Source organism: Quercus robur, chromosome 3 (assembly GCF_932294415.1).
Source record: "Quercus robur chromosome 3, dhQueRobu3.1, whole genome shotgun sequence".
In the NCBI taxonomy this organism is placed as follows: Eukaryota; Viridiplantae; Streptophyta; class Magnoliopsida; order Fagales; family Fagaceae; genus Quercus; species Quercus robur.
The window spans coordinates 63,579,674-63,723,106 of NC_065536.1; the positions used below are offsets into that span (position 1 = coordinate 63,579,674).

General features: G+C 33.4%; 13 protein-coding genes and 1 long non-coding RNA gene across 25 annotated transcripts; 6 read left to right on the forward strand and 8 right to left on the reverse strand.

The window, feature by feature from the left end:
• Window positions 1-16,880: 16,880 nt before the first annotated feature.
• On the forward strand, window positions 16,881-22,857 carry LOC126718843 (beta-1,3-galactosyltransferase GALT1). Of its 2 annotated transcripts, none has more exons than XM_050421194.1 (9): window positions 16,881-17,089; window positions 18,486-18,675; window positions 18,799-19,608; window positions 20,335-20,513; window positions 20,670-20,951; window positions 21,295-21,423; window positions 21,495-21,674; window positions 21,946-22,053; window positions 22,220-22,857. In XM_050421194.1, the coding sequence occupies exons 3-9, from the start codon at window positions 18,804-18,806 to the stop codon at window positions 22,430-22,432; spliced, it is 1,896 nt and encodes a 631-aa protein (XP_050277151.1). In that variant the 5' UTR covers window positions 16,881-17,089; window positions 18,486-18,675; window positions 18,799-18,803; the 3' UTR covers window positions 22,433-22,857. The 2 variants fall into 2 exon arrangements, with proteins under 2 accessions (XP_050277151.1, XP_050277152.1); XM_050421195.1 differs by lacking the exon at window positions 16,881-17,089 and adding an exon at window positions 17,992-18,247.
• A 1,422-nt stretch (window positions 22,858-24,279) lies between these two features.
• Window positions 24,280-24,930, reverse strand: LOC126719926 (protein DMP9-like). Its single transcript, XM_050422424.1, has one exon. It carries the CDS (start codon window positions 24,928-24,930, stop codon window positions 24,280-24,282), a length of 651 nt encoding a protein of 216 aa, XP_050278381.1.
• Window positions 24,931-27,495: 2,565 nt separating this feature from the next.
• Window positions 27,496-30,150, reverse strand: LOC126718844 (uncharacterized). 4 transcript variants are annotated; one of them, XM_050421197.1, is made up of 6 exons: window positions 30,133-30,150; window positions 29,385-29,410; window positions 29,204-29,307; window positions 28,842-28,942; window positions 28,001-28,153; window positions 27,496-27,737 (listed from the first exon to the last, which is right to left on the reverse strand). In XM_050421197.1, exons 1-6 carry the CDS (start codon window positions 30,133-30,135, stop codon window positions 27,582-27,584), a joined length of 543 nt encoding a protein of 180 aa, XP_050277154.1. In that variant the 5' UTR covers window positions 30,136-30,150; the 3' UTR covers window positions 27,496-27,581. The 4 variants fall into 4 exon arrangements, with proteins under 4 accessions (XP_050277154.1, XP_050277156.1, XP_050277155.1 ...); XM_050421199.1 differs by lacking the exon at window positions 30,133-30,150 and adding an exon at window positions 29,696-29,875; XM_050421198.1 differs by lacking the exon at window positions 30,133-30,150 and adding an exon at window positions 29,696-29,872 and having other exon boundaries at window positions 29,204-29,410.
• A 2,080-nt stretch (window positions 30,151-32,230) lies between these two features.
• LOC126718848 (E3 ubiquitin-protein ligase MPSR1-like) lies at window positions 32,231-33,328 on the forward strand. The gene has a single exon (XM_050421202.1). The coding sequence runs from the start codon at window positions 32,530-32,532 to the stop codon at window positions 33,208-33,210; it is 681 nt and encodes a 226-aa protein (XP_050277159.1). The 5' UTR covers window positions 32,231-32,529; the 3' UTR covers window positions 33,211-33,328.
• A 134-nt stretch (window positions 33,329-33,462) lies between these two features.
• Window positions 33,463-35,485, reverse strand: LOC126718846 ((R)-mandelonitrile lyase-like). The gene is made up of 3 exons (XM_050421200.1): window positions 35,322-35,485; window positions 34,585-35,226; window positions 33,463-34,428 (listed from the first exon to the last, which is right to left on the reverse strand). Exons 1-3 carry the CDS (start codon window positions 35,416-35,418, stop codon window positions 33,551-33,553), a joined length of 1,617 nt encoding a protein of 538 aa, XP_050277157.1. The 5' UTR covers window positions 35,419-35,485; the 3' UTR covers window positions 33,463-33,550.
• A 683-nt stretch (window positions 35,486-36,168) lies between these two features.
• On the reverse strand, window positions 36,169-38,186 carry LOC126718847 (myb family transcription factor PHL8-like). The gene is made up of 6 exons (XM_050421201.1): window positions 37,696-38,186; window positions 37,530-37,606; window positions 37,375-37,432; window positions 37,204-37,282; window positions 37,040-37,109; window positions 36,169-36,949 (listed from the first exon to the last, which is right to left on the reverse strand). Exons 1-6 carry the CDS (start codon window positions 37,826-37,828, stop codon window positions 36,302-36,304), a joined length of 1,065 nt encoding a protein of 354 aa, XP_050277158.1. The 5' UTR covers window positions 37,829-38,186; the 3' UTR covers window positions 36,169-36,301.
• A 13,432-nt stretch (window positions 38,187-51,618) lies between these two features.
• LOC126718850 (uncharacterized) lies at window positions 51,619-51,904 on the forward strand. Its single transcript, XR_007653115.1, has 2 exons — window positions 51,619-51,701; window positions 51,737-51,904. It is a non-coding gene; the product is annotated as an uncharacterized LOC126718850 (long non-coding RNA).
• LOC126718849 (uncharacterized) lies at window positions 51,734-52,709 on the reverse strand. The gene is made up of 3 exons (XM_050421204.1): window positions 52,486-52,709; window positions 52,329-52,387; window positions 51,734-52,155 (listed from the first exon to the last, which is right to left on the reverse strand). Exons 1-3 carry the CDS (start codon window positions 52,607-52,609, stop codon window positions 52,030-52,032), a joined length of 309 nt encoding a protein of 102 aa, XP_050277161.1. The 5' UTR covers window positions 52,610-52,709; the 3' UTR covers window positions 51,734-52,029.
• An 11,377-nt stretch (window positions 52,710-64,086) lies between these two features.
• LOC126718851 (cyclic dof factor 3-like) lies at window positions 64,087-69,067 on the forward strand. Of its 3 annotated transcripts, XR_007653117.1 has the most exons (4): window positions 64,087-64,549; window positions 65,903-67,448; window positions 67,840-67,883; window positions 68,802-69,067. XR_007653117.1 is itself a non-coding variant. In XM_050421205.1 (2 exons), the coding sequence occupies exons 1-2, from the start codon at window positions 64,364-64,366 to the stop codon at window positions 67,184-67,186; spliced, it is 1,470 nt and encodes a 489-aa protein (XP_050277162.1). In that variant the 5' UTR covers window positions 64,087-64,363; the 3' UTR covers window positions 67,187-67,778. The 3 variants fall into 3 exon arrangements, 1 of the variants encoding a protein (XP_050277162.1); XR_007653116.1 differs by having other exon boundaries at window positions 67,840-69,067; XM_050421205.1 differs by lacking the exons at window positions 67,840-67,883; window positions 68,802-69,067 and having other exon boundaries at window positions 65,903-67,778.
• Window positions 69,068-83,801: 14,734 nt separating this feature from the next.
• On the forward strand, window positions 83,802-85,106 carry LOC126716445 (probable calcium-binding protein CML45). Its single transcript, XM_050417278.1, has one exon. The coding sequence runs from the start codon at window positions 84,177-84,179 to the stop codon at window positions 84,675-84,677; it is 501 nt and encodes a 166-aa protein (XP_050273235.1). The 5' UTR covers window positions 83,802-84,176; the 3' UTR covers window positions 84,678-85,106.
• Window positions 85,107-92,009: 6,903 nt separating this feature from the next.
• On the reverse strand, window positions 92,010-94,252 carry LOC126718852 (transcription factor MYB105-like). Its single transcript, XM_050421206.1, has 3 exons — window positions 93,492-94,252; window positions 92,811-93,350; window positions 92,010-92,586 (listed from the first exon to the last, which is right to left on the reverse strand). The coding sequence occupies exons 1-3, from the start codon at window positions 94,000-94,002 to the stop codon at window positions 92,294-92,296; spliced, it is 1,344 nt and encodes a 447-aa protein (XP_050277163.1). The 5' UTR covers window positions 94,003-94,252; the 3' UTR covers window positions 92,010-92,293.
• Window positions 94,253-115,027: 20,775 nt separating this feature from the next.
• On the reverse strand, window positions 115,028-121,573 carry LOC126718853 (transcription termination factor MTEF1, chloroplastic). Of its 2 annotated transcripts, none has more exons than XM_050421207.1 (2): window positions 120,546-121,573; window positions 115,028-115,384 (listed from the first exon to the last, which is right to left on the reverse strand). In XM_050421207.1, the coding sequence occupies exon 1, from the start codon at window positions 121,484-121,486 to the stop codon at window positions 120,557-120,559; it is 930 nt and encodes a 309-aa protein (XP_050277164.1). In that variant the 5' UTR covers window positions 121,487-121,573; the 3' UTR covers window positions 115,028-115,384; window positions 120,546-120,556. The 2 variants fall into 2 exon arrangements, with proteins under 2 accessions (XP_050277164.1, XP_050277165.1); XM_050421208.1 differs by lacking the exon at window positions 115,028-115,384 and adding an exon at window positions 117,294-119,017.
• A 5,027-nt stretch (window positions 121,574-126,600) lies between these two features.
• LOC126718854 (phosphatidylinositol N-acetylglucosaminyltransferase subunit C) lies at window positions 126,601-129,330 on the forward strand. Its single transcript, XM_050421209.1, has 2 exons — window positions 126,601-126,798; window positions 127,841-129,330. Exon 2 carries the CDS (start codon window positions 128,017-128,019, stop codon window positions 128,926-128,928), a length of 912 nt encoding a protein of 303 aa, XP_050277166.1. The 5' UTR covers window positions 126,601-126,798; window positions 127,841-128,016; the 3' UTR covers window positions 128,929-129,330.
• A 1,039-nt stretch (window positions 129,331-130,369) lies between these two features.
• Window positions 130,370-136,870, reverse strand: LOC126718856 (agamous-like MADS-box protein AGL30). 5 transcript variants are annotated; one of them, XM_050421213.1, is made up of 12 exons: window positions 136,703-136,870; window positions 135,716-135,901; window positions 135,170-135,229; window positions 135,045-135,063; window positions 134,847-134,911; window positions 134,722-134,737; window positions 134,551-134,612; window positions 134,331-134,427; window positions 133,107-133,157; window positions 132,891-133,018; window positions 132,231-132,594; window positions 130,370-131,089 (listed from the first exon to the last, which is right to left on the reverse strand). In XM_050421213.1, the coding sequence occupies exons 2-12, from the start codon at window positions 135,898-135,900 to the stop codon at window positions 131,078-131,080; spliced, it is 1,059 nt and encodes a 352-aa protein (XP_050277170.1). In that variant the 5' UTR covers window position 135,901; window positions 136,703-136,870; the 3' UTR covers window positions 130,370-131,077. The 5 variants fall into 5 exon arrangements, with proteins under 5 accessions (XP_050277170.1, XP_050277168.1, XP_050277167.1 ...); XM_050421211.1 differs by having other exon boundaries at window positions 135,716-135,927; XM_050421210.1 differs by lacking the exon at window positions 136,703-136,870 and adding an exon at window positions 136,524-136,666 and having other exon boundaries at window positions 135,716-135,927.
• Between the last annotated feature and the right edge of the window lie 6,563 nt (window positions 136,871-143,433).

Here is a 143,433-nt window from a genome sequence, read left to right on the forward strand (position 1 = left end):
TCATGCATCCCCATATCCATAACTTTTTGTTAGGTTCTAAAAGTTTAGAACAATTGATAAATCGTGAACACAAACTTGTCTAGATATAGATCTTAGAGTCTATAGGTATTATTAGACAATGCTCAAGGTGATTCAAGTCAAGATTCAAGAACATACAAGCTGTAGGAAGAAGATTTCATAATCTGTCTGGTTCAATCAATCGAAAGACAGACTCAATCGATCGAAAGTCATATCTGCAGAATTTTAATTAAGCCCAAATAGCAGTTCAAGCCTATTAAGGATTAAGGTTTCAGATCTACTTCTCCCAGTATATAAAAGAAACCCTAAGCACGTTTTTATAAGGCTTTTTAGAGAGAGAAGAGAGTACCTCTTTTGTATTTAGGGTTTTGTTCCTAAAAAGCTCTCTCATATCTTCTACCGGTGTTATTACTTGAAGAATCTCAAGATCCGGTATTGTAGAAGTTGCTGCCTTCTCTAGTCATCAAGGTGCTGCTGATCTAAACCTTCAAGGATGGTCTTGGAGTTACAAACAGGAGAATTTGTGTTGCTAAACCTTTGAGTGGGATCTCAAAGTCACAAATGTGGGTGTTTGTGTTTTGCAAAGGCCAAAGAAAAAAGTAATCCGTGGATTTGCTTTTTACCTTGAGGATAGCTAGGTTAAATCCTCCCCAGGTTTTTTACCGATTTGGTTTTCCTGGGTTATCATATTGTTGTGTTCTTTATTTTTCACACTTTACAATAATATGATATATGTGTGTTAACCTAGACTTGATAATTTGACTAAGTAATCACTTGGCTAATTAACTAGGTTAATCTGGTTGTGTTTTAAGGGGTCTAAAAACAAATACTTTTTAAATACAAAATGAATGGATTTGTTTTTGGAAGAGAAAAGACATTTTTACTAAAGTGATTTACTTATATAATACAAGCTTGTAACCCCTAGTTTATCAAAAAAAAAAAAAAATTGTAACCCCTAAATACACAAGGGTGTAATTTTTGTTATAACTACAATTACATACATACATATATGTATGTATGTATGTATATACATATATGTTCACGTGTGTGTGTATATATGTGTGTGTATGAAACTTTTTATCTATTAAGTATTAGATTGTACTCATCCATAGTATAATTAGTATTACGTAGAAGTATAATAAACTTGAATTTAATTTTTTTTCCAATAAGTTTAGATGCATGAGTTGTATATAAATATAATTTATATAAAATTGATTCTCAAAAAAGAAAATAATATAAAATTAAAGTATAATTGGAAGGAAACTTGAATTGAAATTGGAGTGCATTGAAAATCTAAGAAAAAAAAAAAAAACTTGACTATAGTACAATTAAAAGATGATATTGCAGTGCAATTAGAATTTAATTTGAATTCTTGATTGAAATTCCACTTTAATATATTATATATCATTTTTGGAAACATATCCTTTAAATACTTATAAAATTAATGAGTTATATAAAATGAAAATGCTTTGGATATTATATTGAATGTTATAAAAAAAGTAAAAATATTAATTACATGAGTATTTGTATAATTTTTAATATATATGTATAATTTTTAATATATATATATATATATATATAAAAGTGAAGACCTTAATAAATTTATACCGATTTTAAAATTTTAATTAATAAAACAGGAGGGTAGGAGATATTTGAAAAATCAAAACTTTCCTCCAAAGGTTTGGATGTAAACTTTTTTTTTTTTTTTTTTTTGATAAACTTCAATATATTTCATCAACCAGAAATAGACAAAGCTTGGGCATCTCCCAAACAAACAGAAGCCACAAAGGCTAGGAGATTGCCCGCACAAAAGGAAAAGGAAGAAAAGGACATAATTGTGTACTTTGCTGCTTCAGGAGCAGCAGTGTTTCCACTTCTTTTAATCCAAAAAACCAAGCACGAAACAAAAGAAATTTCTAACATCCAAATGTCAGACACAAGAGAGGAGAAAGCCTATTGGAGGCAGGCCGCATAGTCAAGGATAGAGTCAATACAGCTTTTTGAGTCACTTTCCACAATGATCTTCCTCCATTTTTCACCTTTGGCTAGTTGCAGAGCCCACAAGATAACTTCAGCTTCAGCTGCAATTGGTGATCTCTTTGGCATAATCTTGGACCAAGCCTTCAGCACAGCTCCTTATTCATTTCTGGTTACCACTGCAAGAGCTGAGGTGTTTTGAGCAATAGCCGCATCCACATTGAGCTTGATAAATTCCAGAGGGGGTGGAGACCAACGAATTACAGGTTGTACCATTATAGAGGTTTGAGGATAAGAAAAAACTCTTGTACATTCCTTAAACTTTTCCCCAATTCTACCAATGGAAGCAATAAGGTCAATGGGACCTTTTTGGTGAATGACCGCATTACGGATGCACCATATCTCCTCAAGAGTGAGCGCCATCTTAAGTGATACCATCTAGAGGTCATGTGCTTGACAAATGGTTTCCGGTGGTTCTAGGACAAGTTTAATGATGTCACATGGTTGTGCTGACTGAACTTCCTCTGACCTGAAACCCCAACATGCTGCAAACCAAAGCGCCTTTGTAGCAGGACATTTGAAGAATAGGTGAGAGGTAGATTCCACATCCTGATTACAGAGAACACACCACGGCTCAGTAATGTCCATTTGGCTTATCAAATTTTTCCTTGTGGGAAGGGTATTGGCAACAACTCTCCAGAGAAACATTTTGATTCTTTCGGGACCCCTTATTTTCCAGATTTTGGACCAATCTACAATGGAGGATGTCTGGGAAGGGGTGTTTGGTAGCATCTCTTTATAGGCTGATTTGACTGAGAATAAACCTTTGGAGTCCAGAATCCACATGAGCTTGTCCGGGCATGGTGTAGAAGGGATGCGAATGGAGAGAATAGCTTGAGCTGATATGGGGTTGAAGATATTCCTGACCAAGGATGTTCTCCAGGTGTGATGTTCAAGGTCAATAAGTTGAGATACCTTCATTTCCGATTGGACAATTGAACCATCTTTTGGTGTGGGGATGTAGCCTTTAATCAAGGGTACCCAAGGGTCTAGCCATACATCAACTGACTCCCCATCACCAATAATGAAACAAGCTCCCTTCCAAACCACTTCCCTAGCTTTCTCTATAGCTTTCCAAACAGGGGAGGCATGTCTAGCTGCTTCCGACCTTAGCCATTCATCTTTTACCCTATATTTTGCTCTAAGAATCCTTATAAAGAGGCTATCTCTTTTAGTTGCGATCATCCAAGCCAACTTTTCCAGTAAAGCAGAATTCATGGTTTTTGATTTTTTGAAACCTAAACCACCCTCACTTCTTGGACAGCATAAGCTATCCCAATCTTTCCAGGCTAGAAATCCGCCTTCACGTTTGTTCGGGTTCCACCAGAACCTTCTAGTTAGGGCATCCATTCTATTACACACATTGTTTGGAATAGAGAACGAGGACATAGAGTAGATTGGTATTGACAACGCCACTGAGTTTATCAAACTCCTTCTCCTTGCCCATGAAAGGCATTTGCTCCTCCAACCCGATAGATTCGATTCAATCTTATCCTCTAAGAACGCGAAGTCCTTAGAAGGTGCCCTTGACCTGAACATTGGTGCTCCTAGGTAGACTGCTTCCTTTTTTGGATTTTTAACTTAGAGGATGCCTTTTATGGACCTTCGGACATGGCTATGGGTATGCTTTGAGAAAAAAAAAACCCTGACTTGCTTCTATTGATAGCTTGGCTTGACCACCTGCAGTATTTCTCCAAACTTTTTACTAGGCTTTCTGCATCTTTTTTGGAAGCTTTTGAGAACAAAACAATATCGTCGGCATACATAGCATGAGTAATAGTCAGACCACTGATACTAGTCTTTATGCCAGCCACATTTTTAAGCCTGAGATCACGCTCTATAAGTCTGGATAGTACTTCTTGACCCAATATGAAAAGATAAGGGGATAGTGGATCCCCTTGCCTAAGCCCTCTACCTGGCTTGAAGCCCAAGGATTTGCCTCCATTTACAACCACTTCAAATGAAATTAAAGATACACCAGACATGATCCAATTTGTGAAAGTTTCATTGAATCCAAAGTGAAGAAGTACAGTAGACAAGAATTTCCAGTTCACTCTATCATATGCCTTTTGGAGGTCAAACTTGATTGCCATGAGACCTGTCTTTGTCTTGCGAGTCTTTAAGTTGTAGAGTAATTCCTGGACAATAATTTGGTTCTCCACTATCCACCTATTTGGTATAAAAGCCAATTAGGTGGGGGAGATCAACTTATCCAGTAGAGGCCGTAACTTTTCCACCAAGAGTTTTGAAATAATTTTGTAGACCACGTTGCATAGGCTAATTGGTCTATAATGATTGATAGAGGTGGGGTTAGATAATTTAGGGATGAGGACAATTAAAGAGTTGTTTACCTCTTTTTGCATTGATCCCACGATGAAGAATGATGTTACTGCCTTTATGACATCGTTTCTCATTGTCGGCTAGAGTTGTTTGTAGAACAGAGCCGGGAAGCCGTCAAGGCCTAGGGCCTTTAGGTCCTGCATTTGGAACAAGACATCTTTGATCTCCTCCGGGTTTGGGATGCACTGTAATCCCTCATTTTCTTCTTCAGTGATGTAAGGCAGTACCAAGTGATCAAGGAGTTCAGGGAAACAAACTTCTTCTTCTTTGTAAAGGTCTATGAAATTGTCATGGAAATGGGCTTTGATTTGGCCAGACTCATGTAACCATGTTCCTTCCTCATTTTTTATTGCATCTATATTATTCTTCTCCTGCGAATGATGGTGGACAGATGAAAAAACTGAGTTTTTATCACCTAGTTTGAGCCACAACACCCTAGACTTTTGTCTCCAAACTACTTCACTTCTGAGGAGCCATTGAGAGAGCTCGGTTTGAAGATCGTTTTCTAGAAGACCATTTTCATGTGAAGGCTGCCTCTCTTGGACATCCTTGATTTTCTTGAGAAGAGAGTTTATCCTGTCCTGGCAGCGACCAAAAACCTCCTTATTCCATTTGCGAAGAGCCTCTCTAGTTGTAACTTGCTTTTTGTACAGTTTAATAAACTCTGATCCCAAGACCTTTGTCTTCCAAGCTTCCTTAATGACATCACTGCATCTATCATCCCTTAGCCAAACCGCCTCGAACCTGAAAGGCTTGTGCGCAAAACTGTCACTTGGGTTTGTATCCAACAAAATTGGGGCATGGTCTGACTTGATAGCACCTAAATGCGGTTGCCCTTGGGTAAGCTAGCCTCCAAGATATGTTTTCCACTCCCCTGTCAAGCCTACTTTTGATTGAAGCTTTGCCCCATTTACCTCTAGCCCATGTGAACTTGTTCCCTGAGTACCCCAAATCCACAGCATTGAGCTCGAAAAGAAGTTCTTTAAGGTAATTTATCAATGAGGAGCCACCCTTGTTACCACCCAACTGTTCCTCTTCATTGACAATAAAGTTAAAATCTCCCATGACAGCCCACGGCACCTAGTGAGATTCAAGAAGGGCAAACAGATTTCCCCACGCTTTCTTCTTCTTTGAATGGTATGATGGACCATAGAAGCCCACTAACAACCACTCGGCACTTTGTTCAGAGACCTTAACTGCAATCAAATCCTTATTAAACTCCACTTCTTTTAAGTCCACGCCATATTTCCACATAATACATAAACCACCTGCATTGCCTCTAGCCTCAACAACACAAGAAAAATCAAACTTTAAAGAAAGATTTTTTAACAAACTTCATCCTATTTACATCAGCTTTAGTTTCGAAGAGGAAGACCACCTCAGGCCTTACCCCTTTTATTTGAGCCCCAAGGGCTCAAACTGTCGAGGCGTTGCAGATACCTCGACAGTTCCAACCCAAGATTTTCATGGCAATTTTGGGGGCATGATAAAGCCCACCTCCTCGGCCGTGTTAACAGAGTTAGAGAAAACACAATCAAAAACCATGGGGATGAAAGGAAGAATTGGCTTAAGGAGCTCACCAAGATTTTTGGCATCATTTCTCTCTTCCAACATAAAAGATTCCAATTTGGAACTCGGAATGAAAGAAGCCGAGCTTGGGTCGAAGTAAATTGTCTTTGAACCATTGACTGCTATCCTTAGCCTCTTTGAGAAGTGATCTAGCACCAGTTTTGCTGTTTTCCTCTTAATATTTTTGGTCTGAGCAGCAGCCTTGAACCTTTCACTAGATGGGTTCTTAAGTTTGAACTCTTCAGCTGAGCAGTTCTTTTGGTCATGCCCAATGATACCACAGCGATAGCGAAGATCTGCGATCTTCTCATACTTTAAACCAATCCATAAATTTTTTTTGTTTGGCCGTGGTAGGAAATCTCCTAGGGATAATGGCTTAGTTATGTCCACTTTAACTCTGAGTCTGATGAACTTTCTCCATACACCACCCGGTTCACCTGTCAAATCAACTTCCAGGACTGTGCCCACTCTAGACCCAATCCTTTTTAGATTTTCCTCTGTTCTCCAGAGAGGAGGAGGTAGTCCATGAACTTGGACCCAGATTGAAGATATAGAAAAATCTACTTCCTGCCATGTAAGGTCTAAACTCCACCTCTTAAGCACTATATGGCCCCCTTTGATGGACCATGGTCTTCTTGAGTACACTTTGTGAAGGTCTACTTCATGGTGAAAAATGAACATAAAAACATCTTTACTGAGTCTTTTAACTTCCATTGGGAACACAAGCTTCCAAGCCTTAACAGTGACATCTTTTACCATATTGAAGTTGATATTTTTGGAGGTTATGATTTTGGCTAGAAGGATAAGATCTGGAGGTAGGTGGGTATCTTGGTTTAGAGGGAGCTCTATTCTATTTTCTTGTCCTGGCCACTAGTTTTGAGACCTCCATGGTGGAGACTCTGAACATAAGGATGTGTAAGGATATAAAAGTTTGTTTCAGATTTCAAGGGGTGCAGAATGTGAGGAGGGGAAAAAGGAATGCAAAGGGAAGGGACGGTGAGGAGACTAGCTCCAGTGAGAGGGAAAGGGGAAGAGGTACTATACCAGTACGGAGAGAAAACTTTTTAGAGATAAAAGTGGTGATGTGTTTGGATGTAAACTTTGTCCGTCTAAATAATGCATGTAAATTATTTCACCTAAGAAGCATACTATAATTTTTACAAATTTTCTATGGAGAGACAACTTATTTCACGTTTGTTATTTTCAATTTTTTCATAACTACTTTTATTTTCTATTACTCATTACGTGGTACTTTAACAAGATGTAGACAAGTTGTATCACCAAAATTATTCTATTTTTTTATGAATGAACGTGGGTAGGTTTTTTATTTTATTTTTAAATGTGTCTTTATATTGTTGAAGAACATTTTCAAATTCTCATTTAAAAAAACGTTCTTTTTTTCCTTAAAAACAATGCCTTAGTTTTTTTTTTTTTTTTTTTTTTTGCATATATTCTATAAGTCACATGAATTTTCTTTTAAAAACGTGCATTTTTTTATTTTTGAAAAGGGATGTCTCAGTTTTTAGCGTATTTGGAAACGTGGTCTCATTTTTATTGGGAGATGCATATTCTTTTCTTTGAGTGGCATGCCATATTTTTATTATATATGTCTTTCTTTTTATTTCTTATTTTGGAAATGTGACCTATTTTTATTGGAATAAGCATATTAATCTTGTTTGAAACGCAGGACGTATTTAAATATATATATATATATATATATACACACCTTTCTTTAAGAGATGTATCAAAAAATTTCTTAGATATTGTGCCTTTAAAAATTCTAAAAATTATGGTTGATGCATGCCATACTTTTATTATTATTATTATTATAAATATGTATATATCATTCTTTTAGATGCTTAGCATAAATTTTCTTCTAGATAATATTCTTCTCAAAAAAAAAAAATCTGAATATAATATATTTCAAAGTATGTGGAAATTCTTGAAAATTGAGTCAATAAAATTATTTTTAATAAAAGTTGTAAAATAGGTACACTCCATTTTGTGTATCATTTATATATATTTTTTTAAATAATAATAATAATTCGATAGTTGGGAGGGCATATGATGTGAGCACTGAATGTCTCCATTTAAAATGTCATAATGTCTCAATTGAGTTATAAAATTTTTAGCTTTTGTATCTCATTCATGTGTGGATCTACTATTAACAACACTTTTTTTATTTTTTACTGCTTACTACTTTTACAAGTTATGAAAAAAACCGTGTCGCTAAACTTATTCTAATTTCTATGAAAAAAAATATTGCTAGGTTTTTTTGGAAAATGTGTCTTTATCTTTCTGAAAAACGTTCTCAAAAAATGCTACTTACTTTTTTGGAAAAAATGACAATTTTTTTTTATTTAAAACAATACACATATTTTTATGGGCAAATATGATTTAAAAATAAGTCACGTGAATTTTCTTTTGAAAACATGCTGTTTTTTATTTTTATTTTTAAATATTTTCTTAATTTATTTGAAAACGTGGTCTCCTTTATATTGGGAGATGCATTATTTTTTAGAGGCATGCCATATTTTTATTAAATATCATTTCTTAAGATACGTTTAATAATTTTTCTTAGATATTATGCTTTTAAAAATTATAAAAATTATGATTTGATGCATGCCATACTTTTATTTTATATATTTCCATTTTTTTAGATACATATCATAAGCTTACTTTTCTAGATAAAATTCTAAAACATGATGATTTTCAAAATTATATACTTGTAAGGACCAAAATCAGATTGTACCCAATATAGGATTGGGTTTCAGCCTAAGAGGCCCAAACAATAAATTTATAGAGTGTGGATAAAAGAACTAAATCTATTCCAGAAGAAAAATGATAAAACTTGCTAATTTGGGGCTATTAAACATAAGTAAGATGAGAAAGTCCGTCCTCGAAGTGGCCTGAAGAGCTTATCTTATATTGCATTCTTTCTTTTACAAAGTTACAAGAGTTCTCAGTTTTATCGTAAAAACTACTTGATTTCTTCTCTGATCCCCCTTTTTTAGTACATCTTCCTAGGTTATATACTACAATCTTGGTATCATCCCTACCATACACGTTTAGGTTAGGTTCTGAGAACTCCTTCCTGTCCCATCCAACACCTCCGAGAACCATCAAATAGTAGTTGTAAGGCCGTTTGACCACTATTCAGGCATCACCTCCACATTAATGTGGCCAGAGAGTTAGCTGGGAGGCATTTAATGCGGAGGTAGCAGCTTTTTGAAGATATTTGTTACCCTTCTCCTTTCTTACCCCTTGTCCAACGTCCAACTCTTAGTTGTGATGTAACTTCGAAGAAAGTCTGTGATGATACGGCACTTTTGCTGACCTCGGATCCTTATTGCCGAGACGGTTTTTCTCCTCGGACATTCATTGGGCTTATCTCATATTATGTCTACTTTTCTTTTTATTCCATTTCCCCTCATAATCTTATCTGGATATCCTCGGATTAGCTAATGTCCTCGGATTGGGCCATAGGCCCAGTTAGTACAGTCTTAACAGTACCTCCTGATTAACTGGCCCCCACAATACTATATAATAAAAATTGGGTCTAGAAACCGTGATTGTGCCAAATATTTATTTGTTCTTATTAACTACCGTTAGTGTTATTCTCAAAAAAAAATTAAAAAAACTACTGTTAGTGTTTTAATTTTTTGGCTTTTTACATTTCCAACAGCTTAATTGTTTTTATTAATATTTTTTTTAGTTCTAAACCTTTTTTTTTTTTGATAAGATAGTTCTAAACTATTCGATTTTACATTTGGTTAATAATATTGTGATAGGCACAATAGAATTTACTTTTTTGTTTTCTTTTTTTAAATCTATCCTATTTGATTTTACATTTAGTTGATATGTTATTAACAATATTTTTTTAATATAGGGATCTTTTTTTCTTATCCAACCTAAATTTTAGGATTTGAAATGAAACAACCACATTAGCATCAACTCAAAATCTATTTTGTCTCTAAACAAAAAACAAACAAAAAAACCACTTAAGCACTAAAATATCTTTTAAGACTCCCACTTGTAATTATATAGGTAAAACTATTACTTAATGTAGTTTTTTTTAATAAATTCAGATTTAAAATAAGTACTCCCAATCCAAGTTTCAAAAATCAAAAAAATCAGTAGTTCAATTGATTAAAACTGAGAATCAGCCCATTTTCCGGTTCTTGAACTGTTCTAGTTTTTAAAACTATACTCTCAACCCAAACTTGTATTTTCTCATTATTAAGTAAGTGTACCAAATGGATGAAATTGGATCAAATAGACTGAATTGGACCTAATGGACCGAAATGGACCAAGTTGGACCGAAATGGACCAAGTTGGACCGAAATAGACCATATTGCCGAATGACCTGAATTAGACCTAATTGACCAAATTGGACTGAAATAGACCTATTGACTGAATTGGACCAAAATAGACCAAAGTGGACTAAATTAGACCGAATGGACCTAATTAGACTGAATTGGATCGAATGGACCAAATAGACCGAATTGGACCAAAAATGTGCAATGCACAGGACTACTACTAGTATGTTCAAAATTGTGAAAATTGAGTCAATAATATATATTTTATTTGAAAACTTAATTGTTGAGATTTTCTAAATTTTGGTAAAAATATTATTTTGTCTTGAACCAACTCCCAAGGAAAGGGTTATCACATTTACACTATACTTTAAAATGAATAATTAAACTACAGTTGGAGTTCCCTATAAAAGCCTATATAGAACTCTAGCTAGTTCAACTTAATACATGACCAGTGTGGGATTCAATATATGTCCATGTAACATACATTCATAAAATATAATCTAATCCAAATACTTTAGGGCACTGCAAGAATGATAATTCTTTTTAATTGTTTGTATTTATGTTTAGAATATTTTCTTGGAAGCACATCCCATTTCCCACATAAGGCAATTTTTCCATATGACCACACAACCCGTACTACTTGAGAAAGGACCCTCCTGTGTTGCTGAAATGTTTTTGAGAGATTTTGGACTGTTGGATTGAAAGGCCTGGATCACGTGTGAAAGGTGAGGATAAGTGTGTCTCCCCTTAAAAAATAGACTGTTTTTTGCAAGTGGACGGAAAATATTTTATATGATCCACTATAAATAAATCCAATCTGTTTGGATGGAAAATATTCTATCGGAATTTATACCTGATCTTCAAGCTGATTTAAACAGTCTCCCTTAATAATTATGCACCAGAATTTTTCTCAAAAAAAAAAAAAAAAAAAAAAAAACCCAATAAAGTAGAAAACGTTTTCAAAAATTTTACATATTCAACAAGTTATTGTAAATGAACTCCACACAACAAAAATCCCTCCTAAATGAAACTTCTCTCTATTCTTCCCCTTTGTGTTGACTGGCTGTTAGACTCTCTTTCTCTCTTTTTTTTCCAAATTATCCCTTTTACTCAAATCATTCTCTTTCCTTTTCTTTTTTTTCCTTTCTTTCACAGGGTCTAATTTTTTTTTCCCCTTCGTTTGAGACTCTCCTAAATGGTTCCATTTTTTTTGAGATTTTTTTTTTGTAAATAAATTATTTTATATATAATTATTTCAGATTGTATGAAATATTGATGGTTTTCCATGAAAATCAAACAATACAAAATGTTCTTTTCTTCATTTTCGGTATGAAATCAAACACACAAAAACAAGTAAGGTTTTAAAAAATATATATATTATCTATAAAATTATTCATTTTTCATAAAAAATTTCCAACACAACAAAGTCTTATAAGCCAGACTCACTAATCTCATTCACCAAAAGTCTCATGCCCATAGTACCATTATTTGCTTTTCTCAATAGGAGAATTTAGATCCAAATTCCATCACCTCTACTTATTTTAAAAAAACAAAAACAAAACCTAGTCTTTTTCACCTCTTAATTACCCACCCCCCCAAAAAAAATGGGTGACTTAAAAAAGAAAATAAATGTCTTTGTTACCCTATTAAATATTGATAAAGAATCTTGCACCCATCCCCTCTTCAATCTGAACTTTGAAGAATGAAGCTATTTTTAGCCCATGGGGCCAGTTTGCTGGGAGAAAATTTAAACTTCAAAAGATAAGGAGGGCCCCCATAGCCCAGACAATGATTGGAGAAAAAAAGGAAAAAAAAGCTTAATAATAGCCCAAGAAATATCTTCCATCCACAGAGTTAGTTGAGGCCCAATGAGATAATTGATGTTCAATAACGAGAAGCTCATATTATGGGGTTGAGTACTTGTGATGACTCCTGCTCCAGCTACCAAACGGTCTGCGAAATAATTCAGCTAATCTTACATTGATATACCTAGTACTATAGGTCTACAGATTACAGACTCTAGGGCCTGTTTGGTTAGGCAGAAAACAAAAGGTGATGATGGGAACCTATGGAAGAAAAAAGGGAGATGATGAATTGAGTTTTCATCCTTTTTGTTGGGTGGAAAATGTGAGTGGAAAGAAAAGGGTGGATTTGGACCACCAAAGCTTTGTACTCTCAAATTGGAAGAGAAAATGGAGAGAAAAATGTGTAAAGATTTTTTTTTTTTTTAGTTTTTATTTTTGTTGTTGATAATTTGATAATTACAACGGAAAATGGACATTTGAATTATGGATATTTTGAAAACACTAGAATGTGTCAACTAGTTAAGTTAAGAGGCAAGACTGGGGGCCACCTTTAATTACTTTTTATTTATTTATATATATATATATATATAGAGAGAGAGAGAGAGAGAGAGAGAGAGAGAGAGAGAGAGAGAGAGAGAGAGAGAGAGAGTGAGAATGAAGAGTTTTAAAATTTATATGCCTTTATTGAAAATATTAGGAAATACCAAATGAGCTATAGTACTCCTGACTTTTTGTATAATTTTAAAGCATAAAAGAATCGTATGGTTTTAAAATCAATGACTTTCATAGTAAAAAGATTTGCCTTTGTTAATTATACAATATAATTACATAATAGACATCCTAATTTTTTTTTTTTTTATAGAAGAAATAGACATCCTCCTAATTCAACAATAACAACCCTTTTTTTTTTTGTTTAACACAAAAATTATAATAAAAAAAACTAATAAAAAGAAAAATAATGCAAGAAGTTTGTGAGGTGTCATAGAAAATTGTATGTCTACATAGCTTCACCAAATTGACCTTGACATTTTGCCTACCTTCATTTCCGTACATACTTGCACAACAACAGCGTGTACCCAAACCAAAAAGGAGGGGTGGGGGGGACTATACATTATATGCCCCTCCCTATATTCACACGAAAGCCTCCTTTTATGGGTGTCTTATTCATTAAGAAAAACAAACAAATAAATATGTGAAAGACCCAATTACCTCTTTTTCTTTTTCTTTTTCTTTTTTATGATAGAGGTTCATTTGTTCCTATCAAAAAATAAAAATAATAAAAGAGGTTCATTAGTTCCTATCAAAAAATAAAAGAGGTTCATTTGTTTAGGTGGATGGCATGAATGTATGAGTCAAATCCCATCTCTCTTTTTGTCCACCCTTACACGTGCCCCAATTGTTTTTTTTTTTTTTTTTTTTTGAGAAATGCCCCAATTGTTTTTGACTATCTGATTTAACTATTGATTGTTCCATGAAGTTGAAATCCACAAAGAAAAGCAATTTGGTCCCTTGTGTTGTGTTATTTTTCACCAGCAAAATAGGTAGGCTGTCGGTGCCATTGTTTGTTTAACATAGGAACCAATGATTATAAGTGGCCCATATCTCAAGCATCACCAAAATTAAGATGCCACATTATAATTAGTGAAAAAAAAAACTTGATATATGATACAGATCAATATAAAAATAATGTTAGTCAAATCATAGCTTATTAAGTTAACAAGTATTATAAAAAAAAAACCTATAAAATATTATCATAAATCTAGAGTCACAATTTTCCCGTATATGTTGATGACACGGAAAAAAGTTAACACATAATTATTTTAAAATATGTATAGTGTTTGACTGTTTGTGTTGTATTTTTCATACATGTCAATAATATGATATGGACTTGATGCATGATTATTTTAAAACACGTATAATGTTCGATGTCCGTGTTATATCTAGTGCATTTGAGTGCTAATCTAATCTCAACTCACACAATCTTAACAAAATAGGAAGAACATTATATGCTTAACGTTATTAAAAAAAAAAAAATGGTATGCCTAACTAGTTTTAAAAATGAGTTTGTATATAAAGTCTAATGTTGTTTGATTAGGTGGCTTGTTTGGATTGGATTTTACTTTAGCTTTTGTAAAGTGGAGTGTCTGCCTCTTCCCATTATAACGTGACTTCCTGTTTGAAAGTCACCTTTCATCCGCAAACAACGCCATTATCTTTTCTTTTTTCCTTTGTTGTACCTCGTAATTGTACGAAAGCAGTGAGGATTTCATTGTAAAAATGTATAAAATCCAGCTGTTTTGGCTTGGCCTTTATACATAGCTACAGGCCTTGGCCAGCAATTTTTTTTTGTTTGTTTAAACAAAACTAGGACACAAGCATTGTTTGTTCAGATTTGTGTTATAATTAATCCACATGTTGGTCTGGTTCTTCGGTTCTTCCTCGTTAGCAAATCCATTCCCTTTGATTCTTCTCTGTCCTAAATGATATCACTCCAAAAATTTATATTTAACAAAAAATGTTGCAGTCGATTTATTGGAAAATGTGAAATTTGATAAAGATAGAGTGTAAAATTCATATTTTATACCATCAAATGAGAGATTATCACATCAACTTTTTACTTAAAATTCAATGCATCATACTACACTTAATCATAGCATCTCAATAAACTCTAAATTGAATTGGATTTTCATATGTGTATTAGAATCGTTTGAATATAATTTTACCTATGCTTTAATATGTGACATGATAAGGTGACATGTTGAGATTAGAGAATGTAAAACCTGAATTTTACATCACATCCTTATAGAATTTAATCTCTTATTGAAAATGATTGATTGGTTTACTTTATTATGCTAATTTACGTGTATTCCATTTAACTCAACTTATAGAATTTTTTGTTTTCTAGTAATTTCAATTGAGTAATGTTAGAGATACAAACGATTTTACAAAAAAAAAAAAATTACAAATTGCTGATATGGTGAATGATTATTAGCAGATAAATAAGTAATATTAATGGTGAGTCTAGATGAAAACCAGTAAGAAATTAGCCACAACATCAGTTTGTAAAAATGTTAAAAATAGTTTGTGTTTGTAGCATTACTCATTTCACTTTCACTAAAAAAGTAATTTGTGTTAATAATCATCATAAAGCAATTATTATAAAACAAACATTATAGATTCAAATCTAATTGTATTTAGAAAAAATGTTAATTTATCTTTTTTCTATTTTTACACAAATTATGTAAAATAAACCAATGAAAATATACTCACCAAAACACACTAAGCAATAAATCTAGTAATTTTGTTAAAAGACTCATAATTTAACTAGCATTTCTAAGTATTTTCAACAAAGATATACATAGTTTAAATCACCTCTCTCCCAACTATCAAATCATCAACCAAAAAAAAAGTAATAATTTTTTTTTTCAAAATAGTAAACTTTAAGTGTTTTGATTACCATATAAAAGTGATATTATTTTAATCAAAATTTACTAACTTTAACAAATTATGAAAGAATTTATTCTTCTAACATTGCTATATAACAATAATAACGATCATTGTCATGAATCTTATAGTTTAACTACAACCTCAAAGATGTTTTCATTTCAAGTCTCAAAGAATATCCCAAGTGCAAAAATTCCCCTCCCCAACTCTCCAAAAATGAAAAAAAAAACTTTAAAAAATCATAGTAATGATCGTTGATCACTAGGCAGTAACTCTAGAATTGTCCACAAATGAATTCAAAATAGTTAAAAAATAAAAGTAAGAAAAGAAAGGCATAAAAGTATTTTGCTTCTCCACCATACATTTCACATTCTTCCAACCACAGCAGTCCACGTCAAAGAGTTGACAAAAAAAGAGACCAAGAATTACGCTACGTGGCATTCTGCCATTGGCCACTGTAGTCAATACACGCACAAAAGTTAGAATTACAAACACGCCGTCCCAAGTTTCAACTTTACTAGTAATCTTGCTTTTGCGGGTTGGATTTGGTTTTTAAATTTCAATTCCCCGCTAAATTAATTAACTAATCAGTATTTTTTTTAAATAACTAATTAAATAAAGAAAAAGTTAACTGATATATTAAAGATATTAAATTAGAAAAGATTTATAAACTTATTATGAGAAAAAAATAATTTTTTTACAATTTTTTATGTTTTCCAAGAAAATAATATTAAAACTTTCTATTGATAAAAGAAAAAGTTAATGAATGTCATAAAAATAACTATTAAAGTACCCATCAAATAAAGGGAAAATTTAATTGATGTAGGTATTAATTTATGAAATATTTTTTATAAGAAAAAAAAAAGGTAACTCATTTTTTTGTCACAGTTTATTATATTTTTCATAAAAATGATATCAAAATTTTATTACAATAGTCTGTTAACAAATATACTAAAGATACTCGTTAATAGGACCTTAAATAAAATAATATAAAAGTTAACTGATAGTATAAGGACATTGATTTAGAATATATATTTTAAAAATTTTCTTGAGAAAACATAGTTAGGTCATCCTGAACTTGAACCAGGTATATCACTCGTGAAGTAAATCATCGCAATTATAATCCAACCAATTGGGTAATTAATTTTTTTTGTCATTATATTTTTTGATATTAAATTTTTTTAAATAATCTATTATCAAATGTTCTCAGTGCACACGTTAACCAGAATCGATAAATAAAATAAATAAAAGGGAAGAGAGAGCTCGGCACTTAGATTGTTTAAGACAGTCAAAGCGCGAATTCTAACAACTATGAAGACTTTTCTATTCACTATAAAAGAATTATGAACAAAGTCACCATTTTAGACCAAAAAAAACCGTTTCTCTCTCTCTCTCTCATTTTCAACTTTCAAGTCTTTCCCACCGTTAACGCGTAGTCTTCAAGTTCCAAAACGACACAGCATCGAACTTTCTCTCTCTATCTTTGTTTTCCTGAGATTTTCTCGCAAATTTTCTCGCTGCCTCATTTTCCGGCATTTTCACGAGCAGAATTCCAAGGTAACTAAACTAACTTAACTGTTTTTTTTTTCGAATTTCAAACTTTTTGAATTTTATTTTATTTTCGTGTGGTGGAACTGTGAATTTCCTTTTCTGTTTATTGTTTGATTAAATATTTTTCCTTCTTTTTTTTTTGGCTTTTGCTTTTCCTTTTATGTTTTTTTGAAGTACGGTGAGTTCGGATCTGTTTGGTTGCCGAGAAAATTTGGAGTAAACTTGAACTCTGGTTTTTGGTGTTGAAATGAAGTTGATCAGTTGAATCATGCTTAAATTAGTAAAGTTGTTTAGTTTAGAGCAGAACAAAACCTTTTTTTTTTTTTTTTTTTGAATCTGTTATTTTCTCTCATTTTCTCAGTAACCAGTCAGGGCAGTATAAGATATTTTTGAGCTATTGAATAATTAGAGATTTATTTTTATTTTATTTTATTTTATATTTTTTTTGTTTTCTTTGGCTGAGTCAATGGTGGCATTAACCTGCAATGGTAGTCAAGTAATTTTGGGAAAAAGATTAGGTTTTGAATGAGTAAACAAGGGGTTAGTGTAAAATAATCAAAATAGCCTGATTAAAATCGAATATTTTAACACTAATTTTGAATGAAGTTAGGATTTCAATGTGATAAATTATATTTTTTGAATAGTGGTTGAAAGAAATAGTGTGGTCCCATTTGCTTCTTAGTTTAGTATAGGTGATTCTAAGATGGTTTCCTAGTAATAGGTGTATAATTTTGTCTCCAACTACGAGTTCTTCTAGTTCAATTCAACGAGTCTTTACTAATATAATATTGGGCTAACCTTAGTGTATGTATTATATTGTTTTTGAACGAGGGAAGTAATTGCCATCTCCATTTTTAAGCATTTGGTGATGGTGAAGAGCTCAGGAAGGTGTTGACTCATATTTTTATAGGTGTGATTTGTTAATAATAATATATATTTGCATACCCATAGAGACAAGCCCATATATTTACAAACACGCGTACACAGCACAAATAGATTGTTTTTATTTACAAAAACGTCCTTCATGAATTTGAGAGAAAATGTTCCACTGTGTGGGTGGCTCGAGAACATTAATTGAGTCAATGGTCAAATTGGGATTTATAGTGGAATGAAATTGGTGCAAAACCCAATTGAGCTTATTGTGGAAACTTATCTCAACAAAGGGTAATGTTCAAACTTTTTTTATTTAGTTCCACATTATGTTTTTGCTTCATTAAAACTGTTTTCATTATGTGATTGTAATACATGGAGGTTCACCACATTTTCATATTTTGGGCAAAATTAGGAGCAGATGTTCAGTTAGTTAACCTGTTGCTTACATGGTTTTAGATGCAAATATGTATATGTACTTTGTTTAGTTAATTTTGTTTGCAAACTTATAGACTGACTGTTTTGAATATAGGTTCAGTGTTGAGTGTCTCATGACAGAGGCTTTATGAGTAACTTTGGTAGTAGATTTTTCATACTCAAGAGCAATCAATTTCAGGCAAGAAGAACATTCTTGCATAACCTGACAGTTGACGTCCGATGAGAACAGACTGAGAATGAGAAGATCTGAAGCATGCACTTCTGAGAAGTGAAAATCCTTCCATGTATGCCTCTATTGATCTGGTTATTTATTACTGAAGGGCTTTATTTTATATGTTAAAACATAATTTGTTTCTAATGCGTATGATGATCACCAACTGGTGGTCTTTTGGTTTCTCTATGCTCAGTTACCATGGAGATCAGGTTCAAAACTTTTGATGCCCTGTCAATCAGTAGAATGAAGAAATGGTTTGGTGTTGTTTTAGTTGCATCAGTGTTTATGCTGCTGGTCCTGAGATATGGCATCACGAAAAATACTATTGGGCAAAATTTTTTGACAACTCCAATCTTCAATACCACTGGCATCAATCCTCTTGAATGGCTTGATCCCGGAGTTCCACCTGCAGCTCAAAATCCAGAGAATGCTTCTAAAGTGGTATCTGCTGATATCATAGTCTTAAGTCTCTTTGCTAAGAGGAATATATCCAATGAAGAGCAAAATTCCCTTCAAACATGGAACCATTTGAAAGACTTGATTAATCATGCTCAGGGTCTACCTAATGCAGTAGATGCTATTAAAGAAGCTGGAGGAGCGTGGAATATACTTGTGGATTCAGTTGACAAGCAAAGACTTCAGAATGAAAGTTCACATGGGAGAGCAAAAGAGAAACAATGTCCTCATTTTCTTAATAAAATGAATGCCACAGACCTTAATAGTACCGGTTATAAGTTGAGGGTTCCTTGTGGCCTGACTCAGGGTTCTGCCATTACAATTATAGGAATTCCAAATGGTTTTCTTGGTAATTTCCGTATTGACTTAACTGGTGAACCACTTCCAGGGGAGCCTGATCCACCCAACATCTTGCATTACAATGTAAGACTTCATGGTGATAAGATAACCGAGAACCCTGTAATTGTCCAAAACACCTGGACTATAGCTCATGATTGGGGTGAAGAGGAGCGTTGTCCATCTCCTGCTCCTGAAAAAATTAAGAAAGGTACAGATACCTTTCCCATATTTTTCTACTTATTGAGTACTTGATTTAAAATTTATTTATTTTTAATTGATTTCATGTTTTAGTTCGTATAAAGTGCGCGTTCAACCTCCATGTGACACTCTTACATACAAAAAGAAAATGTTATCCCCATGGCCAACTGAGCAGAACTTTTACATGCATAAAATTTTGAGTAGTGCCCATTTTGGACTCTTAGTTCAATAATGAAGCTTTAGCCTAGAAGTTGTAGCTCAAATGTACTTCCTCCTCCATCCCCCCCACCCCCACCCCCCCCATAAAAAAGGGGTGGAGAGTGAGATCGGAGAATCAAAACCCATTGGATGCATGTGTAATATATCCAAAAAAAAAACTGAAGTTTGCAATATGGTAATCTTGAAAGCAATATGTGTTAGAAAAGACTGGTGTCTTTGTTGCCTTCAAACACATGTTCACCACATTGGTCAATTTATTGTTCTGTATCAAGGCGTGAAGCTCTATTGTGCTACACAATCTGTCTTAGCAGCTGGCCATAGGCATCTATACCATTTATACAGCTTTTGTTATAGTAATGCTTGTCTTGTTCTCAACTTCTTAGAATGTTATAATCTGAAATCATATTCAAATTCCTTTTTTTGTTCTTTTATGTTTACTTCTTTGCGATCTATTTAACATCACATGGTTTATTAGTCATTTAAATTGTATAATATCTCTAATAGTTGCTAATGCCAGTGGATGAGTTGGACCAATGCAACAAGATGGTGGGAAAAGATGATAACCAAGGATCTAAGGCTAGAAAATATTTTCCTTTTAAGCAAAGTTATCCATTTGTTGCAACGCTTAGAGTGGGATCAGAGGGGATCCAGATGACAGTTGATGGAAAGCACATTACATCCTTTGCTTTCCGTGAAGTAATCTTCTTATCTTCTTCTTTTCTTTTCTTTTCTCTTTTTTTTTTTTTTTTTTTTTTTTTTTTTAACATTCTCACTCCAGTTGCATCTAGAAATCTGTGGATAAATACATTTTCCTTTCCATATATTCATTGTCTTGGCTGGTTATCTTTTCAGACATTGGAGCCATGGCTTGTAAGCGAAATAAAAATTTCAGGAGATTTAAAGTTAATATCTGTCCTTGCAAGTGGTTTACCCACATCAGAGGATTCTGAGCATATAATCGATTTAGAATCACTCAAATCATCTCCTCTCTCTCCTCGAAAACCATTGGATCTCTTCATTGGTGTTTTCTCAAATGCGAACAATTTTAAGCGTAGGATGGCTGTTCGAAGGACATGGATGCAGTATCCTGCAGTGCGGTCAGGGACAGTTGCAGTTCGATTTTTTGTTGGTTTGGTAAGTTTCACATGTGAAATTTTGTGATCAGTATGACATTTTTTTAGGTGATGGGTCTTCTACATGCTTGGTGATTTCAAACTACATAAAATGATTTGTTCATCTTAAGGATGATCCTTCCTTAAATAGGTCCTGATCTTTGATTTAAGACCACAAGCATATGGCAAATAATTCTAGCACTGAGATGAGTTAGATGCCTCAGGCATGCAACTTAGGAAACATTAGATTGCCATTGTTGCATGTTGCATTGAAAATTTAATCTGATTATTTCTCTCTTCCTCTCTTCTAGCTTTGAATTCTTTTACAACAAAACAAAATTTTAAGCCTATTGCTTGGATTGCAGCATAAAAACCAAATAGTGAATGAGGAACTCTGGAATGAGGCACAGACATATGGAGACATACAGTTGATGCCTTTTGTTGACTACTACAGTCTTATCACCTGGAAGACTTTAGCGATTTGCATATTTGGTGTAAGTTCTTATCTTTTCCTTAAAATGAGGAGAATCCATTGTTTGCCTCACTGACCTAATATCTTCAACAGACGGAGGTTGTTTCTGCAAAGTTTGTTATGAAGACAGATGATGATGCATTTGTTCGTGTGGATGAAGTGCTCGCTTCTCTTAACAGGATTAATGTGAATCATGCATTACTTTATGGGCTCATAAATTCAGACTCCAGACCGCATCGAAATCCTGATAGCAAGTGGTATATCAGCCCTGAGGTAACTCTAAATTCTGGAAAACACGTTTCATTCAGCAATTTTCCTCAGTGTTTACTTTGCATATCGTTCTTGTTGGATATAAATAACTTGGTGTTTTAGCTCCATTACCTTGATCTAAAAATAATTACCAATCTTGTTTGTTTATGGTAATTTACTATTTCAAATACACAATCAGATTTGTTTCGGAATTTAAGATTTAACTTTCAGACTGATATTCATGCCTCTTTCTTCTCACTTTTTTCTTACCTCCATTGTCTGTGCTCTACTGTAGGAATGGCGCGATGAAACTTACCCACCTTGGGCGCATGGTCCTGGTTATGTCGTGTCACATGACATTTCAAAGGCAATCTACAAGAAATATAAGGAAGGAAATCTAAAGGTATCATAAGCAATTCACATTTTGAAGAACCTTTTTTTAAGAGTAATTTTGTGAAAGTAATAGTCGTAAAAAAAAAAAGGAGTCTACAGTTATTTTCCACACATTTCCACACCGCATGGTTTAAACATTAACTTCTCAATCTGACAAAATGAATGCTATATGACAGATGTTTAAGCTAGAAGATGTGGCAATGGGAATATGGATTGCAGATTTGGCGAAGGGGGGTTTGAAAGTTCGGTATGAGAAAGAAGGGAGGGTCTATAACGAGGGGTGCAAGGATGGTTATGTTGTTGCTCATTACCAAGGTCCCAGAGAGTTGCTCTGTTTGTGGCAGAAACTTCAAGAAGGAAATCGTGCTATGTGCTGTGGTGATCGATAAACATATTAGTTTCACTGGAGCTTTTTCAGGCTACAGGATACTTGGCAAGAAGAGTAAAAATCTTGGTAACGAGACTTAAAAAAAATTTGACTGACCAGGATTGTGATATAGACCAAAAAGAAGAAGAAATTTCTCTCTTTTTCTTTCTAATTAAAGGGAGCAAGGGAATTTTTTGTGAGGGAGACGAGAGAGGGGCTTAGCATTGTTGTATAAGTAGGAATTCTTAATTAGTAATTAGTATAGTTCAGAGTTTTAAGATATGCTATGTACGCATTTTTCATGACTTGGAAGGATCTGTATTACATGTAGAGAGATAGACAGCAGTACCTTGTATAGAGTCCACTCTGTAATAGGATATCACAAATACTACCTATAATGTTGCTCCAATTTTTTGTATAATTAATACCAAGTTCCTTAAACCTTAATCATTGTATGATGAATCACTTCAAAGAGACAAGTATGTACATGTTTTTGTTTTTCCCGACCTGCCTGCCAAATCGATTGGCAGTACAACCATTTCCTTCAAAATGATTTGGATCAGAAAGTTAATTGAAGCCCTATCGGATGGAATGATATACACTTACAACTAGGATCATTTCAGCAGAAACAATTTTAAGTAAATCAACAATCTGGGGAATAAGTAGTATGAAGTATCCAGGCTAGTCTATAAGACAAAGGTGCGCTCTAGGGAAAAGCATTTAAGAACAAATTTGTGTTTAGTGTTACACTTAAATACATCTACAATGATGTATTAAACTCCTGTTTGGGAATTTGCAAAAACTGCATTAAGAAAAAAATTCTCTCTCTCACTCTTACACACACACACACACACAGCTTCAACTGGTTAGAGAATTTAATTTACTACCATCAGTTCCCTTCGATTAATATATATATATATATATATATATTTAAATTCAATTTCTGAATTAAGTAATAAGATTATTATAATCTAAGTGTTTGCTAGAGCATTAAGTCGCAGGAAAGCAATGATAACACACGCACACACCCATCATCATCATTATCATCATCATCATCAGCATCATCATACAAGAACAATAGTTCCATTATATAGTTTTGCAATAACCCTCAATACCTCATTGATTATTACAGCCTATCATCCACAACTAACTAATAACAGTAAATTCATTTTCTCCAAATTGAGCAGTGAATTTAATAGAAAGACACAAAATTGACTTAAAGGCCATATAATTCATCCACAAATAATGCAAATTTGATAGTCCAATGCTAATCCGAGGAATATGACTATATAAATCAAATCACAAACACATTCTAGCCACAATGTGTGTAAACAAACGAGACACGTAAGTTTGGTTAAACTTACTTATACTCTGCAAGGGAAGGACATGAAAGAACATAATCCAAGCACAACAGAAGACTCTAATTGAAGTGCAAGAGCATTCACTAGAGCCAAACCATGCAATTCTTGAAAAATTTTAAGCACTCTGAACTGAGTTAAGACACTTTAACATATGACTTACAATACCACCTTACCCTGCAAGATGCCCATTATATAAATCCTGAAACATGTGCTGAACATTTAGAAACACTACGAACAGTCATTTAGGAATTTTAATCAAACATGATATGCACAAATGTCAATAAACAGAATCATCCAATAATTTGATATGAAATATCAAGTCTAATCAAATTAAACACATAATCCCCCTTCACTTCAAACATTATACAATGACGATAATTACAATTTACGACAAATTTCGATTGTTTCAAATTTTGTCTAATGACAAAAACATTACATTCATACTGAATCAAAACATAGTAATCTTTGAACAATTCTAGCAAACCAGTAATACTAATACTAATCATAATCAAGCAGACATGCATCCAATGCCGTATCGAGTATTTGGAAACACCAAGAACAGTCCACTACAAATAATCCCAATCATCAAAGGGAAACTCTCCATGACTTCATCCATGTCCTTGACATGACCAGGGAAAAGACAATCCGTGACACGATGATCCGAGAAAGCAATAGCAACGAAAACCATCACAGACATGATTGCATGGACGAAATCAGTGAACGCAACTTTGTACCTATCATCCTTAGGAACCTCAACACCAAGTCCTGACTTAAACAATGCCAAACCTTTAGTTGTCACAAAGCCATAGTAAGTTTTCCCATCAGGGCCTTTGAAACTGTCAGTGAAGTGAAAGAAAAAGCAAGAGAGTGCGCATATGACTAAAAGGACATGAATCATGATTGTGCTAACATTGGAGCATAAACCATTGCCAGACACAGAAGGAAGAACCATCTCAAATGTGAGAAGAGTCCCAGTTGGAAGAAAGTTCACAAGCATTGATGTTTTTGAGATTGTTTTTTGGACCCCTTTGGCCACTGCTCTTCTTTTTCGGCCATGTTGAAGAGGGTCAGTGGATTCTGAAGATGGGTCTTTGGTTGTGTGTTCAACGGGTTCAGTGGTGTAGATTTTGATTCCAATGTCTTCAGGTTTTGGCTCCATTGTTGAGTTTTTTTTGGTGTGTAACAAAGCCAAAAAAAATTGAGACACAGATGAGTATGGAGTGAGAGAGAGCAGTGAGCGTAAATGTGTGTGTTTATGGGGTTTGGGGGGGTCGGGTTTTGTAGTTTTTTTTTAACGTTGTTTGTAACGGTTAGTTAACTGTCTCTCAAAGGTTGCCATTCACACATTTTCACGAAATACACTGTTTCCACTGTAGAGTTGTTAAAATCTTATCCATTTCATAAAATTAAAAAAAAAAAAAAAAAAAAAAAAAAAAAAAAAAAAAGAAGAAGAAGAAGAAGAAGAAGAGAGAGAGAGATTGAAGTAAAAAAAAAATGAAAGAAGGAAGAAGCAAAATTACGAAGGGTTTTTTTTTTTTTTTTTCAATAATAATTACGAAGAGGATTGAAGCAAAACCCAAGAAATAATGTGCATGCGAGCAGGGATCTTGAAAGGTATAAATGAGTGTTGTAATTTTAGGGATCTTGATTTTTTTTTTTTTTTTTTTTTTTTTTTACTATAAACCTTTTTATTTATGGAAGAAGTTAACGAGAGCTTTAAGGATATTGATTTAAAAAATATTTTTAGAAACTTTTTCTGGGAAAAGAAAAAAAGTAATTAATTTTTTTTATGATTTTTTATATTTCCCACGAAAGTAATGTTAAAAACTTTCCTAAAATAGTTTATTAACAATTGTCATAAGGACACTGATAAACAAAATTCTTTATTTATTTTGAAAATATAATTGTTAGTGTCCTAGTGGAAGAGACACTAACTCCTACGTCACACATTTATATAACATCTTTCTCACTGATATGTGGTTCCCTTATGTGGAAAAGATGGTATATTTATATAACATCTTTCTCATTGACATGTGGTTCCCTTATGTGGAAAAGATGGTATATATCTCCTGTGCTAGGCTTATATAACATTTCTCTCACTGACACATGAATCTTACATGTCAGTAAGAAAAATGTTATATAAGTTCGCTGCTTGAGCATATGAAATTTCTCCTAGTAGAGTACTCAAATATAATTTGATGGACAATATTAAATATGTCAATATCTTTTATATATCCTTATTTTGGGGGTCTTAAATCACTTTCAATTAGATAACATGATTTGCTTCTTAAAAAAAAAAAAAGATAATATGATTTTTATTTTATTTTATAATTTAATATTTTTTTTTTTTGAGAAACTATAATTTAATAGTTGGAAGAGAAAAGATTGGAACTCTAAACCTTTCAATTGAAAACAATAGTAAATACCAGTTCAACTGCAAAACTATTTCCATAATAATGATTTTTTTGGAAGTATAAAAAAGCGAACTAAAAGTTCTATTTCCCAAATATTAGATTTCATGTAACCCCATCAATAAACTAAACATTCATCTTTACTGCCTCTATCACCCCCTCCTTGGTGAAGTCAATACAACTCTTTTAGCCTTGAAACTTTCTATCCAACACAATTTTACTTATGTTCAATTTGAAGTAAATTTCATTGGCAATAATAGAAGCTCTCCAAAATACGGCTTTTGCTACCTCTACACCAGATTTTCTTCCTATTTTGAATATTTAAGATCTCCCCTGCTGGGATTTTAGTTTTGTACCTAGGAACCTGGATTTTTTGGCCCATAATGTTGCTTCTTGGGCATCCTTTTGTAATTGGGATGGGCCTTTAACCATCTCTAACCTCCCTGTTGGTTTGCTGCCCAGATGGTAGAGATGGTTTAGGGCCCCCTCTTTCTTCTTAATGCAAGTATTCTTAATTATTAAACACCCCCCACCCCCAATCCAAAGGAAAAAAAGGAAAGACCTTCACCAAGAATGTTAATAACAGTTATCTTCTTGTTTTCTGAACCAGCCAGAGTATATATGGCAGGGAAATCTTAGGGGTAGCATTTTCGCTATTGGTAAAAGAATTTGAATGTTCTCTTTGCCTATTAACAAGAGGGGATAGTATTAACTTCCACAAATGCCAAGTATAAACGTAAGACTGTCCTTTTCTTTTTTGGCTATTTTGTAGGATAAATCAGAGAGCATAACATTCAATTTATCCCTCAATTAAAACATCCACGTCCAAGAAAAAAAATCAGCTTTGAATAGAAGGCAAAATTCTGTTTTGCCAATTGATGACACAAGTAAAGGCACTATATATATATATATATATATATACACTAGCCTCATCACACGCACTCCGCAAGTGCGATGAGGCTCTTTTTTTTATTTTGAGTTTAATGTAATTTTTCAATTTGAATTTATCATTGTTAGCGAGATTATGCAGAAATGAATTGTTAAGAAACTAAAATTTAGAATTTGAAATGAAGTAAACTGTTAAATTTAGTGTGTGCTAATTTTTAGGAAAAAAAAAAGTTCATTTGGTAGTTTTTTTTTTTTTTTTTTTTTTTTGAATTTTGTTGAATTACAATTTTAACTTCATTTTTTAAGAATAAAGATTATCTACTTAAATTAGGGATATTTTTGACATTTTTCAAAGTCATAATTAACTTTCTGAATCCTTTTAATATATAGAGATAAAAGAACCATGTGTGACAGTTTGAACATCCTAGCTAGCAAGAAGTTAACCGAGTTCTTTATTGCAGAGCTCTAGTTACAAAAATTATCTAGTGCTCAATTTGATGTAGATACAAATCTATCGTGGCAAGAACCCATGACGAGAAATTGCTATCTCAAATGCTTGCATTCTTTCCCCACAAGCAAAACCATTGCGATCATAAGATGATATTTCATTTATGTTTAGATCATTACAAGCTTTGACAAGCTCCTCACCAACAAGCTTAGCAGCTTCCTGATATAATCAACAGTCAAAACAGAACAAAATCAAGACAATAAGGCATTACAATACGAACCAATAAGGGGAGTTTTTTTTCTTGGGGTGGGGGATTGCATTTAATAATTTGAAAGGAATAATGGAATTGCAGTATGAAACTGCACAATCAAATAGATTTCTATGATGACAGTGGTTAAGATCTCTCCACAAACATGTACATTTAGTAATTTATTATTTTAATAATTTTGATAAGAGCCTCTAACTGAAGATGGAATACTTACTATGGTGGTACAAGAGGGATTCTGACGAATAGATTTCTGCAAAGTGCTTCCATAAAACAAACACTTCTTATTTTTATCATCTACCAGCATAGCATACAACTGCTTATCTGAACAGAATACCGAAAGCCTTGGACTCGTAGGTGTGCCATTAAACTGGTCAAGAATTACACAAATTATGGTTTTGATAGATTAGTTGACTCATACTACCAAGACATAAAATAATTGTGTGACATGAACGTATACTTAGTGCCATATAACCAAAGAAATCCAGCACAGCAGCATCATCTAGACTCATATTCTATTGTTATATCTTGTTATGGTTATGTGTTTTTATTTTTTGGGTATATAGGTATGTTCTTCTAAGAGGTAAGCCCAATAAAAACTTTATTGACGCCCAAAGAATGAAAGAAGATTATCTCATAGATTTTGTGACGAGGACTTGTACATGAAAAGGAAGTTTATGGAATTACGTCATGGCTTTTTGTAGTCTAAGAATAAACCCTGAATGTTATTTACGGACATAAGACAAATTTATGAGGGCTATACATCCAAGACATTGAGGTAGAGAGCCTCTGACTTGAAGAACCTGAAAACAATAGTTCAGTCTACTACAATACTATCCCCTCCTGATTAAGTTGGAAGAGAAAAATATGTATATATCTCCAAAGAGTACACGAATCTTCTTCGAGAAAACCTAATCTAGTTTAAACTACAAACAGCTTCCTCAACTTCAAAATAGGGCAGCCCACTATAAAGTACAAATAATAAGCATGACACCAAAAAATAAAATGCCCTATGCATTACAATAGCAAATTATTTTAAAAATAAAGAGAAGTCATACCTTCTTTTGCATCCTTATATTTCTGATTTTTGCACTTTCTTTTCTTGTTCTTGCTCTTGCTCTTGCTCTCACTTCAACAACCAATGGCCTCACAGAGAAACCTATGAAAAGCCCAGCATTTAACTCAACCAAGAGTCATAAAGGGAACAAAGTTGGCAGAGTGATTTTTTTTTGATAAATACAAAGTTGGCATTGTGATATAGTTATATGCTAACTGGTCCTATATATGCAGCACCTCACGTTTACCTATCACTATGTGTACTGCATGCATCTCCAACTCTGTGCACAAAATTGGAAAGAATACATTCTAACCACAAGTTCCCCTATGTGTGTAAAGAAATGAAAATTGATAGTTTTCTTACCCTTACTTCTACTCTGCATGGGAAGGAAGTTAAATGGTTTTGAAGAGATCCCAAACATAGCTGAAGACTTGAATTGCAGTGCAGGAGCATTCACCAGAGCCATTCTGTGCATTTCTTGAAAATTTTAAAGCACCCAGAACTGAGTAAGACGCTTTAGCAATGACTTACGAGACCACCTTACCTTGCAAAATGGCCACTACATAATACCTGAAACATGCGTTAAAACTTCAGAAACACAAAGACTAGTCGTTCAGGAATTTTATCGAACAAGTTATGTGCAGATGTCAGCAAACAGTTTATGCTCAAAATAACAAGTACTATATATCTAAGGTCAAAGAAAGTAAGAGTTAAATCAGCTATTTGGATTTTTTAAAAGCTAGCATTTTGGCCTTTTCTTCTTCTGGGTTTTCCACAAAAAATGAGATTGACTATGATGGCCAAGAAAAAATAAGAGAAGAATACAATGGATTCACTGGTCCTTTGTACACGCACCTTAGCTAGAATAAAGTAGATATCTTGCCTTGTCACTAGTGGAGACTAAGGGGTTCCCATCCCATCAAGGCATCAACAAACCCACCAAACCCAACAAAAGGGGTTCCATTTTTCTACAATATAGCACATGCAAACTTATTGAAACCCCCTCAGTGCATAGCAACATGTCATCAACTTATCCAAGAAGTACTCAAATATACTTATTGATTAATTATTCAGCAAAATATATATATATATATATATATATATACTTATTGATTGATTCACTTGAGTTGGAAACACTCTTTTACTTGATGGAAGGGTCCCCAATTTACTTTACAGTTCCAATGCTTCCACCATCCCAAAAGCCAAAAGTAACAGCATAATTACTTGTGAAAAAAGATAAGTCTATTAAACAAATGATTAGAGCTAAGAATAAAAGCATCCAAGAGTCTTACCATTTGTAACTGTGTGTTTCATAATTCATCATTACTTATTGATAACAAGTTAAAAGAAGATGAAAAATTAACGGTATAAAACTCATGAGAAGGGGTTTAATGGTTGACTTCTGTCCTCCTCGGCATAAGTGCTTGGACTTAAGTTGCCATTAACATTTGGGGTCATGAGACTACACATGAAGAGAATTTACTTTGAAATGACTAACCTTACTAACTTGCCTTTAAAAAAAAAAAAAATCTTTATTATGTTTTTAATAAAAAAAAAAAACCATATATTTAAAAGGCAACCACAAATTCATAATTAATAAATACATTTTCCTTCACAAATACGTTCACAATTATTGACATTGAAGTGTAATAGGTGCACACAAAAAAGTGCTTTTAAGAATGGAACAATGTATTAATGATATTGTTTCAATCGCAAGTTATTACCTTAATAAGTATGAAAATAAGATTATAAAAAATTGTATCCCCAACCTTGCCCATCCAAAATTTCAACGCTATGAGGATTCACAAATGATTTTTTAAATTATTTTATAAAGAAAAATGAGCTATTAAATTTGTTCTAAGCATATCAATAAGTTTAGAAATACGATAAATTTACAGAATAGCTAAAATGATAAGTTATGATTGGTATTCAATATAAATGATATTAAAAATAGTTTCATGTGATATAGCACTGAAAGCTCAATTAGTGTAAAAACACTAATGCTTGTTTAAGCCCCCAATTTTAAATTATGGCTTAATTGTTTTTACTTTAACTTATCTAGGTATGAAATAAGAGTAAAACATACGCAATAAACCAGTAACACTACTCTAAACCATAAGCAAGTACAATAAGCAATAAATGTAAAGTTTAAAGAGTAGGGAAGAGAGATGCAAATACAAGATAATACCAAAATGTGTTATTGAAAAGAAAACCGAAATACTTGGCGAAAAACCTCTCTCCAAGTCAAAATTGATCCACTAGTAAATAAGTTTGAGTACACGAATATCAAAAAATCTAATCTACCAAATGTACTTGAGCTCTGTAAGCTCCTACTACCAACAAACTTCTCAGGTTTTTGTCTTCACTAGCTTTTTAGATCCTGCAATTTCGCTCGATTGCACCTACCACTTAGTGGCTTCTTCCAATACTTCCCAAAGGTACCAAAACTTCTCTCAACACTCAGGATGGGTGAGGTAAGTGGCTAAAAACTTCTCAAGGATGTATAGATGGAGAGGTGGGAGTAGATTGAAACTTTAGAAAAATGATGTAGAGGATTATGGATAAAATAATCTCTAACTCTCAAGTATTTGGCTAAGGTTTTTCTTTCAAAAGTTTCTTTAGAAAATACTCATTCTTTACATTTCGTGGATAATAAGGGTTTATATAGTGTTAGTAAAGAATAAGAAAAGTTACACTCCAAAAAGCAACATGTAGTGGGTTTCGCGGGTCACCAATGACTTGGCCTATGCGGGTCACGAGTTTAGTTGCGAAAACCACTTCTTCATAGATTTTTCACCAAACTCTCACGCACAGCCCTTACATTAAATTACACAAAAATACAGGGAAATAATTGAACAAAATTACAATAAAATTTGATACGAAATTAAAACCAACATAAAACATAGTTGTAAATCACAACTTTATGAACACTAACCACAATCTATGAAAATACTCATTGTATTTTCCTAAAAAAAAAGGGAAAAAAAAAAAACTCATTGTTGGTATGTTGCTATAAATTAAGGGGGTGTTTGGTATACCATTTCAAACAATTATTTTCAGTTTTTAAAAACATTACATGTATTTTTATAAACTTTTTCATTCGTACGTATTTTCACACATATTTTCAAATAACAAAACACATATTTTGAAGTGCACGTACAAATTACTTTCCAAGATTCAACGCTCAGATTCAGGATTCTCATTGGCAGTCTACACTACAGAGATACTAGGGTATGCCCATCAGTATATGATCACACCCATAAATATCCCCTCTACCCTACTTGGAAAATGCTACTACTTTGCATTGAAGATTAATGAAGATGATAATCATGAATTGAAAAAAATAATTGAATAAAAAAAATAAAAAACATTGTACTACAACTACAAGTCTCTCTCTAAGTCTCTGTCCGTCTCGCACGTACAGTGCTCACATTCCAGATCCTTCCACAATCTTCCAGTGGGCGCACACCCATTCTCTTCAACCATATAATCTCCCCAAATCCCACTTCCTACATCTTCATTATCTCTCTCTCTCTCTCTCAATCCATAAAGCTTTCAACTTTTTGTATTCTGTGTGCTCTGAATCCCAGAAAATTTTAAACTTTTTGTGTTTTGTGTTTTGTGTTGTGAATCCCAGAAAGCACTATACTTTTTTGAGCGTGTGTGTGCGTGTTTGTGTTGTGAATCGAATGGCTTCTGAACCTGAGGTGTCAGAGAATGAACCGATGTTTGAGAGGCTAGTGAGAAATAGAGACCTCTCTCTGTTGCTGCCTTTCATCTTTGGCTTCACCACTCCAAGAAGAGACCCTGAACCACAGCAACAAGAACACCCAGATCAAGAAACTGAGAATAGAGATAGACCCAGAAGCCCAAATGACAGAATCATCCTCATAGACCCTTTTACGCAAGGCATGGTAGTGATTGAAGGAAACACAGCATCAAGCTTGGATTCACTGATACATGAGCTGGGTACCAAGGATGGTCAGCCGCCAGCATCAAAGGCTTCAATAGAGGCCTTACCAGATGTGGAGGTGAGTGTAGATGATAGTGAGGAGTGTGTGATTTGCTTGGAGGAGTGGGAGCTTTGTGGTGGGGTGGTCAAAGAAATGCCTTGTAAGCATAAATTCCATGCAAGTTGTATAGAGAAGTGGTTGGGGATTCATGGATCTTGCCCTGTTTGCAGGTACAAGATGCCTGTTGATGAGGATGAGGTGGGCAAGAAGAGGGTTGAGAGAGAGATCTGGGTTAGTTTTTCTTTCAATAGTGGTAGGAGAAATAGGCCTGACTCTGATCAAACTCCCTCAAGTGATCCCAATGACTCTTCCTCAAGTCCTACTAGACCTGAACCTGATCATGAAATGGAGGTCTAGACAAAATTTTGTAAATTTTTTCTTTTTGAGAAAAAAAAATAAAATGTATATCAAAAAGAATTTGACTTTGATTATGTTTTTCTTGTGAGGAATAAATAGATTGTATATTTTTTCTTTATTTAATTGAAGTTGGGATCCTAAGGTATGGACAAAGTGACAAACACTAAGCAACTTCATACAAGATATAACATAAGGCATATTGTTCACATAGGTGACCTTGGCTAGAGGGGGACAAAAATTTATAGAGTTAAATTGATTACAAGAACTGAAATATTTTATTTCAATATTTGTTTTCACATTCTTACTTTTAGTCAGCTGATACATACTGAATCAGAATTTCTTATGGCCTTTGTTGCTGGGTATTAAATGGACCAGCATCTGATTTTTCTTTGAGAATCTTGATCCCTTGGTATCTTCCTAACATTAAGAGAGTGGCCATTGGATTTGTGCCTGGTGATTCCAGGAATGTTGAGCCATCCACTACTCTCAATCCCTCGACCCCATACACCTTGTAATCCTTGTCCACAACTGATCCAACTGTACAACCACCATGGTAGTGATAAAAGGTCCTCACATTTTTCTTGCAAGATTTTCTCAGCTCATCTTCACTAGACATGAGCTCGCTTTTGTGTTCCACCCCCACAAACATAGCAATTGATTGAGACCTTGCAACTCTTTCAAGCAGTTGGCTCATCTTTACACATTCATCCATGTCCTTTTCCTTTGCTAGATAGTTGAACTGCACTGATGGATTTTCCCTGGGGTCTGTGCTATTCAATTCAAGCTTTCCTTTTGATGCTGGGAATGCAAGTTTGGCAGCAACTGTCATTCTTGTTGCATTCAAGCTTACAGGTACGATTCCTGCTTCAACTATGAACTTGAAGTTATCTGCTATACCAACAACTTGGGGTGTGTCTGGTAGCTGATTTTTTGGCTTATTGTCCACTAAGAGGGCAATGCCAGGGTTGTCTTGCATTCTTTGTCCAACACCCTCTAAGTCAAGCACAATTGGGATATTGAACTCCCTGAGGTGTGCTTGAGGTCCAAGGCCACTTAACAATAAAATTTGGGGGCTGCCTAAAGCCCCTGCTGATAATATCACCTCTCCCCAAGAACTGGAACATTCAGGTTGGTTGAGATATACTTCATGATTTTGATCAGGGCTACCATTGCTCTTGATAAACCTTATACCCCAAGCTCTACTCTCATTCCTGTTTTCTGCATCATTTCAAGACAAATGTGAGGTTAATAAGAACTAGATGTTCCAAAAGAAAATGCTGAACCAAAAGTTTTTAGTCAATACAAAAGATGACTATAAGAACTTTACAGTATCATATTACTATTAAGAACTTTACTATAAGCTTTCTTGCTTACCATTATAGAAGATGACATTCTTTACTGTTGCATTCAAAAGAACTGTGATATTTTCTGGATTTCCTGCCTCCAAAAGATCAGCTGAGGTGTGTCTCATTCCATTTTCATCAAAAACAGTTGCACCCACCTTTGTTCCCTCGATATGTTCCAAACTAAAACCATTGTAAGGTAGAATTCCTGCTTCAAGAAGGCCAAATTCTGCAACAATCTGCCACTGGGTCAACTCAGGTTTAGAGACAATTCTAGATTCCACCCATTCATAAGCATCCTTAACAAGTTCCTTCTCCAACCCGACTTTTTGAATAAAATACTCACTTGCTCTACTATAGAACCCAAAATTTATAGCTGATGAACCTCCAAGAACTCTTCCTCTTTGATTCATGACACCATCCTTGGAGACGAAGCTTTGTGCAACTGATGTGTATTCATCAGTTTCGATCAATGCAAACCCATAGTACCTTTTATCCAATACTAAGGGGTTTCCATATGGTGAGCCACCTCGTTCTACCAATAGCACCGAGAATTTCTCAGACAACGTTGCAGCTAGGGCGCAGCCAGCAGTGCCTCCCCCAACAACAATGTAATCGAAAGATTTACCTGAAACTTCTTCGACATCTGAAGTCATGTAGGGGAGTCTGTTTCCTACAGTGAATAAGAATGAGGTCAATGCTCAACTCAGTCAACTAGAATGAGTTGTGCTTATAAAAAAAAAAGGCTAATTAATGGGAAGTTCATACCTTGAGGCAGTGAAGAAGAAGCTAAACAAAAGTTAATTAGTAAGAGCAAAGATGCAATGAGAAGCCCATGGCCATGAATGGTTTGTGAAAGCTCCATATTGTTTCCACATCACTGGCTTGAGGAGTATAAGGAGGGCAATATTTATTGACCTCGTGGGCAGGCTTCATAATTATCGAGTCTTAGACTTAGTGGCATAAATTGATTACAGCTCCTTTATGTTCATTTATATTTAAGCATACGCGTGGTTTGGTCAATGATTCTGTATTTGTTGGTTGGATAACTAATGATTTTGCTGTTATGATGATTTCTAAGCCATCTTTACTTTCTCACTTGGAACATGTAGAGGAAAATTATACTTAAAACGTTAAAAATGCCCTACTTTACTGTCTCTTGAGAATTATAATAAAAAGAATTCAAGCAGATACTGGAATTGTCTAGGTCAGAATGTTTGTTGGGAACATAGTGCGCACTGATTGATGGGATAGGGTAGAGACATGAGACATGCAGCAACACAACAGGATACAACAAAACTTGAGAATTTCGCTTAAAACTATGATTACAGGGAAGAAAAAGTCATATCCAGTGCATAAAACTCCTACTTTTGTGGGTTTAGGAGAGGTAATTGGAAGATAGCTTTTTTTTTTTTTTTTTTTTTTTTTTTTTTTTTTTGAGAGGCTGCCTACAAACTATAATTATAGATTACCCATAAACTAAGTTTTGAAGTAAAAACTTGGGGAACCCTGTGTCAGTCATTAATAATTTGCCACAAATAGAACCTTGGCAATGCATGGTAAAATGAGAGAGAGAGAGAGAGAGAGAGATCTATCCAAGCAATATATATATATATATATTATAATACCTTCTTTTAATATGAATACACTTTCGAAAGTTCTTGGAGGGTCCATACATATAACAATATACATAGGCTATTAACAAAAGTTTAGCTCTAAGAATCAAGTTTGCTGCATAGGCTATCTGACTAAAACCCATTGCATTGTTCCATTCCCTTGCAGTTCAGGTCTATTGCTTTTGGACCTGAATCAATGTCATTCTGATATTGGCTGTTGAGATCTAGTGTCCCCAACAATCCAGATTTTCTCAATTGGTTGCTACTTTTGTCTCTGTGATTTGGTGATCTTTTAGCAACTGGTTGCTCTACACAAGTAGTATTAGAAATGGCACTACCAGTTCTCTTCTTCCCACTAGCTTGATTGCTTGTTTCAATGCTCCTTGGCTTGTCTTCTGGGTGTATGTTCATTAATGAAAGTTCAAGAGTAGTTGTATTAGACTTTTGGAGGTCACCACTCTCTTTCATTGGTCTCTTCTCTTCCTTCCTCCCAGAGCTTTCAGATGATGTTAAGGAGCTCTCCATGGAACATATTGTGCCTCTCATTTGATTCCTCTCTACAGTTTTTAAACTCAAACCTCCTAATTCTGTCAATTCTGAGATTGAAGAGCTGGGGCAGCCAGTGTTAACCATTGAGACTAACTGAGAGAGTTCAGCTTTGGCAAGTTCTACTCCCAGTGAAGAAGAATTATACCCGGCAAGCGTTTCCTGAGCTTTCTTTAGTACTGATTGTAAGTACTTCCCTTGGGCTTCAATTCGCAGCTGCAAATGCCTCTGTACCTGCAAACAGAATTCTAACATGATCAGGATGTAATGATACATAAATTGAAAATTTGCATATTGCTAATGGGATCGGTTTATTCGTCATACCTCAATCTGCTCATGCAGTTTCCTTTGCACTTCCATTTGCAATTTTAGAGCCTGAGCAATCTGCAAGCTTCTGATAAACACAACACTTAATCAATAGAAGCTCTTGGGATTATCATTTTCCATCCAAATTCATCAAATAGATGTGATCTATCTCTAACTATTACTCATTATTCTGATTGTGGTTTGCATCACTGGTGATTTCCCTACTGAAATGCCCATCAGTTGTCTGAGTCTCTCTGTAATCTGCACCAATAACAAGAATGCCATCAAAACCAAAATGAGAAGAAAATCAATAGATCATGCTATAATTGCCTTATCTGATTCCTCAAAGTTACCTTCTGGCTTGCTGTCAGTGCAGGACTCTGACTGTTGGCTTTTCCCCAGCCTGTATTTCTGCATCAATAAACACAAACATGCACTTACAGTTCAGCTTTCATGTTTGGTTATATAATCAACAAAGACCTATAGAATCATTGTCAAGAGAAAGTGCCTGTAAATGACTCTTCAGATGGTACAAAGTCAAGCCAGGAATTCCCATCACCCTCATCAAACTCTTTGGTGTTGCCTCTGGCCAATATATAAAAAGACATTAGAAACTTTATAGTATATACTATGACTAAAATATTACAAAGGGATCAATAAGCTTCTAGACTCACTGTCTGGCCCTCCAAGTTGATTCACTGCTTCAATAAATCTTTGATGAAGTTCTGGAGTCCATTTTAATCTGGGTTTTGCATCAGTGGACAAAACCAAATTCATGTTCTGATTTTGCATATTCTGCAGACCCATATGTGTTTTGTGAATGAGATATAGAGGTAGATGACTGAAACATAAATATTGGTTTTTGATTAGCTCTGGGTGGATATGTGGCAGCTATAGTTCTCTTTATAATTTGGAGGAGTTGTTGGCCTGTCCTATGTTCTCACTCCATATCTGGAAACATAAGTGGGGTTATGTTGGGGGAATATATGCCATGAGCTGTGGCTCTTCCTTTCTCTCATTTCCCATTTCACACCACTTTCCTTTTTCTTTTCTTTTTTTCCTCTATTATAATATGTATTTTTTCATGCTTCTTTGACTTGAAAGAGGTAGAGAGAATCTCTGATGCAGCAAAAACAGAGAAAGCCAACACATTTCAATTTGAGTCTTAAAAGGAGAGAAAAGAGGAAAAGTGTATGGTTTGTTTTTATCTTGCTGTTTTCCAATCTCTCTCTCTCTCTCTACCTCTTTGTGCTTGATTCCCTACTGAATTAGGTAGCCCCACCATCATGAATAATGGGTGCAACTTTCCTAGCACTGTGACTTATGAGAAGCTTTGAAGCAAAAATTAAATAAATCAATCAATCAATATGTCTAAAAGAAACAACAAATTCCATAAAAAAATTTTCCACAACTACTAAGGTGGTGATTATGATTGGTATACAATAAAAGTATATAAGTAGTGGTTCCATTTGAAAGTAATGTTGGACTAACAAGTTGTGGCAAAAACTATTAAATTTATTGTATTTGATTATTGAAAATAAATAAATTCATGGGGATAAGGTATGGATATTTCTTTTTGATGACTGAAAGGGAATAACAAATGGGTTTTTCTTTCTTTTTTTCTTTTAATTTACCTTTCCCTTTTTCTTTTATGTTTTCTTTCCTGAGAAGAGAGTGGCCTGATTGGCAGATTCTTTTTGTTCTTAGTAGGGAAGGAGGAATCAAAGAATCTAACCCTAGATTTTTGGACCCAAACTTACTCTATTTTTTTTTTCCTCTTAAAGTACTCCAGCAAAAGAGAATCAAATCAGCTCTCTTATTGAATTTGTAGGTGATGTTCCCACGTAACCACATCCTCCCATTTTTTTTTCTTTTTCTTTTATGAAAATTGGACCAAATGGTGTCATGTAATTGCAAGATTATCCAAATAGAAGGGAATCTCAGGCCCTGAGTTTTATATAGAGGCTGTCAATTTGGCCATTACTACACATTGCTTTTAACATACAGTATTAATAGCACCAATGGGTACTATATCAATCAATGTGTGATGTGTCCTGCCTTACAGATATATGGGCATCCAAGACCCAACATTACCAAAGATCCTTTTTTGGCTCAGACTCTAAAATGATTTCAATTGCATCCAGCCATCAAATGGCATATACAAAAGAGGACAAAGAGAAAAAAAAGAGAACATCCTATAAGTTCTTATTCTTTCAAGACTGAACTTGCATGTTTCATTGCAAACTTCTGCATAATTCAATTATAAAGATACTTGGAGATACCTCTCATTCTGTGACCAATTCTAGTATTATATAACTAACACCCTAAAGTTGAACTAGCATACCCACATGGTTGCAATATAAACCTAAAAAAGTAACAAGCTACTATATCTTAGGCAGCACCCCATTGGGTTTGAGATACAATCACAGAAAGCAACACAATCTCCATTGAATCTTTTCTCTCTAATTGGGACAAACACAAACTCATATTGAAATGACAAAAAGTTCCACATAATTTATGGTTGCAGACTTTTTCTTGCAATATGAAAGCAATCAATAGCACTCCTCTGCATAAAAGTCCCAAAAAGAAACATATTCCAAAGGGTAGTGTTAGCTTTAATTCTGTAATCCATATCCAAGGCTGAACTGAAGAAAAGAAATTTTCATCTAGAAAAGAAAAGAGAAAAAGAAAAAGGGAAACCACAATGGCCAACAACAAATCGTAAAAGTCAATTGTATCAGATCAATCTTCACATTTTCTTGGGTTGCGGTCAAGAGTTTGATCACTGGAATCAAAATCCAATGATTGATCTTCAAAGTGTTGCCATCTCAGTGCCAAACATTCAGTTGGTCTGCTGCATTGATAAACAATTTCTCAGGATTCAAAGGTGAAAAATTTAGATACTTAAGTATTAACTATTAATTAATGAACAAACTAGAAGATAAATATATATATATATATACATGGATGTCTTTGAAGTCTTTGAATATGTTGTTGTTCTACAGAAAGATCTTAGTCAGTTGACAGGCCACACGTTAGTAAACAGTTAAGAGTAAGACACATAACAGTCAGCATAGAGTGAAAAAGGGAAAAAGTCCATTGATCAAAACTGTTACTATCACCATTTTCTCAAAAAATATTAATTGAAAGATCATTGTATGGATCAAAACAAGTGGTGGGTCCAAATTCACTAGGGGAGGTTCTTCCTGAACAAGCATCTGCTTCTTCTGTCATGAGAAATATTATTCCTTAGTGGCAAGCTCATAGTTCACATTCAAAGGAAGGAATATAATAATTGACAAGTTTTAATGGTATGTGGCCCGAATGTTTGAAAAACAAGAAAAGAAGGGAAGAGTTATTGAAGTACCTTTCTCTTTAACCAGCTGCTGTACTTGGAGCTACTTTCTTACTTTAATATATTCCATAACAAGTAAAGGAGATTCTAGGATGATGCCAAATGACCCCCTGGTATTTTTTAGATCAGTAGGAGAAGGTCCGGTGAATCAAAAGTCATTTAAACAAAGGTGCTTCATGATCAATTATTATTCTTTAAAGGGTCCCATTAGATGAGAGATCTCACACATCTAAAAGCATGGAAAGAAGATGAGAAGAATATGGCCTCCGGAATCAGGAAAAGAGAAACAAAAGGAACTTGTCACTATCTCACCAAAGAATAATTGGAATTAAATTGATCAAATTTTTATGTCAAGAAACAGACTTACTTACTCAAAACTGATGTCACCAATATGTCAGCAATTAATTTTATTTCTATCTATTAACTTATTAACTATAATATGCAATTTTTCTGCCACAACTTTGACGTGGTAAACTGTGATTATTTTTACATGGACTCGCTACTTTTTCTCTGCTTCACAGTAAGTCTCTCTCTTCTTTCTTTATGGTGGTTTGAATATTTTTGTGAAATTTTTGGAGCCTATAGCAGAATTGTATAGTAAGTGATCTTAGTCTTCATGAAAGGAAAAGAATAAGCATGATTGCATTCAAATGACCGTTTACAAATATTTTTGTCGCACATAAATGTTTGCAGTGGGAGTAGAATATAGAAAGTAAAAACAAACTAAATGCAGCATCAGTATTAACAATAGAAGCATATACACAAATGGACTCATGTCCCCTCAACCTTGGTTATGCCATCATTGTCATCGGGTTCCATTCCAAAGTCTTATGGTGGTCATATTTCAATGAATGTTACAACTTTATAGGAGTTTCTTCTTTTATTATTACTGCTATCATTATTATAATATGGAGGTGGGGGTGGCTTAGGTCTATAGGAAATTCAAATCAAGTGAAAAACTTAAGGAAAAAAAAATGACAATACAATAATAGTAATAACAGAACATTCATAAGCGACATTTTGTATTCTTTTTTAAACATGTGAAAGAGTTTCATTTTTAAGTGCATTGAGAAGATCAAAATAAAGCTGTTTTCTAGGCAATATTGAGCAAAATAATGTTCTTCTATTTTTGTAGAGTTTCCAAAAAAAAAAAACTCTGTGAATCATCTCCCATTTGGAGCATAGACACAATAATCATGGTCTAGCTTCAACAGAAAAGGCACATCAATCACCAAACTTCTATTTTCAAATGGTAAACCATTTACTATATTAAGCACACACACACACACACACACACACACACACACACACAAAAAAAAAAAAAAAAAAAAAAAAATCCAATTTGTTACATAATCCAGACCTTACAGAAGCTCAAAAAAAAGTATTTAAAACTACCAACTTGCTGCATTAGTTGTAATAAAACTTTTCACCAATATCTACATGTGCAAAATAGGTAACTGATGATGCAAGGTTTAAGGTGTTAAAGACTTAAAGGTCATCTATGTCTTTGCAATATGAGATGTAAGCAAGAATCTAACATATCACATTGCGTATATGTGGTAGAGATGATTGATTTTTCCACCAAGACAGTAAATGTCACTTATCTCATTAAGTGATGTCTGATTTATAGAATCTTATGAGGCACAACATCTTTGTCCAAGACCCCACAACTTGATTGATGGAGACAAAATAGAATCATGCAGAAATATTCCCTCGAATAATTCAGGCAAGAATTACTCATTCCTGATAAAATTGTACATCCATATCCATAATACTTCTTGGTTGACATGACTCAACCCAAAAGAAAGCATATGGGTTAATTACTTGCATGGAGAAGGCAACCTGTTGAAGAATAGTGGCAGAAGCAAAGTGCAGGAGATCTCAAAGCCAAAATGGAAAACTTATTACTATCTATAGTACTATATATGCTTCAATTATAACTTCTAATTACCATGCTTTTTCAAAGTGAAGAGCTATAATTAGTGCTGTAAATAGTTGTGCCGACACAACTCTTGTAGTTATTAGGAAAAAAATTGTTTTTTCCTAGTTTTTTCAACCTGACAAGTAGAGATAATTAAGGCCAACATATATACAGCTTTGATATATAATTCAGACAGTTAAGACCTTGACATAGCAGTTTTCCATATATATAAGATTTGAAAGGTTGCGTCAGAAAAAAGCATGATAATGATTCCTGAAATGATAATGCTTTATTCGGTACCAAGAAGAAAGAGAGAATATAGAATTTGAAATTCTGCAGGTACGTAAGTTTGGAATGGTTCTTATCAGAGTACTCCAAACTTACTTTTCTTTTCTTCATCTTCTCAGCATCTATAGTAGGAGGATAAGCATAAATAACATTTCCACCTAGAGTATCTTTCAAAAAAAAAAAAAAAAAACATTGTTATCATAGGGCTACCAATAACAGATAAAAAAAGATAACATAGCCATTAATTCATCCATAGTCTCCTAGACCTCATTCTTGAAAGTATGTCAGATATCAAAATCTCAAAGATAAGGAATTTAGGACCTTGATCCACTTCTCTTCTTAAATTTCTAGGACTGTTTAAAACATATATATATATATATATATATATTTATTTATTTATTTATCATTCTCTGTCTGTTCCCACGTTTGTTTTTATCTTTTGGGATTCCCTTTGTTTAGATTCCACACACTTGTCTTGCACCCATTTGCACTTCTTAATGAACTTTCTTGTTTGTTTTAAGAGAGAGAGAGAGAGAGAGAGAGAGAGAGTTGTTGACCCTGCATAAGTAATGGAAGGCAAGGCAGCCAAGCAGAGAGTATACAATACTTGTGACTTTGTATGCGTTTATTATGGTTTGAAAAGTATAATTTACTTATACAGGTCCTACTAGAAAAGGTCGGCCCATATTTCCCCTTTTTTTTGTCCATTATTAAAGTAGTAGCCCAACTTTGAAATCAAGAGGGCCCATAAGGCCTCATGATTCAACAAAGGCCTGTGGGCCCACTACAGTACCAATAGCATTAAACCGAGCCCTTTTTCTTCTTCTTCTTTTTTGGCTCATGCTGCATTAAATGCGCAGTGACAGATTGGAACTTCTGGGAAAACCTACTGAAAAAAAAGAGTTTAGGAATACAAAATTTTTCACAATTTCTTGATGTGACAGTGTGATTGGTGAAGAGAAAATTGTGCATCCATACATAAGTGATGGTTAACCATTTAAACTCGTACACATTTTAAACAAGCCTTGAAAATGAGAGAGTGAGTACTTTGAAAAATCCTGTGTCGACCCTTTCAGTTGATGGAACAATTCAGTTAGTCATGGGGCTTACCAAAGCCTTTGTAATATCAAGGCGAGGGAACGGAGAGGACCATTACAAAAAAGACTTGAATATCAAGAAATGGGGCAAAACCTTTAGACCTTGTGAGTCGTGACTAGAAAATCGTAATGTATTTGTAATATGAATATTAAATACTCCATTTTGTAATAAAAGTTATATGCAATTTTTAACAAAACAATGTTGGTAAATCTAACTTTTATTAGCTTATAAATGAAAATTATTCTACTATAGTTATTTATTATAAATATAACCATATTATTTTTGTGATAGAGTAAAAAATTTAGTCATAGTGTTTTACTATAATAGAGCAAAATGGGTAAAACTAAAAACCTAATTATCATATACATAAAATACTATACAAACACAATAATTTTTAAATTTTTTTAATAATAATTTAATTGATAAACTTTTACTGGTTCTCTAGTACTAAAACCAAAACTAACATCACTTTTTTCCTACCAATAATAACTTACAAATCTGCACCTCAGATCTCCCTTCGAACCCTAACTTCTCTCTCTCAGGTGAGTCCTCAATTCTTTTTTCTTTTTCTTTTTTTGGTTTTTTTTTTTTTGACATATCACGTAGATGGTAGATTTGTGTAGATGATGTTTTGCTGGTCATCTTAGTGTGTGTGTGTGCATGAGAGAGAGAGAGAGAGAGAGAGAGAGGTATTTTTGGGGCAGGGCTTTGGCTTCAGAGGAAATGTGAATCTATGATTATAATTCCGTGAGTGAGTGAGTATGCGTGCTAAAACGTTATATTATGGATCTGATGGTGGTGGATATGGCATTTTTCCATTTCTGTTGTAAAGATAATCAACAGGATGAATTTGTCTTGGAATTTCCTTTTGTAGATGAATTTGTCTTGGAATTTCCTTTTGTACTATAAAATGGTGGGGATTGTTTACTTTTTCTTTTAAATTTTACAAAAAATATACAAGGTGAATTTTAGTTGATTTTTTTAGTAAAGGTAAAGACATAAGGTAATTGTTTTTTTGGGAGAAAAAAAAAGTAAAAGTGATAGTATTTGCTCCATGATAATTGTTTTTTATTATCATCAGGTTAAGACCATGGTTTTAAAAACCGAACCGGTCAAAGAACCGTTTTTTTTTTAATTTCCGGTTCAACCCCGGTTTTTGACCGGTTTTTGGCCGGTTTTCCGGTTATTGACCGGTTTTTGACCGGTTATTGACCTTTTAACCGGACCGGATTGACCTCCGGTTCCCGGTTGAACCGGTCGGACCGGCCGGTCCGGTCGGGTTTTTAAAACAGTGGTTAAGACCCAATTTATTTTTAATTTAAGCAGGATTTAAATCTTATATCTCATTTAACAATAAGAGACTTTATCATTGAGCTAATTGTAACCCACAAAAATAAAATACTTTTCAACCTTAGAAATGTGGAAATATTTCATTTAAATCTTAAAATTTTAAATGTTTCTTTTAAATATAGGTTTCTAAAATTTTCCTTTAAACCTTTTTTATCACAATTTTTTTTGTTAACATTGTATCTATTATTATTATTATTATTATAAATTGTTAATATTGCTAAACATCACGTAACTAATTGGTTTAAATGAAATTTATTTCAAACTTCGAGATTTAATAATGAAGTTTATTTCAAAATTTGAAATTTGAATAAAATTTATCCAAAACTCGAAGCCCTAGAGTTTAAAGTTTAAATAAAATTAGCTAGGTTTAAATGATTTTTTTTTTCACATATATAAATGAAATGTTTTTAAAAACTTCGAAATTTAAATAACATATTTTAAAAGTTTAAGATTTAAATGAAACGTACCTTAGGTTACTATATCAGTGTGTGGCATTGTGAGAATGTGTAGTAGTATTACTATGCATTCGGATGAGCACTTTGTTGATTTTTCCTATTCGCTGAAAAATTGGTTGAACTTTCTTTATTAGGCATTAGTTCTGTTAAAGTTGCTGTGGGGTTGAGTGATAAGCAAAAACATGAAAAAGATAGAACAAACAAGTGGTTTACGTGATTCAGTATTCCATGCAAGTTGTATAAAGATGATGAGGAAGAGGGTTGAGAGAAAGACTTGGGTCATTTTTTTTCTTTTAATAGTTCAAGAGATTCCAATGATTCTTTCTCTAAGTCCTAGTCCTAGAACTGAACATGAAATGGAAATCTAGAAAAATTTTGTAAAAAATTGGGAATAAAATGTATAGCAAAAAGGCTTTGAATTTGATCATGTTTTTCTTTGTAAGGAATAAATTGATTGTATATTCTTTTTTATAGATTGAAGTTGAGATAAAAATAGATTCCAATGATTCTTTTTAGTAAGCTATTTTTTGAGCTCTTGAGGCTGTAGAGAAACCATGTTAATGAGAGAGTTAAGCCATGCTTGACTTGAGCTTTAGCAGAACACAAATATGGTAATGAAAAAATTTCTCCACTTTGTTTCAAAGAAGGTAGGTAAGACTAAGAGCTCTACGACGCTGCCGTTTCATCTTTTTCCCGCTCCGCGTCAAAACGCACCGTTTATTTTTAAAATATTGAAGTGACGGTTTAGGCTGTTAAGGCGACTTTGCAATGATCAACATTGCAACTCCCGGGCCTAGATGCTCCTCTAGGCAATGGAATATCCACTCACTATATAGATGAAACTTTCATTGCATTCATCTTTATCTTTCAGAACATAAAACATTTACTTTTAGACTTAAATTCAACGGATAATTACAATAAATACATGTTTTTATTATTATCAAACACTATATTAATCAGCAGAAATTCATGTAGCATTTTGATGGTTTTGATGGGCAAGTGTTCATTAATGGTTTAACGGGCAAGTGTTCATTCATGGGTTCCATCAAGTAGGATAAAGAAGACTTTCGTGCCTCCGCCCATGGGTTAGTAAAAGGGTTCTAATAGACGTGTATCAGTGACTCCCATAAACTCCCATGTTCGCCCCACCTATGGTTGAGTAAATGGCATATTATTGGTGATAGTGACGGTAATGCATGACACTTGTATTGTTAAGAAAAAGACTTACATTCAAAGGGGAGACTAACTAAGGTGCTAGAATTGATTTTGAAGAAAGCTCACACATAAAATGAGAGATTTGTTGTGATACACGTGTAAATCATGTAGTTGGTTAAATAGTAAAGTTTCATATTAGATATTAATGAAAAAAAAAAATGTGGTTAATATAACATAATTGAGTCCATACCTTTTGGCTTAAACTTTTAAATCAAGTGGTATCTTTATATGTTATATATTATTATTAACTACTTAATTAAAATCTCCCCCAAGATATTAACATATTTTACACATTTTTAACATTGTACACATAATTAGCATTGTCCTTATTCTGATTAATTGTGGCTTAGATTAAAGCATATCAGTTGTCCTTGTCCTTGATTCAAGACTAATCAAGGACCATATCAATACAAGATAAATGTCAAAAATAGCATGCTAGCTAAATGTTTTTGGACATTTTTTGTCTAAACTAGTTCAGAGAAAAGTTCATCCATCTCCCTAAGTAATGATTCAAATGATCATTCTTATTCTTATGTATTTTTAATCCCATTGTCTATTATCATTTAACCTATTTGAATCACTTAATGGATGATTTGATTTAAAAATATATATATGTGGATGGTTATCTTGCCTTCACGTGATGATGAATTTGAAATTTTAAAAAACAGTTTTCCTAACTAACCATTTTGTGATGACTTTGTTCAATGTTTTTCATGGAATACATATCTAATCAGAATTAATTTATACTATAAACTATAAACTTTTGCAGTGGACTTATAATGTCTAAAATTCATTCTCAAAGAGCTATAAATGCCTCGTTAGCAAAAATACAATAAAAAAAAGAAAGAAAGCAATCTTGTGTTCTACCCAATCAGTACCAATGGGCTTTAGTTGTATTATTATTGGGCAAAATGCTCATTTGCTAAAATGAAAGAAACATCAAAGTGATAGAATGGAGAGGTAGTGACTACCACCTCAGACCCACTTCCTCCACTAGTTTTTCTAGTTCTATGCTTTTGATCTTTATGATTACTCACCTAACATGCTTTTTTAGCACTTTAAAATAAAATAATACCCAAGTCGTTGGAAGCCCAAGCCATTCAAGGAAAACAAGTAGTAATTTAGATACAAGAAGCTTTTGATCGAGCACGGTAAAAGTTCCTCGATCACATCCATATTTTTCAAAGGCTATATTGTGCTTATTGTCTAGTGGCATATATGGCCACCATCTAGGCAAGATTTATTTAAAAGACTTTCATTTATAGAAATCCAACCAGTTTTAGTTGTGTGGGAACGAAAACTATATTTGATACTAATTTGTTATATATAAAAACTTATACGTAAAATAATAAAATAATACTATCACGACAAACGAATTTTAACACGATTGAATAAACTTTATACCTAGTAACGCCAACTAAAAATCCACCACCAACAATTAATGGAAATCACAAATTTAACCACACAAATTCTCATAAACCTCACAAATGATACTTCATCTCATATTACTATTCACTCCTACTAGATAAAACTTTATCTCTTCTAACTTTAACACACACTAGAGCTACTCCACCAAATTCTTTACAATACTATCTCTCTATCTATATAAAAGGTTTTAATACATATTTCTGTGGACTAGAAACATAGCATTACCTTTTTTGATAATGAATGAATTTTTATTCCACATCAGAAAAAAAAACTCAAATAAGTAATTTAATCATATAATAAAGTCTCCAAACAATTCCCATCATGAGTTGGACTCATCAATTAGATGTGGCTAATGGAGACTTAGGGTTTTGGTACATAACTTGGATGATGGATGGCCAGTCACTACTTTGCTCATTATCCCTTTTCTAACTTTTGTATGGTATTTATTGTCTTTCATGCATCTGCTAGGCACTAGCTATTTGCAACCCCACGATAAGAGTCTAATGGTCAAGCACCTCATTTGCCTCGCCTTAACGCTTGTATTCGAATTGTATGAGATTCATTAGTACTAGAGATGCGGGGTCATCTAGCATATATATATGGAGCTTGCTCCGACAATTCCACCTTTTTATACACTAGCCATCTGCCATATGTGGAGATTCACATTAGGAGCAAAACCAGAAATTTTATCTTAGGAGTTACCATAATATTTTGGGGTCTCTGTAGAAGTGTTATATATTGAAGATGTTAATATAGAACAAAGGTAGAATGGAAATATCTATCATTTGGGGTAATATTGAAAAATTGTATAATCTTTTTTTTTTTTTTTTTAAAGAAAAATTGTATAATCTAGTGATAAGCCATTTATACTTTTTTATACTTTCTTAAAATGTATATATGTAGCAAATTGTTGGTCCATTGCTCTTTCAAATTACTTTAAAAAAATGGTTAAATTGCACATTTTGTCATTGACCTTTAACATTTGTTTCAAAATTGTTTCAAACTTTAAAATATTTCAAAAATACCTTTACTTATTTAGCATCATCTAATAAATGAAAAATACTGATGTAATGATTGGAATTCATGAAATCAAGGTCACAACATTGATGACATGGAGTCTTTAAAGACATGAATTTTATTTGTCCTATCAACGTTTTTTATTCATCAAATAATGATAAGGATTAATTTTTATGGAATATACAAATACTAACATTTTAAAGTGTAAAAAAAAATTGTTTATAAGAAAGTATAAGGACGATTTTAAAATAAAGATGAAAATTTGAAACTAAATATATAATTTAACTGGAAAAAAAAAAAAAAAAAGTCTATATCACCGTAAGCCATGACCGTAACGATATATATCACTCATTTATGGGTTTTATCTTTTCTCTCCTTCAAGTTACCTATAGAAAAAGAAAAACAAAACAAAAGGACGAATCATTGTCCATTTATACACGAGATCCTCAAACATTTGAACTTTCACCACATTACTACTACAACAACAACAGCAATAATGAAGGTGAATCATAGAATAACAAAAGGTGTGGCATATCTTCTAGACCTGACATTTGGTCATGTGACTCACATCCCTCAAGCTAGAGATATCAGATTTATGTGTATTAGCCTGAAGACCCAATTGTATTAATTCCTCAACCCATGTAATCCTAACCCTATCTCACAATCTCTATATAAACTATATTTAGGGTTCATTGTAAGATGAACAGTTGAGATAATAAAAATGTAACCATCAAGGGTTTTATCCTAACGTTTTATCTCTCTTTCTTTCTCTCACTGCTTTGCTTGTTTCTCAATGGTGGAAACCTTCATCTTGGAGCAGAAAAGGACGCGCAAAAACTAATGCGTTAAAGTCACAGATCATCCACACATAACAGGTTCTCTTGGTAATTGATTGATTAGTATTGGGAACATGATTCTTTTGATAACTGATTGATTAATATTCGGATTTCTGATCCGAAAGTACTATATTGATTGAGAAATATTCAGATTCCAGCTCCTACAGTAATGTAAACAATGACAAATGCATGAATGCTGAAGACAATAAGATAATGTTTATAATTACTGATTCTATATCTTCTTCTACTTTTTTTTTTTTTTTTTTGGTGATGAAAAGTTAGATGTATCTATTTTGTGATATATAGATTAGTATCGAAGTATTTCATTCGGATAAACAAACTGAATGGTCACTAGAATCGAATGTCAAATTCACTACTTACGATCCTCTTTAAATATGATCCCTTTCTTGGTGGAAGAATCCTTGCTTCCTCGAGAAAATTTAGGAATAAAAAAATATATTAAAAAAATAAAAACTCTTGCTTTTTATGCTCGAGAGGAATGTGTCGGAGGAGAACACATAAAGCAAAACAGCAAAAGGTTTAAACATAGTTTGGTGGCCGATTGCCTACAATTTGTTTTTTTCCTCAAAAAAAATAAATTACAAATTCATTTAGTATTAAGGATACCAAGCACAAACTTTTTACTATTCTCGGACTTTATTCTCAAACCCAAAATCCCAAATACACTTGAAGGTATTCTCATGTTAATTCATATGCTAGAAAAAGCTTTTCTTCTGACTTTCACATACAACAAAAATTAAACTAAAAGTTGATATGATAATTTCTTATTGGATAGAGTAAAAAATGGGTTTTACACTCCATACTTACCAAATTCAAACTCTTCTTACATTATTTTACAGTGTAGATTTTTAAATACTATTTTACTTATAAATTTAGAATCCAAAACCAATAAAAAGAACTCATAAACTTATGTGACCTTATCCATCCTTACTAAATTTGGACTCTTCTTACATTAGTTTATTGTGTAGATTTTTAAATACTAGCTATTTTACTTATAAATTTAGAATTCAAAACCAATAAGAAGAACTCATAAATTATGTGACCCTACATTATATATAAGCTAAAAATGTCGAAGTTTAATGGCATTGCTTGTTCTCCCTTGTGAAGAGAACCAAAATTCATATCCTCCTCCCTCATTGTAACTATTGAATAAATTTTTATATAAACTAATAATAAAACATTGTATATGAATGTAAAGAGGGTAAACTATTAATTAATTTATGGCTATGTAGTTTGACTTAGTTAGACATTTGCTATTGACTTTTATATTATTATACTAAGCCTTCTTATAAAATGGATTATATTGATACATTTTAGTTGAATTAACCAAGTGATGACACATCATCAATTAATTGACACTTGTTGTCTATAATCTTTTCTTTTCATAGTTTTTTATTTTATAGAAAAAATAAAATGGTTATGGCCTCTTCATGAATTGGATTCAATCGATACACTTTGGATGAAATATTTAAGGAAAAAGGAGGAAGAACATCTGAATACAACTAGAATATTAAATGATGATGGTGTAACAAAACATATCAATTTTGTCTAAAACTATAAGAAGGTGCAGTGTAACTTTTTAAACATCATGGAGGTTAGGCTCAACCTGTCAACCAAAATGAAGTAAATTATAATCTACCCTAGAAGTAAATATTGAACAAAGAATTTATATGTTGTGGTAGAAACATATATGTAAGTTTCAAAAAAGAAAAAATAGAAACATATATGTAGCAGTAACAGTATGATGACTATGATTAACCATTTGTTGGTACTAATGTAAATGTTTTCCCAATACAAACATTGCCCAAGTCCTTCCTACTATATATTTGATCATATTACAATTTTATTTCAGTCCAATAGAAGACATGTATGGAGTCACTCTTCTTGCCTCCTACTGAAGTGGGCTTTCATTCTGCCCCCTTTTTTTTATTACAGTAACTTAATAAACACAAGCAACTATACTTATATATATAATTCTTACTTAAGGTTGTAAATTTAGCATCAATAAGAACTAAACAAGTAACTTAGACTTTCACTGCTGGTGGCGTTGGAGTGTGGTGGTTATTAGCTCCTGATCCTGGATAATCAGTGAATTCCAAATCATTCCTGCCATGGGTGAGCTCTTCTTCCTCATATTGCTTTGTGCTAGCCTGTTTTCATGAGACAAACAAACAAACCCAAAAAAAGGGAAAAAAGAGATGAAAACATAACTGCAATTTCATCTTCACTGGCCTCTATATATCAACAGCCTAATTAATATATACTGAGTGTCACATATTCTTGATTAAAAAGTAGATAAACAAGGAAGTATGTGATCATATACCCTGTGAATACTCCTAGAAGCTACAATATCTTGACTAGCATGCAATAGACTTCTTCCTCCTGTAATCACAAAACAAAGCAATGCTTCAGCATGAACTAGAACAGAAATAGTACCATTTTGAGATTGATAGATAGGTAAATAAGTTTTGGATCTTCACTTGGTAATATTGGGACAGCATCCAAGAAGAAAAAGTTGGAGAAAACCAATATCAATATGATCAAAAGTAGATGAAGGGTATTGCCTGCCATTCTCATTAAACACAAGTTAATGATGATAATCATTTGTTTCTCACTGAGCTATAGTTCTGCTTTTATAGTGAAGTAAATTTAATATGTATTTTTTTTAGGTTGGGGTTGGTGAAGCCAGAGAGCCACAGACAGATATACATTGCTTCACCAAAGTCAAAAAGGCAGAGAGCACACTATATATGGAGGATTACCAAACTTGGATACATGAAACCTACTCCCCCCATTAAAAAAAAAACTCCCGGGGCCCCAAGAGGGGTGGCCCAGTTGGGAGAGATCCCACATGCAAGCACAAGGTCCCTTGTTCGAGTCGTGGCGGGTACCGTGTGGGAGGAGGGTGTCCTAGCTTGCATTGTGCCTCTCCTGCTGGCTCTCTTGGGGTGTTAGGGTGAGGTCTGTGGCGTCCCGGTCACAGTAGCTATGGCTCAATCCAACATTCCCTAGCGGGGGGGTGCCCCTATTAGGTCACGCCCTGGGGGGTTAGTCACAAATGGTTGCCCCCGCCCCCCCTTTTCGTTCATCAAAAAAAAAAAAAAAAACTCCCGGGGCTCGGTTCTCTCTCTTTCTCTACAAAAAGCAAACTTTCTGCCTAGAAAAGAAAGGAACCTCAGGTGTCTTTCAAGGATTTGCTCAAGAGTGCAAATAATAGTTGTTAAGCACCTTGTTTTGGCTAAGTTAATTTGCTTGAAAGTGACAAAAAATAGCACCAAAAAAAAAAAAAAAAAAAAAAGAAAAAAGAAAAAGAAAAAGAAAACCTTACGGATCAAGTTCAACTTACAATAATTTTTTAATGCTTTTAGAGTCTGTTTGAAATCTACTTATTTTATTGAAATTAAAAATTTTTTACTGAAAGTACTGTAGATAAAAGTAAAAGTTAACTGAAATAGTACAACGAGTCTCTTGAATAATACTAAAAGTACAATGAGACTCATAAATAATAGTAAAAATAAACTGAATAGTAAAATAAGCTAACTTTTTAATTTAGAGAAACACATCCATAATTTTTAAGATTTTTTTTTTCTTCATTAACTATCAAATTATTATTAAAATAATAATAATAATAATACAAAAAGTGACTTTAAAGGGATAAGTTAGACTATGTAGCCTAGGAAATTTTTTTTTAAAAAAAATTAACTAATTTAAAGGTGAAGCTCTGACTTTTCTAAGGTCAGTAAGGTCTAGGAGTTCAATAGTTCAATTTATAGTGGAGTTCCATCGTGAGAAAATGTCAAGAAGAAAATAATAAAAGAAAGACTGAAAACAGTTTGGAAAGTACAATCACCATGGAAGTGGGGGATGACAAGAGAGAGAGAGAGAGAGAGAATTTGGCATTACTTTTGTCCTGTGTTTACCCCTAGGGTGAAGTAAAAAATATCTTTTTAAAAGGCCATCAGCTTTAAGAAAATCCAAATAGTGTCAAATGTCAATCAATATAAAGGTTTGAAATGTTATTCAAAGATGGTACTTTTTAGGAAAAAAATTGTGAACTTTGAAGATGATTATCTTCTTCTTCTTCTCCTAATAAACAGTATAAAGTATGAAAGAGAAGTAGTTCTTTCTCCAATTGAGTTGCATCCTACTGGGTCTATTTCCTACCAACTTTTTCATTTAGGATTTGGTGAGTGGGTTTAAACTCATATTTTTATGTTTTAAATAATATTTTATATATTTTTTCACCAATAATTTATATGTATTTCAAAAAATTCCAAACAACAATTCTCAAACTATTCTATCAAACATCTTCTTAATTTTTTGTTTTTTTTTTGCAGTATTTAAAAATCTCTTTTTATTTATTTATTTATTTAATATAAGTATGTTTTAGTTTACTTTCAACAAAAAGATAAAGACAATTACTGAAAAGCCAATTAAGCTAATGATGTTAAATACATTCCATCGGAGATTTCCTTTAGGGTAAAATCAATTTAGACAAAGCCTTTACATATTCTACCATAAATATTGTCAAATAAAATCAATATTGAAAGTTTACTTTTAGACCCCTAGAACAGCTTACTCAAATTAACTTAAAATAAGTGATTGATTAATCCAAATTAAATAGCAAACACAAAGAACAACATAATGTACTTCAAAAAACTTCAGACAATAATTCTCAAACTACTCTATCAAACACCCTCTTAGTTTTTTTTTTTTTTAAAAATATAAGTATGTTTTAGTCTACTTTCAACAAAAAGATAAAAACAATTACTGAATGCCAAATAAGCTAATGATGTTAAATACAAAGGGTAAAATCAATTTAGACAAAGCCTTTACATATTCTACCATAAATATCGTCAAATAAAATCAATATTGAAAGTTTACTTTTAGACCCCTAGATTGGCTTACTGAAATTAACTTGAAATAAGTGATTAATTAATCCAAATTAAATACGAAACACAAAGAACAACATAACGGAAAATAAATCACAGCACGCACATACAGAGACAAGAAATTTTTATGGAGAGAAATTCTTAAGGGAAAAAAACTCTCCAACAGAATCCACTATGAAGAGAGTTGCAGTACATAACAAGTTACTAAACCTCCGATTAAACAATGTACATGTACTTGATCTTCCAACTCTTGTTAGCGACAAACTACACTAATTGTTTCTCTTCATAGTCTCCAAACACAAGTTGAGTACAGTGACCATAAGTTTGATCTCTCACACACTCCAAGGCGGTAAGGCCTCTCGAAAATTTCAACAAGTCTTTGTGCTTTTCTAGCAATCCAAATCACTCAAGGTTACACTAAATGTTTTGGTGAAGTTCTCTCAAAGATGGTCAATGAGAGAAGGTGAAGGTAGGGAAAACGCAAGAAATTCTCTCAATGGGTACAATAGCCTCCTAACTTTATTCTATATCAATTAGGGTTTTATTTTCATGCATATAAAGGGTTATAAACCAATGGTTGGATGGCTATACTCAAGGCTAAAATTCTGATATATATGGAAAATTTTCTAAGCAAGTTCAATCGACCCAACTGTCGGGTGAGGGTCAAGTGAACTACTCTGTGGCTCACTTTTCCTTCATTGCTTGACAGTTCTGTTGATCAAACCCTTCAGACAAGTAGCTTCAACTTTCAGCTATCTTCTTCTTGAAAACCCAATGTACAATTATAAAAAATGCACCTACAATTATATATCTCCACTTATATCACACAAATTTATAATAGGAAAATATTAAAACGACAATCAATTTAACTATAAAATGTTTACAAACTAATGTAGCAATAAATAATAAGTGTCACTTCAACAACATAATAAATAAATTTATGAATTACTTTTTCCTAATTGATGAAACATCAATTTGTAAGGTTTGTATAATAATTAGTAAGATCCATTATTATTATTATTATTATTATTATTATTTGAGAATCAGTAAGATCCATTATTAAATGAGAAGAATGAATTGCTAGGAAATTATTTAATATTTATGGAATAATGTCCCATCTTCTCACGCGAATAGTGGGTCGTAGTATAAAGTCAATTAGTGGAATTCACTATTAAATAATTGTTGGTATTGTCCACAAAATATTGAATAATTACTCTTCAACAACCAACTTTATATTTCCTTCTAGATGAATGTTAAGAATTTCTTTAATACCTCCTTCCTTAAAACGTGAGTTCATATATTTAAATCATTACCAAAAACAACTTTCATTTCACATCTTTCATTCTTAGATACCATTTTCATTAGAGTTGCAGTGCCAATAGCGAGAAGGTGGCATGCCTAAATATAATGGTCTAACACAAACGCCCACTAGGGTTTTAAGGAATTGTCAAATCTGATTGTTCGTTCTGTTTATTCGAATAAGTCAAGTCCTTTCTCTTAATGTCCTGCTTTCAGCAAGTATAATCATAACAAGAGTTTTTGGTCATAAAGTTTGAGCCCATCTATATCACTATTGTAAATGCAATCAAATTTAAGCACTTTATGACCAACTAATCCGTTCTGGTCGGCCAAAAATAAAAAAGTTGTGGCCCTCTTAATTTAAGCCAATTTGTTGAAAGCCTTTGAAGCCATTTTAACTCCTTTTTTTTTTTTTCCAACTCACTTCTTTTTTTTCTTTTATCATTAACAGTCTACCATTTAATAGAATTGTAACAAACTGCACATATTTATGTTTTTTTTTTTTTTTTTTTTTTTTTTTGGTGAAATACATATTTATGTATGATATTAACATTGTCGTTTTCTCTACTTAAAGCCTACTTGAAAAAAAGAAGAAAAAAGAAAAAATATCCCTCGTGCTTGCTTTCATAAGCAACATGACATGACATGACATCTCTCATGAATCATGACAAAGTTAAAACTTAAAAAGGTAGTTCCACACTTCCACTTGATTTTTTTTTCCACCTACGAAAACCCTTTTTCCAAGCACTACGAGAAATTCTTCCTCTTCAAAGCATATATATTTGTTTTGACATGACTCATTTGTGTGCAATGTCGACCACAAATTGTAATTCCTACTTTTCTTTTCCACTTTTTTCCCTGCTTGTTATAAATGTGATCTAGTCATATTGTAAATCTAATCTAGTCATGAACATGAAGCCACCGTAACGCTATATAAGTAGATTTATGATCTTAGTCTTGCAATTTTTAATATTAAACAGAAAACGAATCTATCTCAAATGGAGAGAATTCTTTTTATGATAGCTCAACCTCGTAATACTAGATAAGTAAATTTACAATCTTAGCCTTTTAATTTTTAATATTAAACATAAAACTGATTTATCTCAAATGAAGGGAATCCTTTTTATGATAGCTCAACCTCCTTGACAATAGATCAAGCTTTCAAGCCCAATAGGAAGTTAACAAGAAGTTTGATTTTGCTAAAAAAAAATTCCCAGCTTCATTGAACTAATCCAATACTCAAACAAACATGAAAACTAGTCAAAACATTAGTAAGTTGTAGTGTGTATTATTCTGTCTTACCTTTTATGTTCCATTTAATTCTACCAATTGTTGTATACAATATGTCTGATTTTTTTTTTCTTCTATTTTAAACTTTAGTTATTTTATAAGAATAGTAAAAAATAAAACATGAAAAGTTGTGACTGGTGGAATATAAAATGAAACACAAAAAGTATGATAGAAGATTTAAATTTTTTATTCGTTTATTCCATCATAACAAATAAAAGATGTGATCGATAGGAGTTTGGAATATTTGGTACGCATGCGCGCACTCGACACAAACGCTCACATATATACATATAACTTTTTTTTTTTTTTTTTTGGATAGAATACATATAACACGTTTTTTTTTTTTTTTTTTGAGAATCATTACACGTTTGTTTGCTTCATAAAAGTTTATAGGTGATATTATTAGATTTTTTTTTTTTTCTGAGAAAAATATTATTAGAATATTGGTCTAGTTTAATTGTAGCTTGTAAAATGGTCCAAGCCATAAGCTTAGTGACAAACAGTATTGAAAATTGAGGTATTCAAATTAAAATTCCCTCTGTTAGCAAGTGCTATAACTATCAATTATCTATAATAAAAAATAAAATAAAAAAAAGGTAAATTACACTTTACTACCCTAAACTATACACTAGATTACACTTTGCACACTAAACTATTCGAATGCTCAGTTTGCACCCTAAACTATGACACTTGTTACACTTTGCACCCCGATATTAGTTTTACTGTTATCTTAGACAGAACTTTTATGCACATGACACACACATGTATTTTTCTTAGGTGGAACAAAGTTAAAAGACAAAAACACTACTCTTCACAATCAATTAAAACAAAAACTTCTTTCCTATTATTTTTCCAGATATTCTCACACTTACGAGTACAACCGTACCGCCCTCTGTAACCTAAAAGAATTTTTTCCAACTTTGTAGTCTTATCTCAAGAACACTCTGGAGTTGTTACTGTGAATGTTAAAGAATTTGATTAGACCACATATTATTTGCTCTTTTGAATTAGATTATACATGTTGAACTTGAATGGCGTGTTCAATTAGTGAAAATGAAAGTTGAGGATAGTTTCCAGAGAAAGTTGCTGTTAGTGCACATTTTGATAAAATTTGTCTTACCATTTGTGTTTCAATGAGCTTTAAATTTAGTTTATATTTACGCATGCCTTTGCTCTTAGTAAAAATCGTTTACCAGGAGACTAAGGCATGCTTAAATATAAACAAAAACAAGAAGAAGAACAACTTACGTGTGAGAGATCTAGAAAAAAATATTTTTGAATTGGGGATTTAGGGTTAGAGGGTGGAGCAATGGTGTCACGGTGGTGGAGTAGAAGATATTTCTGATTTGGGGATTTAGGGTTAGAGGGTTTTGATTTGGGGAGATGCTTGTACCTGTACGAGTGAGAGAGAGCTGGAAAAAAATAAAATGAAAGAAGCTTCTTGTTTAATTGATTGTGAAGAGTAGTGTTTTTCTCTTTTAACTTTGTTCCATCTAAGAAAAACACATGTGCGTGTCACGTGCATAAAAGTTCAGTCTAAAATAACAGTAAAACTAACATTAAGGTGCAAAGTATAATAAGTGTCCTAGTTTAGGGTGCAAACTGTGCATTTGAATAGTCTATGATGCAAAGTGTAATTTAGTGTATAGTTTAGGATGGTAAAGTATAATTTAAAAAAAATAATAATTTTTTTTTGGTATTGACTTGTTAGAAGATTTGACACGCACGATGACGTTTTCACAACGTTTTACGTTGAAAGACTTGACCGCCAGTTTCCAAGAGAGCATCTTGCTCTTTATGTATTTTCAACACCATTAGAATATTGACTCTCAATAACTCTTAAAGCCTTGCATCCAAATAAAAATGATACGCAATTGAGAACACTAGGAAAATACCATTTTAAAAGTTGACTGATAGTTGAAAAATAGTAATTTTTATTTTTATTTTTTAATTTGGGGTTGAAGACTAATTTAATGTGTCATGAATTTCCCTCCTGCTTAAGGTCAAAACAAGACATGCCATCCCCACTATTAGATACCTAAGAATTCCAAAATTGACTTCTTTTAGACATTTTTATAGGAATAGACTTTATGTAAAATATAAAAATGTTTCTACTATAAATATCAAAATGTATTAATTGAATTACATACAAGGCTCTTGGCATATAAAACACATATTCTGTATTATACACTGTAACCAAAATATTAAACCGCCAAATTTATTATGTCAAACACCGAAAATATACCATAACAATACATATAAATTCATGTACCCTTATATTTTTTTTTCCTTTCTTTGCTTTTCTCTTGTCAAAAAGGGGAAGTGATAGTTTGGATTTGAGCAAAATAACAACTATGAACTGGCCAAACTTTTACCTAAATTGAACCAACAGATCTGTTAGCCTTTGTATTTGTGGTTTTGTTCTTTGTGCATGCACCTATTATCTTGGATGCAATTTAGGAAGCATGTGGAAGCCTAATTCTTTGAAAGCTTAAGTGTTTCTCTCGAATTAGGAAAGGAGGACCATATAGGAAACAACCTAACCGTATCTATACATTGAATCCTAATTGGTAGGTTGCTAACTTGCTAGGGAAATAACAATGAAATGCCATGCCAAATGCAGTCTTACATGTTTTTGTGTTTGGAAACTTTGGTTACCATATCTATTTTTCATGAAAAAAAAAAAAACATAAAAAGCCATTTTCTTTATGATGGGTCCTAAAGTTGGCATATGATTCTAGCAAAACTAGCAAAAATGAATAGGGGTGGTAGATAAAGGAATAATGCTACAAACACAATAATCTTATAATTGTTGAGTTAACAAGTTATTATTGATTCTCATTTTAATTCATCATTTACATTACTTTATTATCCATTATTAACAAGCTGTTACCTCAAATAGTTGTAAAATTTGTTATGAATTATATTGTGACCATAAACTTATTGTAAACGAATGACATTGATAATTGATTTGATGCAAAGCGCCAATTAGTTCAAAAAGAGAGATTTCTTTTGCTCAAGTAATAAACTAAATATGTTCTATTTATTACACACAACCTATTTTTTAACTAAAAATCGTGATTCGAAATCACAATTCCAACTTGAAAATCATAACTTCATGTCACGGTTTCAATTCAGAAATAGTGTATGTATAAAACTATGTGAAACCGCCCAAGGTATTACTCTACCTAAACTAAAAAAAGGCACCAAGATTAGGAAAATCAAAGAGGGCTTATTGGATAAGAGCAAAAGATATTGGTCCCAAGGCAAAAAATCTCCCTGAAATGGACACGTGGCATCCACACAAAAAAAAATGTGGGGATAACATTGGCTCCTCTAAAATCCAGCAAAGGACAGCCACTAGAACAAGATTCTTTCTTTCTTTCTTTCTATCTTTCAATGCTTGTTTCAATTCACCCCCCACCCTGGAGCAAAGTTGTTGTTCTTCTTCCATTTTGCCACTTTGGGTGGACACGTGTCAAGATATTATTAGGGTAAAGATGAACGGCAGGGATGTTTGTACTTTGTCAGATAGGCTTTTCACTTCACTCACTTTTTTGGGTTTGTGGGTCCCTTGGTTGATGGTAGCAGCGCGCAAAGTGTTAACTCCTTGATAGCTGTATAAGGCACCTAGGTGGGCTCTACTTGCTTTTTCGGTACACAACAATATACCTAGGCCGTCGGCAAGGTTTATTTTATTTATTTATTTTTTAAGTGTATTTCAAAGCTATTGTTTAATTACTGTTCGCGATGGGTAGGCCTTAGTGGGATAAATCACTAGCCTTAGGAGTTTTTTCAAAGTGTAGGTACTCCGACTCAAATTGGGAAGCACACCTAGTCAAACTGGGGACAAGTATCTTGAGACCAAGTGCCTAACCACTTAACCAACCCACCTAGATTTGTAGTCAACAATATTTGGTCATTATTATTATTTTTTGTATAATTATGGCAATTTTTAATGAAAGATTTAAGGTAAACGTAATAATAAACTTTACACACACACGTGTGTGTGTGTATATATATATATATATATATTATTGATAGTTGAGATAAGAAACTTGAATTCTAGATATTTTAATTAAAAAATGTTAATTGAATTATAAGACTTTTGACCTTTTTTTAAAGAATAATTAAATTAATTATGTTTGTCGATAAATCATATAATTGAGTTTAATTATCATTATAAAAAGATAACAACACTTGTGTTGTATTGACTAATGTATCAACATGATTGAATTAAAATAAGAAAGAAAATGATGTACTATCACCTAAAAAGTTTCGCCTAAACTTTTCCTAAAAAAAGGCGTTTTTTTGATACTTTCAAACCAAGTTTGGGGGCTTGCATGACTAGAAAATCATGTGTAATTTTTTTTTTTTTTTACTTATAATTAAAAAAAGAAACTTATTTATTTGATCATCTAGTAATGTTCATAAGTTAGGCTCAGTCAAATTAAGGATCAATTTGTCACCCAGCTTATGGATATTGGGTTGGGAAGTGAGCAGCTTGCGATTAACTTGAAATGATCGAGCCTTCAACTACTTTTCTTCAAGTTGGTAGTCGATTTTGTCAAGTTGACGAGTTAACACCAACGGGGAGAGAGAGTAGGAGAGAGAAATGGAGGAAAGATAGGTCGGTAACAGTAAATGACAGTATTGAGAAAAAGAGAGAGGAGAGTTTAGGGCAAAAATCAATACATTATAGATCTAGAATTCTCAAACATTGAAGGGAGGAAGAGAAGTGTCACTAGGACTAGCAAAGGTGGATGATGGTTGAAGAGGATTTGAGGATTTGGCAAGCTTGGTTAGACGAGTGATAGGTGTTTAGACTTGAAAATTGATCTATACAAGTCATGTTAGATGGTTCAAAACCCGCTACAAACCAATCAAAGCCAATTAAACCGAGCTAGGTCAAATTAGTCGGTTTTGTAGGGTTTATAGTATATGTGAACAAGTTCTTACTTCCTGTAGTTATTATTTCTCTTTGTCAAGTAGAGAATTTGATAATGGCTTTAGTGTCTAAGGTATAGTCAAAGTCTAATAATATATTTGGACTTACAAAGTTACACTTACAAGACTTTCTCTATTTTTTTTTTCTTTTAAAATTAGTTCGCACAAGGAAAAAAACAGGCATACATACATATGAAATACAGCTAAATTCCCACAACAACCATAAAAACAATTTTCTTTACAAAAGCCTAGTGAAATAAGACTTAAGCTGGATGTTCTTTTTCTCTTTTTTTATTTGTTTTGGTTTTAGAATTGCAAGTCTATTCTTTCTATAATAAATACTGTAAAATTTTGCTTTAGAAATAGTAGTGAATGAAAAATTCCATATATTTATTATTGCTTGATAATTACGTCAAGCTTTACTCACCGTCACTCCTAATAATAATGATTGACTAAGTTTGAAGTTTTGAAGTTGAACACTCCTCGACGTGAAAGCTTATAATTCGATTTAAACAGGTATTACTAAATTCCATATAGCATTATTTTAAAGTCGTTTAGTTGTGATTAATTCATTTAAGTGGAAACATTGTCTGGTTAGCTTACTTGAAGTCAAATTGGAATTAAAAAAAAAAAAGCATTTGAGTACACTTTCTGAGAATTTCAAGAACATCATATTGTTTACCAAATACTAAAGTGAATGGACTCTATCATGAAGAAAATTTGCGTCAACCTATTCAACAATTTTGTTCTTTTTTTTTTATGAATGTAGCAAACAATTCAACAATTTTGTTCAAAGCTTGTACTAAATTTAAATTTATTATAAAGGTTCTCAAACCTTGACATATGGGGTAAAAAGTCATACATGCGACAAAAAGTTAAAACAGAACTCAAAAGGGATAACCAAAGTCCCATGAAACTAAACTACAGGATGATTACAAATTATTGAAAAATAATAATAATTAGGGTGATAAAAATGGAATTGGGGACGAGTACATGAGTGTCTTTTGGTTTTTTTTTTTTTTTTTTTTCATTTTGCTTTATTTATTTGATTTTATATTATTATTATTTAAGATATATAAAATAATTGTTCTTTACCTAATAGTGTTCCTTTTGATAATGAAATACGAATTATTATCTTTTATTTGACATCAATTAAACTAAGATCTAATTAACGAACGTCAAAATGCATTAATTAAGTTTAAGTTTTTCTTCATAACAGATCAGGTTTTTTTAGAAAGTCAAACAACTTTATTATGATCATAACCTCTAAGATTTAGAGAATATGAGTTTGACAGTAAAAGAGCAATTTTAAGGACGTGTGAAAGTGAATCTTAAGTCCAGTATTCCTATGCATTGAATCGAACAAAAAAAAACCGACAATAACACTTTTTGAATACATGTCAGGTTCTTATGTTAGGTTCCTGTTACATTCAAAACATTTTCAAAACATTAGAGCATTGGACGCAAGCTAAGTCTTAAATGTAAAATAAAATATAAAAATGGGTAGAGTCGAAATAGAGGTGCTGACATGGAACAAAAGGGGGAGACAACAGAGCACTATCTTTTGGAGAAATGTAGGGAATCCAACAGCACACAAAGATCTCAAAGGCCACAAGAACTTGTGGCTCACAAAATTTTCCCATTTGATGATGTGGCATACTCATGCTCACCTCGTTAAACACCCCTTCTTTTCTTTCATTTCACAACACACTCTGCCTCTTCTTTCTTTCTTTCTTTCTTTCTATCTTCCTCATTTCTTTGATCATATATCTCATTTCACACTCTCACCAAAACAACATCAACAACAGCAACAAAAAACTCCAACAGCAGAGACAAGCAGTACTGTTTTCTAAAAGCAAATAAACACACAGAGAGAGAGAGAGAGAGAGAGAGAATCTTGTGGTTATTGAAACCTAAGCATAAGAACAGAATGTTGGAGTTAAAAGACCCGGCGATAAAGCTGTTCGGAAAGACAATTCCGTTGCCACTAAGGAAGCAAACTTTGACTAACGAGTCATCTATAGCTGAGGATTGCTCTGACCAAAACCTTCATTCTCCAAACATTTCCTCCTCTTCGCTTGAAGAGAGCTCTGCCAGAGAACGTGAAGGGAATAAGGTATGCATGTGCCATGTCTTGTATTGAGTTTGAATTTCTTTTGACATGTGTGGATTGTGTTTTTTTTTGCAATTTCAAGACCTACCCGTTTTTGAGAAACTCGAAACTGTAACTGGGTCAGTCTTTTTTTCACAAAAGGTTTTGGTATTATGGGTGTAAAGTTTTGTTATTTTTAAGCAATTCTAAGAGCAGCCCATTTTTAAAGAAATCCAGGATTTTCAAATGGTTGATTTTGTCACCTCTTTAAGCTTATGGTATTGATATCTTGGCTCAAATGTTATTTCTAAAGGAAACTAAAGAAAAAAATTCTGGGTTTGCTTCGCTGTTGCTCAAGTTGGGTTTTCCAGTTTGATTTATTCGCTTTTTACTATTATCCTTTTGCCTCTCGTTTTTGTTTTGGTTTGACCTTAAGGCTTAAACTTTGGAGTCATTGGCTTGAAATGAATTTGGCTCCAATTTACCCGAGATTTTACTTAGGCATGGCAGTTTGATTTTCAACCTTTTCTCATTGGGATACTCTGTTTTGGAGTACTAGTTTTATGTGTTTTTCTCTCTGTAACCTTGCTTAGGACAATAAAAAGGACTTTTGAGATGATTTTATTCATTTGCTAGATATTCTTAGTATATATTGTTGAACTGTAGGTTTTGTATCAATGTTTCACCATCTGTAATATATTCTTTACTGCTTTTGTAATGGAATCTTTTGTTATTATCTCAAACCAATCTGCTTGTTCTGTAGATTGACAGAGAAGAATAAATCTTTAGTTTACATTACAAAAGGAGATATGATATTCAATAGCTTTCTCATGAATTCCTAGATGAGCTGGGTTTTTCTGTGGTGACTGAAAATTTTATCCACTTTGCTATATCAGCTTGTGTGTTCAATTGATTGTAGTCCATACACGATTGAATCAAGCTGACAATTACTACCAACATATCTATGCAGCTTTACACGTTTTTATTTTCCATTCTATTATTCATCATTTCTAAACAGCTTTTGAAAAAAGGGTAATTTATCATAGCATCAAAGTAGTACTGAGTACGAAAACTGTCAGTTGGAATATGATCATTTGAATATCTACCAAAATTCTCATAATATTTACATTTAATTAAATAAATATATACTTAAAACATATCTGTAAAACTCTTTTTGCTTGTATTCACCATCAAGCTATTCACTAATACATGAAGAAAAGTATGCTTGAAGCTGAAGCTTCAGTTTTCTGGTGGTTCTTATCATAGTGTTCTTGATGCATTTAATAGCCTTATATTTAGCTTTCTTGTACTTGAACTTTGTTAGCTGTCATATAGCCTGCTATTTGTTCTAATTGGAATTTCAATTTGGAATGTTAGGAACCTTTGGGAAGAGAACTCATCACAAATAAACAGGAAGATGGTACCTCGCATCAGATTTCAGAAGATTCAAAAGATCCTACATCATCAAGCACTAGCGAGAACCCTAAAACTCCCTCAGTTGACATAGAAACTTCATCAATAAAAGCCTCAAAGAATGGAGAACAAAGTGAGACAAGTAACTCACAAGAAAAGACCCTGAAGAAGCCTGACAAAATACTTCCATGTCCCCGGTGCAATAGCATGGACACCAAGTTTTGTTATTACAACAATTACAATGTCAACCAGCCCCGTCATTTCTGTAAGAACTGTCAAAGATACTGGACTGCTGGTGGAACTATGAGGAATGTACCCGTAGGTGCTGGTCGTCGGAAGAACAAAAACTCTTCCAATTCACATTATCGTCACATTATAGTTTCAGAAGCTCTTCAAACAGCTCGAGCTAATGGAATTCAAAATCCAGCTTTTGGAAATAATAGCACTGTCCTCACATTTGGCTCAGATTCTCCTCTTTGCGAATCCATGGCTTCTGTATTGAACCTTGCAGAGAAAACGCAAAACTGTGTTCCAAATGTATTTCACAGACCTGATCAAAGAACTCTTGTTTCTGGTGGAGATACTGGAGACGATTACTCAAGTGGATCCTCTATCACAGCTTCAAATTCAACTGAGAAGGAATTTAATGCTGGTTTACAAGAGTCAGCAGTTAAGAATTATCAAGGATTTCCTCCCCAGTTACCATGCTTTCCAGGAACCCCTTGGTCTTTGCCTTGGAACTCAGCTCACTGGAGCTCTGCAATGCCTCCACCTGCTTTATGCCCATCAGGCTTCCCAGTATCATTCTACCCTGCACCAGCATATTGGGGTTGTAATGTTTCAGGCTCTTGGAATATACAATGTCTTTCCCCACCATCTTCTTCTCTCAGCCACGGTAGCCAAAGCTCGGCCCCTAATTCCCCAACCTTGGGCAAACATTCACGGGATGGGAACATCATTAATCCCGCGAACTCACCGAAAGAGTCTGTTAAAGAGAACAGTTCAGAAAGATGTGTTTGGATTCCAAAAACTTTGAGGATTGATGATCCCAATGAAGCTGCAAAGAGCTCTATATGGACTACACTTGGGATCAAGAATGAGAAGACTAGGTCTATCAACAGTGGAGGTCTCTTTAAGGCATTCCAAACAAAGGGCAATGACAAAAGTAAAGTGGTCGAGACATCTGCTGTGCTGCAAGCCAACCCTGCAGCCTTGTCCCGGTCACTAAACTTCCATGAGAGCACATAATTGCAGAGAAACTTGCATTGTTAACTCTGCTTGTGGTGGCAATGCAACAAATGGGGTTTCCATCATTGCAACTCCTTGCTGACAAATTTGTGCAGCCTTTTTTCCCCAAATATTGTATGTTAACCAACCTCGATGCAAGAATTGGTTAGCAAAAGCAATCCAAATTAGAGGAAGATCATGCAGGAAGCAGTTAGCAAAGCAATATAAATTAGAGGAAGACTAGAGAAGTTTCCGCCTATTTTTACCTTGTAGGAGAGCAGAGGTATCTCTGACTAGCTCATATAACTTCCTTTTTATTTTTTATGAATATGTAGCTGCTTTTTATCTCATCTGTAACAGTATAAATAGGTGTTTTTGATTTGGACTTAGATGGTTTGTTAAGTGTTCATGTACATAAATATATGTAAGAATGTGAGATATAGCTGGAACAAATATAGATTCTTGGATGGAACAAAATCCAGTAGTGTAGAATAAACTTATAAGTCTTAATCTGGAAGATTTTATTGCAATCTTATTATGTGATAAATCTGGAATAATTTGTTGTTTTTCCAGGAGCTTTTAATAAATAATGTTTAGTTCAAATCTTACCAAATACTTACTCTTGCTCTACCTTAAGCTTCTGAATTAAATTTTCTGTGTCTTTACACTTGCAGCCGTTAACCTCAATTCTGAGAAAATCAGATACAAGGATATAAAGGTATGTAAGGAGAGAACATTAGATCATCTAAAATCTCTCTTTTTGGTACTCTGTTCCTTTGGGCTTGTATTGGGGGTGTACGAATTGTATTTCTTTATCTGATTTTTTAGCCTCTAGTTCCTTTAGTTCTTGATTTTTTTTGTATCCGTTTCTTGTTCAGAGTGTTCACTAGCGTGAGCATGATGTTCAATTTTTAATATAAAGTCTTATTACCTCTGAAAAAAAAGCTATGTAACCTGGTTTGATTATGTACTGATGGGATTTCCCTCTCTACTAAAAAAAACAAAGGCACAAAAAGCTACATTCTGTTGCTGTGGCAACCCAACCTTTCGTCAACTCTACATGGAATTCCTAATTATCATGTTAGATGTTACATCATTCACATAGACCCCAAAGGAGAACATATTTTTTTTTAAAATCATCAATATCAAGAAAATTGATTGATGTTCTTGTCCTGCCTATTTACAGAAGTTTGTTTTGGAAGTTCAAGGCTGCAACTAAATGTATGGCTGGTGCAATAAAATTTGGTAATGGTTATTGTATGTCGTACTGTTAGAGAGGCACACAGTAAAATAGATTTGGAGATGGGGCAGATTCAAAAAGATAGAAAAGTTCTCTAGGCCCACATTAATGCTGATAACTTTGAATATATTTCAAAAAAGGCCAAGCATCATGCTCTCTCTCAAGCCTAAAGAATCCTAACTGTTAATATCAAAAGGTGGAAAGCAAGGATAAAGTCATCTTTTTCTCTGCTTTCTTTTTGCCTACTTTTCCTTATCCTTTACATATTTACTTCATTTTCTTTGATAGAAAACATACATAATATAACTATGTAAACTGTGCCTTCCTTTGTTTCATTCTGCTGGATAGATATATTCATAATTAGTCGCTGTATATGATGTGTCCCTGATCTATCAGCCAGGAAGCAACACTCAGATATTTCATTGTTGTTATCATCACTGGGAGGCTACAATTTCTGCACAGATTAGTTGTAATGGGACCCCAAGCATGTGAAGGCATGGATGGTTTTATTAAGCTCTCTGTCCCTTCCTTTTCTTTCCTTTTCTTTTTGTTCTTTTGCTTCTATATAAAGGCAAATGTGTTTGCTCTTTTACTTTCAGAATATCCTGATATTAGTCTATTATCAGTTATTAAATATGTGACAAGTGCTTGTTCAGTCTAAATGGCTTGAAACTCTTTCTATCCACTATTTTCCAACAAAATTTGAGACCTTGACGTTTAATAAGGACTAGCAATATTCCATGCACCCCTCATAAATTCTTTCTTCTGAATATAGTGGTTCTCCTTTGTTGCATGTTAACATCAACACTCTTGTCACACTTGAATTAGTTGTCCTAAGAATGTTTCATAAAAAAATTAAGAAAATTGCAAATAAGGCAGATGAGATGAGGAAACGGGGAACATAGAGTTAATCTCACTAAACTCTCTTGAGGCATTAATCTCTGTTCTTATTTCATGCACTAAATCCTGATCCCATTTCCTAGATATAAATTGGTATGAGAAAATAAAGAGGAAGGTGCCACAAGATAAAAATAAGGTGGAATATATGAGTGGTCTCTAAAATTTGGGCCAAGTTCTATTTTAGTCCTTAAAATTTGAAATTTTCTTTTTTTAGTCTAAGAAAAGTATAAATATATCAAATTAATAATTTTATAACTCGTAGGTCAACTGACAATTTTTGGTATTTCTTATTGAGACATCCAAGGTTGAAATCCTGCCTCCCTCAACTATCAAATTTTTTTTTTCCTTTAAAGGGTGTTACATGAATATTTTCTTGTAAAGCCAACACAACAGATAGCACCCTGGAAAGTATGAAATTAACCTGTTGTCTATTTGAGATTTTTTTTTTGGTTTGAACTCATGTAACTTTTCAAGATTTATGTGATAGCAAACCGCTGATAATTTTCACTCTATTGACTTCATATCAAAAGTGTAAAATTAATTTTACAACTTCATAGTTTTGGGTGATCGCAAATTTTATTCAGTTGTTGTTTAAGTTATTTTTTCCTTGATCTCACTCAACTTTTCAAGATATATATAGGACACTGCAAGCTTCTGGCAATTTATCCACTCTATTTGGCATCATATCAAAAAGCATTTTAACGAATGAAATGGGACTAGGGGTGTTCATGAAGCCAGCAAAACTGGCCTGATTCGACCACAACCGACTGCCAAGGTGGTCAACGGCGGCATTGGTAACGGTGGTTGAAACACAAAATTGAAAAATCAAAGTGTACCGACCATAAATATTTTATTTATTTTTATGTTTTTTATATTTTTGAAGCATTAATATATGTGCAAAAGTCATTTTGGAGAGAAGAAACAGACTATTTTGAAGGAATTTTTATTTTGTATTATGGGGATATAAAACACCCTCTCACATAGAAGCAAGTATCGCAATACAAAATTCCACCTCATTTTGGAGGTTGCTAAAAAAAATTCTCTCTCTAGAGTTTTTGTTATTTTGCAAATGAAATTTCACTCAATTTCTCTCTCGAATTTCAAGTCCCTCAAGATTCAAGAGGTTAGGGCTTTCCTTGTGTTCTTTTATCCCTTTTTTGGAAGTGAATAAATTTTAGTTTTGAACCATTTTTTTCTTTAATCAAATTAATTGCATGTGATGAGAAAAGTTCTTTAGAAATGTGAGAATATTAATTGTTGTTGAGTTTTTCAACATTATTGTAAGGTTGTGTGGTATGATCTTTTGCCTTGTACTAAGTGGAACTAAAATTGTTGAGAGTTTTATAACCCAATGACATTGTCTCTTCTCATTTACAAGGAGAACTAAAGTCATCCCCACTTTTTATTATTGTAACTATCGAATCATCACCACACGCGAAGAAAAAAAAATTTAATAAAAAATAAAAACTGAAAGAAGAAGAAGAACGTTGTTCATTACCCAAAAGGCAAACCGATGGAATTGTCTGCATCACACTTGGAAAACCGCCCTACAAGGTGATCAACATAGCTCACTTCGTGGTGTGGCTCGGTTTGCAAGTTGAGGCCATTGACCTCATCGATGTGGTGAAAAAATGGGCAAAATTAATGAACCTACACCAATGAACATTTCTGAATGGGACAAAGTGATATCTTAATGTTTACTATACCAAAAACAATATACCCATTAATCTATACTACTATGTATAAAACCAAAACCTTTGATTTTTTTTTTTTTTTTTTTTTTTTTTTTACTTTTTCAAATGTTAGCTCATAAGTTTTTGAAAGCTCATTATTATTCTAATATATATATATATATATATTTAATTGAGCTTATTTTAATTCTCTTAAGGGTTTTCTATTAAGAAAATAAAAATCATCTATTTTTACATATTCCATTAGATTATTATCACATCATTCTTTTTAAAAGAAAGTAGAATAAATAATTTTATATTGGAACAGAATGATAATAAAAGTATAGGATATCATTACCATTAAACTATCATTTCAAGTTTAACTCACATTGCACAAGTTACTTATGAGTAGTAATAATATGTATGATTTTTTTTTTTTTGAGAAGGTAAGTAATATGTAAGTTTATTATATTGGATAAGATATCATCAAAAAGGAAAAATACATATCGAATAAGATGCAAAAAATTGCCAACTTAAATACCTAAGTTTAGGGCAAAGATTGGGTCTCGTGCACAAGACTACAGAAGCACTGGAAATAAGCTAAATTCTCTAACTTTAAATTGCAAGTTCAGCATTAAACAAAATATAGGACCTCTCTCTCTCTCTTTGGCGTGTGGACACCATAACTTATTGGATTTGAGATATTATGTGATTGGATTATTTTACGAAAAATGCTACATTTACAACATTTTTATAATAATTTTACAAAAAATTCTAGTTGACAAGTTGTTATTTATTCTAATATGGGCTCATCGTTGAAATTATATTTTTGCTCACCAATAACTGCCGATAATAACTTTTCATCTAGGATTTGTTGTAAGATTGTTATGGACATAGTATTTCTCATTATTTCATATTTTCATTTCTTTGCTTTTAACTCTAGATATGGATTATACTTCATATCTTTTTAGATAGGGATCAATTTCAACATTATTGATCTTCAATAATTTTTTATTTTTTTTATTTTTATAGATTATCTTCATTTAAGGGTTCTATGGGGATATGATCTTTAATTCGGTTGTTATATCGTGTCCGTTTAGCATGAGCTTATAAGCTCAGCTTTTATCTTTTAACTTTTATGTACATCTTTTTAAAACCTCATTTTTTTTTCTCCTTTTTCATACATTTTCAAAGTATAAGTACATGTAGAGATAAAGGGCCCAGAAATAAATATTGAGCCGTGGGCCATGTCCGAGGACATTAAATCGTCTGAGGACAGGTAGACACTAACGGGGGCATATAAGTTAGTAGTCCATGGAAGAAGTCTAGTCGTGAGGGATTAGGAGTGTAGTCCGAGGAGAAATACCTCCTCGGCTAAGCAGAGTAGAGGTCAAAGGTTCGACCTTTCGTCAAAATCAAGGCACCAGACGATCATACTAGTAAGGATAAGCATTAAAAGGGGATAAGACAAGGGAAAAATGAGAAATATCCAAGAAGAAAGCTAATACCACCGCATTGAATACTCTGCAGCTAACTCCTTGACTGCATTAATGTGGAGGTGATGCCTGAATAGTAATATTCAGCCTTACAACTGCCCACAAAGATTTCAAGAAGATGTTGATGCAACAAGCATCAAAGCCAGCAATCCGATCTACACGTGGAGGGCTGAGATATAGTGAAGAAGGAGAATATAAAGAAGAAAGGCTCCATTACATGGGGGAGGGGGAGATAATATGGAGAAAAAAGAGGACTGTACACTTAAGAACTATAATGTTATTTAGGTTTGTTAAGGTCTAAAAAATCATAACACCAACTCCCAAAAGTAGCATAATAGGCCAACCCTATAGAAAGTAATATTAAAAGAGTTGAGCTCACCACAAGGGAAAAGAATGGTAAGCCCAAAAGATTTAAAACCCAAAACCCATGAAGGGACAGGTCTTAGGGCCCATGAAACGAAGGGAGGAAAGAAAAAAGCCCAGCCTATCCAAAATCAAAAACGAAGGGAGTCCAGTGAAAGAACTAGGGCAGGATACCCAGAGGCTACTAGAGGCTCGGGATCCTCGGGACATGCAGCACAGCTAAAGTGGGATTGAGACAGATTAAAAGGGGTGCCACGAAACACAAGAAACGAAGAACAGATATGTCCTTCTCAAGCACCCAGTAGCGCAGCAAAGAACCAGAAGGTTTGGAGAGTAACAATTCATGAACAAAAGGCTGGTACCTCAGGAAACCCAGGAAAAAGAACCATAAGGGAAGTAGCTAGGAAAACCTTCACCCTGGCAAAGATGGATTCGGCTCACTTGGGAAAAATGACAAAAAGGAAGGACAGCCAAAAGCTGAGTCTAAAAAGGTAAGGTTTAGAAGCCCTGAAAGAGGAAAGATTGAAGTTTAGCCCGGCCTCCAAGGACACCCCAGAATAGAAAGTCAACAAGAGGCTTTTAGGGAAACAGCACCAAAAGAGAAAACTATGAGAAATAAGGAAAGAACCAGTTGTCAAAGTGGCTGGCACAGTAAGGGCTCTAGTACCCAAGGGAGCCAAGGAGGAAAATCAGTGGTACCCCGGAGCTCTAGAATGACACTATAAAAAGGGGAAGTAGCCAACATTGAAGGGGCATTTAGCAATAGTAAATTACAACAGAATCATTGAGAAAACTCTATAAAAAACTCAAAGAAAGTAGGGAAATATCGCCCAATATCCCAAACATAGCCACTATAAAACATACTTGGATTCAAACTTTGCAAGTCTTAGAGGCTGTTGAGGATCAAAATTTCACAAGAAAGCCCATTCCATGAAAAGTAAGGAAAGACCATGGGCCTTAACAAAAAAATGCCTAATTCAAGAAGTTAAGAAGGACCATGAAGGCCTAAAATCCCAAAAAGAAGGAAAAAGAAATGAATAATAATAATAATAAAGAAAAAAGAAGAGGATCTCGGTCAGGCCAGAGGAAGGATCCCGACGGGCCAAAAGATATGCAGCAAGAAGAAGGATCCAAGTTAGACCAGAGGATATACAGCAAGATGTATGTTCATATTTCCAACAAAAGCCATTAAAAAATCTGCAAAACCAGGTATTATCTTTGTAACCCATGGTCCAAGCCCGTGGGATCCTAAGTGGATAGTAAGGGAGAAATGGTTTGGTTGGTAGAGGAGTGATTTCTGGTAAAAGGAGGATCCTGAGGGTTTCCCTTGGTTCATATATTTGCTTGGAATGCATAAACCAATGGAAAACTCAGTTTCCCCATGTGCATGACACCTCCTCACAATTTCCTCTCATTGTCATTTTTAACTAAAGTTGCCACAATACACTGAGCAGCCCACCCACTCATTTGACTTTCTAAGTAGGAATCTTTCATTTATAGTTAAGCCAAATGCCCCCTTTTGAGTTATAATTGCCTAAATCAGCTAAACCTCTGCCCAATGCAACTTTTCAGGTTCTAGAGGACATGGTTTTACCCAACAAACTTGGAACGTCCTCGCCCGGGGTACCAAACCAGGTTTGCTATAAAAGGAACACTAAGGCATAGCAGCAAGGGGGATTTTGGAGGGGAAGAAAAATGGGGATTTAAAGGGATAGTTCAGAGGTATAAAAGATATATTCTTAGAGCTTTAATAGCCCAGCAAAGAAGAGAAAGAAAGAAACAAAATAAGAGAGCCAAGGTGAAGGAATTTGTCCCATTATTTTGAGATCATTCAAAATATCACTTAGCCTCCAAAGAAACATATGCCAAAACATGCACACATCAGATATCACTCTCTCCCACAAAAATCCTCCTCACCTAACTATCTTGGAAGGCAATGCCCAAGCAAAGCCACTTGGACTTTGTTGGGTCTAAAAAAAGATCACAATGCCCAAGCCCAAAAAAATAAGCCAAGCCCAAAGAAATAAGTGCAAGGGGGCCACGAAAGAGAAGAAATGGCAGGCCCAAGAGGCTTGAAGCATAAAGAGGAAAAAAGGGAGGCCCAGAAGCTTATGAGAAAAAGAAGAAAGAAAAGGAAGAGAAGCCCATGTCAGGGGATTGAAGAAGAGAGCTAAGCCGGGATCCTCAGCGACCACCAAAAGGCTCGGATCCTCCTAGACGTATAAGTACAAATCAACGAAAGATTAAGACAGTTTGAAAGAAAAGGACAAAAAAGAAACACGAGAAACAGAGAAGAAGCCACAAGCGCCAAACGACCCAGCAAGAAAAGAAGAAAGAATCAGCAACCTCTCATGGCGCAAGTGGGAAGCGCCTCGGGGAACCAGAATGGAGAAGTATAAAAAAGGGAATAGCAGTGGACGACTTTCAAACCGATAGAATGGGATTCTGCCCGTCTGAGAAAAAAGGTAAAGAAGAAGAACTGCCAAAAGTGGGATCGAGAAAGGCATGACCTCAGCATGTCCCGAAATAGGTAGTCAGCCATAGACTTTCAAAGAAATCGAAACTAAAGGAAGGAAAGGATGAAAAACAGGGAATAGAACCTGCTGAATGATAGGCATGATACATGCCCTGTTAACCAGAGGACAAAACAGGAGAACCAATGATTCCCCTGGGACTCCAGAATATCACTATAAAAAGGGGGGAAAGGTTGCGAAGAAGGAAAAAAAGAGTGAAAGAACTATTGATAAAATTCTGTAAAGAAGAGAAAACTCAGGAAAAATTAGTAACACTACTTCCCGGTATCCTAGAAAAGCCACTATTGCACATACTCGGATTCAAAAAGAATCAAACTTTGTAAGTCTTGAAGGTTGGAATAACCATTCAAGACTATAATTTTTGAGCTTGCTTAAACCTTGTATCACGTCTTAGTGAGCATAATAAAGAAAAATTCAATGAAATACTTTCCACTGATTTAAGGATCCTTATAACGTTATTTTGTAATTTTGTTATTTTGTTCTCTGCATTTACTTTGTTGTTTTGATTTGCCGTTCAATACAAATATCCTTATTTGTCAGTTTATATGTATTGTAGGAAACATATCCTGTGCACTACTTGATTCTTAAATAGCCTGTTAGCTGGGGTGAATCAAAGCTTGGTCCATCAAACCACAACTATTCGGCCTAGGATCCTTGGGCCTGAGTGTCACGAAAAAAGGCACTCTCACAAACTTGAGTTCCAAATCCCATAAGTCTTGTGCAAAAGCACTAAGTTTGTGAGAATTGAGACCAGGATCCTCGTGTCTGAATCATTCTTATGAAATTCATTTACATATATGTATATATATTAAAATGTATATCCTAATCTAAGAAACTAACGATTATTTGAAGATATGTGTATTGTATAGTGTGTTCTTATGCAAGACCTATAGAGGTAAAGGGAAATGACAAAACTCTATTGCATAATAAGCATGGAGAAAGATCGTATAGTTCAGAGAATCAGCATTTTGGGTTCTTACAAGCCTAGTACTTCTGGGAACCACGACAGTACATTCGGGGTACTGAGTGAAAGAACTCTTTTAAATGTTTTACACAATAAAAGATAAGCCTTAAATATTCTATTTCAATCTCTTTCTCATTGTGAATATTATGAATAATTATTTTACTTGTTTCGTAAGAGTAAAAGGTTATTTTATGATGCTAAAACACTTATAATTGTATTTTATCACTTAGGAGGAATCGCATTTTTGCCTTGAGGAGTTTTATGTGACTTACACACAACTTGGTTCGTAATTTGCCCCCATTTAGCTGCAGTGAACTAAGCTCAGTCCACCAAACAACAAATAAAGGGTCCAGGATCCTTGTTTCTACTTGGGCCTAGGTACTATCCAAAAAAGGACCCTCACAGAGCCTTAGATAGCTATCTAAGTCTGTAATTTTTGAGTTTATTTGGACCTTGTAACACATCTTAGTGAGCACATTGTAATCCACAATTAAGAAAAATAATGAAATATTTCATACTGATTTGAGGATCCTTAACAGTTATTTCGTGTGTTTCTTTATTACATTGTTTTCCTTTACTGTTTTTCTTGCTGTTCAATACATATATTCCTGCTCGCTAGTATGTACGTATTGTAGGATTCTTGTTCTGTGCACCACTTGATTTGTAAACATCCCATTTTAGCTGCGGTGAACCAAGCTCAGTCCCTTCAAACTACAACAAGAGGGCCCGAGGTCCTTGCTTCAGCTTGGGCCTAGACACTGTCCAAAAAGGGACTCTTTTGTTCACCGCAGCTAAAATGGGCTGTTTACAAATCAAGTGGTGCACAAAACAAGAATTCTACAATACGTACATACTAGCGAGCAAGAATATATGTATTGAACAACAAGAAAAACAGCAAAGGAAAACAATGTAATAAAGAAACACACGAAATAACTGTTAAGGATCCTCAAATCAGTATGAAATATTTCATTATTTTTCTTAATTGTGGATTACAATATGCTCACTAAGACGTGTTACAAGGTCCAAATAAGCTCAAAAATTACAGACTTAGATGGCTATCTAAGCCTCTAAAACTTGTAAAGTTTAAATCTCTTTGAATCCAAGTATGTTGTATAGTAGCTGTTTTTGGGATACCGGGCGATATTTCCCTACTTTCTTTGAGTTTTTGACGGAGTTAATTTTCTCAATGATTCTGTTGTGATTTACTATTGCTGAATGCCCCTTCAATGTTGACTGCTTCCCCTTTTTATAGTGTCATTCTAGGGTTCCAGGGTACCACTGATTCTCCTCCTTGGCTCCTCTGAGTATCAGAGCCCCTACTGTGTCAGCCACTTTAACAACTGGTTCTTTCCTTATTTCTCATAATTTTCTTCTTTTGGTGCCGTTTCCCCAAGAGCCGCTTGCTGACTTTCCATTCTGGGGTGTCCTTGGAGGGCTAAACTTCAATCTCTCCTTTTTCAAGGATTCTAAACCTTACCTTTTTAGACTCAGCTTTTGGTTGTCTTTCCTTTTTATCATTTTTCCTAAGTGAGTCGAATCCATCTCTGCCAGGGTGAAGGTTTTTCAAGCTACTTCCCCTTATGGTTCTTTTTTCTGGGTTCCCCGAGGTACTAGCCTTTTGTTCATAAATTGTTACTCTCCAAACCTTCTGGTTCTTAGCTGCGCTACTGGGTGCTTGAGAAGGACATATCTGTTCTTCGTTTCTTGTGTTTTGTGGCACCCCTTTTAAGCTGTCTCAATCCCACTTTAGCTGTGCTGCACGACCCGAGGATCCCGAGTTTTTGGTGGCCTCTAGGTATCCCGACCCAGTTCTTTCACTAGACTCCCTTCATTTCTGATTCTGGATAGGCTGGGCTTTTTTCTTTCCTCCCTTCGTTTCATGGGCCCTAAGACATGTCCCTTCATGGGTTTTGGGCTTCAAATCTTTTGGGCTTACCATCCTTTTCCCTTGTGGTGAGCTCAACCCTTTTAATATTACTTTCTATGGGGTTGGCCCATTGTGCTATTTTTGGGCCTTGGTATTATGATTTTTTAGACCTCAACAAGGTCCAAGAGAAATATATAAAATCAACCTTCCTTGGACTTTGCCGATGATGATTTTCTTTGCACAAAACTGTTTATTTATACTTTCAAGCAACATTTAATCTACTGTAATTGTTGTCCAACTCATTGGAGTTCAGTTTCTAGCCCACTCTTTACAAATTCATTATTTTGAGCTCTTTGGGCCTTAGTGTTTTTCACCTTTGGGCTTTTAGCTCAAAATCGTTGCCTTACAGTACATTTTTAGCACAATTTTTTTAGCAAAAAGTTAGATAAGTTGTTCCCAAACAGACAATTTTTTTTTTTTATTGTTGTAGATTCCAAACAAACCCCTAAATGTTGATTCTTAGGGCATATATTTAAATTTGTTCATTTTTTTTTCTCCTTATATCTACCTTTTTTCTATTATCCAATATCAACTTCTTTAATATATATTTCTCTCTATTGCAAGTGAAATTATGAAATTCTCAACTATAAGTTTTCACTCTCATTTCTCTTTTAAACCATGATTAATTTTAAAGAATAATGATCAAAAGACAAACCACAATCTTAAAATATATATTTTTATAATAAAAAAAAATTATACTTTATTACATCACAAATAAAAGAAATTTTTTTTTTACTTTTTTTCCCCTTAATGCGGTTATAGATGTAATGCAGGCTCCAATGAATGATGAATATGACTATATTATTGAAAATAGAGGGTAGGTGAAATGTGTTGTGAGAAAAAGGCTTCACTAGACCATCTCATAAAATATTTTATTTCTTTATGATTTTATATACACACAAATTATGAACATCAAGTCTATCGTCTAGAAGGAATTGTCTTGACATACTACACAGTCAACATCATATTTTGTTTGAATGGAATGGTGATGCCTGTTACCTCCTATTTATGATATCCAATTTCACATACTAGTATGAGTATTTCAATTTGTTAGGAAATTAACCTAATTCTTAGAACATGTGAGATGTGAAAATAGAGAAAAATTGGCAATCACACCTTACAAATATTTTTGTGATTCGGCAATGTGTCTACATACGTCTAGGAAATACAACAATTTTCACTATATTAAAGAAAAAAAATACAAGGTTGTACAGCACATTAATACATCAAACCCTAATTCTAAAACAAAAATGTGTGTGTATATATATCTCCCAAACAACAAATCCAAAATAAGCCAAAAGTGCCGAAGCCTCCACTCTATGGACCAAGCCTCACAAAATCTCTTAATTAAAACCGTAACATTTTCAAGTTGGATTAGGTCACAAACTAGATTGAACACAAAACCAAGCTCCACGTAACCTAACACAACTTTCATGTTTGAGTTTTTTGTTTTTTGTTTTTCCAAATAGTACTTAACAACTTGAGAGGATTGGAACTTTCACTCTCACCATCCCAATAAACACATGGAAGTCAAGTGCCTCGAAAGTATTGAATCTGCCAAGATGAAAAACTGTTAAATAGCTAACTAGGTTTTGACAAATCCATTTGAAATGATTACCACTAAGCCCTACTATTCTGTAAAATTATGTTGGAAGTGAAGTGCTTCGAAAGTAAATCAGAATTGAAACGTTCTTTTCCATGAAAAAAGAAAGAAAGAAAGAAAGAAGATGATGTGGGAATGTGCGAAAGATTTAACTACTTCCCACCCAAAAAGCAGGCAGGAAAAAAGTGTACACGGGGACATAATAACTGGGTATTTTATCTTGGTTTCCTTATCCCTTCTAGTGGGAAAAGACTCAACTGATGATGGGGATGCAAAGAATTATTAGAATGAACACAGTAGATTCCCAATACCATGACTTGCCATAAGGTCAAAAAGAGAATATTTTAATAGCAAAAGAAATCACCAATAATCAAATGTTAGGTAAAGCATACATACTTAAACATAGTTGGGATGGAAAGCTATTGAACTTTAGAAAAAAAAAAGTTAAAAAGTAAGCCAGAGATTAGATTATTTATTTGTTAGTTGATTTGCGCAAGTATGTACGGCTTTTCCCTAGTAACATTAGTGTTAGTGATACACTACCGTAAGATGTGGCTTGATAATAGGAGTTTTTAATTGTATTGCTTCACTTGATAAGTGGTTTGAGTGAGTTCTTATTCATTGCCGTCACATGGCATAGGGTCGATAAGTCCACATTGGAAACACCCTTTTTTATTCAGCAAAAAAAAAAAAAAAAAAGTTAGTGTTAGCAATACAAAAATGTTCATAATTTATTTTGGTGGCAAATTATAATATATACAACATCACTTTTATATGGAACATCATTGAATGGATTAATTAATCATCTATTACCATATGCCACCCCAATAATTATATAAAAAAACTATTTTAATTGCTTTTTTTGTGTCACTGGACTTTTCTTTTCCATAATGGGGCATGCCTTTCACTTAATAACATATTGACACAAAAATGAAAAACAAATTTGATTACCACTTATATTATCTTGGCCTAGTTATAAGCACATGGAGGCAAAGTATATCATGATTTAAGTGATGTTGCTAATCACAACTACCACATTAACAATTATGAAAAGAGTTAATGAAAAATATTGTGTCCATATTAGTACTAAATTAGAAGGGCAAATTTGGGCAGATCAGAAGTTTTATCAAGCTATTAGGGGCTCACAAATTGATCTCATGAACAGGTTTCCAAAGTTCATTCAAATTCCAAGCCCAGCTTTTAGTAATTAGTATTTAGTACCCATTCATGGAAAAATTGAGAACCCTCTTGAAACCGAGAATATCAAACATGATATTGTAATCCAGTGTGAAAGTGAAATAGGGCTTTAAAATTCATTCTTTTAAGACTGAGGCTATCTTGAGTCACTATGTTTAGAGTAATTTAAGCGATACAAAAAAGTTTCATATATATATATATATATATTGGTGCATAATAAAAGTGATGTCAGTAGTTAGCCTGTATGAAAGTTGTGCCACTACAGCCTACACACACAATTTCATATTTGCAAGTTCTGAAAACGATTTTAAATTGTGTCCTAGCATTACTTGAATGAAAATATAAAATTTTAATTATGAGCAATTTCTTATTATATGGGCTCGCTCTTTATTACTATTCTTTGAATTGGATAGTATGAGCTGAATTAGGTGTGTGAAAAATTCAAAAAATGTAAATAAGAGTGGATTAGGATTGAGATTTAGAGGTTAATTAGTTAAGGTCCAATATCAATTAAGTTTAAGGCCTGATTTGAAAATTGGGCCTTAAGAAACATGTAGTCAAGTTTCCACCAATTCTAGGACTATTGAGTCAATAAGTGGGGTTTACATGGAAATTTCCTAAAACTTGGTAGTCACTTCATAGAATGAGAAGATTGATAAGTAATCCTCTGCATAAAGAAGCAATTTTTTAAATTTTTCTCGACTTCATGTTCTTTGTACAGTTCTGCTAGCTGTAGCTAGCCAGGTCCTTTAAGTTTACTTTTTGTAAATTTCCAAAATGCAAGCGCAAAGTAAACGCGGCGACCGACTTTGGCAAAGTAACTATATTCTTTATTCCGGAACTTCCACGAAATTTGGAGTCCTGCAAACCAACGTATCCTTTTATGTCTTTATGTGATAGGCTCATCTTGGCCGGCAAGGTCCTTATCTTTTTTTTTTTTCTTGTTGAGAAATGACTGAAAAATGGTACTCAGACCTTTTCGAATACCTGTTCATTATCTAACTTGTTTCTTTAAAAGGTAGGTCTTTTCTTAGTTGAAAAGGAAATATATATATATATATATATATATATTTTTTTTTTTTTTTGAGTGAAGAAAAGGAAATATATTAAAAACAGAATTAAGCACAAAATCTTAAAATTTTGGGATTAATTTTTAGCTAGCAAGTCAAATAAACTTTTTTTTTTTTTTTTTAATTTGTAAACGAATATATATATTTATATATATATAAGCAGAAACCTTATACAAGAGTATGAGTTTCTACTTTGAGAATGCTACAAATTTGTAGCGAAGTTACTAAATTAATTTTTAATGTCTCAAAATATATATTTATTTACTTTAATTTAGTTTACTTTTTTTTTATAATATATATACAATATTTTCCAAAACTGATTTACATAAATATTACAAAATTGTTGCCATCAAAGGTAAGAGCACTGTAAGAATGACCATTCATAGCATACGTTAGCACAAGATGATCATATACTGATATACATATATTTTGCTTGTCAGTCAACCAAATATAAAATAAAATCAACTAATATAGTCACTTTCTCTTTGGCGTGGTGAGTGTGATTTGCTGGTCAAGTGGATTTAACTATTATATCACTATATAGAATAGTTCTTCTCATGCTTATTAGAGACAATAAAAAGTATATACTATTTTTAACAAATGAAATGTATTAATCTCCCTTGAATCATTACTTAGCATTTTAACTGATCATAAATATATTTGGATGAAACATTAATATATTTAAACAAATTCATAATTATCAAATAAATAATTTGATTGAATGTAAAAGTCATGTGTGGTCATTTGAATCGGCAGATAGTAAGTTGCAGGAAAATTCAGCACATAAAAAAGTACTATAAAGTATAAACCTTCTCATTCTTTGTACCTAAATATTGAGACACTTTCATATCCAGAACCGAATGTTATGTAGGTTTATATTAATCTTTCACGTTTTGTATTTTCCTTACACATGGGAGTTCGGACTTCTACTCCCTTATACACCTAACGATTTCCTCTTCGGACTCATTCTGCTAAATCTTTTAAGATTGTATGAAGAAAAGTATTGTTTAATCTTCTAGAAGATTGAAAAAGCAAATTTGGGATGTTTCCTTGTATTTACAGAGCAGAAAGTTTTTTTTTTTAAATAATTAATATAGGACAAAAGGAAAAAGCATGATGCTTTGAATAGTTTTATTTTCTCAAATTATTATAAATTAAAAATCAATTTATAAGAAAATTGTTTGTTCTTCCTTAAAAAAAAATTTTGTTTGTTTATTGTTCTTTCAAATCGAGTTACTTTGAAAAATTAATAATTTTACACATTTGAGAATGCATTTTCGTATGAATTTAGAACCAAGATATATAAAGATGAGATGAGAGAATTATCTTATGTTAGACTCCCGTGATTCGAACCCATGACCTTAACTCTGATACCACTCGTCGAACCGTGAGTTGTGTCATTCCACCTCAAAACTAATTGGTGATGAAGAAGACACACTCGAATTTTTTATGTCCTTTGACGTCACACCATACAGGCTTGCTTTTAAAGTGATTATAAGAAGTCAAATTAATAGAGTTCACACACCCTAGACGGTAGGTTCCAAGAAAGTATCTGGTGAGACAGAGTCATACAAAGCTCTTCTCACATTTGGTAGGCTCCATGAAGAGGGTTGTATAACTCTATCCCATATATAAGATTATGTTTTCCCTAGAGATATGAATACAACTTTATACATGCAAGATGCTATCTCCAAACCTTAGTGAATTCTTCAGTAGAACCAGCTAGCTAGAGCTTTGTTATTGAAAATTCTTCTGCAACATCTTTCTTATTTCCAAGAAATTTGGAGCCATATATGACAGAGTCACTTTGCCCCCTCAAGAAGCAATACTACGTCGTTGACGCGTTTCCTCCATAAATTAATAAGCGGTTCCGCTTTTGTTGACCCTTTCTCTAGAAGCTAGCAGCTGAGCACTACTTTTTAATCCTTAAAACTCAGTTACATATATCCTTGCATCACCAGCATACCTCATATCATATGAAAAATCCATCGAATACAAAGCCATACAACATTATCAAAGTTCTTATCTTTGTGTATACATAGAAAAGATGGTAGTAACAAACACTAGCTTATTCATTAGAATTCTCGATTGGGTCGTTGAAATACACAGTTTCTTCTCAAAGTTGGTTGCGAATATCTTCACTAGATGGAAGTTTCGGACCAAGTTGGCAATGAGTGAGAAGTTATTAGAGGATGAAAAACTAAGCGAATCGGACTTGAAGAAGGTGATGGATGAACTAGGAGTAGCTTATAACCCAGATAGTGATATTATTGATCAAGAGAGAATTGGTGCACATGAACTCTCACAACTGTTTGATGAGGAGCAGCCTAGCTTGGAGGAAGTGAAGGAAGCCTTTGAAGTGTTTGATGAAAACAAAGATGGATTCATTGGTGCAACAGAGTTGTTAAGAGTTTTATGCAGTTTGGGCCTTAAAGAAGGGTCAGAAGTAGAGGAGTGCACAAAGATGATAAGAGCAGTAGATGAGAATGGAGATGGATTGATTGATTTTAACGAGTTTGTGAAGTTTATGGAGAATTGTTTTTGCTAAATGCTAGTTAGCTCTTTTGTCATCTGCATGTACTGCTGCTTATTATTACTCTTTTTTCAAATAAATCGTGTCATGGTTATTATTTCTCTTTTTTTTCTTTTTCTTTTTTTATTGCAGCCTTGCAATAACACTTTTTAGAATGTGTTAAACTACTTCAAAATTGTGATTTCAAGTATAATTTCAATTACTTTTTAGAGTATATGTAAAACTGTACGTATAAAACAGTTTGTGTAACAGTACTATTTTAGAATAGACATATTTTAGTGTGTGGTAGTGTGCCAATTAATTGCCATTCTCTTGGTCTTTAGTCTAAGATTTCAACTATATTCTTATCTTCTTATGTAAGTTTTCAATATTGTATGTTTGTTTTAGAGTGTATGTAAAACTATACGTATAAAATAGTTTGTATAACACTACTATTTTAGAATAGACATATTTTAGTGTGTGGTACTGTGCCAATTGCCATTCACTTGGTCTTTAGTCTAAGATTTCAACTATATTCTTATCTTCTTATGTAAGTTTTTAATATTGTATGTTTGTTTTAGAGTGTATGTAAAACTTTACGTATAAAATAGTTTGTGGAGCATTAGCATTGAAGAATGCTAATGCCATATCTAAGGTCTTTTTGGCATTTCATAGCTAAAAAACATTTGCATCAAAAAATGCTATACCTCACTATTGCAAAAAATTTTGCAATAGTGCTACAGTACAATGTAGCACTATGCTAAAAATATATATATATATATTTTATTCCACCCCTTAGTTGAAAAAAAGTGACGATGTGAAAGAAATAATAAAGAAATATTAAAAAAATAATATTTTAATGAAAAAGTAAAATAATAGAGTTTTTGGATGTAGGGTGTATTGTAAAATGGTATGGTATAATTGATAAAATAACTTTTTGGGATAGTAAAATAGGATAGAGTAGCATTCTTCAATGCTGATGCTCTAAACAGCTATTTTAGAATAGACATATTTTAGTGTGTGGTAGTGTGCCAATTGCCTTTCTCTTGGTTTTTAGTCTAAGATTTCAACTATATTCTTATTTTCTTATGTAAGTTTTCAATATTGTATGTTTGTTTACTTGTGTTCTGAGTTTCAATATGATATAATTTTTTACATTCTCTCCCTTGTACTCTTCATAAATTAAAATAAAACAAAAACTTCATTTTATTTTTGTTCCTCTTAAATATTTTATTATAACATACATATTCTTGTATAACTAAAAGTTTTTTTTTAAAACATTTATCTTATAAGTTATGCATTTAAAAATCTCATGACTAATTTGTCATTTGAGATTTTATATATATAAGGTCTAAGGCTATATTTTTAAGTGGAGATTTTGTGTTTAAATATCAATTAAATAAATTTATTGAATACTAACAAAACCATGGTTAATTTGATGAATCAAAAAATAATTTTATGAATTAATACTAACCAAGAAAATTTTAATTTTATATAGGGAATAATATATCTCAAGAATAAAATTTAACAAAAAATTATTATGTTAGAACAAAGGTTTACTTTATCTTAGATAAAGTAATGCATCGTAATAAATTTTGATTTTTGTGTTAAAAAATAAGTAGAGATTATTCGGTATGTAACCAACACAAGATTAGATGAATAATATTGAAAATCTATCATATAGAATATTGGCTTACAAAAGATAAAACATCAAAACAATTCCCCCCCCCCCCCCCCCCCAAACAAAAGTTTATGATTTTCAATTGGGTTGAATTTTGTTGCTATAATATTTTGGAAACCATTTAGGAGGTGAGAAAAATAGAACACAACCTTTAATTTTTTTAATAAACCACTTATTATCATATAATCTTGAAAAATGCTAAAGTTACTACAAAGTTTATTACATAAAACACAAATTAATGTGACAGTAAATGTGATAAGATATGGCAATGATGTGATTAGATTTCAACCATTTAACAAATATATGTTTGAATTTTTTTGTGATTAATGACACAAAAATTTGCAATATCTTTAGCATCATTCTACAATTTTGGGTATTTTGATAATGAAATGAGCCATTTTTTAGAAGGTTGAAATCTTTCAAAAATTGAGGCCTTAAGCCTATGCCTGAACTGCCCGTGTGTGTGAAACTTAGAATCACTTAATTATAATACTATAGTTACAAATATTATATTTAAGTTTTTCACTACTCTATTTAAATTATTTATTAAAAAATACATTTATCAACACATATGAGATCAGAGCATGGTTGTTAAAATCCCGATCTGGATCCTACGATCCTACGATTTTACGATCACACCTACCTAAAACGATCTAAATCTTCAAGGATCTTTGCGATCGTTCAAGATCGGTAGGATCGTACGATTCTGACAATCTCAAACAACATTAGTTTCTTATAATCTTCTTTAACTTGACAAAAGGCTCAGTTGGACTCAAATGAAGAATAAAATCTCAATAGATCAAATTTTTTCACTCTAATGTAGAGAGAGTGTCAGTTAGACTCAAATAAAAAATATTCCAATAGAGTATCACATTTTGAGGTTTTTGGCATCTTTAAATAATACTTACAAATGAATGTAATGATGTATGGAAATTATATCAATGAATGTATAATTTATGTGATTATTTAACATAGCAATGTGTATTTTTTGTTTTTTTCTCAAATAATGTAGAATCTTACGATCTATGATCCTACTTACCTCCCACGATCCTACGTGGGATCCCGATTTTGACAACCTTGGATCAGAGTTTCTTAAAATTTGTAATTGAAATATTTATGATAATTGTTATATTTTATGTAAGAAAATGGTCAATCACTATTTCATAAACTACATAAATTAACACAATGTTTATTACTTTCACATTTATACAATATATGGACGAGTAAAATTAGTTTATGACATTTATTGCCTTGTTATTAGATCTTGAATTGTCAAGATCAACTATTATTCAAATAAGGTACTAACTATATATTTTTAATATCAATATATAACCTTGGCTCCCTTTTGGAAAAATAATTAATTAATTAAATTATTTTAAAAAAAAAAATCAACCTTCTAACTTCACCGCTAGTCATTTTAGGAGTAAAAGAAACTCTTATAATTTTTTTTTTCTCAAAAATATATATATGGGATAGTTATAAAAACCTTATTTGAACATGATCATAGTTAACTTATAAGACCTAAATCGTAAGAGATGCGCCTCGTAAGGGGTGCAAGCACATGCTCCCTCATAGTTTATGAACATCAATATGAACATTGTATACATGCATAGAAATCTATGGTTGTGCCTATGATTTTATATGTCCATGCACACAAAATGGACGTGGATATGCTTATGGAAGAAATTCAAGGGCAATGAAAAGGTTGTGCAAGTTAAATAGGGTGGTGAATTGTCACCCAAAAGTTAGATGCTGAGAGTTGCTTGATTTGGGTAGGATCAAAATTATCAATTTGTTCTGATATGCATAGGTTTCCTAATTAAAATTAAACACCTATGTGGATTGGATTTGATTGTCCTTGAAAAATACAACATTGATTGTTTCATATATTCATATTGGTCAAGATAATTAGGTATTTGAATTTAATTGAGAAATCTAATGTACTGCACCATATTGTATATAAATTTATATATATCAAATTATACTAATTACAACTTGCTTTTTATGGATGAATGTCCTTACAAATAATGTTTGTGAATGTGATAGGTGAATAGACTGAATGCCCTCTTAAATACCTAATTTATGTTAGGAAAATGCCCCTACAAATTAAATACTTTACTTAAGGCCACATTCACTCACAGAAATATCTTCCCAATAATAAGTCGGTTACAATATCACCAAATACCAAGATTAACAAAATTAAACCTTATTTCACCTAAAAAAATGTTCATAGATGTGGTTTCTCATATCCTAAAAATCTATTAAGGATATGAGTTTTGGGTTAGGCAAAGACGAGATTCGATCGACATCCTAAAAATCCATTAAGGATATGTGTTGTGTGTGTGCAAATTGAAATTTGCAGAAATGAGTAAAATAGACCGAAACAAACAGAAATTTTAAGTGATGAAATATTGAAGGCGAAAATACTGTTTTGGTCCCTACATTTTGGTGTCACGGTTAATTTAGTCCTTACATTTTGATAACAGTCAATTTGACCCCTGTTATTTTTAACATACAGTCAATTTGGTCTCTACCATTAACTTACTAACGGAAAATGTCTATGTGGCAAATGGTTTGTAAGATTGACATGTCTAATATTAAAAAATTAAATGAGATGATGACAAGTCTAAATTTTATTGGCCATGTCAGTCATTAGTTGGCCAAAAAAAAAATGCCACATTAGCTTTTACAAATATATTTCTTTTCTTTTCTTTTTTTCCTCTCTTTATTTTTCTTTTAACTTTCTTTAATCAAACATAATTTTCATTTTATTTTCATTGTATACCAAGTGAATGTATAGCAGCCTAGGCCACTAGAAACCCATACAGAGGAGAAAAACTTTCATATGCAGTTGTTAACCAAACGAAGAGGACATGGATTTGATCCGAGTTGCATGTCAAATTGGCAAACTTGAATAGAGTAATCGTTCTAGACCATTTTGAATTAGAATTGGAGGTCCACTAAGGGGCTGGATTTGGAGCGATTAGGATTTGGATCCACATGGGAGAGAAGGATGAGGATGAGAAATCCCAAGAAGGTTTAGTTTCTAAGGCATGAGATCCGAATTTGGCTCAGTTGTGGTAGTTGATAATGGGATTTTACTTTCTGATTTAGTTTTGAGGGAGTGGTTTGGAGAGAGGGAGAGAACCCATAAAGGACTTGATTGTGCTATCTAGAGAGATAAAAGTTGCGGTGAGTGCGGTTCTTGTGGTGGCGGTGAAAGATAGGTGGCACAAGCACCAGTGGTTAGGTGAGGAATAGGAGATTAGGAGAGACGGAGGGCTGTCCTGGGTTTGGGGAAAGAACAATGAAGAATTTTATGGGTTTGGGAAGAAGAACAATGAAGAATGTGGGAAAATAAAATTAATTTTTAAAGAAATCGTAGGAAAATTGAAAGAAAAAATAGAGTAAAAAATTTGGAAAAAAAAATATATATATATATATATATATTTGTAAAGGTTGATGTGGTTTTTTTTCCAACTAAGCACTGACATGGCCAATAAAATTTAGACATATCAGCATCTCACTTAATTTTTTAATTTAGTCATGCCTACTGTACAAACCGTTTGCCACATAGACATTTTCTGTTAGTAAACTAATGGTAGGGACTAAATTGACTACAAGTTGAAAATAAACACTGACATGGCCAATAAAATTTAGACATATCAGTATCTCACTTAATTTTTTAATTTAGTCATGCCTACTGTACAAACCTTTTGCCATATAGACATTTTCTGTTAGTAAACTAACGGTAGAGACTAAATTAACTATAAGTTGAAAATAATAGGGACTAAATTGACTGCTACTAAAATGTAGGGACTAAATTGACTGTAACACTAAAATATATGAACCAAAATAGTGTTTTCACCAATATTGAAATAATAATTTCTTTATATAAAAAATAAAAAAAATACCACACACTTAACCGGAGTAGTGGACTATTTCATGGGCCTCTGAGTTTTTTTCAAGACTTTAAAATTTTACCCTTTTTTGGGCTAAATAACAACCCTGCTTCTTTCTGCAGATAGTTGGGCTTTTCCAATATCAACCGTAGCCCAAATTATACCCAGTTGGGCTGACCTCAGGCTGAGAATAATACAGCCTAGCTAGCCCGTCTTGCCCTTACGTTTTCTCAATAGTAGCATCATTTCAGAAATACACAATTCTCTTCAAACTAAATATATAATTCTAATGGGGATTTTTCTTTTATTTTTTTAAAAAGAGAAGAATCCTTAATTTTGGTGAATTTCATACCTACAATGGTAAAGAAGGTTTGCATGCTGTGTGTGTATCATCTCTAATGTATGACCTCACAATTACGTAGAATTTACCTATATAAGAAAAATGGTACATATATCAGATGCGTTAGATAATTATTGATGAGGGTCAAACTTTAGAAATCGGAAAAGATCAACTTTATTTTATTTTTATTTTTTTTCAAATGGGAGAAAGTCCATCTCATGGTATGGTCTGTTACTCCATAACATTTATGTAAATGAAATCTGAACCATTAAATGAACCATTTCCATTTCATGAGGATTCTAATCCTCCTAATTCCCGTAGTTCCACCTTAAATGAGAGAAGGTTGCTAAATTACAAATCCAAATCCAAATCCATGAGATCTTGCATCACATGTGGTTAAATAAATCGATTTTATTATTATTTTTTACAAATTCAATAATTACTTACCCTTAGAGTGAGAATATTCAAATCTTAGATATCTCCAGTTTATTCGAATCCTATGTCCCACCCCTCAAATGTGAAGCATGTACTATTTATTACTTTTCAAAGAGTTCAAGTACTTCAATCAATACTACTGTTTAAGTCAATCAATGAGTTAATATATGCATCACACTAGTAACAGTTTTCGTCTTGGCTTTTGAAAACAGTTGGATGTATATCATGTCACTGATCCTATTTCATGTTTCTTTTGAATCAGCAAACTATTAAATATCCTAGAGAATTTGCGGAGCATTCTCTCTAAAGTATAGTATATGTAACAGTTTCAAACAGCTACCCCCATGTGGGTAGCATGAAGTCTCAGGAGATTCTGCTGATGAAGGAAGGGTGTTAAACAGTTTTCGTCATGAATGCATAAGATGTGGGGGTCTTCAGTTTCAGAATTTGTGCCTGAGCTTTTGCAGGCCCATGAGAAAAGGATGTTCCAAATAGTTCCAATTCTTTGTTTTTGTAATTGCTACCCTCATCATTTTCATCATCATCCTCATAATTTTCACTCTCCCACACATTTTCTCATCCTTGTCTTCCACTTTGTTGTAACAAGGACATTCAATTACAATTACAACCATGTTTAATATATATTTTTTTAAATAGTAACATAAAAATTAAATAGGATGTTACAACGGAGACATAGATTGAACTCAAAACAGTAAATTTAAGACTATTTGTCCATTGTTCTAACTTTTAAACCTTTCAAAAAAAAAAAAAAAAAACTTCTAACATTTTGAATATTCAGCAAAAAACTCCTAACACTTTGAATGACACATGTTTTAAGTTTATGGGATTCTGACTGTTAACAATTTTTTGTTTTCTAAATAATTCTTCAAAGTAGAAATGTTTTGTAAGAGATTATAGATCAAATCACTCGTCTTGTGTTCTCGGGCAAGGCTCTTTCCTTATCAAAAGAGACAAATGAAAGAAAATTTAAAGCCAGAAAAAAATAAGAATAAGGGAAAGAAAAGGTGACTTGGCATGTTATAAGAATAATATTTAACTTGATCTTTCACCTTGTGAAAGTGCCTCTCTTGTGAGAAAGGGAGTTACAAGAAAAAGACGGTGAGATATGACCTCAACAAACTGATGCAGATTTTCCCACTGTCCCCCATTTGCAACAACTATCCTTTCTGATCACTTCTAATGGTTTCTCATATACCTTGGACCACACCCACATTGAGGCACTCTTTTGACAATTCTGGGAAAAGCTTTTTCAGCTTTACATTTGCTTGTAACTTCATGTGGCTCCTACTCCAAGAAAGTCAATGAATGGTGGTGGAATGGTCTCAAATTGGCTGCCAACTCTGGTTTCTGTAGCAGATGATGATGAAGGTTCACTGGCTGAAACTTGAGGTGTTGGTGTTGCTGATGGTTCTAAGTAATCATAAGGGTTGTGATTGCCTGACTGTTGCATTGCCAACATAAATGGAGGGTAGTGGGAATAGAAACCAGTTAAGTTAGCTTCATCACTTGGCCTATCCCAAGATCTCCCATGGCTGAAGCTGCCCATGATGTCACTACTGTTGGGACCTGAAGAACACGATTAGAGAGCTAGTGAGTTAAGGTAACAATGCTACAAATCAATGCATAAATGGAGCAGCACAAGAAAATGATCAAACAATGGAACAAGAAAATGAGGTTAAGATTCCAAAAAGGCCAACAAGGAGCAGCACAGAAACCCAAATGCACAAACTGCAGGAACTACAAAAAGGTTTAGAGGGCAAGGGAGGGGATTATGTATATAAAGGACACACCAGTGAAGAAATCAAAAGAAGTTTGTTGTAGCGCACAGAAACCACCGTAAGGAGGGACCTTGGTGCTTGAGATTGCTTCTCCACCATTGGTCATGTGGGGCGACCCATTTAAGCCATTTAAGTTATAATCAACCCCACCACCCCCACCACCATTATTGAAGGCTCCAAAGGGGAATCTAGTAACATTATTGTTGAGTCCTCCATTAGGGAGATTGAGACCGTAAGTTAGTGGTTCTGTTCTTGTGGCTGTCTCTCCACAGACGAAGGTTGGATTTTCATCCATCCTTCGGTAAACAGATTGACCAAGCTTCCTCCTCCTGTAAGCATTGGATTGTTCTCTATATTTCCTAGCCATTATAACATGCCAATGGTTCTTGACTGCATTATCAGTTCTTCCAGGGAAAAGCCTAGCTATCATAGCCCATTTATTGCCATAAATTCTATGAGCTTGCATTAGCCTCTCTTCTTCTTCTTCAGTAAAAGCTCTTCTATTGATTCTTGGGTCCAACTGATTAAACCATCTGAGTCTGCAGCTCTTACCTTTGAACACAAATAACCCAGGAAAAGAAATGAGGATGTAGTCAAAAAAAGTAACATTAGTATTTTAAAATATAGTACAAAGAACAAGAACTAGAATAAAATAAAATAATAATTTTAGTGATCTTGCCCTCACTTCCTTACCTGATCTTCCTTCCAACTTCTCTGCTATAAGGTTCCAGTTTTGAGGGCCATAAAGAGCCACCAGTTCCTTGAGCTTTGTATCCTCTGCAGGCCTCCAATGCCCTCTAGCACAAAGTTTTGACTGTCCACTATCTACATCTTTCCCACTGACCAAGTTCTTATCATTGTTTTGCTCAAAACCATCACTGCTATCGGAGACCTTACCTTCCCCAGCATTGCTGTTGTGGTTTTCCTCAAAGCTTCTTGTAATATTGGAGTTTTTTCCCATGAATGGAAGAGCACCCCAACAAGGCCTCCTATGATTTTCCACCTCATGAGAGCTCTTAGAGAGATTACTTTCTTGTGAAGAAGAAATTGCTGAAGCTACACCGTATTTGGGACTGAGGGAGAGAGAACCCATGTCTGCATAAACCATCCCCATTGAAGACGAGGTAGAGCAAGGAGTGGATGAGTAGCAACTAAGACCATTTGGGTTATTTTCTGGTGCATATATAGCATAATTGTTGGCCATGCCTTCATTCCATTTCCACTCTCACTCTCACAAATGCTAATGACATTAAAAAAAGACTGTTACAAAGTCATCCCACAGGAAGAAAAGAACATGAGAAATGACATGTTAGAACAAAAGTGAGAAGCAAATGTTTGACAGACAGAGTAGAAGAAGAAGGAAAGGAGATTTGTTGTGTGAGAACTTCTTTTTTTTGTTTTTTTTTTTTTTTTTTTTGGATGGTACGTTGTGTGAGAACTTGAAACTACAAGAAAAACGAGGTGTTTTAATAGAAACCTACAAGGCTTCTCTCCCAGTCACACTTCTTTTAATAAGTAGTTAACTACCCTGTCTGCTGAATTGACCTTTCTAATTTAACTAGCTCTTTTTTTTTTCTTTTTCTTTTTTTTGATGAATAACTAGCTCATATTAATATATCAAATTATCAATAAAGATATAAAACTTTCAAGACTTGTGCACAGGCACAGACACAAAATTTTCAGATAGTAAACATACAAAAAAATCATATCTTCTTTAACCATGGGAGATCATTTCATTTAGTTTATAATAAGCATAGCATTAGCCCAATATAAAAATAATATTATTTCAATCATAACTTGTTACCTTTAAAAATTGTGAAAAAATATTTTCTTAACATTATTGCTTTTCCTTTTTTTTTTTCTTTTTAATTGTGCATGTGATATATTGTGAGTAATACATAATAAAACAATGTCATTAATAAATTTACATGTGAAAAGTGGTAATCCAAAAAAAGTTGTGAATTTCTTTTTTTTTTTTTATAGTAACAAAGTTGTGAATTATACATAATAAAAAAGATGTCATTAATTGATTTGTGTGAAAATGATATTACAATCAAAATTTGTCAACTGAACTAATTGTAAAAAAGATTGTAAAAGCATCTATATCGGTGGTGTCAAAATGCTAAAATACTATTTTTAGCGTCACAATATACAAAAAGTGTACTACATTGGTGGTGGTATATGTAAAAAATTTAACTACTCAAATGTTAAAGCAAATAATATATTTTATTCTCCCTTCAATTAAAATAATAGTTATTTCCTTTTTTTTCTTTCTTTTTTTACTAAACTCACCGCTGACCCAAGCCCCAAGCCGACCCATCTTTTTTCTCTCTTCCTCCACTTTCACAGACCCAAGCCCATTCTTCCATCTACCCTACCCACTCTGATTCAACCATTATTCAGTGTGGGTCGTTGCTGGAGTGGGTTTGCTGGACTTGGTGAAGTTGTATTCAGAAGTGGGTTAGTGTTGTGGTTGTGGGTAGGAGTTGCGGTGGTTGTTGGTTGTGGTGGCGGTGGTGGTGGTATTGTGGCTGGGTTTGGAATAATTTTAGGTAGTGGTTTTTGGTTACGGGATGGATTTTGTGTTGTTGATGTGGTGGGTTTGGTTTGGTTTGATTTTGTGGTGGGTTTGGATTTTGAGGTTAATGGATTTTGTTTTGAATTTTTTTTCTTTCTAGTTAATGGATTTTGTGGTGGATCGTGGTTGGGTTTATGGTGGTGGATCGATGGTTAATAGTGACTAAGTTTGTGATGGTGGATCGTGGCTAGTGGCAGATTGGTGTTGGTTGTGTCGTGAGTGGGTTAGGTTTGAAGAGAGGGAGAAGATAGAGATAGAGATGAACAGAGAGAAAAAATAATAAACAAATAAATAGTGTTTAACTATCATGTGAAAATAAGAGTATTGATATGACGTGAATTGTGAAATGATAAGTTAAAATAAATAATATAATTTTTTTTAAGTGCTAAAAGCTAAAAAATTAGTTCTATCAATATGGATGCTCTAAAAATGGGTATCTTAAAACTGCTTCTATTATATTGTTAATCACCCTAACTACTCAACTTGACCTTTTAATTTAATTAAACAAATTTTTTTTTTTACATTACTTACTAATTGTGAGTAAAGGAATAACTACTTTCAAGTAAACTCATTATTGGTAACATTTTTATTAGTACATGTTATAATAAGTCGGAATTAATATTTATATAAAAACATTATATCCCTTTTTTTTTTTTTTTTTTTTGCTAAAAAAAATGTATCACTTAGATTTATTAAATTTAACTCGCTCATAGCATTATAGTACAATTCTTTTTTTTATTTTTTTATGGACACAATTCTTGCTTTTCTTTCCACATTTCCCACATCTTTCTCTTGTGTGAAAGTGAGAGGTACAACTAAACCTCTCTCTCATGGGGTTGAAGTTGAAGGTTCTTAGGCTGTCCCTCTCTAAATTGACAAGAAAGACTCATAATGTGATGTGTGCTAGCTTGGGCTCGTGCAGTACCTAGACACCTTTCTTTTCAAGGCAGAAGAAAATAAGACTTTGACACAACAAACCCCCTGTCAACACTAGTAAATAAGTTGTAGCCCCCATCTCCATCAGTCACCTTTTTTTTTCAAAACTTTAAAGGTTGTTTAACCTGGGTTTCAGCTTAACCACCTGAAGTTGACCCAGCAACCAAACCCCTATGGCCAAGAATTACTCGATTGTGTCCCTTCTTGACAACTAATCATTACACTACAAAATGTAATTAGCTAGCTTCACAATAAAATCCCACTTGTTTTATGTCTCTTCCTTGAGTTTCATGTAAGAGAAATTATAATTCAATACATATAAATATTGATTAATTTTAAGATCATAATTTTTATCGCATATTTCTTACAATTATTTTATGACGTTTTACTATAATTAAATGTCTCTTGTTTTCACATGAACCCACTATTTACAACCTTATTAAATTTGTGATAAAGTTGTGGAAAAAAATTATGTTATTAGATTTTCTTAGAAAGATTTTAAATTTATTAACCTTTTATGAACTTTTATCATGTTTAACATGCATCCATTTTTGAGCTGAAATTGTCTACAAGTGAATTTCAAGGGCGAGAAATTATTAGATCTATTAGGAGGACTGCTAACGTGGTCTTCTCTGGCTTCCCAATTAATAAAATATTGTTATTTATGTAAATGTGACAGCATTTGGTATTTTTTATTTTTTATTTCTTGTGCTGATTAAGAAGCGCACACATACATTTATATAGATGACATCATCTCATTGATAAGGAAGATTACATCAACCGTCATTCCGGTATAAATAATAATTTCTCCTCGAAAGTAGGAAAATAAACTCAATGTATTTAATTTTCTTTTTTTTTTTCTTTTTTTTTTTTTATCTGGTTCAATTTAACCTTCCTGTGGATCCCACTTGGTACACCAATAATATTATCAAATCATGATGACTTTTAGAACACTAAAATGAATGTAAAGTTTTTTTTTTTTTTTTTTTTACAAGATAGAATTTCTACTCTAATTTCATTTAAATGTATATATGTGTGAAGTTCCCTCCTAGAGATTTGAACTCCGGCTCTTACCCCCCACATCCTACAAACATTTATACTTGTGGAGTGACCATTACACTAATTTTTAGTGGTAAATGTAAAGTCCATAATGGGAAACAATTGGCACATTCTAAAGAGAGCCTCAATAAATCCACTGATCACAAGCCGGTTAAAAGGATGGGCCGTGTTTCCATGTAAGGTATGTTCTAGACTGCCTCTCATTGCCTAAAACTTTTACCCAAAAGGAAAAATATAAAAACAAAAATGCTACTATTTAGTATAAACGAAACTGGCCTCATACATTAAATAATTTTTCTTTCAGTTTTCACTCCCTGGAAAACCCAATGGCAGACGTTACATTTAAATTTTTGTCACAGTGTAACAGGGAATGTACTATCTATGCTATGAAGAACTGATTCAACTGAACAGCTTTGGGTCAAAGAACTTTCAAAACCCTGACTCTTTTTTTTTTTATTGGAAACAGCCCAACTAAACTGACCCCATCAACTGTAATTTGTAATTGCCATCAAACAGTAAAAATATAAACCACAAGGTGGAGTTTGCTTCCAAGTTCCAACCTCCATAACTCTCTCAGAACATAGGGTCCCAAGCATAGGAGGCATGTTTGTGTATATCTAAATATTTTTCCTTCCCTATGAGGTTTGAATCTGTAACTGTAATTATTCATGCCAATAGCATTTAAGTTGCATATATATGCATGTGACCATGCTTATGATATCATTGGAGTCTCCTAATGTCATTAAGACCATGGACACTAGTATTATGCATCCAAATATATTGATTAAAAAAAAAAAGGTAATTACTGTAAATCCACTTGTGATTAGGTTCAAATTTACATTGTCTATCCGTGATTTGAAAAGTGTTACTCTGTCCGCGTAAGTTTTGTAAATATTAATGTGTAGAGGGTCGGTCAAAATACAACCAAACCCCAAATACCAAGTGGGTTTACTAGTGTCCATGGATTCTTTTCATTCAATTCAATCGACCAAAACAGCCATCCATCCTAATACGACATGGCCATATCGACCATTGGATTTTTAAAAAAATCATTTATCACTAAAGTAATGGATGTGCCGATTGGCCAAACACCATTGGCAACGGCCTTTTGTGTTGTTGAGTTCATTGTGTTAGATTGGCAAATTGTGAACAAATTTAACCTTAAATTAGTGTCTTGTGGTATGTTTGAAGTCTATATGAAGGCCAAGACATGTTTCGGTTGTTGCTCAAGAGAAATTACAAGTATATGTTGCTTGACACCTTCTCAACACATAATAGATCAATCGAAACTTATCAATTATGTTGATCGATCAAAAACTAATGTCGATTGATAGAGAATCATGTTGACGAACTTCAATTTTAGCTCAATCAACCGTCAGTGCTTCTAGGATTTTGTGGATTTCAAGTCATTTCAAAATTTTGAAGAGTCATGCATTGTACACTTAGGATTAGGGTTAACCAAACTCTATCAAAGTATCAACCGGATATCAAGAAGAATTCAAAAGATATGGTGATCCAGTTAAAGTTGGAGCATCTTGTGTACATTCAAGCGGCTGGAGTGAAACTTCAAGAAAGTTCTAGAAGTTATAAGCGGGTGTCTATGTTCGCTAAAGTCCACAAATAAAAGAGTTAAAGGATTTGAAGCTGTATGGGGTTACATTAGTAAGTCTACATGAGATTGATAGAAATAAATTTAGGGTTAAATCTTTGTAAAACTTCTATTTTATTATTGCGGATATATTTTTCTTCTGGGTTTGGTGGTTAAGCTATTACTAAAAGTAGTAATTAAATAGTATTATACTTTCTTATTAAAAAAAAAAAAAAGAAACTGTGGTAGAAAGAGATGAAATCCAATTCAGAATGACTGAGACTTTTTTTGTTAAATGATCATATCAATGGACCATGTTAGTTAGAACTTTGGACAATGTTTCTTGGCACATGATGAGGCCAAATAGAAAGCTTCCAAATTCCAGTGGACCATATATATGTCATATTTTTAAAAGAAAGGACAATGGATCACTTGGTCTCCAACTTTTCAGACCAAAAAACGCAGAGTGAGTGAACCCAAATGTAGGGATTGACAGGTAAAAATTAAAAAAAACTGTCCAGTAGTCTTACAGAATCTATTGCTTTCATCATGCACATATATGTAAGTATTATCCTCTTTCATCTTTTGCCCAAACCAAATCTGAAATCCCATGCTTTTACTTTGTTTTCTTTTTCTGCCATGTTATGTGCATTCCAGTGAGTCACACGTGCACCACTTATTGCACGTGTAGATCCTTGATTTGAAAGGCCAATTGCTTTTGCTTGCTTGCTTGCATGGAGGGGCCTTCAGTAGAAGAATTATTGGGACTGACTGACCCCTGAATCTCTGAATCAATCAAACTTAGGATGCCTCTCTATTTAACCCACTCAGCCTATAGTCATTTTTGTCCTTCTACCAAGCCCCACGTCATCTATGTGTGGCCTCACGCCCCAGACATGCATTCCATTCCTGTGTAGGCTGTGGCTTGATTGCTTTTAAAATCTCATCCTCAGCTTTAGATTATTTGATAGAGCCATTATCATTTGGACTTTACAAAACTGAAAAGAGTAAGGGGTTTGTTTGGATGTCGTTTATTTATTGAAAATTGAAAATTTATTATTGAAAATATTGTAGCAAAATATTTTTTTAAAATTAAAATACTGTTCACACGTTTTTGTGCTTTGGCTGGTTCATGAATAGTGCCATGGGACTAGCCAAAAAACGCAAACGCTAGCTTCAATGCAGACATGTTGCTAAACAAACGCACACTAATTAGTTGTGCTAACACTGCCTTTGAAGCACTGCAAGTCACCACTGTTAGGCGCGACTTGATGGTAAGAGTCCTCATGTCGTTTCATTTGGTAAACAGTTTGAGTGATAGCCTCATCAAACCCTGGTGATACACGTGCTATTACTTATTGCCGTCACATTAAGTGATAGCCTCATCAAGTCCATGTCACCCACTCACAATCGCGCAAGTCAGCAAGTTGTGAAATTGAGTGTGCGATTAGATGTGTCTATAAAATATATTATTTGTTGTTCTAGTTTCTTTTGTCTAATTATCAATTTAGAGATAAACTTTTTCTTTCTTATAAGTATTTAGTGTGTATGCAAAGGACTTATATTTTACCTGAGAATCTGAGACATTAGTAGTAGATACAATAATGAAAACCAATTAACATTAGAAAGACACAATGGTTAGTTAATTGCAGCCTATTTAAGATATAAGCATATAGTTTATGCTTATCAAGTTTGCCTCGTGAGAAAAATTGCAAATGTTAGCATGGCCACTTTATCTATAGAATGTACAAAGTGTTCTGATTTATACTTATAGTTTACTAGATTGGTAAGCTACATATAGTTGACTAGTCTATTGCAACCAGAGTGGAAATTTGCAGTTTTATTATAATTAGCATGTAATGTAAGTGGTTTTAATTCATTTGCATGTGTTTAATGTGTAAAGAATATTTACTGCAATGCCATTGAATGACATGCAAGTCTATATGTTGTAATTTTATGCCATTGAATATAATAATATGTTACATATTTACATAGCTCCATAACTCTTTTACTGCTTGCATGGAAAATTATAAACCTGAATTAAACCTACCACAGCTTTGCTGCTTTTTATTAGGGTTTAGCTGCTTCATATTCAGGTTCCTGTGCCAAGGTCTTAATTAAACCATTAAAACCATCTTCTTTCACAATATAAATACCTTAGTTCTAGTCCAATTAAATTCAGATGAATTACCCACAGTTAGTCAAAATCAGATATCAAATCATGATCTTAATTTGACTTAGTTCTCCAATGAAAATAATCCACACTAAACTGATCAGAAGAGAATAATCACAAAACTTCCTACAAATAAAGTCAAGTTGGTTAAATGGACCACATCAGTTACAGGTGCTTGTCACATGAGCTGAAACCTGAAATGAAAGTGTTGTTAAATTGCCAAACCAAGTGGCATGCCTGTTGGGAGGAGTTGTTGGGAGCATTGTATGCATGTGTGTCTGTTGGTGTGCATCAGATAGAGGGGCAGTGACTGAGGTTTCTTGTAGATAAGGGCATGGGCACCCCAAATTCATGTGCTTAGGTTTGTTATATTGAACACAAATGAAAGTAACATGCTTTTAGAATGACCCCATGTATAATAATAATAATAATAATAATACAATAATTAAGTCAATAACACAACAAATTTCATAATATTTTTACTTACGAACGTTGAAATGGTAAGTTCTTGATTTGTATAGAATAAAAATGATATTAATGATGGTCTCAGTAAAAATGATATTTTACTAATTATAATCTACCATCGCAATAAATTGTGAAATTTTTTGTATCAATTATATTGCATCGTTGATAATGATAAGATAAGTGGTGGGTAGCTAAAATCAAAGAGTGGAGCCAGAAATGCATGAAAAGGATTCACAAAAGGGTCATAACAATGGCCCACCGTATAAATAGTAGTACTGATCCATAAGATTCTGTTGGGGCTGTTCCCTTGGAACTATGTGAAAAGAAAAGGCATGGTGGTGCATCTGTTGCCATTGGATACCCCACCCTTCAGCCCCCTTTACCGGAGCCCCCCTCAACATGACAATTCTAACCTGTAAAATGGGATTTGCAAAGGCAAAAAAAAAAAAGCATGAGGTTTTTTTTTTTTTTTTTTAACTAAGGAGAAAGATTAAGACAAATATAGCCCCCAAAGCACAAAATCCATCAATAAAACCTTTTTTTTTCTATTTATTTAGCCAAAAAAAACACTTTTTTCTATTATATATATTCCACTAAACAAAACAAAATGCCCTATCTTATATTCCAAAAAATGAAAGAGAAATATTAAACAAGTACACACAAATAATAAAATATAAAATGATTGTTTTTCAGTTAAAATTCTATTAATGACATTTTTTTTTTTCACAACTTGTTAAGTAAATAAGTAATAAGATGTGATTGAGGAACATTAAATTTAAAACTACTTTCACATGGAAGCTGCTTAGTTTGAAGGCACAAGATCAAAGATTAAATTCAAATTTTATCCACAACATGTGATTTTGAGTGAAGATTAAGTCATAAAAGCATGAATTGAAAGGCTATGGGTATTTTTATTTTATCTTAAAACATTAATTTATTTTTACTTTCAGGTGTTATTTTTTAAAACTTAGCTTTTCTATAGGTATAAATCTATTTTTGTAAAACTTATATATTATTTAAACAAAAGAAATCAATAAACTCATGCAAAGACTATATATAATTATATATCTCATTCAAACATGAGTGATTTTGCTCCTGCAGCAATTCCATATGTATGAGGCTATTCATGGCAGGCTCAATAATTCTGCAAGGACCAAAAAGCTCTAAAAAGCAACTAGCATTCCTTTTCATAAATTTACATGAAAGTTACGTAAAATTATTAGTCTGGTGCTTATGGAACGAAAAAAACCCCCAAACAAGACCTTAATTATGATGTGACATTTTGTTACATAGAGTCAAACTACTCTTGTATAGGTACCTCAGCTCATTTATGTCTACTCTATAGCTTGAGAAATTTAACAGCTCAAGCTTCACTCAATAGTCAAGAGAGACCCACATTTTAATGTCGAAGGACGGGTACACCTGCAGAGCATAAATGCTTCTCACCCCACAAGGAAGATAAGGAAATTTTTTTTTTTTTTTTTTTTTTTTGAGAAAAAGATAAGGAAATTCAGTCTGCCAGAATAGTAGTGTGCGTATATATATATAAAAATATAATAAGGGTAGAGGTCTAGTGTATATATATATATATATATAGCCTATGTTTTTTATTTATTATATATATAAGTATTATAGCCTATGGCTACATATGCTTTAGTTAATTACATCATGCTAAGAGCATTCTTATCAAACATATCAAAAAATATAGCATTTAACATCTCAAAACCCAATTTTATAACATATAACATACCACTTTACAATACTATCTGTATCAAAACTTCTATTTTTTTTACTATTTCATTTAAATAATGTTTCTTTATTATTTTTCAATAATTTTTTATTTCTCCTCTCTCTCCTCTATTTCTCCTCAATGGGCCCCATTGAATAAAAAAATAATATACGGTTTACAATTGATGAACAGTGCTGTCTCAAATATGAGATTGCACTGTTCATCAATTGCAAAAATTATACCATTTAAAACATTTGATGGAGCAAGCTTTTGGGTTAAAAATGCTAAAAAAATAAGATTTCTAGCATTTGAAAGGTTTGATAAGAATGCTCTAAAGGAAGGTAATTAGATAGTCTTATAACCAAAAAGGAGAAGGAAAAAAAGAAAGGTCGGAGAGTTCAGATGCTTTTAAATTCCATATTCACTGCAAAAATTTAAAGATTTTACATATATGAGTTCAGATGCTAATTTTTTCTGTTGTATACCTTACTTTCCATTCATACAATTAAGGCCCTTGGTGTTTGGCAGGTTAAGTTTGAGTAACTGTCAGCCTCTAATTGATAACATCGTGGCAAGAGGCTATCCTTTGCAAGCATACTTCAGCTCCTATCATCAATGTTATATAGCATCCAAATGTTTTGGTCCAGCCAATTCTTATTACCTATGAAAGTTGTTGAGTCTTAGAGCAGTAATTTAATCACTTTCTTTGACAAGGTTGAGGTTCTAATCATAAGGGTGGCACTAATGTAGCATGGGATAAGGTATGTTTACCTAAGAATGTAGGTGGGTTAGGGCTGAAAAGGATTGCAAATCGAATTAAGGCAACGTACACAGTTCTAAAACATACATGTCGGCTCTTCACTAACTTGGTCCCCTTCAACTGGCTTAGGTGTATTTGAGATGATTTTTATATTTGATTTGTCGATTTGACTGCAGGCATATATAGATGTTACAGTCAATGCATCGATAATCTTTCTCAAGTATCAACGACCTCATAATTTTATGCTCTAACTTCGTATTCATACAATCAATTGGACCTTTATCTCTCGATGCTAATGAGGTAAAGTGTTAACTATGCCACATCGAATATTGAGGAAAATGCTAAGAAACAATGAAGAGCAATGAATTACAATCAAAGAGATTTATGAAGCTACAAATGTCTAGGAAAGTTTAAAGGTTCACATATTTAGCAAACTATGATACAACCAAGCTGCATCAAATGAGAAACAATAAATGACAATTGAACTAAGGATTTTAAAGATCTATTGAGTTAACAATTGCAATCTTGCTATGAACATAATAGAACTGTATAAACATAAAAAAGAGTAAATAATTACACATAGACTACTTACTCACATCAATGTCTTACAACGACCCTAAGAATTAGAAAGTAAATACAATAACAAGATAAAAGTCTCTGCTGAGTATCTTGTGATGAGAAAGTTCATTGACATTCTAGGAAATGAGTCCTCTATTTATACTCAAAGTCTCTTGTAGTTATCAACGATTATAGATAGTTGTCGATGCTTTTGTCTCTCCACTGTGGCATCTTTTTTTTGCACTTTTGATGGCACTTGTCCTTAATTTCAGGTGTTATTCAAAATTGATAACTAACATTATATATACTCCTCATTAGCACATTTAACTTGTGCCTTCCACTTTTATCAATTTACATTAGGATGGGTCAATCCAAGTTGGGTTTGGGCTCAACCTAGACTCAATCCGATAATGTCAAGTGGAAAATCGGAGGACCCACCATTGACCAAGAGCATAGACAGGTCAGATCAAGTTGAATATTCAACAAGTTGAGTCGGTTTTAGTTAGAACTAAGAGAGGCAGTAACAATCGAAAATACAATAATGTTTCGTCGTAATCTTGCTAGATTGACTAAGATCTCGTCACATCTAGCAGAGATCTCATAAAAAAAATGGAGGAGATTGGTTGGTCATCAAACCGATCGGGTTCATCGGTTTCTCAAATAGCAAAATTTCCTTTTGAATCACTCTTTGTTGGTTCTTGTCATCGGAGACTCGTCGTTGACCAAACCACTTTTTGGATCAGACGGTTTTCAAAGGTTCTAATTATTTAGAAATAAATGTTTAGGTTCTAATTTTATGTAAGTTGGCAAATCGAGAACAAAAACATGTCTAGTTTAAGTGTTAGACATTGCTCATGATGTTTCAAGTCAAGATTCAAGAATAGTCAAGCTGCAAAAAGAAGAATTTAGAATCTGAAAGGTTCGACCGATCGAAGATCGTGTTCTGCAGAATTTTATTTAGACCCAAAGCCCACGAAAATGTTTAGGGCTTGTGTCCAACACGACCTAGTATAAAAAGGAAAATCCTAAATACATTTCAAAAGTTCTTGGAAGTTTGTGAGTTACTCCTATGAGATTTATGAGATTTCTATAGCCTTCTAACTCAACAAGCATCTAACGGAAAGAAGATCTACATTCAAGAATTGGCGGATTAAATTGTTGCATACAAGATCATACATTGCTGATAATTTAAAACATTGAGTGGGATCTCAAAGTCGCAAACATGAGTGTTTGTGTCCAGCAAATTCAGATAGAATAGTCCGTGGATTTGGAGCTACATGTGGTCACGTGACTAAGTACTATAAAAGGTAGTTTTAGATTTAGAGAAAAATCTATTATAAAACTTTCATAATTTGTTGCCTTAAGGATAGTTTAGGTTAAATCCTCCCCAGATTTTTTACCTTAAAACTGTTGGTTTCATTGATTTTCTTGAGTCATCATATTACTGTCTTCTTTACTTTTTCGCATTGTGTGATATGATTGTTTGTATATAACCTAAATCTAAACAATAAACCTAAGTAACAACTTAGTTAATTAATTAGTTTAAACAATTTGAGTATACATAGGCCTAAATGAACTAACAGGTTTTTAAGTCAGATAGCGTCAGATCGGGCACATTAGGTGAATCCGGTCATAACCCTACTTTACATGTATCACATCTGTACACCACCATTTGTGTCCAGCCAGCGAATTAAATATTTAAAAATACTTATTCAACAGGTTGCATGAAAGTGTCTTCAAAATTTTATAGGATTTAAGCCCACTTCATCTCTTAAATTAAGACAATAAGAATTAAGTTGGGTGATGAGGAGAGGATTTTTCTTTGGCATGACCATTGGCACCCAGTTGGAACTTTATTTCCAAGTTTTGGTTTCAGAATCATTCATAATGCAACTGGTAATCTCCATACATAAGTGGATTCTGTACTCAAGAACAAAACTTGGATCTTGAAGCTTGAAGCTTGCCGGGTCAAAAGATCTTGTCGGCATTAAAAACCAGGTATGCTTACTAAAGCTTTGTTGGTATCATCATTGTACTAGATTTGTTAGAATGAGATCTACTACAAGGAAAAATGAGCTTTTTGCTTTTATTTTTTAAAATATCTTGTACAATGTCTCTGTTTTAAAATTATTAAGCATCATGTCTCTGTTTTAAAACTCGATTTAAAAAAAATCATGATACAAGTGAAACTCGAATATATCAATATTGAGTTCTATGCATATTTTGCCACTTAATTTTTTTTTAGTTTTACTTAAAAATATACATATAACTTGATTTTGAGGATATCAAGTTTAAAAAACAGGAGCATTCGGCTAAATAGTTTCAAAATAGGAACATTGTGTTAGATATTTTAAAAAATAATAGCAAAAGCACATTTTCCCCCTGATTTACTAGTAAAATATACAAATATTCCATCTAGAAAGGCTTAAATTTACAAGCTAAATTTACAAATATCTCTTTGTATTGGATTTGATAGATTTTTTTTTTTTTTTTTTTGGCTAAATAATTTGATAGAAATTTTTAGTGCTTAAATTGACATTATTTTTATTATGTATTACTCTCAATAAATCACATCAATGATTATGAAAATTTTTATGATTAACTGGTTAAAGCTTTTTGTTAACAGATGCATCCACACATCTGTTAAGGAGAAATTTAATAAGTTTCATTATATTGATAAGAAATAAAAACAAGTAAACAAATATTTTATTGATGTGCAGTTATATCTAAACTTGTTAAACTGTACCTTTCTTAAAATGAGTAGAGTGTCGTGCATTATTTGAAAGAGAGTTTTGAACAGTGTAGCACAACTATGCGTGGGGGCGTGATGATGATGATGATGATGTTACTGATGGCATATTGCATGTCCATATTCCCTCATGTGATCAATGTGACAACAGAACCCTATCAATGAAGTCTATAAAATAAAACACAGTCCTCCAATGTCATTCAAGATTGGAAGTAACAAAGCGGTAGAGTACTGCTACTACGCAACACAGTTATGACACTCTCTATACCCAATAATAAACCCAGTTGAAGTCAGCATGTGTAGGTTATACTGATAGTATGTATAAAAGAAGAGAGGGAAATATGTATGTGTGTGTCTATATATATATATATATATAGCCGTTTTCTTTTTTGACTTCCGTGAAATATCCAAACAAGGAGACTGATCTAAAAGCATTATGATACCACATATGGGTAATAAAGGTGAGGGAGAGTTAGACTGTCATAAGCTCTAACAGTCAGTAATACCTCTCAGTGATGATAAAAAGAAAAATTAAAAAAATTGAAGAATCAGAACCCCAAGTGCTTAAAAAGATATGACCTCAATGCAAACTAAATACCACATATAGATAATAAAGGTTGGTTAGCCACACTTCCCCATGGCTCCCAAGATGTTAACAAGTCAGAGAAATGGACGGTTGGGTTCAGTGTGAAGCTGTATGAAAGCCATTATTAAAATCTCTCTCTCTCTCTCTCTGGATCTGAGTTGAATGGTACAAATACCAAGTGAAATGTGAAATGAGTGAAAATTGACAGGGACATATAATATTTGAGTATTGCTAAGAGCAGAAGACCAAGACCAAGACCTCTTAAGAGCAAAAGCAAAAACAGCAAAGCATTGGAATTAAGGTATTATATATAGTTTGCATAGTATTTATCAAATGATATAATTTTTTTTTGTATTTTTTATTTTAAATGTGTAATAAAAAGTTAAAATTAATTTATTTTCAAAACAGCTCAATTTTGTTAAATTTAAAAAATAATACTGAGAAAAAACAAAAGGTAAAAAGTTTTTAACAAATAAATTGATACATAATTTACGAAGAAAATGCTCGAACTTTCTTCTTCCATTATAGAAAAACTCAACCTCCACTCATTGACCAATCCAACAAATTTTGGTGAAACTAAGTTCATTTTGAATTCACTCACTAATTGGTTTGTAAATCATACATTTGGAGATGCTAATTTTGTGCCTAAATGGGCTCCTAGGAATTGTTTTGAGGGAATGATTTTCATCTCTTCTTTACCTAAGGTTTGAGAATGCAGATGGGATTTATTCTATCATTTTGAAAGCTTGTTATTGTTCCTTTTTCTATGAATATCATACTCAGAAGAGAAAAGAAAGTCTCGCCATTGTTCACATGGTTATAACCTAACTTTTATTTGGGTCCCTTCAATAAAGTAAAAATTTATTGATAAGAGTCTCGTTAAGGTTACTATAAATTTTATCGCATAAACTATAATAGGCTATTTATAAGGTGTTAGAGGGGTACAAATCATATTCATTATCATGTGAATTTTTAAACATTTGTTACAATAAAAGTATCTAGTATTTTAGATTTTTTTTCTTTTTTATTTGGCTGAATATCTAGTATTTTAGATTGATGTCTTATAAAACCACAACTTTTCATATAACTCTTTCATGGCATCTTATCACTCATGTTCACATCTAGGGTTTATTTGAATACTGTTTATTGTTGAAAACTGAAAATATTGTAGTAAAATAATTTTTAAATATGTAAATAATACAGTGAAATCCAATTTTTTTTAAAAAAAATTATTAAAATTCATACTTACAAATCTTATAAACAATACACAAAATCTATAAAAAAAAAAAAAAAAATACACACATTTTTTTCCCTTTTCATCGATCCAAACCCAGCCTTAACCCATTACTTTTTCTTTGTCATTTATGATTAACTAATACTAGATTATGACAAAAGTGAGTGACTTTGAGATACATGCAAGCATCACAATCACAAAATGTGAGGTGGGTCCTATGTGATGCAGCATGAGGAAAAGGAGAACTGAGTGAAGGGTATGGTAGGGTTTTTAGGGGGTACTGTCTTGAATTTGTACAGTATTTATTGGGGCTGTAAGTAAAGAAGTTAAGTAACTGTGCAAAGGGGTGACAGAAGAGAGGGAGAGGTGGTGAAAAGAAAGGACAGAGTGTTGATTTCGTCTGAGATTTTCTTTCATTGTTTGGAGGAAGAGACACGGCTTTACTAACATAGAGGAATTGTCTGTACCTGAATTTTTTTTCCACTAGTTAAGTTTTTTTAATCTTTGTCTTCTCTCTACAGTGTTCAGACTCTTTTCTCTCTCTTTTTTTCATTTTTATCTCTTTCTTTCACTCTGTGTCTGAGCAAAGTGTAGAACAAGTGATTGCACCAGTCCACGTGCGTAGACCCCTATGAGCTGTTCCAAAGAAACAGAGCAGGCCCAACGGTTCATGGTCCTCCTTGGACACCGTATCCTAAAGCCTCTCATTATTATACTTTGAGAGAAAGTGAGTTTGACAAGCAAGGATTTGTGTTGTGTGTTTAGCTACCATAGGAGAGAGGAGAGAGACTCTGCTGTTCCAGACTTCAGAAACCGAAAAAAAAAACCCAAAAGAAGTAGGGCTTCACATATGAGATAAACAAATTAATGCTCTACATCTATTTTAGTATATTTGTGTTCTTAAGTTAACCATTGGCTAGTGAAGCTTTATGAGCTTTTTTTTTTTTTTTTTTTTGGTTGCAATAAATGCTCTACAAATTTGTGTCATGCTCACATTTTTTAAAGGATGATCATATTTAAGATGTGATAATAAGTGTGTGAGTGTGATCACATAAAAAAAAAAGAATATGAAAAACTTTTCTAATAATATTTTTAATAAATAAGCAATATGTGAAGTTTGGATCAGCTTTTCAGTTTAATTTATGTGTGTACAGTTTTATAATCTGTATTATTCTAAAATGCACCCTATTACATACCAGTTTCAACTATGAACCCTACTGTGTTTAGGCCACCTGATAGTTTGGACCCAAAAGTCATTAGCCTAAGGAGAGATAACCTAGAAATATGTTGTTTTTTCTCTTAGTTGTCTGCAGGAAATGCGTGTGGGGGTTACACAGTGTTCTTGACTTTATGCATAGTAGAAAATGTACATGCTTGATTTGACAGTTTATAGCTGATAATTGGTTGAGTAGGGCCAATTTTGCTCTCCTGCTGGGAAGAAGTCATATCAATTACCTGTGTGATTGATGAACAAATTAAACCTCTGAACAATACTGAGCTGTGATAGATCCCACTGCATCTTGACTGTACCCAGTTCATGGAACCACCAAGATGAATCCCTGTTTGCTGGTTTAGGTAATCGACTTCGTTGGACTTTCATATAGCTTTCAAACTGATCACTTGCAGAGTTGCCTTGCAGAGTTGCAGTTGCCATTTGCTTTGGTCTTATACACATTTACCACACAAATTCCTTCCAAAAGGTGAACATAGATTTAGTAAAAAGCAAAAACCAACTCAAAGATGAGACCCAAAATCAGACATTAAAGCATTATTATTAGGCTTGCAACTCAGTTTAGGTTAGTTTAACCATAATCTATTGTCATAAAAATTTTAATAACTACTAAAGTGGTCTGTTATGATTCTTATAAAAATAGCATCACTAATAGGCTTATATAAAAATGATGTTGTTTAAATCACGACTTACCGCCATAATAACAACAATCAAGCATTATTTTCAAAATTTTGGAGTCATGCAAGATTTCTTAGTAGGCTAATCAAGTTAATCACATGTATAAATTGTTAACTTAGCAAGTTATGATTTTTTTTTTTTTTTTTAATCTTTAACTTTTCTTTTCATTTACTAAATTTTATATACATCTATACACTTGGTCATTTGTTATTGTACTAAGAGGACACCTGTAGCCTATATTATTGCTAAGCCTATTAGGACTATAGGCTATAGTCCTAATAATAGGCTTCTTTAAGTCATTTCCATTTGCATCATTGTACCGTATGCACACCTATACATGTACCACATATATATATATATATATATATATATTTTTTTTTTTTTTTTTGATAGGGTATACATCTACCATAAGATTCTTACTATTTTGTTTTCTTATCTTTCTTTATTTTTTATATAGGTGTATAATTCTGTAAAGTAATATAACGAACAATAAAAGTTATCCATTTTTCTTTTTTATAATATAGGAAGTTCATAGGTGATTCCTACTATTTTGTTTTCTTATTTTTCATTCTTCTCATATATAGGTGTATACACTTATACATATACCATGTGATTCTTACTATTTTATTTTCTTATCTTTCATTATTTTTTATATAGGTATATAATTTTGTAAACAAATGTAACGAATAATAGAAGTTCTCCATTCTTCTTTTTCATAATAGAGGAAGATCTTAGGTGATTCCTACTATTTTGTTTTCGTATTTTTCATTCTTCTTATATATAGGCGAATACTTCTGTAAAGAAATGCAACGAATAATAAAAGTTCTTCATTCTTCATTTTCATAATAGAGGAAGTTTTATTTTTATCCTTTTGTTTGTAACTGGTATCACAACCTACAATTATCCAACTAAGAAATAAAAGTATATATTAATTCAGAGTCTGTAAATAAGTGTGAAGCAATTTATATACTATCTCAAAGAGTTTTTAAGGAAAGTTTGTACTATATCTATCTATAGAAGTTCATTTATATATACCTTTTATGTGTTAATTTCTAAGTTTCTTGAATATTATTGTTGTGTGTTACTAGCTGTTGAAAAATCTATAGTTAGGCCAATATTTGGTATTAGGGAACTTGGTTTTAGTAAAAGACTGACGTAGGAAGCATGGTCTTTTATGCCTTGAATAAATATAATGAATTAGGAAGTGCATATGGCAACAATAAGGTATAGTATTAAGACATACATATTTGAAATATTATACTTTACAAAGTTCAATTCAAGTTGAGTTGGTGAACACGACCCCTAATCATAGAACAGAAACAAATTCTTTAGTTTCAAAGTTTATAAAACCAAAATTGAATCAATTTAAAAAAAAAAAAAAAAAAAAAAAAAAAAAAAAAAAAAAAAAAAAAAAAAAAAAAAACTGAACCAAACCAATCCAAATTGACAAATCTGAATTGGGTCTCCCATAATTGAGTTGCAACCTATGGTTTTATGGATGCCATATGTCATACTCATATATGCCTATTGCCTACAATAAAAAAGACTATAATCATGTACATACTTTTCTTTGTATATAACCAATCGGGATATGGTTTACATCTTATTAGTTATTTCCGTGCGAATAAGATATAGAGCTGGTTGTGATTGGTCATTTCATTTCCAAGAATCGAAGGCAGAGAAATGACTTAGAATTTTGGCGTATCGGTGAATTAAATAAGGGCATTGCATCAGTGTTTCAGAGTGTCAAATACTAAACTAACTGATTAATTTCACGTAATCTAGAAAGGTTCCTCACTCAGTTGCTTTTAATGGGAAAAAGTATTCCAACGCTGGTTTCCATATTCACATTTACATGCGGAAAAGAAAATTCACTTGTCTTATGACTCCTATGTGCCTTTTGATGTTTTTTTTTTTTTTTTTTTAATAATAAAAAATGGGATTTTAGTGGACTCATTGATTCCATGTCACGTGACAATAATGAGTAATATCACGTGTACCATTAAGATTTTGACGGAACTATCACCGTCGGCACAACACATTTGTTGAAGCACCGCACCACTGCTCAAACCATTTAACTCTTGTCAAGTATTATGTGAAGCGATACAATAACTTCTACCACTGAGTCACATCCACGGTAGTGTCTCATGGCCTCATTGGGTGTGCAGTCATGTGCATCAAATACTGGAACTATGATTCCACGGTTGTAACTTTTAGAGAGAGAATGTATCAAATGCTAGTTTAAACAAATTTCCTCCATTGCATGACCACATTCTATTGCTAAGTGCATAACCATTCATTTTGATTGTCTAAATCACCTCTAATCTATTGTTTCTAAACTGGTTTAAGCAAATCTTCTATGATCTATTACATTGATTGTCTAAATCTCCTATAATTTTTTTGTATGACCATTCATATTGATTGTCTACGTGTATTTTAATCACATGACCAGTATGTATCATATAACTAATAGTATACATGAATGATGATTTGAATCATTACATAACTTGCAGGAATTGTGAGTATTCTATCTACTCATTATTGGGAAATGAGTTTTCTGCAATTTGGATTGAAAATATATAAAAAGATTTATCAAAGGCTAGACAACAAAATTTAAGGTAGTGTCATAGCTGTGGAGTAACCCAAGTACACAGGTATCAGAATCTCTTCGAAATGCTCTATGAAAATTGTTGGAGATGACAATTCAGTTATCATCTTCAACTTTCTGAGGCAACCATGTTCTGATTACGTTTGAACAACAAAAAAGCTTATCCTCCTTTGTATCAACACCATACACTATTACATGAATATAGGTACAGTCTAAGATTCTATTTTTAAAGAAGAAGATGAAGAAAGGGAAAAAAAATAAAAAGGTACAGTATAAGAAGCACAACACTCCAAAGTGTCCAGCTTGTATGTCCAGTTTATCCGTGTCAACAAGAACATGCTGAAGACACTCCTGGATGTGTATTCTCAAATCTCAATGTGACAGGAGGAATTACAAATTAATTGTCATAAAAAAATCATTTAATTTTAGATATATTTTAAAATATTTTGATAGTTATTTTTCTTGAAAACTTTAAGATATACTGTAATATGTCTAAAACAGATAAAATATACATAAAGATATATACTAATCTGTGTTGTATACTATTAAGGTAGTCACTCCCAATGCAGCAACAGTTATCTCATTACATTCTTATAAACAGAAATATATATATATATATATATATATATAATTTGATAGTTACAACAGTTGGGAAGAAAGGATTCAAATCCTGGTTTGCAGGCTATGCCATTGAGCTACAATGTTTTTGACAAAAATTAAAACTATTACATTAGTTTAAGGCATTACACTTCAATTAGGGAGATACAGTGACAACCCATGCTTTCCTAAAAAGAGGGGAGCTTTGAGGTACTTGAGCTGATACCCAACCTAATAAAGGCTTGGTGATGTAGGACAACCTAGGCTTCCCACCTAGATTAATCCCGCTGTAGACCTTAGGCTTCACCGCCTAAGGTTGTTTGGATTCACCATCAAACGCAATGCAAACTTTGCAAATAATCTAGATAATAATTAATCGTAGTCTGAACACAAAAGAAATCATCTAGAGCTTTATATACAACTTCCAAGAATTACAATAATAAGGATAAACTCTCCCAATATGAATCCTAAACAATCTCAAATACTAATACGATACTAATCAAATACTAATGATAAACCCAAATAAAGACAAAGATAACACAAATAATAATCTCCACGGATGTGCTATAGTGTGGTGTCTGCACCACTTGGCCCATTGTGCCAGTCCAGGTCTCATAAAATAAGATACAAGAGGGCAGAAGACTACCAGGTGACTATTATAATTATAGGAGCCCATTGTGCCAGTCCAGGTCTCATAAAATAAGATACAAGAGGGCAGAAGACTACCAGATGACTATTATGATTATAGGAATTTTAGTTCAGTTTTTAACATGAATATGTACATATTTATAGGAATTACTCATCCCTACTCCCAGCACAGAAGGAAAATAGGACTTGACAAGATTATATTGAGACTTCAGATAGAGAACAGAACAAAATTTTCATGGAAGTTAAGCTATAGGGCGCCACATGATTCTATAACAAGTGGACACTCAACACAGAACTCTTGTCTGGTTTGATTGGCATATAGAATAGAAGCCAACCAAAGAAACATCAAAGACGTGTGTGACACAAATCAACTGACTAGCAAACTCCAGCTACATCAAGGCCCCAGTGTCTGCATGTCATGATAATGGCAAACATTATCCTCAATCAACATGTCAAGATTATTATTATTTTTTTTTTTTTGCAAGATTCAGAACAGTACCTTAGGATAAACCGACCTATCAAATAGCTTAACATACATGACAATTGGAAAACAACATTCAGAATGCATAATCCTAATTTCCATCCACAAATGAAGCCATGATACAAACCTCATATTCCACTTTTCCTTCTCTATCATGCTAAATAAGTACGAAAGGAGGAAGACAAAACAAATGTGAAATAGTGGCCACTAAACCACATTAGCAGACAAACCTAGTCAGGCCTATATGAATTATTTGCCATCATGAATCCACAACTTTCATAAATCTGGAGAACTCAATAGGGTGTCAAAAGTTCATCCTAAGTAGGAAAAGGGAACCAATGATGAAACACACTACAGAAAACAAACTATATTCTGAAAATCAGCCTACTCATTGCAATCATAGGATTCCAGAGGTCAGATCACCTTCACAATCATCTTACACAATTTGAATGATGCTAACTTGAAAATGGCAACTGGTCCCCAAAAATATTGACAATGACAGTTTCATGTTTATTCAGCAAAAAGATGCATGATTTATTCCAGACAACCTAAAAGGATGAAATCAATCAAATCTAGGATCATTCAGTTGGTAGAATTCAGCCTCAGTAATTTTTGTGCAAAATTTACGTGTGTAGTAAGATGCAGTATAAGAAATGAAAGAGATTGAGCCAACATGTGAAAAGAAAACTTAAGTGATTTAAGTGTAACAATCTTATGATATAGGATTCTGTTAACTCACAGACACACATAGAAGACTTAAGAACTATCATAAAATTTAGGTTATGTTTACTACTCTGCAAAAATAGGTCTGAACAGCAGGTCCAGAATGCACTCAAATCAATGCAATTATATGATTTTTTGTATAGGCGCAATTATAGGATAGAAGTACTCCTTTTGAAAACAAATTCAACGAATAGCCAAATGCAGAAAAAATGCGTTCACTTGCTTGTGATTCAAGCTGCCTTCTGAAAAACATGCTTGGATATACACATCCAGTCCCAGTCATGAGGATTCAAAAAATGTGAACACCAGAAATATGTGCTGATGTTGGCAACAAAATGCTGCAGGTGCATAGTTACCAAAAGTAGCATATTCTTCAGACTTTAGATGTAAGCTCTTGTTAAAGTTACCCTTTCACAAATACCTAACAAAACCTAGTACTATAGAATTTATTTCTTTGAACCTCCAATACTTCATTCACTTCCATTCTTTGTGACTCCTCAAAAAGTTGATATTTGCCCCCAGCAGTGAGTAGAATAAAGTTTTTTTAGCTTATAAAACAAAGCAGAAGCTACCTTTAACATCAATTGAAACATTTTTAATTGATGTTAAACCTTCCAATTCAAACCCTGACCTACAATTTTAGTTTAAATCTCGTTATATTCTTACAACTGCACCAAAACATGCAGTCCACGTCATTGCCAAGAACCAGTATAAATCCTAGCAAAATTAAAACTCAGAAAATACTACTTATTCAAAAGGAGGAACAGGGCAGCCACACATGAGAGGACATTAGAGAATTAAATAAAAGGGCTTTGAACATATAACACCTCCAAATCCAGCCACTCCCCCATTGCCTCATGTGGGGTGTTTGGAGGGAAAGGAATGTGCCCACTTTTGAGGGGAATGAAAGATTGATTCATGATTTGAAGCTATCCTTCATTCAGACTTTGTTTGAGTGGGCAAATGCATTGGGCGTTTCTACTTTCAGTTCTTTGCCTGATTTACTTGATTTCTGTACTTCCATTGCAATTTAGTTTAGATATTCTGCTGGTATCACAGCACACTGCCTGTGTACTTTCAATGAAGTTTTTACTTATAGATTTTTTTTTAAAAAAAATCCAACCATTCCCTCCCTACCACCCCAGCCAAAAAAAAAGAGAAGGAAAAAATAATAGGCTATGTTTGGTAACCCTTTTTTTCCTTAATTTCCTATTTTCTAGAACAATTTTTTGTTTCCTATGCCAAAAAACTTGTTTGGTAACTTATTTTAGGAAAAAAACAAAAAACTATTTCCAATTTCCATATTATGAAGGAAATTGAAAACAGAGCTGCGGCTGTATTCATTTTTCAGTTTTCTAAAGCTTACAAAACACGGAGAAAACAATGACTACAGGCAACTTTAATGAACCGGCACACTGGTTTGAGCCACCTAACAACAATTTTTTTTTTGTTTTAATCTAATATTATTTTTACTCTCTTTCCCACTCCTAGAATTTTTTTCCCCTTTAATTCTCATGCATAATATATTTTTTTCTCTTAAACTTTCGCGCTTAAAATTGATTATCTTAAATCCCACACATTTGAACCCCTATATCTACTCTGTGCCTCAACTTCCTCACGGAGGCATTGTTGAAAACCTTGACAGAGAGAACCACATAAGTACTTGTTCTTCATCAGATTCTCCTTCGTGGTTCCTTTCTGTTCTTCGTCGGATTCTACTATTCTTTTTCTTCATGCCAAGTCCATTTCTCATTCACCTTTCCTAATTCTAAATTTTTGTTGTATGTGATTTATAGCAGATATGTGCAAGTCTTCCACATATTTTGAAGAGCTTCATAATTTTAGGGACCCAATCACTCAAAGGTACACACCATTCTCTTATTTTGCTTTTCTTTTTGGGCTCTTTTCCATTTTCTTTGACTATGGATTATTATGAAATTACTAGAGCTGATTTGTGTTTGGTATAATTTGTTATTGTTGAGTGTCAATTGTTGATGTAAGGCTAATTGATATTGTCAAATGGGTATTTTTTGTGTTTCGTATGAATCTGTGTCCCAGTGTCCCCATATATAACCTCATGCCATAAAATTACTACTACTTCAATAGATTTTTGAAGATAACAAGGTATGACAGAAAATGTTTTTTTTTTTTTCTTTTCTTTTCAACTAACCAAACATGTTTTTCATTTTGAAAACACACACAACCAAAAAAAAAAAAAGCAAGCTTTTTTCCTTAAAAACAAGAAAATGAAAAAAGAAAACAAAAACAGTTACCAAACATGACCTTAACATCTCATGACCTCCAAGCAGCCTCTTAGAGGTTTCATGCCTATTAAACAAACATTGAATAATATTCCACGAGTCTGAAAATTTTAAAAAGAAATTGTTAACTAATACTAAGCAAGAGAAGAATACATGTGAAAGACCCTTATTAACCTGTTGAGGATCCATAGCCAACCCATAGTTTTGGGACACAAGCTTTGTTGTGGTTGATAAGTAATCCTAAGCAGAGCTTTTAGCAATGAATGCATTCCTAAATGGCTAGTCAAAATCGCTCTTGTTCAAGGACAAAAAGGTTAGAATGTGCATACAACTTTGTGCAACTTGAAAAAGGCTACCCTAAGGATGATTTCCCCTCACCACATATCAATCACATTCATTGGATGTTAATATCTGTAACAATGCATTTGGTTGGGTGGAAAGAAATGAGGGGGAAGAAATGGACGACAGGAGAATACAGTTTTCCCCTGTTTGGTTGAAACAAAAAGGGGGGGAGGGGGGATAAATAGAATGCAGGCAGCCGGGCGTGTTCCTCTTGGGCCCACAAAATTCAATCTGTCTGCATAGGGAAGAAAAGTTGGTTAGCAAATTCGTGGGGGGGGGGGGGGTGGAAGGGGGTGACAATTACAAATTTTCCTTTCCATCCAGGCACTGATCAGTTCATTCACCATTATTTTTCACCATAGTTGTTATACACATTTCAAAAGCCTCCAATAATTCCATTAGACAGGAAGCACAACGCATGGCAATCCAAAATAACACTACAAATAGTGTATGTGAAAGTGGCAAAAAGGAAAAGCATCAGGCTAATCGTAAAGGGATCCATCATCATATACACCAGTAACAAGAATCAAGTATTTCCTAATGAACCCATACCCAATGAAATCCACATCCAATGACATAGAATTCAAGCATTACCCAATGAAACTTCACATCCAAAAACAGCCAATCGGACCAAATTAATTTACAAAAACAATTTTTTTTGGCTCATCTTGCCTTCACCAACTCGTTCAAAAAACTTGACTATGCTCACACACTCACCCAGGTTGACTTTGCCACAACCACTTGAAGAAGCCCCCAAATTGGCAGTAAATAACTAGCCACGAAATTAATTGAACCCCTAATCATTAAAACAGCTCTTCACTTCTAATGGTAAACATAAGTGAGAGTGATGCAGGACAAAACCAAACAATGCAACATAAACATTAAAGAATAGTAAAATAAAGGATAGGTAACCTATGAATCAGTACTAAGCAAAAGAGAGCCTCTAGGGGCCAACACCAGGCGATTGGTAGAATTTCAAAAGAAATTTTATTCATCATCAAAATAATCCGTCTCCATAGGAGTACATTATTGTGCTTGTATAGACTACTAAACCCTAATCTAATTGACTAAGCAAACCAAATTCTAAATGATTAGGAAGATCCTAATTATTTAATTGCAAAACTCTAAAATACTGATTACCTAATTAACTACTAGGACCTAAATTACAGTTGAAAAATAAAAATACAATTGATTTGCAAAATAAAAATATTTCCTTGCGCTTCCCGCATCAAAGAGAGAAGATTGAGAACAGGGACGAAGCAAACAGATAAGAGTGAGATTAAAATATGAGTGTGGGTTAGCAAATCACTTTCTTATTCAATTGTAAGTGTTAAGAGTGAGAAATCTTGGGTTAATTTTGTCTTTTAAGTTGTGTAATTAAATTGTGAGTGTGGATTAGTACATGAGAATTTTGCGTTCAAAATTTCTAGGAACTAAAAGCTCCTCAATACAAAGAATAATTCAATATCCCACTACAATTGTTATTGTGCAAAATGCAGCATGCTCTCTTTATGTACATGTTATGCTTCAAACAATCTTTCTAGGTGAAATAATTCACATTACATGTGCATTTTACCATCCATATCATATCTAAATGGTTACTTTAAACATAAGATTTACAAAATTGAACACATAATTCCACTCCATAGATAGACACTCAATTCTTTCTTTTTTATTGCAGAAACTGTAAACATTCAATTCCAAATAATCACATTCTCACTATCAATTCCAATATAAAACATAAAAGAACCAAGCCAACTTACTAAACAGCCATTTACATCCCCTCAATAGACCTAGACCGCAACCGCAACCGCAACCGCAAGTCAATCAACCTCGCAGTGAACTCGCCATCACTAACCTTCAACATCACCGGCAATGGCAGCGACAAACGGTGCTCGACCAAAAGCCTATGCCTAGGCTTAATCTTCCCCTCCAAACTAAACGAAAAATACTGAGGAAACCTCTTCAATTCCACTATATCCCCTTTCATTTCCTCCAAGAAATACTTCACCTTGGGGAGCAAATTATTTGTAATACTAAAAGTCAACAACCCAGGTGACCTTATCACCATGGTAGCCACTTCCTCATGAGAAAACCCCAAACTTTGCAAAAACTGAATCTTTGGCAAAAGAGTATCTTCCACACTTGAAACCAATAGCACTACGGTGTGAGAAGTGATTGAATGAGGACCCACAAAACCCAAGTTTTGCAAAAAAGAGAAAGTGGGTCTTAACTGGTTTGGGACACTGGAAACTAAGATTCTGGGGCATCGAGTTATGGACTTTGGAATGTGAAGAAATGGGATTCGGACCTCGTTGAGAAGGAAATCAAAGATGGGGTAGAGTTGGGTGTGAGGGTCAGAGGTGAGGAGCTGTGGGTACATGTCTAGAATTCGACCAAGGGAAGAGCGAGTGAGGCCAAACGAAGAGAGGCATTGCTCGACGGAGAGGAGGGAAGAGAGTGGGGTGGAACGGAAATCTGGGTTGAGTTGGAGAGCTTTGTGGGAATTGACGTTGAGGTTTTCAAGGTAGAGGATTTTCTGGCGGAAGAGGAGGCCTGAGTCTGAGGAAGAAGAAGAAGAAGGTGGGTTTTTGGTGTTGAGAATAGAAGAAGAAGAAGGGGTTTTGGAGGGTTTAGAGGAGTGAGGGATGAGGAGAGCCTGAGAAGGGAGATGGAGGGGTCGGATTATCATCTCTGTTAGCATGGTTTTGCTTCGAGGGGAACTTCTACAGGAGATATTGCTCTATATCATGTATCAATATCATCTCTTTCTCATGCTCAAAAAAAAGAAAAGAAAAAAAATATCATCTCTTTCTCAAATAAAAATAAGTGCAGATTGCAAACTATATTATGTTAGATTTTATATTTTAAAGTTTTAGAATTTGAATTTTGTTTATTGAAGTTCTATTCCTTTTACATAAGTAGTCTGTTAATCCATATTTTCTGTTAAGTACTATGTAAATTTAGCACATGTGTTTAGTTTATCTTTCTCAAAAAAAAAAAAAAAAAAGTGTTTATTTTTCTAATAAAATAATGTCAAGTCATTTTTAATTTTTTTTTAAATATTTTTAAGCTACAAAAATAATGTGGCATCATTTAATTGGACAAATTAAATATTTGTAAAAAGTTTATTTGACACTTAGTGGAAAATATGAATGGAGGGACAGTTGATGAAAACGGAATAGATCTTGAAAGAGTAAAATCCATATGTTGAAATTTCAGGATATGAAATTCAAACACTCCCAAAATTTAGAGGTGCAATTTGTAATTTACCCTAAAAAAAAAAATTAATACCATAGAAATTCAATCTATGCCATTTGAACCACGATGATTTCTTTATCAACATATCAAGATATTAATTGGTTTTTAATGTAAAGGGGTTTCAAACTCTCACTCTTTTATTATATGAGATATTAGATGAAGGAGCTACGACATTTGATCCAATAAAAAAGATTTAAGAGTTATGACTATATGTCAAGAGAGTGCATTGACCAATAAGTCTATAACTATCATAATTGTGCTCAATTTAGGGACAATTACTTACCCCATTTTTCGCTAAAACTTTTGGGTGGAGCTATGACAATTAATTGTGCGTTGACCAATAGTCTATAACTTTTGTATATAAATCCCATCTTTTGTCCCATCTATTTCTATGTGTTTGTTTCTTTTTAAAAAAGTACAACAACTTAGATGCACCCTTTAATCATTTCAAAGTGCAACAATTCAATGTAATCGTAAGAATGAATTTAATTGGAAGCTTAACCTATTGCATCTAAGGTTTTATTCTTAAGTTTTATTTAGAGATTAAGGATCCGTTTGGATATAACTTATTTTGCTAAAAACTGAAAACACTATATTAAAATAATTTTTAAATATGTGAATAGTACCGTGGGACCCATTTTTAATGAAAAAATTGTTGAAAAGTGAAATTTATGGGTCCATGAACAGTACATAGGTGCACTATTCACGGATAAAAAGTCAACAAATGTGGCTACCAACAAAAAAAAAGAGGCTGAAACGCGTTGAAAGCAAAACATGGACGCAATAAGCCGAATCCAAACCCCACCTAAAAAAAAAAAAAAAACAATTGGTATGCTGATAACAAGTAATTCTCATGGAAAGGACACCATAAACTCAAATTATATCATATTCATAGGTAAAATAACTAAAAATGACTATCATGTAGGGATGGACACAGGATTTCGAGTTAAGGGAGGCCAGAGTATAAGTTAAAAAAAAGAAAAAAACAATAATGAAATTCTAAATAAGTATCTATTTAGTATTAACAAACTATCAACAATGACAATAACACAAAAATCATTGTTTCTTAATACATTATAATACAATTATTTACTAACAAAAACAAAGACACAAAATATCATTATTTCTTACTACATTATAACATTTACACCGGCTCTTGCAAAAATTTGTCTATTTTAGTATAATAACCTACTCTTTCTATTTTACATACTCACTTTTCAAAATATCTCTCATCATAATACTATTTCCTTATCAATTCTTTATCATTATCCCAAATCATCTCTCTTTTCCTCAACCAAAAATCACTACTCTCAATCTAAATAATTATTAAAATATTCATTTGCATAGTTACAGTAAATGTGTAAAATTTTCCAATTAATCCCAAAATACACTCACATTAGTCTATGTTTCATTGTGCAAAAATACATGTGTGCACACATGTATTTTTGCACAATGAAACATAAACTAATGTAGGTGCATTTTGGAGTTGATTTGGAAAATTTGAGGTCTTATACTATTTTACAACTGATGAAAATGATCTTACAATAAAATACTGTAATCAATGTAAAATTGTAAGGGAGGGGCCCAAAATTTTAATTGAGGGGGCCAAATATAAAATTGTAATATATATATATATATATTTTCCTTAAGACCGGGGTCCTAGGCCCCTTTGGGCCCCCACTTGATTTCATTCCTACCATCATAGTCGTGTCGTAATGATCAATAAACCATATAGAAATAGCAAATGCCTATTTATTAGTACCATTTTAAAAGGTATTGACTATTGGAATAAATTGCAAATTGTGTTCGTCTAAGTTTGTGGTCATTTTTTGTTTCTCAGAAAAGAAAAAAAAAGAAAAAAAAAAAAAAAAAAAGAGTAGTTTGTAGTCATTTTAATTTTACCTCCTAACATTTAAAATGGATTTTAGACCCTAAAATTATTTAATGCTTAGATTCAAGCCCATTTGTTCATGTCTATTGCGAATCGATCTTGGCTTTTGGTTTTGATTTGAGGCCTTTTTTTTAGGTAGGAGGGTTGAGCCCAATTTGTGAATAGGTCTCAGGATTTCAATTGTTGGTAATGGGCTTGTGTCAGTGGCAAACTGGCTTTGATCTGTTTGGCGATGGTGTGCGGTATAGGTTGTGGCTTGTTACTAGTTTTGTGGGCTTGGCCATGATTGTTATAGAGTGGCTCCTTGATGGTGATGATAATGACAATGTGGTGGCTAGAGCTTGGAGTTTGGTGTTGTTTTGGGCTTTTTAGAAGGGACCAATGGAGTAGCCAAGGTTCTAAATGAATTGAGTTTTGTGGAGTAACAAATGTTTAAGCTTGACTTGACAATGAAAATAAAGTATTCAAGCTTGCCTCAAGTTCGAACCAAGTCTATAAATGATGTTTGAGCTCAATCTTGTCAAAAAGTTTAAAAGCTTGAGTTCGGCTTGATTCATTACTCAAGTCAAGCTTGAACTCAATATCAAGCTTTTGAACTTGAGATTCAACACAAGTACATTATCAAGCCCATATCAAGCCTATTTGGTTTGGACACGTGGTTCCAATTCCCAATTGCTTAAAGTTTTAGTAAGATATCAGTTTAATTGTCAAACTAATATCAAGCTTATTAACAAGCCCATTAACGAGCCTAGGCTTAGCTTGTTTTGTATCAAACCCTAATGTTCACGAGCCTGTTCATGAACATTTTTTTTTATAGGACTTGACTCATTTATTAAATAAGCATAAAACTAAGGTTCAAGCTTGGTTTATTTATGAACAAATAAACAAACATGAACAAACTTGTTATTGAGTCAAGCCCAAGCTATTTATGAACAATTTGGTTCATTACAACTCTAGTAGCCAAAGAAGGTCAACGATAGCTAGACATAGAAAAATAGAAAGAGGAAAAAAATGGAAAACCAAAAAAGGGAAATTAGAAAAATACTTTTTGTTTACCTAAAAAAGGATTCAAATAGGAAAATAAAGAAAATTAATTCTTTTCTTAGTGCTCAATAGTTTTGAATAGAAAAAGTACAACAAATCATGAGGTTACACTTAAAAGCCATTTCAATAACAAACATAGATGGAAGGGCTCGAATCAAAATGTTAAAAAATGCTGTGGTCTAAATTCAAAATTTAAAACTTTAAGAGATAAAATCAAATTGACTCCAAACTTAAATGATAAAATTTACAATTTAGTCTAATCACATGTAGCAGTCATTGGTAGTTAGTGACACAAATGTTCATTATTCAGTATGAATATAGAGGTTTAGATCAATTTAAGACAGATTGATCAATAAAAACTTTTTGTACATTCTTTCTGATGTGCAAAACAGATCCTTCCTCTCTTCTTATCTTTGCATTCGTTCTTTCTTTAGCATACACTCTCAGTGACTTGCATGATTGCAAACTCGTCCTGAGTTTCTGCAGAAACTCACTAAGCAAATGAGTTGTTGATGTATATATCCGTAGCCAATAGGGGAGAGTAGACAATACTAGGGTCAACTTTAAAATAAAAACCTATATGACATTGAGAATATAAGTACAAACTTAATTTGATGAATATAGTCTATATAGACATTTAATGGTTTTTTTTTTTTTTTTTCCCCTCAAAAGTAAAACCAGAATCAAAATGTGGAGTAAAGAATTTTTTGAATAGTCTAGAGACATAAATAGAGACGAAAAAGATAACTCTTGGAAAAATTAAACATTGTAGTTAACTTCCCATGATCTACAAATCAAATAAAAGTCATATTAATTATGGGATTTTCTTCTCAAAAAAAATTGGGATTTATTATAGTTTTAAAAATTAGATTGGACAAAGAATCAAAAGTGAGTAGTTCTCAATTTTTTGGTCCAAAAGGAATCGAATCTATAATTGAATCAGTGACTTCATAAATATTATAATTATGCAATTAATATTATAAATATATTAAAATTCAGCTTCATTCTTTTTTACATTATTCTATACCCAATCTTTTTCGTACTTCTATAACAAATATCCAATATAGTTCAAGGTTTAAACCCATGTCAACTACTCAATCAATACAACTGCTAAAATAATGGCTAATTAATAGTTATGTTTTGATTTAGAAAGGGTCTTGTTGATAAGTGCCCCTTGGGAAATTTGTTAAATGACTATATTAAGAAAGTTTCAATACCACATTAATAAAAACTATAAAAAGTCGTAAAAAAAAGAGTTGCTTTTTTATTTTTCTATAAAAAAATTTTTAAATTTTTTTATAAATTAATAGGCTTAGATATTCGTTAACTTTTCCCTCCCAAAGAAAAATAAGAGGAGTGATATTTCATTTTTTTTTCTTCTTTTAAATCAAGATATTTCAAAAGTTTCTAGTTTGATAATAATGAAAGCTTTCAAGCAATCAAATGATAACGGGCTCCTTCTTAAAAAAGAAAAAAATAAGGCCAGTTTTACTAAATTTATACATTAAAAAAAATGTTTCCCATCAATTTATACATTAACAAAATAAACTTTTTTGCATATATTTTTTCTTTTCTTTTTCTTTTTCTTTTTTAAGTGCTTATGAGCTCCAACAAGGCAACAACAACTCCAAAAAAAAAAATAATAATAATAATAATAAAAATCAAAGAAAAAGAGCCACAATAATCGCACAGAGAGAAAAGAGAGGGATCAAGAAACCACACCTCAGCCGATTCCCACTCGTTTGTGAGTGAAAGGATGAAGGGGTGAGCATTGGGACTTTTGGGAGACACAGAGAACTCTCAACTAAGACAATTATTTGGTAAAACTTCTTCTTCTTCTTCTTCTTTTTTGGGTTTCTGTTAATTCTTACAACTTTCTCAAAGATTGCATCTTTCATCTCATTGACTGCCTCTTGTTGCTTCTTTCATATAGTTTTTGTTAAGTGCTTTCATGGGTATCAGGTTTCAATGCGAATTGCATCAGCTAGCACCTTTTTTTTTTTGGTTTGGACATTTCAGTATGACCAATTAAGTAATTATCAAGCTGAATGAGTTGCTTTCATTTCATCCCAAAAAAAAAGAAAAAATAAGGACACAATGGGGTCAAACTGAATGCTAATTGCTCAATTGGGCTGTTGAGATAATTTTTAGGAAGAGAGAAAAAAAATTTCTGAGAAAAAAACATAAACTTTCACATAATTGTATTTTTGTTTTGTTAACTGATTGTGATAATTTCCTTATTAGAAAGGTCTAATTTTGGTACATGTTCCAAGTTTTGTACACACCAATAGTCTAGTTGATTTCATTTTCTTTGAAAATTTGAAGTTCTAAGTCTGGGAAATTGGTTTGGCCCTGGTTCTTACATGCACAGATGTGGCAAATTAATTTTTAACCATCTTTAAATGATTCTGTAACAATGTTTGTTAATTACTTATATTGTACAAGAGCTATTTTTTTAGGTTCATTTTCTTCATTGGCAATCAGTTTGTTCCAGATTTATGGTGGGTTGTCTTCATTAAAGGTTTTCGATAGATTAGTTGTTCTAGATTACTCCATCATCTGGGTGGACCTGACTTCCAAACCCACTGAGGCTTGTAAGAGGCTTATCATCTGTTTGGACCAAATAATGTAGGAAAATGCTAGAGCTACAAACTATTTTACAACATTTTTTGCAAATTGCTTGACTATGATAGCTTTATCTTTTCTCAAAAGGAAAATCACTATATTCTTGACAAATACACACACACTCTTCAAGTTTCTTTTCCTTGTCTTGTTTTCTTCCCACCTCAAGTAACAGTTTCTTGTTGACCTTTGTTATCAGAGTACATGGTTATGGAACTGATTGCTTGCATTCTTTTACAGGTTTCTTTAATTTCATAATGAACCCTATAATAGAGAGACATTCCTTTTTGGAGATGTCATTTCTTCTCATGTCTGTGGACTGTCAGAGCCGGATTTATGTAATTCAGAAGGAATTACTATCTTACTGACAACTTTGACCCCGAGAGCTACATCTGCAATAGATCAGTTAGATTGTAATGGATAACCGCATTGCAGAAAATCCATCTCCAACTCGAGCCAAATGGAGAAAAGTGGCATATGGAGGGATGCAACCTGGGTTTGATGACAATCACACTGATGAGTGTTTCCTTGAAGGTATGGTCATGAATGCCAATGTTGTAAAACGGGACATGCTGAAAGTGATGCAAGATGCAATTTCTATCTCTCAATATCTATGCATTGTTGTTCTTGTCGGTTTGGTTTGGACATATACTCTTAGATCAACTCTTGATGAAAGTTCCCTCTTGTATCTTGATGTGAGCCTTCTTGGATCAGGATTTCTAGTTCTCCTTTTAACCGAAGAAATGCTTTCCCTTAACCTTCTCTTGCATTATTTAGTCAATGTTTTCTTTTTTACAACTGGGCTATTTGTTTTGGCTCCTATCTACCAAACTCTGACAAGATCCATTAGCTCAGATACCATTTGGGCAGTAACTGTTTCACTTGTCATACTTCATCTATTCCTTCATGACTATTCAGGATCAACCGTGACAGCTCCTGGAGCTCTGAAAAATCCAACCTTGACCAGTTCTATATCTTTAAATGCTTCTGTAGTAGCATCGGTTTTCATTGCATCTCGCCTTCCATCAAGGCTACAAGTTTTTGCTATCATGCTATTCTCCTTGCAAGTCTTCCTTTTTGCTCCACTGGTCACTTACTGTATCAAGAAGTATTCCTTCCGCTTGCACCTTTGCTTTTCTTTCAGTTTGATGGCTGTGACCTTGGCTTTTGTTTATACACTGCACCGGTTACTTTTTGTTCTCCTGTTGGGTTTATTGGTTTTTGTTACTGTGGTGTGTCCTTATTGGCTTATACGGATGCAGGAATACAAGTTTGAGATCAATGGCCCTTGGGATGAGGCTAAGCTTTGTTTTGATATTACAGATTAAGATAATTAGTTCCAACCGTGGATGTTTGATGGGAGCTTTTGAAGATTAATTGTAAAACCAAATGGTTTAATGGCTTATCCTTGCCTCTTCTCTCCATTTCAAGTTTGACAATCAGATATAGTCAAACTCTTTTCCAGTATCAATTTCTGCATTCTCATCAAGCAGATGCATTTTTCATTAAATCAGTCTGGTGCAGTTGTACAATTAGATCTTTGTAAGCATAAATATAAATTTTCATTTTCATATATTTGGGAGAAAGAAGTTCATACTATTTTCCCCAAGTTTTGTGATTGCTCTAAAGCTATATTTAAATGGATATTTGAAATGAACTCCAGGAGGCCTCCAAGAGGGAAGAGTAAAGAAGGAAAAGAGATCTATCAAATCTCTCTTTAATGACTATAATTTCATTTGGCACACATACTCTTTTCTTTCTTTCTTTTTGTTGTTGTTGTTGTTGTGTTTTTTTTTTGGTGGATACCTGCTTTCTTTCCTTGACTCTAACTTAAATTGCTGTTTTATTTGATGTCACACATTTGGTGCCCTTTCAAGCTGCCAACTGACTTGCAGCATGGCTCCCAAAAAAATATTTGGCTAATATATTATGCTAATTGTATTTCAGTTAATGATCAAATTGGAGGATTATTGCCTGATCTAAGTGGACTCCCAATAAAAAGCATCGAATGGCCATGAAGTATAACATCTCTAGCAATCCCTCCTATAAGAATCTCTATTTAACCAATTTTATAAATTAAATCCTAACAGCATTGTTGGTTTAATAGTCCCCGAAGTTTGAAGTGGTTGCATTTAGTTCTTGAAATCATATGGCCAAACTAAAAACTAACACATTTTTAACTCCATAAGGACCAAAAACAATTACTTTTAGGGACAAACTGATCATTTCAAGTTTTGTAGAGACGAAAATTGATCACTTTGTAGAGACTAAAAGGTAACAACATCATCACTCCATAAGTACTAAAAACAATAACTCTTTTAAGTTTGTTAGAGGTTAAAATTGATCACTTTGGAGGACTAAAAACAATCACATATTAAGTTTGTTAAGGATTAAAAGCGATAACATGATTGCTCATGAACTAAAGTTTAGGGGGTATCACTATATTTTGACCATAAATTATTTACACTGATTGATTGTCTACTCTTTTTGCTGGAAGAGTAATTGTCTACTCAATTCAACCACAAATCTTCAATTTTTCTAATCACTCCATTTGGTAAATATGTTGTTTAGATCAACTATTTCTACTGCCCACTAAAATCACTAACAAAAATTTAGTCACAAGAGAATAGTTTAATCCCACAGGGGTGTGTTACTGAAGCGAGATGCATGGATGAGTAAACTAAAAAAAGGAAGAAGCATATCACAACAGTCTCTTAATATGCAATATGATGTAATTATCCAATAAATATCATTGCTTCTCATCCAGTATAAAATTTTAACTACAAATATATTGCACAAACTTAGTATAGAAGATATCATCCAAGTGTGCTTCTAACAACAAATATTGGGTTGAAATGTCCTGAACCACTTTGATTATACCATAGCCTAGCCATATTGGCTTTCGACAGAACCGAATTTTGGGTCTTAGTATTGCAATAGTCCATCCAATTACTCCAGCAAAAGTTGCCAAGGTTAATTATCTGGTTCAGGAATTGAAAACTAATAATGTATCATATATATGAGAGGACAATCCATAAGGACTTGAAGACAAAATTTTCAATACAAATATGTGATTTTGGATTAATATCACTGCCATATGTAGTTTTATTTACAGCTCATGTTACTAAGAAGGAGCAAGGGATGGCACATTTGGGCTGCTATTAGTATCCTTGACACCCAAAGATGAGGAGGCAGCAAAAACAACCCTACAGACCTAAAGTTAATGTATAATTTGTATAGAACATTTGATATCACAAGGGCATTGCCTCGTTTGACGGAGCCAGCAACATTCCTTCTGCCAGTGATTAATGTTGGGGCACTCATGCTGTGCTAATGCTATATGTCACTGGCTGGTGGTTGCCTCCGATGTTTCATCAAAATTTAACCATTGGAAAAAAATTCTTAGGGGATTAGTAGCTTGATCCAAGTTCTCCAGTCATTCCATCTGAGAATAAAAGGTTAGATAACTCTTGGATCTCAGTTTGGTTGCTGCAAAAAACAATGGTAGCATTTATAAGAATCCAAAAGTATTTCCACTACAAGTAACCTTTCAACTAAAAAGAAAACAATATTGACAAAGAAAAATAAAAAGAATAAAAGGAACAAGGTCATTTCAATCCTCCATTCATGCATGCAAGTTTCTATGTCAACCTTATAGAATTACTCAGTAAATGTAGGTATATGTTACTATATTTCATCCTCGGTTTATATAGGTAAAAAATTCATTACAATAAGAAGGCAACATAATGAGTTGAATGTTTAGGTTTTCAAGAGACTTCAAACCTCAGATTGATTCTGAACATCAGAAGATTTTACTGTAGAAACATCTCAGCAGGCTGGGAAAAGGTGTATTATAGCAACTGCCCTGAATCTAAAGTCTTAACTTTACATGGATTCTATTACTAAGAGCACTACCAAAGACACTCATATAATAGCTTAGATCTACAATCTCCAAATGTTTGGTGTTTTTTTAAGAATAAAAGGCTCAGTCAATGAAGTGCATAACAAAATAGATTACATACTAAAGACAAGTCTCAAGGCGTTCCAAGATCATCATTAAACTTAGCACTAACAAATGGTCACCATTTGAAATTTAACTGAGAAAAGACAGATAACTGAGAGAAATATAAACCAAAAAGAAGCCTATTTGCAATACTTGTCATGTTAGATAGGACTCTGTAATTCTGTTAAAACAGCCTCTGTACATAAAGTTTCTTGTTTTTCAATAAAATTAATTATTTGTTGAAAAAAAAAAGTCAAGCTCGATTACACCCTGCCAAATTCTTCTGCAAGGTACAAGGAAATCACATCAAATTCTACAAAGTACATTTATGGAAAGACACTCTGAAGTCAGAAGTTCAGAGAAAAAAAAAAAAAGAGGGGGGGGAGCGGGGTTGGCAGACATTCTTATTAGATAACACAAATTTTAAATTTATGGTAGGCTGCTTATGTAGCATATAGCAAAATTTGAAAGGTAACAAGGTTGAAGCCTCAACCCCCCCACCCCCCCTTTCTTTGCTAGTATTTCCAGCAGGCTCCAATCAACAAAAAGGTACACTTTACGTTCAAAGGCTATAAGAAGCATGCAAGAGAGAAATCAGTTCTTAACCAATGTACTAGAAAATTTTACCTGGGGATATAAATGCTCATCAAACATATTAACAACACTAGACCCAGATGTGGAAGCCCAACCATGCTGAGTAGTCTCATACCCTGGTCTAGAAGTTCCAAAATTTCCACTAACATGATATTCCAAAGGGTCTTCTTGTTGGTTCATCTGTGCTGCTGGTTGGAATTTAGTATCATTCAGCAAATTGACATTGTATGGGAGGTAAGGATATTGCCCACCCAGTTGTAGCCTCAGAGGCGCATTTCTAGTTAACTGATTCAGCAAGCCATGTTCTTGCCCAGAATTAGGAATCTCTGAATTTTTACCCGTGCCAAAGTAACCAGAATAACTCCCAAGGGAGGAACTTGCAGAGCACTCCACATCTCTATAAAAAAAGACAGATTAATCTAATGAGTTAGTTGACTACATTTATTGGTTATTAAGGAATCAGTCATGAATTCTTCCATGAAATACCATCATACATTGTGTTGAAACTTTCACCCTATCATATGCTAAGAACAATTATGTCTAGTTTGCAGAATGCTTCTCATGAAATTATATCTCATCCAAAAATGAGACATGACCTCCTCTCTTTTTTAGCTGCTTAAGAGAAAGAATAACCATTTCATACATAAATCTGGATGGAGTAGCATGAAGAATGCTTTTTAGGAGAACACTCACCTATGGGGAAGCAAGTTTGGGTCATCGGGAAACATTATTTGCCGGCTGTCATTATTAGGAAGCCACGATAAAGGTTGGAGCTGTTGTTCAGCACCTATTCTGAAGGGTATATGCATCCCATTTTGGAACTGCAAGAAAAAGCTGTTTAGATTACAGATTATGACCATACCAAGGAAACACATCAGGAAATATTCACCAGTTAAAATCATTCTTTACCTGACTACTGCATTCTAATGACATAAGTTGCTGCTTTTGTAGATTTTCCTGCTAGAAAAAGGTAAAGGGATTAATGTCTATAGAACTGTTGATAATAAAAAAGAGGTATTGTGGCATGTTAATGGCTATGACTGGCTCTTGTTACTTGGCTCCTCCTTAATTGAAGTCATGCACACTCTCTAGCCTCTTGATGTGGCATTATATCATTTTTCTTATCCTTTTCAGCACTTTCCTAAGTAGTAAAAAATTTATTTAGGTTACCAAGTCCTTCATGTAACTCCTTGGGTCCTTTCTTCCATCCAAATTAGACAAGAAATAAACAAGACATTCTTCTCATTACTCATGTTTGATAATATTGTAGATGTAGATGGTCCAACTCATGTATATACTCTTATAAATATGGTTTCAGCACAAATTATAACCAAATAAAATTTAAATTACATTTTCTTTTAGGAAATTTACAAATTACCTCCATGTGGTTTAGAGGTTTTTCAAATTGCCCTCTTGAATTTTGAAAACTTACACTCCACCTTCCTGTGCTTTAGACTAAATTATAACATTGTATTTCTCATCTACATTAACATGAAAATGGCAAAAATGCCCCTTGCTTTTATTTAATTGACAATTCATGGGTGTCTTGATGTTAATGGGTTCAAGCCATGTGGTTGGGGTGATTTTGGAAGCCATGGTGTATTGGTCATGAGTTCTTTGGGCTGCATGATGGGTTTGGGTAGATTTCATCATTGCTGGTTGTATTGAAATTGGAAAAGGGTTTGGGCAGGGGTGTTTGCAAATGAGTTTCAGGGATGGTGGGGTTTGGGTACAATGTTTGGAAATGAATTTTGATTTTTCTAAATTTCTATTGCAGGGAAGAAGTAACTTGGGGAATGAGGTATTTTGCCATTTTTTTTCATTCACAATTTGGATGGAAAATATGGTATTGCAACTTGCAATTAGTCTAATCCACAAGAAGGTATTCTGTAAGCTTCAAAAATCAGGGAAGTAATGTGTAGGACCATAAACCACAGGATGGTAATTTGTAATTTTCCCCTTGTCATAACCAAGACATCACAAAAGCAATTAGTTAATTTCAAGAATTTTGAGCAAAATTGGTCTATGTAATACCAACTGGCAGCCATTGCATTTGAAGAGTATGATCTCAACATAGCACAAATTAAAGAAAATTTCCTCAACTGACACCAGCAAGAGGAATAAAAGGCATACCTTATGTGTTCGAATTTGGTTAAGTGATTCCCTAAGTGAATCTTCCATTTGCCCCAAATGTTCTACACTGTTGATCTTATCAGGAGTAGTCCAATAGCTGCAGAAATAAAAATAAATGTGACTAATAGTTACAGTGTAAATTATAAAAATTAAAAAAAGAAAAAAAAGAAAAAAAAAAAAAACTGCTTAATTCTGTAAGCAAAAAATTTCAGGCATTCACCTGAGTCTTTTGTTTATTTCAGCAAGTTGAGTCTCTAATGACCTCGCTTGGTTAGTCAGATCCTAGCCAAACCAAATTAGGAAAATATAACATGTCAGCAGCATGAAAATTCATGAGCAATAGTTCTAAATGATAATAAATAGCATTTTAATGTTTGATTTGCAGGCATACCTCAATTGTCTGGGTACTGAAACAAGAAGAAAAGAAAAAAGAAATTAATTTAATTTTACATTTCTGACAAAACAATGTAATATAATAAATTCTACTTGGAATAAATTTACTTCATCATTAAATACCTTGTACCAAGAAATTCTTGTATATTCACGTCATGGTCCAACTTCTTAAAAGTTTTCTTGAGTGCCTAAACTCTCAAAAAGAAAACAAAAAATTATGTAACAGACAAGGGTGATGATATACATACACTAAATTCAAACAGGAATAAGTAGATAGGATATATATTTTTGATGGAGGATGGATTGTAAGACAGGACTTACTTCAAGGCTTTCCAACTTCCTGTTCCAGTTCAGCGAAAAGGGTTCAATCAGAATGTCATGTTTATATAGCTCAAGTGCATGAAATGAAATAATGTGACTTGTCTAGCGAGAAAAAATGAATGTACCTTTTTGCCCTTTCCTGTGGTGTTAGTTGTGCGAATTTTGCAATGACCTCTTCAATGCTACTAAACACACCCAAAACAGAAAAAGGAAAGACAAATCTTTAATCAAGAAGAAGTAGTAGAAACAACAACAACAACAATGGTGATGATGATGATGATGATAGTAAGTATTTCTTTTATTATGCTGTAGACATACAATGACTTTTGATTAAACTTTCCCACATCGAGTAGATATTTAAGTAGTCTTAATTTATCCTTAAATACTTCCCTTTCTTTATCTAGTCTGATATTGACTGATAAAATTAAGCAATTTAGCAACCAACCTAATCTATTATAGTGAATCAATGAAGCCTCCTACGTTTCCTAGTTAAACAACTTATCTTTACTAGATTTGGATAGTTCACAGATTTAATGAGCAGAAGTTATACTAAGAACCACTGGTTGGTGCTATCTAATCGTTTAAATAGGCAACCAAGAAAACCCAACCTGAGGCAAGGCCATCAACTGATTCAGTAATATGTAAAAAAATGGAAATATGAACAAAGATACCTGCGCATTCCCCTGCATATTGAAGGCTTGCCACTTGGTGAGAACATGAGAAGAACAATGTCTATGTCACATAGTATGGATAACTCATTAGCCTTTTTCATGATACCATGCTTCCTTTTCGCATAGGTCGCTTGTCGACCATTTGTATTCTCCAACCTCTTTATCTTTAGCTTTACCCTTCCCATTCTGCACAATACAATAGATTAATCCCCCTATAATTAGGGGTTAATTTGGTTAAGCGTTTTGGGAGCGTTTTTAAAACTCAAAACTCTGTTTTGCAACCACAACTTCTCATAGCTTTTTTACAAAGCTCATTTTAAACTCAAAACACAATTTTCCAATAACTTATTATACAAATTTATAAAACACTACCTAGAAAATCATCATGACTGTTGCTCATGGTACATTGTCATCCCCCAATTTCAAAAACAAACTTCACACTTATACACTTTCAGCATCCATTAACAAAGCGTTAAACAACTTCACAAAGAAAAAAAAAAAAAAATATATATATATATATATACACACATTAAAAGAATTTCAAAAAGCCATAATTTTTATTAATTTTCTTCAAAACCCAATTAGCCAAATTCACTATTCTGCGGTTAACAATTCAAAAAGATTGAAACTTGCATAACCCCAGATAAAAAAGAACCAAAATTGACAAGACCCTTTTAAGCATTATAGCAAGAAATCATAACCAGAAAGGTTAAGATGTAAAAAAAACATATCTACTTTAACATTCAAAGTTTCAAACACCTTAGACATTAACATAGTTTGCAAGAAAAGAAAAAAAACAGAAAAGTACCCAGACGAGGAAGCTGAATCGATTTGCAAAATCCAAACGTCTGGAAATGTGGTGAAAGAGAGATTCGAATGCAAGACAGAAAGTGAGAAAGAAAACAAACAAACAAACAATCAGAAAGAGAGAGAGAGAGAGAGAGAGAGAGAGAGAGATAAATGGGGTTTAGATATGTGTCAGCTTACATATAGGTTAAGCTAACACGACCGGGTGACCGGCAAAATCGGTCATAGCAGCAAGCGCGAGAATCGGGATCATCAGAAAAACCTTAAACCAACCAAACAAACTCAATCATTTTGTACCCTTCGCGCCATTTCACTGTACCTGAGAGGCACACAATTTTTGTGTGAACACACGTTGCACCTTTTTTTTTTTTGTCTGTGGCTGAAAATTCGGTTTTTCTTGTTTTGGAATGGAAAGTCCTATTTTGCCCATGTTTTTATTTTATTTTATTTTATCAAATTTGGAAATGGCTAAAATGGGTTATGGTTGTCATTTGAAGAAAAGAAAGAGAGACAATTGAAGGTTTTGGATTGTTTTGCTAGTTAGAGGTGGTAATGGAATGGATTAATCCGAAACCACCTCATGATCCTAGCCTTCACTTTAAACTTTAGTAACCATTTAAACTCTTCTCTTTTTTCTTGGTTGATAATTTGTCAGTTAAAAACATTAGAAGGTTCCAATTCGTTAAACTACAAGACTCTTCATAGTTAACATTTAAGTTTAATGGTTCAAACGGTTGCCAAACTGTCTAAATTTTAATTTTCTTTTTTTCCTCCCATAGAAAATCTTAGCATAGAAGGAACTTCTCCATTTGAAATTTTTCATAGTTCAGATTAACTATTGTAAATCTAAAAATGTATTCAATGCGAAGTAAATTTAAATTCTATAACGTTTATACATCATCAATTTAAAACAATAAGCGTAAAATGGAAAGGATTTCTTGTTATCACTATGTATACATAAGTAAGCCATAAAAAGGAAGTATAAGTGAAAACTCTTGCGACTTGTTTGTTAAAAATTATGAAATTAGTTTATTTTTTTGGAATAGATTTTTTTTTCCAACTAGTTTCAACAAAATTTCTTCCAACTCAATAAGTGTTAAATGAGCATCTATATGAACTTATTTGAAATATTATATAATCTATTTAATTGTCATGTGACTTATATATATAATTTAATGAGTTATATGATTCAAGTACATGCAAATGGCTACTAAGAGCCTTGTAACTCAATTAACATCTTTTATTGTTTATTGTTTTCTCTATTATATCTATTGAATTAAGCTATCACAAACGAACAAGTAGTTAATGGTTTTTCTGTTTTTTTTTTGTTTTTGGGTATAGATATACTCGAGTGGTGGAGGACATTTCAACCTAAGATTTGTTGTTAGAAGCACATTGTGATGATATCTTATACACTAAGTTTGTGTAACATATTGCCGCCAGTTCCAGCAGTGATCTCACTTGAACTTGAAGGTGGTCTAACAAATTTAAGTGAACCCTCAAAGACAAATTTCAGATGACCCATTGCTTTATTTAGTTGCATGATTGATGGAATCAGAGATTTGCAGGCAGATGACCCATTTCTTTATTTAGTGCACAAATGATTTTATTTTATTTTTTAAATTTTGTTATTCTCTTTTTAGCTATACAGAGTTGTTTTAGTTAGTGAAGTAGGTTTTCATGATCTATTATTATTTAGCTAGGTTCTAGAAACTTCAACTCGAGTTAAATAGATTATGTCTAAACTTGTGTAGCTTCAAAATATCAAGACATTGCATTGGAGACATTCAGATAGTTTTGAATTGACTTTTACTTAAATAACTTGACAAGTTTGTGAGGGAGTCAATAAGATTGTATATCTAGTGAGATTTCAATTACTTTTTTAGAATTCAGCACCAAAAAAAAAAAAAAACTTAAAAAAAAAAAAAAAAGAGATCATGAGGAAGATAACAGCTAATAAGAACTTGACAAATTTAGACTACATCTAACAGCTTGTTTTCCTTGTAAACTTATGCTATGGCACCTAGCAAAAACGCTTACTCCCAGTTTTGACAGTGTTACATAAGCTATTTCCCCCATCTCTTAGTTTTCTTCCATTTGCCTTATGTCAAAAATGAGCATGCTCCTCCACTTTCTCTTTTATCTCTATTTCATTACTGTCAAAATAACCTTATTAGGGAAAACAAAATATTTCTATTCTATTCTATCACCAACATAGCCTGCTTTTGCCTATGCAGATTTTTTTTTTTTTTTTTTTTTTTTTTTTATTGCACAAAAAAAAGTTCAATATACAAGTCTCAAGACATTGTCAGAAGTATGGAGAAAAAAAATAGACAATATCAAAAGATCGGAGAAAAAGATGTATTTAGTGTTACATTAAAATTTTAAATGGCATGACTATTATAATATCCAATAAATAAATTGTAACCGTGAAATGGTCTATCTTCATTTTAAGGAACTCAAAACTTAACAAGATATATATCTCGATAGCATAAGTTTAGCATAAAAAATAGTCTATTTCCTACTTTAAAAAAAAAAAAAAATCTATCTAGCAAATTTATCTTGTTAGGTTTAGCATAAACAAAATGATTTTAGAAAGGATGCTTCCCAAGCTAGATTGTTAACACATTTATTAGCTTCACATATACATGGTAGATAGAAACCTGCCAAGCTCTAGAGTAGATGTCTTCTTGTAAAAAAAAATTAAAGCTTTAAGGGCCTGTTTGGATTAAGAGGGGAGGCAGGGAGAGTGGAAGGGAGTAGAGTAGAGTTGGCTAAAAATAAGCTAATTATGGGCCAACTTTACTCTACTCTCCCTCGATCCAAACAGGCCAGAAGTGAAAGAAATAATAGGTGAAATAGCAATTAATTAATAAATTACAACTTCTAGGCTTATAGTATGATATCCTAAGTCCTACGCCAAAGAGAAACCCTCTCTAATTGTCCATAGCTCAGCAACCAAGCTGGTGGGAGATACCAATGTTTTTAGGGGAAAAATAAAACCCATTATTATCCAACTTCCCTAATTATCAAAATTATGCCCATCCCAAATTGTCCCAGATGGCCACGAGAACTCCCATTTGTGTTTAATTTTTTTTTTTTTTTTTGAGGAAACATTTGTGTTTAATTTAAAAAAACCCTTCTATATCCATTGGATAACTTTATTTATAGATTCACCATTGTTTAAAGGCACAAAAATAGTTTCTTAAAAAAAAAAAAAAAAGCACAATAATAGTATTCGATTGCACTGTGATTTATATAGTAAACATGTTGAGATATTTGAGTAACTTCTTGTTGGAAAAAAACTTGTTTTGAGCTATCCATAAGTGCCAAGTATCATTATAGTTATGCTATAAATAAAAACCTGGCGAAATAACCACACTTAAAGCAATTACATCAGCTTGGGCATAATTGTGCAAAATGGAAAAACTAACTACTTTTACACAATTTGAGCAAAAAAAACACCCACATCAGCTTGTGCATAATTGTGTATTTATGCACAATTGCTACAGTAACCATGCATATATGCGCGGTTAATGTAGCATGTGTATTTATTATTTTATTAATTTCCATTCGCACCTTTTTTTTCTCTCTCTTCTCCGTGCACAACCAATAAACTCAGTTTTCCTCTCCTCATCTTCTTTTTCCTCAGATGCACACAAACAAACACACCCACACCCACACACAAACACATCCACGCAGACAAATCAACACAGAGTTACACAAACACACCCACACACAAACAAACTCACACGGACAAACCAACAGAGAGACAGATCGGAGCTCGTGGGTCTTGACCGGTGCTTGATCGGAGCTCATGGGTCTTGATCGGTGCTTGACTGGAGCTCGTCTTGATCGGTGCTTGCAGAACGATTGGAGCTCGTGGGTCTTTTGCTTGAACGGAGCTTGACCGAGATGGGTCTTGCCTGATTGAAGCTAGGGAGATCTGACCGAGAGGGAGAGTTGATCTGTGTTGGTATAGAGATGGGTAGAGAGATGGGACTTGCTAGAGATCGGTGCTTGTTTGGAGATTGGGTCTTGTTTGAGGAGTGAATCTATCTATGGAGATCTGACCGGGTATAGAGATCTGACCCGGTATAGAGATGGATGGAGATCTGACCGGGTATATAGAGATGGATGGAGATGGGTACAGTAAGAGAGCAACAAATCAGAAAATGGATAGAGAAAGAGAGAGGGCGCGCGTATATAAAGTGGTAGTTGAGAGAAATAATAAAAAAATTGAGAAGAATGAATATTTTGTTGAAATATCTTGTAAAATAGATAAACTGATGTGAATGTTTTGTAAAAATGATGGTATAAAGAAAAAGTAGGTTTTAAGTGTAAAATAGACGGAATCTTATGTACAAGCTGATGTAATTGCTCTTATAAGTCGACTTTGGTAAGCAACCTAGGGGCGGTGCCATGTATAATCGAGGGTGGTCCTGTTACCACTCTCAACTTGGAAAAAAAAATTGTATACCTTGAAAAAAAATGAAACTCTAAATTAATATGAGTTGTTGACCACCCTAAAAAAAAAAAAAACTATCCTAAAAAAAACTTGAACATTCTAAATAAAAACTTCAGCATTAATGTTTTTTGGAAAATAGTTCATTTTTTAGAGAGCATTTTTCTGGAAAACTATCTCATTTTCTGGTGTTTGGTAACAACCTTGAAAATGGGCTTGAGAACGTTTTCTGATGTTTGGTATCCACAATTTTTATAACATTTCTTGTATAATTTAAAACATGTATAATATGAGTATTGTGTAATCAATATAAATAAATAATAAACCATACTTCTCATAATTCAAAATAACCATTATACCCATAAGTTCTGTAGGGACACGATTTTTGTTAACCCGGTCCTGGACGGTCAGGCCTTGGCCCAAAAGGTCCCACACAATGAGTTTTGTAGTGTATGGGCTGAAGAACTTGGTTCCAGTTGGCTTAAACGGTTCGTTGCATGTCCTCAGTAGATGTAGAAACGTGAATGAAGAAAATGGATGTAAAAGTGGAAGTTTTATTCATGGTCATGCATTCATACAATGAACTCTTGCTCCCCTGTCTCCTCTCTCCTATCTTTTCCGTCCCCTTCTCTTGAGGGACTTTTACATATTATATAGGCCCTCTTTTATCATCTGAGCCTTACACTTGTTGATCATCCAAACCCCCACTTGAGCACCTGTCCCATCAGACGCCCTTACCAGTTCTTTGTGAGTTGCAATGACCAAGGTAGCACTGTTCAGGGGTCTTCTCTTTATTAATGCGGCCAGGAGAGTAGTTATGGTGCATTTAATGTGGTGGTGACAGCCTTTGCTGGGATATTTTGAGTCTCCTTTCTTTTTACGTGTTTGGAGTGAGGGCTACAGTAACTGGGATGCATCATTGACCTGGACTTTGGAATGTCCGAGGAGGAATTACTTCTCAGACGTGTTTTCTTCGCCCTAGTGGGCCTGAGCAAGGATTCTGGGCCGCGATGTCTCCTCGGACAGAATGGTCCTCGGACGGGCCCAAGGCCCAGCCAACTTGTTATTCTGGGCCGGTCCCCACAATAGCCCCTCAAAACTCCGGTTTTGATCTCCTTCCGAGGAGAAAAACGGGGTTTTGACATTTATAAAGGATGGAACTAATGAAATCTTGGTCCGCACGTGTGGGCGGTTACTTTTGACGCGCCACAATTTACGAGGCGCGGCCATTTACTCCAGGCAGCTTTATGTCTCCTTTATCCAACGGTGAGATGTAGATCTAACGGCCAGCATTGTTCCTTGAATTTTTGAGCGGGAGGGATTTTTTCTCTCTCCCTCCTGCTATATAAAGCGCCAGAGAGGCTCATTTTTTCTTTTTTATCCGCACATCAGAAGTTTAGAGAACTCCAAAGAACTCCAGCGCCCAGAAGTCCACGAGCACCTCCGTTCTTCAAATCTCCATAATCGTTTCCGCGAAGCGTCCTTCCTAGAAGAGATTTTCGATCACCTCACCGGTCATTTGTGAAGATATCCGTAAGTTCCGTTTGTTTCGTCGCTTCGAATTTCTCCTCGGATTTTACTTTTCTCCTCGGTCTTTATTTCCATTCCTCCAGTTCAGCTTAGATGGGTAGATTCAAAGACCTAGTAGACACTTCGGCTGCCATGGAGTCCTTTAGGGCAAAATACCATATCTCGCAGGGGGTGGTTCTGCGGTACTGTCCCCCAGAAGGAGTATTGTTAGATAGAGACGTGGGTGAAGTTGTCATTCCTATGATTGCCTTTATACAAGGGGGAATGACATTTCCCATGCGTAGGATTACCCGGGACTACTTGTTCCACCATAGGTTGACACCACACTAGTGCACTCCAAACATGTTCAGGGTATTAGGCTGCATAGATGTCTTGAACGAGCGAATGGGTCTGGGCCTGACTTGGCATGATGTGGTACACATGTACGAGTGCCACTACGTCGAGAAGGGAGGGTATTACCTTAAATCTCGATCTGAGGTGGTTAGGCTAATCTCCTGTCTCCCCATATCCAATAAGAATATGAAGGATGACTTCCTCATTGCCTCAGGAGAATGGAGCGATGGTTTTCATTGTCCAACTCGGGCAGGAAATCCAGGTGCGGCGCCTTTAGGCCCAATCCTTTAGGGAAGGGGCTTAGCTCCTCGGATTTACTCTCTTTTTTGCTTGTCATAAATTTTATAGTTTAATTCTAATTTCCTTCTTGGCTGTATTACAGATAGAGCTTTGGTTGCTCCCAGGCTGAGCCACGTGAATGTTCCGGCCCTAAATTATCTTCTAAGGTCAGAAATCTACGTTGCCGAGGACGGGCAGCTACGCGCGTGTCATTTGGTTTTGGGCTATCGACCACTAACCCGCGCTTTCCAAGCCATTGGCCATGCCATCAGAGCTGGTAGTCCCCGATTGGCTAGGATTGACG

Bases quoted from the DNA above. Each gene is read 5' to 3' on its own strand.
- LOC126718843 (XM_050421194.1), top strand. From the start codon at position 18,804: ATGGAGATCAGGTTCAAAACTTTTGATGCCCTGTCAATCAGTAGAATG. The intron at 20,952-21,294 runs GTAAGTTTCACA...CTTGGATTGCAG, and splicing joins TTCGATTTTTTGTTGGTTTG to CATAAAAACCAAATAGTGAA. The intron at 21,424-21,494 runs GTAAGTTCTTAT...TATCTTCAACAG, and splicing joins TAGCGATTTGCATATTTGGT to ACGGAGGTTGTTTCTGCAAA.
- LOC126719926 (XM_050422424.1), bottom strand. From the start codon at position 24,930: ATGGAGCCAAAACCTGAAGACATTGGAATCAAAATCTACACCACTGAA.
- LOC126718844 (XM_050421196.1), bottom strand. From the start codon at position 29,419: ATGTTTCAGGTATTATGTAGTGGCCATTTTGCAAG. The intron at 29,308-29,384 runs GTAAGGTGGTCT...AGAAATGCACAG, and splicing joins TGTAGTGGCCATTTTGCAAG to AATGGCTCTGGTGAATGCTC. The intron at 27,738-28,000 runs GTAAGTATTCCA...TGATTATATCAG, and splicing joins ATCCCTCTTGTACCACCATA to GAAGCTGCTAAGCTTGTTGG.
- LOC126718848 (XM_050421202.1), top strand. From the start codon at position 32,530: ATGGCTTCTGAACCTGAGGTGTCAGAGAATGAACCGATGTTTGAGAGG.
- LOC126718846 (XM_050421200.1), bottom strand. From the start codon at position 35,418: ATGGAGCTTTCACAAACCATTCATGGCCATGGGCTTCTCATTGCATCT. The intron at 35,227-35,321 runs GTATGAACTTCC...TATTCACTGTAG, and splicing joins TTCTTCTTCACTGCCTCAAG to GAAACAGACTCCCCTACATG. The intron at 34,429-34,584 runs GTAAGCAAGAAA...GAAATGATGCAG, and splicing joins GAATGTCATCTTCTATAATG to AAAACAGGAATGAGAGTAGA.
- LOC126718847 (XM_050421201.1), bottom strand. From the start codon at position 37,828: ATGGGTCTGCAGAATATGCAAAATCAGAACATGAATTTGGTTTTGTCC. The intron at 37,607-37,695 runs GTGAGTCTAGAA...TATATTGGCCAG, and splicing joins TCAACTTGGAGGGCCAGACA to AGGCAACACCAAAGAGTTTG. The intron at 36,950-37,039 runs GTATGACGAATA...TTCTGTTTGCAG, and splicing joins AACTGCATGAGCAGATTGAG to GTACAGAGGCATTTGCAGCT.
- LOC126718849 (XM_050421204.1), bottom strand. From the start codon at position 52,609: ATGATTATCATCATTAACTTGTGTTTAATGAGAATGGCAGGCAATACC. The intron at 52,388-52,485 runs GTGAAGATCCAA...TTGTGATTACAG, and splicing joins TGCTGTCCCAATATTACCAA to GAGGAAGAAGTCTATTGCAT. The intron at 52,156-52,328 runs GTATATGATCAC...TCATGAAAACAG, and splicing joins CTTCTAGGAGTATTCACAGG to GCTAGCACAAAGCAATATGA.
- LOC126718851 (XM_050421205.1), top strand. From the start codon at position 64,364: ATGTTGGAGTTAAAAGACCCGGCGATAAAGCTGTTCGGAAAGACAATT. The intron at 64,550-65,902 runs GTATGCATGTGC...TTGGAATGTTAG, and splicing joins GAGAACGTGAAGGGAATAAG to GAACCTTTGGGAAGAGAACT.
- LOC126716445 (XM_050417278.1), top strand. From the start codon at position 84,177: ATGGTAGTAACAAACACTAGCTTATTCATTAGAATTCTCGATTGGGTC.
- LOC126718852 (XM_050421206.1), bottom strand. From the start codon at position 94,002: ATGGCCAACAATTATGCTATATATGCACCAGAAAATAACCCAAATGGT. The intron at 93,351-93,491 runs GTAAGGAAGTGA...TTGTGTTCAAAG, and splicing joins GAAGTTGGAAGGAAGATCAG to GTAAGAGCTGCAGACTCAGA. The intron at 92,587-92,810 runs GTGTGTCCTTTA...CGTGTTCTTCAG, and splicing joins TTCTTTTGATTTCTTCACTG to GTCCCAACAGTAGTGACATC.
- LOC126718853 (XM_050421207.1), bottom strand. From the start codon at position 121,486: ATGCTAACAGAGATGATAATCCGACCCCTCCATCTCCCTTCTCAGGCT.
- LOC126718854 (XM_050421209.1), top strand. From the start codon at position 128,017: ATGGATAACCGCATTGCAGAAAATCCATCTCCAACTCGAGCCAAATGG.
- LOC126718856 (XM_050421213.1), bottom strand. From the start codon at position 135,900: ATGGGAAGGGTAAAGCTAAAGATAAAGAGGTTGGAGAATACAAATGGT. The intron at 135,230-135,715 runs GTATCTTTGTTC...GGGTGTGTTTAG, and splicing joins ATATGCAGGGGAATGCGCAG to TAGCATTGAAGAGGTCATTG. The intron at 132,595-132,890 runs GTGAGTGTTCTC...CTTTTTTTATAG, and splicing joins CCAAACTTGCTTCCCCATAG to AGATGTGGAGTGCTCTGCAA.